The 143,840-nt window shown below is 47.3% G+C and overlaps 4 protein-coding genes across 5 annotated transcripts in view; 3 read left to right on the forward strand and 1 right to left on the reverse strand.

Annotated features, from left to right (window-relative positions):
- The first annotated feature begins 18,376 nt into the window (after positions 1-18,376).
- On the forward strand, positions 18,377-46,650 carry cbx7b (chromobox homolog 7b). The gene is made up of 6 exons (XM_059953588.1): positions 18,377-18,527; positions 28,878-28,921; positions 35,679-35,744; positions 38,417-38,483; positions 41,071-41,407; positions 45,531-46,650. The coding sequence occupies exons 1-6, from the start codon at positions 18,459-18,461 to the stop codon at positions 45,698-45,700; spliced, it is 753 nt and encodes a 250-aa protein (XP_059809571.1). The 5' UTR covers positions 18,377-18,458; the 3' UTR covers positions 45,701-46,650.
- A 15,523-nt stretch (positions 46,651-62,173) lies between these two features.
- On the forward strand, positions 62,174-85,006 carry LOC132382972 (chromobox protein homolog 6-like). Of its 2 annotated transcripts, none has more exons than XM_059953590.1 (5): positions 62,174-62,283; positions 62,393-62,436; positions 62,519-62,584; positions 62,734-62,800; positions 69,540-85,006. In XM_059953590.1, the coding sequence occupies exons 1-5, from the start codon at positions 62,215-62,217 to the stop codon at positions 70,407-70,409; spliced, it is 1,116 nt and encodes a 371-aa protein (XP_059809573.1). In that variant the 5' UTR covers positions 62,174-62,214; the 3' UTR covers positions 70,410-85,006. The 2 variants fall into 2 exon arrangements, with proteins under 2 accessions (XP_059809573.1, XP_059809574.1); XM_059953591.1 differs by having other exon boundaries at positions 62,210-62,274.
- Positions 85,007-94,006: 9,000 nt separating this feature from the next.
- Positions 94,007-103,413, reverse strand: LOC132382971 (toll-like receptor 13). Its single transcript, XM_059953589.1, is given in 3 exon segments — positions 94,007-95,114; positions 100,381-102,392; positions 102,394-103,413. Coding segments are annotated over 2 exon segments (2,892 nt in total). The 5' UTR covers positions 103,287-103,413; the 3' UTR covers positions 94,007-95,114; positions 100,381-100,393.
- A 31,280-nt stretch (positions 103,414-134,693) lies between these two features.
- Positions 134,694-143,840, forward strand: part of LOC132382973 (neuronal pentraxin-2-like) — a 67,623-nt gene continuing 58,476 nt past the window's right edge. Inside the window, exon 1 of the mRNA XM_059953592.1 lies at positions 134,694-135,323. Coding sequence (XP_059809575.1) covers positions 134,721-135,323 — 603 coding nt within the window. The 5' untranslated portion in view covers positions 134,694-134,720. The remainder of the gene's footprint in view (positions 135,324-143,840) is intronic.

Consider the following 143,840-nt stretch of genomic DNA (forward strand, 5'->3'; position numbering starts at 1 on the left):
ACTCATTGAAACCTAGTGCAGGTTGAAAGGTCTCGATGGAGTGGATGTGGAGAGGATGTTTCCCATGGTGGGGGAGTTAAGACCAGAGAGCACAGCCTCAATATAGAGGATAGTCCTTTTAGAATGGAGGTAAGGAGGAATTTCTTTAGCCAGAGAGTGGTGAATTTGTTGCCACAGGTGGCTGCAGAGGCCAAGTCATTGGGTATATGTAAGGCCGAGTTTGATAGATTCTTGATTAGTCGGGAAGAGATGCTTGGAGAAGACAGGAGATTGGGACTGAGAGGGGAAATGGATCAGCCATGATGAAATGGTACAGCAGACTCGATGGGCCAAATGGCCTAATTCTGCTCCTGTATCTTAAGGTCCTAACCTGCTAGAGCGGGATTCTGAATCGGGAGTAGATTCTGAATCAGACCCCTCGGTTAATGGTAGGAGGATCCCTGGCATTAAAAAAAATGGTTGACGACCCCTGTGTTAGAAGGAGGATGCCCATTCCTCTGAAATGATCGTAGAGGAGACATTAGGCCTGCTGCAATTTGTCTCAATTAAGCAGCTGCCCCAATAAGCCGAGAATTCATGGAAATAGTTAAAAAGGTACAAAAAAACAAACAAACTGAATAACAAATTATGTTTAACTGAAATACATAACAAATTAGGACACTACCAATAGCACTACAGTACTATAAAACTGTATTAGTTACTACCCATTATCAAGAGAGGAATTCAACCAGTGTGCATGATGAACAGAATCAGTGCAGACACCAAGGGCAGATACTGGACTGCCTTTGTAGAATACCATTGACAGACGTACTCTATTGATCCTGAGGGAGACTGGGTTTCGTTACAGCTGCACCAACCAAGAAATATAGAAATATAGCAGTGTAGAAATATAGCAATATAAAACCATAAATAATTAAATAATAAGTTAATCATGCCAAGTGGAAATAAGTCCAGGACCAGTCTATTGGCTCAGGGTGTCTGACACTCCGAGGGAGGAGTTGTAAAGTTTGATGGCCACAGGTAGGAATGACTTCCTATGACGCTCAGTGTTACATCTCGGTGGAATGAGTCTCTGGCTGAATGTACTCCTGTGCCTAACCAGTACAATATGAAGTGGATGGGAGACATTGTCCAAGATAGCATGCAACTTGGACAGCATCCTCTTTTCAGACACTGCCGTCAGAGAGTCCAGTTCCACCCCCACAACATCACTGGCCTTACGAATGAGTTTGTTGATTCTGTTGGTGTCTGCCACCCTCAGCCTGCTGCCCCAGCACACAACAGCAAACATTGATGATTGCATCCTCCAAATCTTCATTTTCACTGTCACGTTCTAGATGATTGTCGATACCTTCAAATTCTTCGTAGTCCCTCACTTATTGAAGTAGTGAAATAATTTCATTTTCACTCCTGGCCACTTCTGGCATCTCCAAGCCCGAATGCTTGAAACTGCAGTGAGCAAAACAGTTCTGAATTGTCTTACTGCTTATTTCTAACAAACAGTGACAAAAATCGCTGCTTTTGAACGCAAACACACGGAATTGATGTGATTTAAGAACCATTCACTCTAAGCACAAGGTAGTATCTAGCAGCCACACATGTGCATGCAACTGATGCTAGTTAAAACCTATTCAGCAACAGTCTCCTGCACAATTAATTAATTGATTAATTGTTTATTTATACAGTGTGGATTCGTCCCTTTAAGCCATGCCACACAGTAACCCCCAATTTAACCCTACCCTAATCACAGGGTAATTTACAATGACCAAGTCACCTCCCTACTGGTTTGTCTTTGGACTGTGGGAGGAAACCGGAGTATCCGGAGGAAACCCACGCAGTTATGGGGAGTACAGACTCCTAACTGACAGCGGGCAGGACAGAGCGTGATCACGTCCCAGATAAATGCAGGGAATCCTGGCTGTTTTCTCAATGAGACTTTGCTCTTTAAGAGTTGTCCCAAATAAGCATCTGCCCCATTAAACCGATGGCCCAATTAACCAGAACCCCCTGTGTTTTGATACAGAGTTTGACTGGGGGGCTGAAATGACTTTAAAATGACGCGGTAGTGAGCCTGGCTTCAACCACGCTGCACTTTTCTTGTGCTGAGTCACTATTTCATGTTAGCCAGAGACAGTCGCCGCACAGGCGGTGACATGGCATTCCATGGTAACTCCATGGAGATATGCAAATTACAACCCGCTGGAACACACAATGCAGCTTTGTAAAAGCGAGGTTCATGTGACGTTGCTGTAAATCACAAGTCCCGCACTCAAGCTGTTTATGAACTTCAGCTGAACCCAGAGTGATGCAACACCAGACAGATGTGGGCTTCCGCAACCATGCCGAGCAGGCAGAGGTCATTCGACCCCTCAGGCCCGTGCTAGCCCTTTGAACCTGATTAGTCATATTCCCATTTCTTTCCCTGCCTCTTCCCACCCCACCACCACACACATGATTCCCTAAAATAGGGGGAAAAAACTGCCTGCAAGGGGACAGAGAGATCAGTGTGAGTGGGGAAAGAACCTGAGGAGGGTGCAGGTTTAACTGACTCTGTAACTCAGCTTAGGCTCCATCTGGAGTATTCTGGTCGCCACACTATAGGAAGGACATTGAGGCTTTGGAGAGGGTGCGGAAGAGGTTTACCAGGACGCTGCCTGGTTTAGAGGGCATGTGGTGTCACGAGAGGCTGGATAAACGAGGGTTGTTTCCTCTGGAGCGGCAGAGGCTGAGGGGAGATCTGAGAGAGGTTTATATGATGATGAGAGGCATAGATAGGGTGGACAGAGAGTACCCATTACCCAGGGTAGAAATGTCTAATACCAGAGGGCATGTACTGAAGGTGAGAGGGGGTAGGTTCAAGGGGGATGTGAGGGGTAAGTGTTTTACTCAGAGAGTAGTGGATGACTGGAATGCGCTGTCTGGTATCGTGGCAGAGGCAAATACATTAGAGGCTTTTAAGAGATGTTTGGAGAGGCAAATGGAGGTGGGGAAGATGGAGGGATATGGACGTGGTGTAGGGAGGAGGGATTAGTGTTTGGGTGTTTTTGATTTGCTTTTTAGCTGGGTCAGCACCACATTGTGGGCCAAATGGCCTGTTCCTGTGCTGTACTGTTCTGTGTTTCTGTGGAAGTTCGTGTCATAGAGCACTACAGCACAAGAACAGGCCTTTCCACCCATGTAGGCCCATGCTGAGCCGTTATTCCGCCTGGTCCCATCGCATTGAAACCTGGACCATAGCCCTCTATGCCCCTCCCAGCCGTGTTCTTACCCAAACTTCTCTTAGACATTGCAATCCAACGTGCAATCACCGTTTCTGCTGCTGTACCTGTCACCTGGCAGTGTGCTCCACGCTGCATTTAAATCCATGCCCTTCTCAAGTTCTTTCCCCACTCACACTGATCTCTCTGTCCCCTTGGAAACAGTCCCCCCCATTTTAATAAATGCCACATACGTTTGAACACCCAGGTTAAATTTTTCCCCAACTGCGAACGTCTCCAGCTTTGCAGTCCCGGCGATCCTATATGAGTTGCCGCCACCCTTCACCTCCCAGTCTCTGTTGCTCTTTCCCCTCCTCACTCCTCCAAATGCCTACCTGGAGTGGTTAGTGCAACGCTCTACAGTACCACTGACCCGCGTTCAATTCCCGCCGCTGCCTGTAAGGAGTTTGTACGTTCTCCCTGTGACTGCTCCGGCTTTCTCCCCCAGTTCAAAGATGCACCAAATGGCAGGTTAATTGCAGGTAAGTTGTCCCTTGATTAGGATTGGATTAGGGGAGTACTAGGTGGCATAGCTCGAAGGAGCCGGAAGGCATGCTCCGCGGTGTAAGTCAATAAATAAAAGAACAAACAAACAAACAAAAAGCTCACCTCCTCACCTGGATCCACTTTATTGCCTGCCAGTTCTCACTCCACTCCGTCCCCTCACCTCCTCACCTGGATCCACTTTATTACCTGTCAGTTCTCACTCCACTCCTTCCCCTCGCCTCCTCACCTGGCTCCCCTTATTACCTGTCAGTTCTCACTCCACTCCTTCCCCCCACCTCCTCACCTGGCTGCCTCCCCTCTGCCTCTCAGTCCACATGATGGGTCTCACCCGAAACTTCAACTGTCCATTTCTCCCGACCTACCAAGTTCCTCCAGCAGCTTGTTTTAAGTTATTAGATCTTTTGGTGAACCTGCTGTTACTGGCGAATGACTATGGGTTCCAAATCTCTGGCTATTCCCCAAACCTACCTCTGCAGAACACGAAAGAATCCTTTCCTAATGCTTCCCCAACATCCAGCCATCCCTCTCCTTCCCCACGACCATTCGTTTATTCTCCAGCTCATTAGCACCCTGGTTGTCCAATCCCTCTATCCCTCTTTGGACCTTTCTGCCTTGAATTAGAGGCTCCCGGTCCCCCCTTCACCACCAGGCTGAACTCAGTCTCACATTACAACCACCGTGAACAGGTTTGGGTTTCTTATCTAAGGACGTGGTGGTATTGGAGAGGGTCCAGATAAGCTGAAGGTATGCCCAACAGGGATGGTGCAATTGAACTCGGGGATAAGGAAGAGACTACAACAGACAAGCACAAATGTTCATGGAGTGGTTGAAGGAGGCTGTAAGAAATTTGAAAAAAAAAAGAGATTTTTACATACTGATTACAATGCAGAAGAAAAAATATCCAAGTCCATATGCTATGCTGAGGCTTTATTAGCCATTTATTAGACAGACCAGATTTAGAGTATTTTGAGCAGTTTTGGGCCCTCCATCTGAGAGAAGATGTGCTGGCATTGGAGAGGGTCAAGAGGAAGTTCACAAGAGTGATCCTGGGAATGAAAGGGTTAACGTATGAGGAGCATTTGATGGCTCTGGGCCTGTACTCGCTGGAGTTTAGAAGAATTGGGGGTGGGGGGGAGGGATTGCAATGAAACTTATCAAATATTGAAAAGCCCAAATACTCATTGCCACATACGACCAGGGAGGCCAAGTCATTAGGTATATTTAAGGCGGAGGTTGATAGGATCTTGATTAGCCGGCATCAAGGGTTACGGGGAAAAGGCAGGAGAATGGGGTTGAGAGGGATCAAATGGCAGAACAGTCTCGATGGGCTGAATGGCCTAATTATTGCTCCTCTTGTCTTCTGCTTATATTCACCTCCTCTTGTGAAATCGCTCTCAGTGTTTCACTACAGGAGCTCAGTAAGTGTCTGGTTAATTATTGTACTTCGCCGATCATCCAGCTCAGAACGTTGGTGTGCTCTGCGAACACAGATAGAAAGGAGCAATTGCACTGGTCACGAGTGCTTTCGCAGTAATTAAGTCTGCCAACATTATATCTCGGATATACTGACTGTTTTCTTTACAGATCTGGTCCCTGATTATTCCACGTCAATTAGAGACTATTGATCCCAATGATTAGTGGTACACAGCCACTAATTATATTGTTTCCAAATATTATTTCTGCAATTAGTCAGTATGTTATACATGACCTGCATTACTGTCTAATTCTAGAGACGGATTTGTACCATGGGAAACCAACAGGGTTTGAAGCCATACTTCTCCCCTGATAATATTTTCACTTCAATTCGATTCAGCTCAAGTTCAATTGTCATGAGGTGGAAGCTCCAGGGGTCAGGGGTCATGAAGTACGTGAAGTTACCATAACTAGAGAGAAGGTTCTTGGGAAACTGAAAGGTCTGAAGATAGATAAGTCACCTTGACCAGATGGTTTACACCCCAGAGTTCTGAAAGAGGTGGTGAAGAGATTGTGGAGGAATTGATAATGATCTTTCAAGAATCACTGGATTCTGGAATGGTTCTGGAAGACTGGAAACTTGCAAATGTCACTCCACTGTTCAAGAAGGGAAAGAGGCAGAAGAAAGGAAACTAAGGGCCAGTTAGTCTGACCTCAGTGGTTGGGAAGGTGTTGGACTCATTTATGAAGGATGAGGTCTCAGGGTACTTGGAGGCACATGATAGAATAGGCCAGTGTCAGCATGGTTTCCACAAATCTGTTAGAATTCTTAGAAGAAATAACAAGCAAGATGGACAAAGGAGAATTGGTTGATGTTGTGTACTTGGATTTGCAGAAAGACTTTGACAAGTTGCCACAAGCTACGAGCCCATGGTATTACAGGAAAGATTCTAGCATGGATAAAACAGTGGCTGATTGGTAGGAGGCAAAGTGTGTGAATAAAGGGAGCCTTTTCTGGTTGGCTGCTGATGACTAGTGGTGTTGCACAGGGGACTGCAGAAGATATATTGTTTGCAGATGAGATGAAGAGATGGAGGGGTAGGTAGTTTTGAGAAACTAGAAAGGCTACAGAAGGACTTAAATGGATTATGACAGAGAATGGGCAAAGAAATGGCAGATGGAATACAGTGTCGGGAAGTGTGTGGTCATGCACCTTGATAGAAGGAATGAAAGGGTTGACTGTTTTCTAAATGAAGAGAAAATGCAAAAAACTGAGGCACAAAGAGTCCTGGGAGTCCTTGTGCAGGATTCCCTGAAGGTTAATTTGCAGGTTGAGTCTGTGGTGAGGAAGGCATATGTGATGTTAGTATTCATTTCAAGAGGACCAGAATATAAAAGCAAGGATGTAACGCTGAGACTTTATAAAGCACTGATGTGGTCTCACTTGGAGTATTGAGAGCAGTTTTGGGCCGCTTATCTTCAAAAAGATGTGCTGACATTGGAAAGGACTCAAAGGAGGTTCACGAAAATGATTCCAGGATTGATGGTTCACTAGAATTGAGAAGAATGAGGGGTGACCTCATTGAAATTATCAAATGGTGAAAGGCCTTGATAGAACAGATGTGGAGAGGATGGTGGGACACTCTAAGACCAGAAGACATAGCCTCAGAATAGAAGAGCATCTTTTTAGAATGGAGATGAGTAATTTATTTAGCCAGAGAGTGGTGAATCTGTGGAATTCATTGCCACAGGCAGCTGTGGAAGTTAATTCTTTATCTATGTTTAAGGCAGAGGTTGATAGATTCTTGATTGGTCAGGGCATGAAGGGACACGGGGAGAAGGCGGCAGATTAGGGCTGAGAGGAAAATTGGATCAGCCATGATGAAATATAGGAGCAGACTCAATGGGCCAAATAGCCTAATTCTGCTCCTATATCTTATGGTCTTATAGTCATTCAACCATACATGCATAGTCATGAATACAGCCAAACCAGACAGTGTTATTCCATTAACGCAGTACTAACAGTCACACACAGCACAAATCCCACACAACACGTATAAGATAGAAAGATACAGCCACTCAATAAAAGAGTCCAAAGTCAAGCCTTCCAACACTGCCAAGATTTGCAGATGATCACAACAGAGCTTGTCTTCTGCTGAGCGAGCACTGGGGGGGGGGGGGGGTGAGGGAACGGGGTGGGGGTTGGGGTATCACTAGCTACAGTTTGGATGCCACAGATGTTTACAGATGTTGAAAGTTGTGCAAAGCGTGGGGTGGGAGGCCCCTTGAGCCTTCAATGTTTCTGTCATTCGTTCTATGGGGTTTCTTGTTTTGTGGATGTCTGTGAAGAGTAAGAACTTCAGGTTGCATACGGTACACATTCTCCGATATTAAAATAAACCCTTGAACCTTTGTTCTATGTAAATGCATGATACCCCTTACAACATAAGACTATTGACAACCCAAGCCTACACTTGGTCTATATCCCTTCCTGTTCAGGAAGACCAAGATCACCCACATCGTATGACACGACAGATGAAGATCAGTCTAACACTTTCCTCCTACGTAGCCCTCCAATTATCTTTCGTCTATGTGCCTATCTAAAAGTCTCTTAATGTATCCGCCTCTACCGTCACCCCTGGGAGTAGTTCCATGCACCCACCGCTCTCTGTGTAAAAGAAAAATCTACCTCCGACATCCCTCCTACACTCTCCTATAATTACCTTGAAATTATGCCATCTGGTATCAGCGGTTTCCTCCCTGGATAAAGGTGCTGCCTGTCCTCTTTGTCCATGCCTCTTGTTATCTTGTACATCTCTATCAATGAATAGTCGGTGTTTCAGACCAAGACCCTTCATCGGGACTGGATGGGAAGAGGGCCAGAATGAAAGGTAGGGAGAGGGAATATGAGAGTCCAGGTGTGAATAAAAGGGAATGATGTCTCCTTATAACTAATACTCTCGAATCTAGGTAACATCCTGGTGATTCTCTTCTATAATATATCTTATGCCGTGACCAGAAATACACGAAGTATTCCAAATGTGACCTAACCAAAGTTTTATACAACTGCTACATGACTTCTCAACTTTTTTCTTCTTTGTTGAATGTCTTTTTAATTATCACAAGACTCTACGAGACTCCGAGAACTTCAGGTGCAGTAGGTCTACTGCATCAGTGAACTACTTGTTGATCAGAGTAGCCAGCCGAGGTGTCAAAGGAGCCGACCGGTATATCAGAGAAGGAGAAACCAGCCGGCATGTCGGAGAAGGCGGCGGCCGGTGGGTTGGAGCTGACCTGAGTCAGACCGTGTTTCTGCCTGCTTCTCAAAGGCATCGGAGTTGGTCTGCGAAGGTGGCGTGCAGTGTAACTGTGGGCGATTGTCTTGCAATCGCAAGCCCCTGTTGGACGTTGATACTGTAAGATGCCGCAGGTCTGTTGCCCTTGTTTGGTCGCAAGACAGGATGGCATGGGAGATGTGCAGTCTCAGTTGTAGCGAGGATTAGGCCTCAAGCTGTGGGCTTGCCTGCATCTGCAGTGCAGGGAGAAGACGCAGGAGGCAGTGTTGTGTGGCATCTGCACTCGGTTAGGGGCTGGCCTCTCCCTTCAGTGCTGTCCTCTAGTGTTCATTCGGTGCAATGACAGGCTGGAAATGTACCATCAATTTGCGGGACATATTGCTCATGGTCTTGGACTATATATGTGTGTTTTTTTTAAAGCATGACCATGTTTTTTTTGCTGGCTATTTTGAATGTGCTGTGCATGTTTTGCACCTTGGCCCCGGAGGAATGCTGTTTTGTTTCCGTGTATAGTTGAATGATAATTAAACTTGATTTAATTAAACAATGAACACAGAGCTCGAACCGTACAGCATAGTGCAGACCATTCAGCCCACGATGTTGTGCTGAACTTTTACCATAATCTAAAATCAATCTTAGGATGTCGGGGTGGAGATTCGTCTCTGCCAAAGGCAGAGGAAAGAGAGGAAAAGGCAAAGGAAGGAGAGAGGCGGCTCTCCTTCCCTCCACTAGCCTGAGGTCACCCTCGGGCAAGGTGTGGCACCTACTTAGCACCTCGTCCCGATTAGGACCACGTAAAGTCATGGGAGCAGGTGGTGGATGGTCGGATGAGCAGCTGGTGCCTATCCCAAGTCCTGGTTGTGCGACCACTGACGCCAGGCAGACATTCTCTGAAGAGTATTGATAATGGCTGGGGTCACCCGTCTTGTAAAGACACTGCCCAGAAAAAGGCAAACCACTTCTTTGAAAAGATTGCCAAGAACAATTATGATCATGGATAGAGAAAAGACCAACAACCCTACAGGAACCCATCACAGGACAATTTACAATGACCAATTAACTTACCAACTGGCACGTCTTTGGACTGTGGGAGGAAACTGGAGCACCCAGAGGAAACCCCCGTGGGCATGTGGAGAATGTACAAACTCCTTACAGGCAGTGGCGGGAATCGTACCCGGGTCGTGCTGACCACTATGCTACCGTGCTGCCCCAAATAAAGAGAGGTGGAAGACCATGATCACCCACATCATATGACATGACAGATGAAGATCAGTCTAACACTTTCCTCCTACGTAGCCCTCCAATTATCTTTCGTCTATGTGCCTATCTAAGAGTCTCTTAATGTATCCGCCTCTACCGTCACCCCTGGGAGTAGTTCCATGCACCCACCGCTCTCTGTGTAAAAGAAAAATCTACCTCCGACATCCCTCCTACACTCTCCTATAATTACCTTGAAATTATGCCATCTGGTATCAGCGGTTTCCTCCCTGGATAAAGGTGCTGCCTGTCCTCTTTGTCCATGCCTCTTATTATCTTGTACATCTCTGTCAAGTCATCACTCATCCTGATGGAGGCAACCATGCGCATATCGTCATTACTGCTTCGCTGCTTTCTGGGAGCTGTGGGCACGGACCCCAAGCTCGCTCTGTAGATAAGGATCATAAGGGTCTTGCCGCTTACTGCGTACTCCCATCTCCTATTTGACCTGCCTTAACCGTATCAGATCAACTCTGGCCCATCGATCACGCAGCAAATCGATTGGGCCTCCGACGTGCTGAGGGCTCTGTATTTTTCACAAAGGCTTTTGAGTGTGCATGTCTTTTGTCTCGGCGGGCGCAGTTCGTAGCTCCCGCTCTGTACGTTGTCCGGCGTGTTTCGTTACTCTCGTGATAGTGGTCGGCATCCGTCTGTCTCAAAGGGCAAAGGGTGATCATCATCGCAAGCCTGGGCGGAAGGTATGGAGATCCTGAGATGTCCAGTCGACAAGGTCTCCCTCTCGGTCTCACCGTTGAAGTCCAGAGGAAAGCTAATGCAGCGATACTTTCGGCACCAGCTTGGCTGCAGGAGCTGCCGGAGGGATGTTCAATGACATCCAGCTGCCATAGGGGATCCACACCGGATTTGGACTCGTAAATGGACAAGGGAGAGCCAGTGGATGTAGTGTACCTGGACTTCCAGAAAGCTTTTGATAAAGTCCCACATAGGAGATCAGTGGGCAAAATTAGGGCACATGGTATTGGGGGCAGAGTACTGACATGGATTGAAAATTGGCTGGCTGACAGGAAACAAAGAATAGCGATTAACGGGTCCCTTTCGGAATGGCAGGCTGTGGGGTACCGCAAGGTTTGGTGCTGGGACCGCAGCTGTTTACAAATACATTAATGATTTAGATGAAGGGATTAAGAGTAACATTAGCAAATTTGCCGATGACACAAAGCTGGGTGGCAGTGTGAAATATCAGGAAGATGTTATGAGAATGCAGGGTGACTTGGACAGGTTGGGTGACTGGGCAAATGTATGGCAGATGCAGTTTAATGTGGATAAATGTGAGGTTATCCACTTTGGTGGCAAGAACAGGAAGGCAGATTACTATCTAAATGGAGTCAAGTTAGGAAAAGGGGAAGTACAACGAGATCTAGATGTTCTTGTACATCAGTCAATGAAAGCAAGCATGCAGGTACAGCAGGCAGTGAAGAAAGCTAATGGCATGCTGGCCTTTATAACAAGAGGAATTGAGTATAGGAGTAAAGAGGTCCTTCTGCAGCTGTACAGGGCCCTGGTGAGACCCCACCTGGAGTACTATGTGCAGTTTTGGTCCCCAAATTTGAGGAAGGACATTTTTGCTATTGAGGGAGTGCAGCGCAGGTTCACGAGGTTAATTCCCAGAATGGCGGGACTGTCATATGTTAAAAGATTGGAGCGACTGGGCTTGTATACACTGGAATTTAGAAGGATGAGAGGGGATCTGAATGAAACATATAAGATTATTAAGGGATTGGACACACTGGAGGCAGGAAGCATGTTCCCGCTGATGGGTGAGTGCAGAACTAGAGGCCACAGTTTAAGAATAAGGGGTAGGCCATTTAGAACAGAGATGCGGGAGAAACTTTTTCACCCAGAGAGTGGTGGATATGTGGAATGCTCTGCCCCAGAAGGCAGTGGAGGCCAAGTCTCTGGATGCATTCAAGAGAGAGTTAGATAGAGCTCTTATAGATAGCGGGGTCAAGGGATGTGGGGAGAGGGCAGGAACGGGGTACTGATTGTGTATGATCAGCCATGATCACAGTGAATGGCGGTGCTGGTTAGAAGGGCCAAATGGCCTACTCCTGCACCTACTGTCTATTGTCTATTGTAGCCTTTGTCTCTCCCGAGGTTGCCCACAAAGCAATGGGGCTATTTTATCCTAGCTGGGGGTTTGGTTCATGAGCTCCCGGGGGTTAACACACACCGGTGGGCCTGCGTGCTACGTGTGCAGGGGACAGACCTCCTCCCCGTCCTCCGTAGTTCAGCCCGAGTCCGAAAGGAGTTCAGTTTCCGAGGGTCGCCAGCGAGGAGGCACGACATGAGGCTGTGTACTGGCAGGGAGAGACTTACACGTTCCCCTCTCCCTGTGACAAGCACCACCCACCCACTACACTCCCACCCTAGACCTGTCGCAACAGCCATTTTGACACCTAACATGATAGTAACGCCCCGCTACAGGAAGGACGTTGAGGCTTTGAAGAGGGGGCAGAAGAGGTTGCCCCCTAAAGGATGCTGCCTGGTTTAGAGGGCATGTGCCATCATGAGAGAGTGGAAGTACTTGGGTTGTTTTCTCCGGAGCGCCGGAGGCTGAGGGGAGATCTGATAGAGGTTTAAAAGATGATGCGAGGCATAGATAGAGTAGACAGGGGTTATCTTTTATCTAGGATAGAAATGTCTAACACCAGAGGGCATACATTGAAGGTGAGAGGGGGTAGATTCAAAGGGGATGTGAGGGTAAGTTTTTTACTCACAGAGTGGTGGATCTTTGGAATTCGCTGCCTAGTACGGTGGTGGAGACAGATACATTCGAGGCTTTTAAGAGACGTTTAGCCAGGCACATTATTTATTTATTTATTTGCAGGACGAGGGCATCGTCAGCTAAGCCAGCATTTATTGCCCATCCCTAGTTGCCCTTGAGAAGGTGGTGATGAGCTGCAGTCCCAGAGATGTGGGTACACCCACGGTGCTGTCAGGGAGGGAATTCCATGATTTTGACCCAGCGACGATGAAAGAACAGTGATATGTTTTCAAGTCAGGATGGTGAGTGACGGGAGGGGGATTTCCCAGTGGGGGTGTTCCCAGGTATCTGCTGGTCTCGTCCTTCCAGACGGTGGTGGTCGTGGGTCTGGAAGCTGCTGCCCAACTTCGGTGTGTTGTCGCAGTGCATCTTGTAGATGGTACACACTGCTGCAACTGTCTGTCGATGGTGGGGGGATTGGAGGCTGGTGGAAGGGGTACCAATCAAGTGGGCTGCCTTGTACTGGATGGTGTCGAGCTTCTTGAGTGTTGATGGGGCTACACTCATCCATTACATTCCTGACCCGGGCCTTGTAGATGGTGGGCAGGCTTTGGGGACTCCGGAGATGAGTTACACGCTGCAGGATTCCTAGCCTTTGACCTGCGCTGGTAGCCACAGTTTTAATATGGCCGGACCAGTTCAGCTTCCTGTCAATGATGCTGACAGTAGGGGATTCAGTGATGGTGGTGCCACTGAATGTCAAGGGACGATGGTGAGAGCCTCTCTTCTTGGAGGTGGGCATACCATGGCAGTTCCGTGGATCAAATGTCACTTGCCACTTGTCAGCCCGAGCCTGGATATTGTCCAGGTCCTGCTGCATTTGGGTATGAACTGCTTCACCATCTGAGGAGTCATTCCTCCACTCATCTGCTGGTCACCCTTGGGCAAGGTGTAGCACCTTCCTAGCCGCCCAATCAGGGTCACGTGAAGCCATGGGAGCAGGTGGATGGCCGTATGAGCAGCCGGCGCATCTCACAAGCCCTGGTTATGTGACCACTGACGCCAGGTGGAGAATCTGTGAAGAGTATCGATGATGACTGGGGTTGCCCATCTTGAAAAGACACTACCTAGAGAAGGCAATGGCAAACCACTTTGGTGGAAAAATTTGCCAAGAGCAATCGTGGCCATGATAGAGAAAAGAGTAAGAACACCGGTATGAACGGGGTCTGCCCTACGAGCAGATTAAAGACAGACAGAAACTGTGATTGCCCATGTCATACAACACGGCAGATAATGATGACAAACTCGTAATTAACGATTTAAACAAGTAAAGAATGCTTATTCAAATATATCCACAATGTTACTCAAATATTACTGAAATATTGAATATGCAACTATCCTGATTAGCTGTGTAAGTGGGCCAGAGAATGGCAAATGGAGTTTAATTCGATGAATGCCAGGCGTTGAATTTTGGGAAGGCAAATCAGAGTCGGACTTTGACAGTGATTGGCAGGACCCTGGGGAGTGTAGCAGGACCTGACAGAGGGACCTGTGAGTAGGAGTGGATGGTGCCCTCCCCATCATTCCCCCCAACCCCCCAGGGCTGTGTGCTGAACCCACTTTGCTCACGCACAACTGCACAGCCAAACACCCGAGCAAATACATCGTCACTTTCGCCGATGGTGCAACACGGTGGGGCTCATCACCAACAACGGTGAGACGGCCAGTGGAAAGGAGGTGGAAGAGCTCAAGGCCTGGTGCCGGGCAAGTAATCTCTTTTTAAAGCCAACAAGACCAAGGAGGTGGTCTTAGGCTTCAGGAGAACTCGCTCCACTCCCATCCTCCTTTACATTGGCAGCACAGCAGGGGAGACTGCAAATAGTTTCAAAGTCCCGGGAGTACACATCACACCCAAACTCTCATGGTCCCAGAGCACACCCTACACAGTCCAGAAAGCTCACCAATGCCTCTGCTTTCTGAGGAGGATGAAGAGAGCTGGACTTTACACATCCATATTCACATCACTCTACATTCTGCAGTAGCGAGCATCCTGACAAGCTGGGTATGGAAACTACACAAGTGAAGGAGAGGAAGGTTCTACAACTGGTAATGAAAATTGTCTACCACATCACCAGCACCACCAAGGTCACATATATAGCAAGGTGCCGGAAAAGGGACGGTGACTTCTTGAAGGATCCCACTCATCCTGCTCATGGACTGTTTGTCCCACTCCTGTCAGGAAAGAGGCTATGTACCATCCATGCCAGGACTTCCATACTCAAAAACTGTTACTTTCCCCAAGTAATAAGGCTGATCAACACTTCCACCCACTACCTAAAAGTGCTCCTCACGGTACAGCATGACAACCAGCCTCTGACAACCAAGTCCAACTCCTGGCCTTCTCGTGTGGCTTAGCCTCTAAGCCCGGAGGAGCTGTTTCTGCTGACAGGAGAAGGGGCAAAGGCGGGTCCTGGTGCCTTAAAACCAGTGCTTCGGGTGGATGGAGCTTGTCAGCCTGGGAAGACAGTCCATCTAAGAGAGGGAAAACTCTGATTTCAAACCTCCGCTGCCTTGCGGCCATACCCACTCATGGGAAAGGCTTCGGGAGTAAACCCTGAGGACAAATCCGGAGCTGGAGTCCCTAAGGCAGTCCGACGTTGCCTTCAACCTCATTCTGGAAACTCCTGCGACGTCACTGGTGCCAAGCTGTATCGGCCCTTACCCTTCCCTTGGGCAACATCGGTGGCGTGGAGAGGGGAGACTCACTGCTTAGGCAACTACTGGTCTTTCATACAACCCTGCCCAGTCCTGCGCCCTGGAAGCCAATCCAGGAACAGATCCATGGTCTCGTGAGACTAACAGATGCCGCCATAGTGTTTTTATTATTATTATGTTCTTTGTCTTCTATGTTCTTATCTTGTGCTGCATTATTTCCAAAGTAACAATTATTTGGTTCTCCTTGACCCTTGCGTACGGGAAATGACATTAAGCAATTTTGAACCTTGAAGCCAGAGGTGGACAAGGAGATGAAGGTGGCTTTCAGTATGTTGGCATGGAGTGTAAGAGTTGGGATGTTATGTAGAAGTTACGGAGGATGTTGGCGAGGCTGCATTTGGTATTCCATTTTGGTTACCCTCCTAGAGGAAAGATGCCATTAAGCTGGAAACAGTGCCAAGAAAATTTACAGAGATGTTGCCGGGACGTGGAACTGTGTTATGGAGAGAGATTGAGAAAGGCTGGGACTTTTTTTCAATGGAGAGTGGGAGAGTGAGGGCTGATCTTATGGAGGTGTATCAAGTGATGAGGGCTATAGATGGAATGAATGCGCAGTATTCTTCTCAGCACTAGAGGGCGCAGGTTCTAGGTGAGAGAGGAGAGATTTAATAGGAACCCGAGGGGAAACTTTCTCACTCAGAGCAATGTGCGCACATGGGACGAGCTGCCAGAGGAAGTGGCAGAGACAGGTACATTAATAACATTTAAAAGGTACTTGGACAGGTACAGGGACAGAAAAGGTTCTGACGGATGTGGGAAAATGGGAGCATTTGGAATGACCTTAATAGGCTACGCCCCCACTAGACGGGATAAATCCGTAACTGAAGCTTTTTACTCTTCGTTTTGACCCTCTGTCCACACTGAAATGGCGTTTTCCTCCCCCGAAAATTGAGCTTTTCTAAAACACTCTCTAGAGTGTGTAAATCTGAAAACGCCAGCTAGGCATTGTAGTGTGGACGGGGTAACCAGAGATTTTTAAAAATGCAGTCATGACGTTCCAGAACAGATGGTGGCAGTAGTGCAGCATTTCATTGTTTTCTTGAACGCAACCTCCAACACCACAACAACAATGGCGGACGGCTTCATGCATGTGTTGTTTCTTTGTCGTCTACGTTAATAGCTTGTTTGGAGTTAAACATAGCTATCTACCACTTACAGGCAGTATACATAGAAAAGTGTGTCTTTTGTACTCACAGTTGCTGTGCAATGGATCTGCACAACGTCAACGTCGTTATCAACCGTACAAAGACGGGCGATTTTGGAGACGATCCGGCCGAACCAGTGCGTGGTAGGACAATTTTGCAAATGAAGTTGTGGTTCCTGAAGAATGGTATGATAACTTCAGAACGTTCAGGAGCTCCTTGCCTCATCTAAGTGAACTATTACGTCCTCACGTTGTAGGCCAGACAACACGAATGAGATCACCGGTGGATGTGGCTAAAATGGTCACTTGCACTTTGTATTACTAAGCGACAAAGGAAGGCTCAGGAAAACGGCTAATGCATTTGGATTATCAGGGCAGGTGGTGTCCGAGATAATTAGAGAAGTATGCAAGGCTATAACTGTACATCTGGGCCCTGCATATATCAAGATCCCACGCACAGAGTCTGAAGTGAATGCCCAGTTCCACCATGCTCACGGCATGCCGAGTCAAAGAGAATGGGCGGGATTCTTGGTAATACTCGGGGCCTGTGTATGCAGTGCTCCTGATAAATGTCCCCACAGTCTGGTCTGATGCTCCCGTACCAGATGGAGAAGCAGATTGTCAGGAGCACTGGTTTTTGTTCAGGGGTGGGGGTAGTCTCACTTGCCTCAATCTCCTCAGTGAGTGGAGGTGCTGCTGTGCCTCCTCATTCCGGGAGGTGATGTTGAGGGGCCAGGTGTGAGGTGATTAAATCGTCATTCGGTAGCACAGTTCCAGCTCGAGCGACCTAGGTTCGATCCTGACCTCTAGTGTCACCCACGTGGCATTAGCATGTTCTTCCTGCACTGTGTACGCTCCAGATCCTTCCCCGTTTTGAAGATGCATGGTTGGGTAGGTTAATTGGCCGCAGTGGACTTTTCCTAAGTGGCGCACACAAAGTGCTGGAGGAACTCAGCAGGTCAGGCAGCATCTATGGAGAGGAATAAAGAGTCAATGTTTCGGGCTGAGATCCTGCTCCGGGTTTCGTGGAGATTTGCCCCGCCGTGTGATGAACTGTTGCTCCTGCTGCTTTGTATCTAGGGACTCCATTTCATTCTAAATAATGTTCAAAAAAACATTATTTTATTGAAAAGCACAATAAAATCATGCTTTTATTGTTCGCACGATTAGTGTTTCTCTCTCTCTCTCTCTCTGCATGCATTGAGTGTTGATCTTATTTTAATTGGGCTCTTTTGGGTTTCTTGTTTTGTGGTCTCAAGGTTGTATAATTTATACACATACTTCGATAATAAACGTACTTTGAACTTTCAGAACTGTTGTCTTTGTTACTCTGGATTAACAGCATCTGCAGAATGTCTTGTGTGTGGGTGAGTGATGGAATTGAGAGGAGCTACATACAGAGAATTTTAAAAAATGGAATTAATGTAGGTAAGGGTAAATGGGTGGTTGATGGCTATCATGGGGCTAGTGGGTCGAAGGGGCCCCGGTCTCTCTGTTTTGAGGCACTGGCGAGGTTTTTCCCTCTCGACAGTGAAACACGTTCTCAGTGCTGCCCTCCAGTGGTGTGACGCTGCCTCAACAGGCTCTCCCCCAAAACTTCTGCACCTCTTCGTTCTGACAGCTGGGCTGCCACAGTCAGTCTGGACTTCCACTGCCTCTCCCGTGGGGCTTTCTTAAAGCCAAGAGTGGCGGCGGGGGGGGGGGGCAAATAATGCCTGCGACCTGAAAGGACAAGGGACTTCTGGAAAGAAAAAACACTCAGCAGGTCGAGCAGCTTACGGTCATGGAACACCCGCGGGCGCGATCGCTCTTCTGCAATGCACCATACTCGCGGCCGCCCTCGCCGAATGTCACCGCCGCGAACCCGCGTTGCCCCCCCCCCCCCCCACCGGGCCAGCGGGAGCGCGCGCCGCGGGACCGGCCCCTTCTACTTTTTTTTTGTGGGGGGGAGGCGCGCGCGCGTGCTCGCCGGGCGCGCGGGCGCGCAGAGGGAGAGAGAGAGAGAGAGAGAGAGAGAGAGGGAGAGCGCTCGGGGGCGCGCGTCTGAAAATGTTGCGCAGGAAGAAAGCTGAGAGCCGGGCTGTATGGAGCTGTCTGCGATAGGAGAGCAAGTGTTCGCGGTGGAGGACATCAGGAAGAAGCGGATCAGGAAGGTAACCCATCAAACAATGCACACCCCGCCAGCGTTTCAATGCACTGCGGTCAATTAGGAGAAATAAAATGAAATATTACCGTACCGCAGTGAAACCCGTGCCAGCGGCTGTCTTTGAGGCTCTGAAAAGGGGTTTGAGAGGGTTTGTATCACCATCCGAGATATACACACTATAACAATTAACGCGAAGGGTAAATCAATAATGCAAAATGAAACAGCTGCAATGGACTTTATCTGCAACGGTGCGTAGTATTTTAAATTGTAGGCATGAGCGCAGAAACGTATCGTTTAAAAATACTCATTGTGGCAGGGGAGGTTACAACTTGCAAATTTTATTTACTTGCTACCGGTAGTGGCCAAATCTTGTTGGGAGTTCAGTTGGTTAATCAATTAACGGATTAATTAATCCGTAAATTATGACAAGCAAAATAAGTCTGAAGAATTACCAGCGGAGAAGCATATTCTTCGAACTTCAATTATCTAAAGGTTAATTACTGAGTGATTTAAATCTTAACAAGTACACGGCCTGGGTTAGTCGGAGTTTAAAAAAGGGTTGGGTGACTGAATTCAAATACAGTCGATGCGTGTGGGAACTCGTCGTTTATGGGGGAACGTGGGCTTGTTGGAATCAGGTAATTGTTAGTGTAATTCCAACAGTTTGGGGCTGTTCCGTCCATTATATCTGAACATCCTCGACTCCCATTTCCCTGCCTTTTTACGTTCTGATAGAGAGAGGGGTGTCAGTGGAAAGCCGTGCGGCAATTGGACAGGGGTCGAGTCCGGGGTGAGCTTGGTGCTGCCTCTCACAGTCAATTTGCAGGAAGTTCTAAACTCTGCCAGCTCCATCGCGTCGTGGGCACTAGCCTCTCCGGCATCCAGGACGCCTCAAAAAGGTGGCATCTATCACAAAGGGCCCCCATCGCCCAGGACATGCCCTCTTCTCAGTGCTACCATCAGGGAGGTGGTACAGGAGCCTGAAAGCACACACTCAACGTTTTAGGAACAGTTACATCGATTTCTGAATGGACATTGATCCCATGATCAATACTTCAATATTTTCCCTTTTTTTTGCACTGCTTATTGATTTAAAAAATACATGCTTATTGTAATTTATAGATTTTATGATTATGCATTGTAATGTACTGTTGCTGCAGCAAAAAAACTAATTTCATGACATGTACCAGCGATAATAAATTTAATTCTGATTCTAGGGATGAATATGTTTAAAAAAAACCCTCCAATTTCTGTGCGGCACTTTCTTAAAGTAAATGCACCGTGCGAAGGTAGTTTCAATTTTGAAAATTAAAATCGTAGGCAATAAAAATGCTTAGGCCATTGTGGAAAGTGAAACTGTGAATATTGACTGATATCTGGAGCAATGAAGGGGATGTCATGAAGGGAAGTGGTGTCCCTGTTAGAGGGCCTTGTGCTGAAAATGATGACTGTTCCTAAAACGAAGACTTCCTTCCGCAGATGCTGCCTGACCCGCAGAGCTCTTCCAGCATCTTGTTTGTTGCAGCAGGAAATGGCTTTTTCATTCCGCAGATGCTGTCTGACCCACTGAGTTCTTCGTTATAACTTTGAATTTATTTGGAGATACAGCGTGTCGCCCAGCAGCCCGCTGGTTTGACCTTAGTGTAGTCACGGGACATCTTACAGTGACCAGTTAGCCTGCTGACTCGTAGGACTTTGGACTGTGGGAGGAAACCCCAGTGCCCGGAGAAAACGCACACTGGAAGGAACGTTACAAATTTGCTCTCAGAGGATGCCGGAATTGAAATTTGATATCTGAAATCTGAGCCCCCTCCCCCACCCATGTCTAACAACGTCCTAACCGCTACACCACCGTCGCACCACAGCATCTCGCTTGTTGCAACGAGAGACTGTGACTTCTCCTTTCCACAGATGCTGAGTTTTTCCAGAATTTTCTCTTTATTTTTGTAGTTAATCTCCTGTCCCTACAGGCACACAGCAGTGCCAGGGAGATGTAGAATGATTTTGCAGGTATGTTAATCAGCTTGTCCTGGGGGACAGTTCATCTCGTTTGCCAGCGATGAGTTGGGCACAAACAAGTGCTCCCTCAAGCTGAGGGCAGAGGAACTGAGCCGTGAAAAGAGGCAGGACGGGACACGTTGACTGCTGGCTCACACAGTGCTTCTCTGGACAAATAGCCGGGTGAAGCAATAGGGAAGAATATTTGCTCAGGCCAATTGTTGTTGGGCTGGAGACAGTAGGGCAGCAGTTTCTGGTGCAGCATCAGTGGGACTGGGAGGTGTTCTATCTGGTTTGTTTCCTCCCTACCTGTTTTGTAACTTCAAAACGTCAGACTAATTCAGAGGAAGACGCAGAAGTCAGAAAAGTGTTTCAGGTTTAGTTCACGCCTTGTGCAAGTGTCACGTGGTAATGTGATAATGTATGTAATTTACATATTTTTACATGTAACTCGTGTAAACAACAAGGAATACCTAATCAAACAATTTACAAGTTTATTCAGATATGGCTGAAATATCAAATACAGAAGCACTTCCAATTTCCTGGCAACCCTTCCAGTGCCCTGAGAAATAACTGTTGGATGTGGACCCGTGACGCTGAGGGGAGACTTGGGCTGAGCTTACGGTGAGGGGTTGTGTGGGGGATGGAGAGGGTAGTTCTTCTGTCGTTTATTTTCCCTGCACGCTCTGGGGAACACCAAGAGCACGGTGTGAACAGGTGACCGACGACCAAAGAAGTGCGGCTCATTTCCAAGTTCAAAGTAAATTTATTATCAAAGTGTGCTCATGTCACTATGTATGACATCTGAGATTCATTTTCTTGTGGCCACTCACAGTAGGTACAAAGAAACACCATGGAATCACTTGCCCAAGCCAGTTAAGCTACAGGGACCAATTTTGGGACGCCGAGAATCATCTTTCTTGGGGAGGGATGTGGCTGAGTTACAGTGGAAGGTAGGGAGTGATAGCAGTGAGGGGTGAAAATAAAACTACAGAGGCTGGAAATATGAATATAGAACATGGACATCTACAGCACGTTACAGGCCTTTCACCCCACAATGAACTGCCTCGAATTTCCCTTTTTTTCTAAGCTCCATGTACCTATCTAAGAGTCTCGTAAAAGACTCTGCCTCCACCACCACTGCCGGCAGTGCATTCCATGCACCCATCGCTCTCCGTGTGAAAAACTTAACTTTGACATCCCTTCTGTACCTACTTTCAAGCACTTTAAAACTATGCACCCTATTTCAGCCCTGGGAAAAAGCCTCTGGCTATCCACATGACCATCATTTTATCTCTTATCAAGTCACCTCTCATCCTCCGTCACTCCAAGGAGGAAAGGACAAGTTGACTCAACCTATTCTCTTAAGGCACACTCTCCAATCCAGGCAACATTCTTGTAAATCCCTGCATTCTTTCTACAGCATCCACAAATCAAAGCAGAAACTGCTAGAAATACTCAGTGGGTAAGTCAGCATCTGTGGAGAGAAAAGGACAATGAAACCATCATCTCAAACATCAGGTCAAGGAAATAAATCAACAACTAGTGGTAGAGAAGGCATGGGGTGCAACAAATAAAATTTCTGTTAGAGGAATTAGATAAGGTGATCTTTAAGGGGAGGTCAAGGTCCTTAATTGAGGAGTGATGTGCATGGAGGAGAATGGATGGTTTTAGATGTTGGAACAGTGCACCTGGATAGAAAAGTTTTGAGGGATGTGGGTCGAACCACCAGGTTCAGGAACAGTTACTACCCCTCAACCATCAGACTCTTGAACCAAAAGGGATAATTTCACTTAACTTCACTTGCCCCACCATTGAAATGATCCCACAACCAATGGACTCACTTTCAAAGAATCTTCATTTCATGTTCTCGATACCTTTCATTTTGTATTTGCACAGTTTTGTTGCCTTCTGCACTCTGGTTGAACATCCAAATTGAATTGTCTTTCTTTGATTCTGTTATTGTCATTATTGGGCAGTGGGGTCGAGGTGCATCTCTACCAAAGGAGTTGTAGGGTGCTCCTTCCCTCTGCTAGTCTGCAGGTCACTCTTGGGCAAGGTGTAGCACCTGCTTAGCTCCCCAGTCAAGGTCACGTTAAGCCATGGGAGCAGATGGTGGATGTTCGTATGAGCTGCTGGAGCTTATCAGAAGTCCTAGTCATGCGACCACTGACACCAGGCAGACAATCTTCAGTCTGAAGAGTTTTGATAATGGCCGGGGTCACCCATCTTGTAAAGATGCTGCCCAGAAGAAGGCGATGGCAAACCACTTCTGTACAAAAATTTGCCAACCACAGTCATGGTCCCTTGACCACGATTGCCCACGTCATACCACACGGCACATGATGATGGTTATTAATTCATAAATTTATTAAGTATGCTCACAAGACAATGAAACTCAGGGTTGTATATGGTGACATATATGTACTTTAATAATAAAGTTTACTTAAAACTTTGAAAAGCTTCCGTCTCACCATTATACGACTATTGAACGGACTTCTTGGATGATAAGATGGACTCTTGACCTCACGATCTACATCATTATGGCCCTTGTCTGCCTGCACTTTCTCTGTAAGTGTAATACTATATTCTGCACTCTGTTACTGGTTTCCCCCAGGATTACCTCGGCATTCCAGCGTGGTCTAACAATCTGTGTGAAGGGCCTCGTACAATAATGAACCGATTCCCGGTTACCACATGAAGACAAATGGGGCTAGCTTGGACGGCCATGTTGGGTTAGGTCAGGGGTGGGCAAACTTTTTGACTTGTGGGCCACAAAGGGTTCTAAAATTTGACAGGGGGGCCGGACCAGGAGCAGATGGATGGAGTGTTTTGGTAATACACCTCATAAGAGAAAATAAAATATCATGGGATATGTAGAAACATGTGCTTTAATTTCAATTGAAAATGAACAAATGCATTACAACAAAATATCTGTCTTTGAAGTCCCATGGTATTTAGCTATTTATTGAAATGACTTTTAAAACTCTGAAAATTAAATGAATAAAATACAGCTTTTTTAAATAGTAACAGTTATTATTTTAAAGCACTGAAAATTCTGTTATTCTTCAAGACATTATCATCATCACTCTCCTCCTGACTGTCTTTATTTCAAAAACGGTAGGAGATGCAGGTCTACTTGTCCTGCTCTTCTTATTCAATTGTCCCCTGTGCCAAAACTCAACAACGACCAGCACAAGGACAGAACAGTGACAGCACACCAGTATGCAGAGCGCGTTATTTGATCTGGAGCGCATTTTTTATTTTGAGAACGTACGTGCACCTGCGCACTACTCATGTCCATCACTTAACAGAAATGACATGTAACATGTAAGGCTTATTGAAAAAAATATTTTCAGATGCATTTTTTACATAACGCAACGAAGAAACTTATTTTTAATTTCAGTGGGAACAGTGTTGTTGGTCTCCCTTTTTAGCCAGCGCATTAAAGTCTGGATTTAGTTTTGTTGTGGCGATTCTCAGGATGGATCTGAGGTGTTGGTCAGTTAACTTGGATCTGTGGCTGGCTTTGTTGATGTTCATGATGCTGAACGCCTGTTCACACAAATAGGTCGAGCCGAACAAAGAGTGAAGCGCAAATGTGGAGTAATACGCTGCACCTCAACAAAGGTCAATGTATATAGAGTGCGTCGTCTATTGGGAAAACGCCAGAATTGTGGGGAAAAAACGTTAACAAGGTTTATTAATATAATTTCATCAAGTTCTGCGGGCTGGATTAAAAAGCTTAATGGGCCGCATATGGCCCCCGGGCCGTAGTTTGTCCATGCCTGGGTTAGGTCAAAGAGCCTGTTTCCGGTCTTTGTAACTCTGCGATTCCATACAGAACATTTCTTACGATGCAACTCTTAATGTACAAAGTGAAAAATGTATCATTGACATGGATCAATGTGTTTGCCTTCTGTAGGTTTCTTTAATGCTATTTAAATGAACACTGAACTGATTCCACAGCTTATGGCTTCATGCTTAAGGACTCTACAACTCACGTTCTCAGTATTTATCTGTTTGTCAGTTTAATTATTTTTGCACTTTAATTGTTTTTCATTGATTCTATTATGTTTCTTTGTTCCACTGTGAATGCCTGCAAGAAAATGAATCTCAAGGTTGTCCATCTGTCCATCCCTCAATCCCTCTTCCCTCCTCCCCCCCCCAGCTTTTCCAGCTACTCCCCCAATTTAACCCCAGTCTAATCACGGACCATTTACAATCACCAATTAACTAGGAGGTCTTTGGACTGTGGGTGGAAACCCATGGGGAGAATGTGTAAACTCCTTACAGGCAGTGGTGGGAATTGAACCGGGTTTGCTGGTACAGCAGAGTGTTGTGCCACCCTATTCATATGTCACTGCCATATGACATGTCAGTAATTTGATGATAAACTTGCTTTGAACTTTTAAATGTGATCGATGTTGTAGGTGGGAGAGCTAGGGAGGGTAGTAAGAGGTACTTTCTCAATGGTGGTAGTGTCTAACACAAGGGGCAAGGGTATAAAGGCAGAGGTGGAAGGCTGATGGTGGGAGGACCTGAAGGGAAATGTGTTTAGCGTTTGGAACACCTCCGTCTGAGGAGGTGGTGGACGAAAGGTTCTTGCAACATTGAAGAAATATTTAAACAAGCATTTACATTGACAAGTCATGGAAGGCCAAGGGCCAAGTGTGGGTAAACAGGACTGGCATAGAGAAGTTTCAACAAGGTTTCCCATGGTGGGCTATTTAAGAAAGTCAGGACTGGCTTGTCCGTAGACTGTGGTAATAGAGGGAGTGTATTCTGCCTGGAGGTTGGTTCCCAGCGTGGTTCTGCAGGGATCTGTTCTGGTAACCCCACTCTTTATTAATGGCTTGGAAGGGTGGGTTAGTAACTTGGCATGAAGGTTGGTGGAATTGTGGATAGTGTACATTGGGTCACAATGGGACGTTGACAGGATGCAGAGGAGAGGCAGATGGCGTTCAACCTGGAAATGTGTGAGGTTTTTCACTTTGGAAGGTTGAACTTGATGGTGGAGTTGATAACAAGCCTCTTCGCAGTGTGGAAGAATAGAGGGATGTTGGCGTTGTCGTTGTCCATAGATCAAAGTTGCCGCACGAGTTGATAGAGTGGTTAAGAAGACATACGTTGGAGATTGAGTTCAAGAGCCATGAGTTAATGTTGCTGCTCTATGAAACTCTGGTTAGACCACACAGAGTATTGTGTTCAATTCTGGTCACCTCATTTTAGGAAGGAGGTGTAAGCTTCGGACAGAATGAAGGGGAGATTTACCAGATTACTGTCTGCGTTGGAGGGCGTAACTTATGAGGAAAGGTTGAGTAAGGGAGGATGAGATGCGACAATAGGTGTGTATAAGATGTTAAAAGGTCTAGATTGAGTGGACAGTCAGAGCCTTTTTCCCAGGGTGGAAATGGCTAATACACAAAGGCCTGTACCTGATCTTTCCAATTTGATCGATTTAAGTGCCAGGCCGAATCAGAAGACTCAGGTTTGGGCTGAATCATGTGGCGAGTGTATCGAAATGACAGAGCCTGATCTTTGGTCGATTTGAGCAGTGGGCCAGATCGAAAGGTCGGGGTGTCGGGACCGGAGGCGAGGGACGGGCTGGTTCCGCTCGCTGCTCTGCATCATTTACTCAGCTCTGCGTTGAACTGAGGCTGTGGCTGGGGCCTGCTCAGGCTGCAGTGACTCCTGGCTTCACGTCTGTAGAATCACTTCCGTAAAACTTCGGTTCTGAATGTTATTTGATTACTTTTATTGTTTGCACAATTTTTCCCCCTCTCTGCACGTTGAGTATTTGGCGGCCTTTTTCTAATGGGTTCTTTTGGGTTTCTTTGTTTTGCGGCTGCCTGTAAGGAGATGAACCTCAAGCTTGTATAATGTGTACCTACCTTGTAATAAATGTACTTTGAACTTTGTAATTTTAAGGTGACTGGAGGAAATTATTGGGAAATTAGCAGAAAATTATTGTCAGAAGAATTGTTTTTTTACTGAGAGTGGTGAGTGCATGAATTGTGCTGCTGGGGGTGGTGGTAGAGGCAGATACATTAGGGACATTTAAAAGGCTCTTAGAGGAACACATGGGTGAATAAAAATGGAGGGTTATGTGGGAGTGAAGGGTTAGCTTGATATTGTCGGAGGTAAGCTCAACATGATGGGCTGAATGGCCTGCACAGTTAATGTTCTGTAATGGACAATGTGGGCTGAAAGACCCCTTTCTGTGTTGTACAACCCTATAACTCTTATCAATGCAGTATTCATGTATAAGGGACCACACCACCTTTGTTCCTGAACCCTGGTGATTGGATTAGGCAGGGATCCTGTTTCAGGGTTGTGTGATCCCAGGGCAGGTTGAGACCGGGACGTCTCCCGTGATTTTATGGAAGGGTGGTCAGTGATGCCAAACGGCTGGTAAGGAGTTCAGGGATGGACATGTCTCCTTCTCTGACTGTCCCCACTCGCGCTCCAAGGGAGAATTTCTTTTGCCTGAGGATGAAACTTTGGACGTCAACAATGTGCCCAAAAAAGACATTCGGAAAGGGTGACTCGCCTGATGAAGCGGTCTCAGCCCGAAATGTTGACTGACCTGCTGAGATCCTCCAGCATTTAGCTCAGGATTTGCAGCATCTGCAGATTTTTTGTGTTTATTATTTGGACAAGTACCTTGATGAGGAAAGGTTTAGGGTAGGTGTCCCTACCCTGGGGTCCATCAAACTCAGTTAGTGGCTTAAGAAAAGTTGGGAACCCTTGGTTTAGAGGGATACAACCGAATGCAGGCCAGTGTGATTGGCTTGCATGGGCTCTTGGTTGGCATGGATAGATGGGCTGAAGGCTGATGGGCTGTGTGACTATATCCATCCTATGGGATAACTCCATTGTGAGATGTGTTGGATCCTGATGCTTTCTTCAGAAGTTAAGGATGAAGCATACAACTTGTTGCTTACATCGTTTTATTAGGCGTTACAAGAACAAAGAAGATGAAGAGAGAAGTGTGAGGAGAGAGGATGAAGAAGAGAGTGAAGAGAAGCAACAAAGGTGGTGTGGCCTCCTTATACGCGAATACTGCCAACAGTAAATTCCATTGATAAGTCCACCAAGTAACACGACACCCCCCCCAGTTGGTCGTTGATGCAAGTGACACATTTCACTGTATGTTTTAATGTACCTGTGTAAATAAAGCCAATTTTTCATCTTTATAATACAGTAATATTCCATTAAGATCATAAGATATAGGAGCAGATTTAGGCCATTTGGCCCATTGAGTCTCCTCTGCCATTTCATCATGGCTGATCCATTTCCCTCTCAGCCCCAATCTCCTGCCTTCTCCCCGTATCCATTCATGCCCTGACTAATCAGGAATGTATCAACCTCTGTCTTAAATATACCCAATGACTTGGCTTCCACAGCTGCCCGTAGTAATGAATTCTATAGATACACCACTCTCTGGCTACGATAACCTATGTGCTCAGGACTTTGGACTGGTAAATCTTCCAGCCTTTTGGATGTTATCTTAATCACATTTTAATCAGGTTTTTTAAGATGTTCTAAGATATCTAGTGGATATATTGTCTATTGTAATGAGTTATCGAGGGAACTGGTTAAGTTTAAGAATGCAGGAGATGGGACTCTAGTCCGGTGAACATTTCTGTGAGCGGGACATGGTCCCAGTTGTGTTTTGTTTGAGCAAACACGGTTTTGGGAGGTGGGGGGTGCAGAGTTGAGTTGCCAGCTCCTAGCTGTGTTGAGGAGGTGAGAGTGCAGACTGTCACGCAGTGAGTCAAATATCAGGGTTTCTGAATACTGGGATAGCAGTTACTGGAGAGTGCACAGCCTCAAAATAGAGGGACGTCCTTTTAGAACAGAGATGAGGAGGAATTTCTTTAGAGGGTGGTGAATCTGTGGAATTCATTCCCACAGGCAGCTATGGAGGGCAGACCACTGGGTGCATTTTAAGATGGAGGATGATAGGTTCTTATTAGTCTGGGTGTGAAATGTTATAAGACCATAAGACAATGGACCAGAATTAGGCCATTCAGCCCATCGGGCCCTCTCCACCATTTCATCATGGCTGATACAGGATCCCGTTCAACCCCATACACCTGCCCTCTCACCATATCCCTTGATTGGGGTTGAGAGGGAAATGGATCAGCAGAGCGGACTTGATGGGCTGAATGGCCTAATCATGCTTCCATGTCTTAAGGTCTTACTGTAGCATGTTACGCAAACAGCAGTGGGTGGGTTGGGAATGGAAGCCGAGTACGGGGGCTTGGAGTGGCCGCGGTCGCGTCCGGCTTCATACCAGACCGCCTCTCTTAATTGTAACCCTGACGATGGTTTCTTCTCTTCTTGTCTACAGGGCAGAGTGGAATACCTTGTGAAGTGGAAAGGATGGCCCCCAAAGTAAGTCGGCTGCCTCGTTCTTCCGGCATCTCTCCCCGCCCCTTCCCCTCGCGGTATTCTGACCCTGACTCTGCTGTGCTGACCGTTCTGTCCCAGCTTGGTGCTGCCCCCGAACTGTGAGCCGGCAGGTAGGCGGGATCGACCTCTCGGCCCTGGTCTTGGCAGATTGAGTCTGGTGATACTATCCTGCCAGGATTGCAAAGGAGTCGCTACCGACAGATTCCCGTGGATTCCCATGGTCGAGAGGGATAATAAATCAGCCGTGATGGAATGGCAGAGCAGACTCAATGGGCTGAATGGCCTAATTCTTCTTCTTTGTCTTAAAATAAACCCAGGAGAAACATCACGGGAGCATCACACAAAATAGTTTTTGCCTCTTTTGTTCCAATATTGAAGAGAGACTCTACCGTCAGGCAAGGTGATTTTAGCTGGCTGCCTTGTCCTTTCCATTTTCTAGTGTTCAGTTCCCAGCATGAGAGATATAAATTGTTTTCTCTTTGCCGCAAATACCAAGATACAGTGAAAGGCTTGTCTTGCATACTGTTCATACAGGTCAAGTCATTGCATAGTGCATTGAAGTAGGATTAGGTAAAACGATAATAATGCAGTTATTAAGTGTAAAAGATAGTGAAAAAGTGCAGCAGAGGTGAATGATAAAGACTATAACAGCTAGATGTGAGGCCTGGAGTCTATTTTATTGTTCAAGAGGTCCGTCCAGGAATCTGGTAAGCTGTCCACGAGCCCGGTGGTACAGTACGTGTTTTCAGGTTTTTGTATCTTCTACCCAGTTGAAGAGGGGAGAAAAGAGAAGTCTGCGGTGTGTGGGGTCTCTGATTATGCTAGCTGCTTCACCGAGGCAGTGGGTAGTTGAGGGGATGATGGTTCCCATGATGCGATGGACTGCGTCCGCCACTCTCTGTGGTTTATTTCTGTTACGTGCAGAGCAGTTGCTATACGAGGATTGAAAAAAGCTGGAAGAAGTTGTAAGCTCAGCCAGTTCCATCTCGGACACTACTCTCTCCTTCAAAAGGCGATGCAGTATCCATTATTAAGGACCCTATTGGCCAGGATGTGCCCTCTTCTCACTGATACCATCAAGGAGGGGGGTGTGTAGGCCTCCGTTAGTCTCGATAGACCATGGATTTGCACCTTGGAAAGTTTCCAGGGCGCAAGCCTGGGCTAGGTTTTCTTTTATGGACGACTGGCAGTTGCTGAAGCTACAAGTCTCCCCTCTCCACGCCACCGATGTTGTCCAAGGGAAGGGCACTAGGACCCATACAGCTTGGCACTGGTGTCGTCACAGAGCAATGTGTTGTTAAGTGCCTTGCTCAAGGACACAACACGCTGCCTCAGCCAAGGCTCAAACTAGCGACCTTCGGATCACTAGACGAACACCTTAACCACTTTGCCATGCCCCAACACGAGGAGGAGGTACAGAAACCTGAAGACACTCAACATTTCAGGAACGGCTTCTTCCACATTGCCATCAGACTTCTGAATGGACATTGAAGCCATGTAATAGTAACTATATATTTTTCCTTTTGTTGTGTCTTTTTGCACTGCATTTATATTTCTATATTTTATATATTTATATATGTATACATTTATATTTGTTATATTTCTTATTGCAATTTATAGTTTTTATCATGTGTTACAACGTGCTGCCACAAAACAGCAACCTTCATGACATATGCCAGTGATATTAATCTGATTCTGCATCCAGACCCAATGCTTTCTATGGTGCCTCAATAAACATTGGCAAGAGTCAACAGGAGCTCACATGATGGATCCTTGCAACCAATCAGAGCTGGCAGCCCATCCTTTGGCCAGCCGTCTCCTCATGGGCTGCCAGCTCTGATTGGTTGCTTGGTTTGCCAGGACTATTGAAAACAAATCCACGTATGCAGGGTTTGGGAGATGGCTGGCCAGCTGGAATAAAGCTGGATATTGATTGATGGAGAGTTGGGGACTGGGACAATGTAGTTGCAAGCGCAGAATTCTACTCCATTTCACTTGTGGCTTTGATCAAGGGAAGAATGAATCTTTTGTAGTGACTGGAATTTCTGGAATATGAGGAACTTGACAGGAGAAACAGTGGGGAAATCGAGAAATTCAGTTTCAATGATTTGGAAAATTTTGGTTAGAAGGAAATGGATTTAACAGAATGTTTCAAAAGGGCAACACATACAAAGTGCTGGGGGAACTCAGCAGGTCAGGCAGCATCTATGGAAAAGAGTAAACAGTAGCTGTTTTGGGCCGAGACTCTTCAAGACGGAGAAGGAAGGGGGAAGATGCCTGAATTAAAAAGGTGAGGAGAAGGGAAAGGGGGCTAGTTGGAAGGTGTAATAGGTGAAGCCAGGAGGGTGGGAAAGGTCAAGGGCTGGAGAAGAAAGAAAAGAATTGCATGAACATGTGAAAAGAAAACATTGACAGGGCAGCGGGGAAAGACCAAGTGAGATGGATTGACATACAGCACTGGGGGAACTCAGCAGATCAGGCAGCGGCTTTGGAGAGAAATAGTCACCGTTTCAGGTCGGGACCCTTCAACAATATCATCAGTCAGGCACCTGGCATCATCCAGTGGTGTATCTGCCTCTACCATCACCCCTGGTGGTGCGATCTATGTACGTACCATTGTCTGTGTAAGGTTTTAAAAACCCTACCTTTGACATTCCCCTCCCCCACTATACTTTCCTCCAATCACGTTAAGATAATATCCTTTCGTGTTAGCCACTGTTGCACTGGAAAGAAGCTCTGGCTATCCACTTTACCAGTTTCTGTTATCATCTTATGCACCTCTATCAAGTTGCCCCCTTAAACTCCTTCATTCCAGAGACAGAAGCCCTAGCTTGCTCAACCTTTCTTTATAAAACATGGTCTGTAATCCATGCAGCATCCTGGTAAATCTCCTGTGCACCCTCTCTAAAGTTTCCAGGTCTTTCCTATAATCAGGCGGCTGGAACTGAACACAATACTCCAAGTGTAGTCTAAGCAGTTTCATAGATTTGCAGCATTTTCTTGTGATTCTTGAACTTGGTCTCCTGAATAACGAAGGCAAACACACCTTACACCCTATCAACTTGAGCTGCAACTTTGCGGGATCTATGGATGTGAACCCGGAGATCCCGAGTTCCTCCACGCTGATGAGAATCCTGTCCTTAACCCTGTACCTGTCTTTAGGTCTTGACCGTCTAAACTGAATCACTTCACACTCCTCCACATTGAACTTCATCTCCCACTTCTCAGCCCATCTGCATCCTGTCAACGTCCCTTCGTAACCTACGACAGCCCTCTACACTATCTGCAACGCCATCAACCCCTCATGTCATCTGCAACCTTACTAACTCACCCTTCAAGTTCATCATCTGAGACATTTATAAAAATCCCAGAGCGGATCCCTGCAGGAACAGCACTGGTCACTGATCTCCTGGCCGAATACCCCCCATCTGCTGCCACCCTCTGGCCGAATACCCCCTATCTGCTGCCACCCTCTGGCCGAATACCCCCTATCTGCTGCCACCCTCTGGCTGAATACCCCCTATCTGCTGCCACCCTCTGGCCGAATACCCCCTATCTGCTGCCACCCTCTGGCCGAATACCCCCTATCTGCTGCCACCCTCTGGCCGAATACCCCCCATCTGCTGCCACCCTCTGGCCGAATACCCCCTATCTGCTGCCACCCTCTGGCCGAATACCCCCTATCTGCTGCCACCCTCTGGCCGAATACCCCCCATCTGCTGCCACCCTCTGGCCGAATACCCCCTATCTGCTGCCACCCTCTGGCCGAATACCCCCCATCTGCTGCCACCCTCTGGCCGAATACCCCCTATCTGCTGCCACCCTCTGGCCGAATACCCCCCATCTGCTGCCACCCTCTGGCCGAATACCCCCTATCTGCTGCCACCCTCTGGCCGAATACCCCCTATCTGCTGCCACCCTCTGGCCGAATACCCCCTATCTGCTGCCACCCTCTGGCCGAATACCCCCCATCTGCTGCCACCCTCTGGCCGAATACCCCCTATCTGCTGCCACCCTCTGGCCGAATACCCCCTATCTGCTGCCACCCTCTGGCCGAATACCCCTATCTGCTGCCACCCTCTGGCCGAATACCCCCTATCTGCTGCCACCCTCTGGCCGAATACCCCCTATCTGCTGCCACCCTCTGGCCGAATACCCCCTATCTGCTGCCACCCTCTGGCCGAATACCCCCTATCTGCTGCCACCCTCTGGCCGAATACCCCCTATCTGCTGCCACCCTCTGGCCGAATACCCCCTATCTGCTGCCACCCTCTGGCCGAATACCCCCTATCTGCTGCCACCCTCTGGCCGAATACCCCCCATCTGCTGCCACCCTCTGGCCGAATACCCCCTATCTGCTGCCACCCTCTGGCCGAATACCCCCCATCTGCTGCCACCCTCTGGCCGAATACCCCCTATCTGCTGCCACCCTCTGGCCGAATACCCCCCATCTGCTGCCACCCTCTGGCCGAATACCCCCTATCTGCTGCCACCCTCTGGCCGAATACCCCCCATCTGCTGCCACCCTCTGGCAGAATACCCCCCATCTGCTGCCACCCTCTGGCCGAATACCCCCTATCTGCTGCCACCCTCTGGCCGAATACCCCCTATCTGCTGCCACCCTCTGGCCGAATACCCCCTATCTGCTGCCACCCTCTGGCCGAATACCCCCCATCTGCTGCCACCCTCTGGCCGAATACCCCCCATCTGCTGCCACCCTCTGGCCGAATACCCCCTATCTGCTGCCACCCTCTGGCCGAATACCCCCTATCTGCTGCCACCCTCTGGCCGAATACCCCCTATCTGCTGCCACCCTCTGGCCGAATACCCCCTATCTGCTGCCACCCTCTGGCCGAATACCCCCTATCTGCTGCCACCCTCTGGCCGAATACCCCCCATCTGCTGCCACCCTCTGGCCGAATACCCCCCATCTGCTGCCACCCTCTGGCCGAATACCCCCTATCTGCTGCCACCCTCTGGCCGAATACCCCCTATCTGCTGCCACCCTCTGGCCGAATACCCCCCATCTGCTGCCACCCTCTGGCCGAATACCCCCCATCTGCTGCCACCCTCTGGCCGAATACCCCCCATCTGCTGCCACCCTCTGGCCGAATACCCCCTATCTGCTGCCACCCTCTGGCCGAATACCCCCTATCTGCTGCCACCCTCTGGCCGAATACCCCCTATCTGCTGCCACCCTCTGGCCGAATACCCCCTATCTGCTGCCACCCTCTGGCCGAATACCCCCTATCTGCTGCCACCCTCTGGCCGAATACCCCCCATCTGCTGCCACCCTCTGGCCGAATACCCCCCATCTGCTGCCACCCTCTGGCCGAATACCCCCCATCTGCTGCCACCCTCTGGCCGAATACCCCCCATCTGCTGCCACCCTCTGCCTTCTGCAGGCAAGTCGATGCCTAAACAAATCTGGAATAAGAATCTAGTGCCAGTGCTGGTGACAGTGACACTACATAGTTCTGCAGTTGTACCACTGGTTGTCCATCCTCTGCTTCTCTCTGCAGTCAACGAATATTCTCAAGGTCAAAGTGGTAGTTGGGCCTGAAGGTTGTGGGTTTGATCTCTACTCCCGAGACCCATGTTCAAAAGTCTTGGCTGATGCTCCTGGGGTGGTGGGGCAGTGGGGTGCTGCACCTTTGGAAGTACTGGGTGACATATTAAACCGAGGGCTCCATTGTCTGTTTTCTCAGACGGATGCAAGATCCCATGCTGACCTGTTGAAGGGTGGAGTTTATCCTGACCCATAATTCTAGCAACATTCAATTCAATTCAATTCAATTCAATTCAAGTTTAATTGTCAATCAACCATACATGAATACAGCCAAAGGAGACAGTGTTACTCCAGGGTCAAGGTACAATATGCAGTACCGGCAGTCACACACAGCACAAAGCAGACCTGAGATAGCCAGCATAAATGGTACCACAATCACAATCACAAAAACCGGCGCCATCAGTTGACAATTGACCGCAGTAGAGCCTGTCTGCCACCGAGCTGGCACTGGGGAGGGCAGTACTGACTCCAAACTGGACGCTATGCCAAACCGCTCCCCGTGGAGCACATCGGCCCCCCCCCCCCCCCCCCGGGTGACTCCACAGCTTGAGGTCCAGTCGTTGCATATACAAGACAACCAGCCCATATAGCTTATCATAAAAACAGACTGCCCATTGTCCATTTTCTTCCACCTCCCCCCTCACCTGGTTATTCCTGCCTCTCTGTGCCTGCCTCCACCTGCCCTTGTCTCCCAACTCTGCTCCTCTCCCTCCCTTACCTCCATCTACCCTTCATTTCCTCACCCCTCCGCGGACCACCAATCACCTACCCGTCCCCTTCTCCTCTTCGTACTGGCTCTCTACACTCTCCGCGCCTGGTCCTGGTGCAGGGTGCTGACCGGAAACATCGACGGTTTCTCTCTCCTCGCTACAGATGCTGCTCAACCCGCTGAGTGCTTGCCACTCCCGATCCCATGTCCCGTAATCACTGGAGACTGTGTTGCCAACCGTGGGACAGCAGTAAGTTGCTTTGGGACGTCCGGAACTGCACAGTGTTTTAATGTCAGCCAGTGTTCTCAAAGAGGCTTGGTGGGGGGGGGGGGGGAATTTAATCATGGAGCATTGTTATACTCCCAATGATAAGTGTGCTACCCAGGCTCAGCAAAGGAACGGCAAGGCAGAATTGACATCTCCTGTGCCTCATGATCTGACTCTCCACTTGACCTCGCAGGTACAGCACGTGGGAGCCCGAAGATCACATTCTGGATCCGCGACTGGTCATGGCTTATGAGGAAAAGTAAGAGAGCTTTTAAACTTTACTCCATCGTTACGGTGTATCGGAGCATCAGCCCTAACAAGTAAAGATGTGTGTTTTAATTGGGTTTAGACCTTGAGACATGGGAGAAGAATCAAGCCGTTTTGGCCCATCGCGGCTGAGTTACCCCAGGTGTCGGGGCGGGTCAGCAGATGATATCAGTGGGGTGGGGGTCTGGATACATGCATATTCTATGTCCTGGTATCTTAGTGATACTCTGTACGGGTCTGTTGTATGTGCAAGGATTGGGTATCAAGCCATGGGTTTGGGAGGATGGGTTGGCGTTGGGATCTGTGACTGTGATCTTGTGTGTACTTACTGTGTGTGACTGTTGGTGATGTGTCTTTGCATTTTGACCCCGTAGTGATGCTATCTGGATTGCTTGTATACATGTATGGTCAAACGATAATTAATCTTGAAATTGAAATTGTCCTGCCTTCTCCCCACGACCTTTGACGCCCTTACTAATCAAGAACTTATCAACCTCTGCCCTAAACGTGCCCATTGTTTTGGCCTGCACAGCTGTCTGTGTAGCAATGAATTCCTCAGATTTGCCACCCTCTGGCTAAAGAAATTCCTCCTAATTGTTCTAAAGGGACATATTTGTATCCTGAGGCTGTGCCCTCTGGTGCTAGACTCCCTGATGAATAGAAACCACCTCTCCAAGTCCTCTCTACTTAGGCCTTCCAGCATTCAATAGGTTTCAATGAGATTTTCCCTCATTCTTCTAAACTTCAGGGAGTGCAGGCCCAGAGCCATCAAACACTCCTCATAAGGGTTTGTAAGTGTGCTTAACAGATGTTTGCAACAACACAAGTACAGGAGCTTCAGGACTCGCACCACCAGGTTCAGGAACAGTTACTACCCCTCAACCATCACTTGAACCAATGGGGATAACTTCACTCAACATCACTTGTCAGTGAACTGTTCCTACAACCAACACTCACTTTCAAGGACTCTTCATCTTGTATTCTTGAATGTTTATTCCTTATTTATTTATTATTATTGTTCCTTTCTTCTTGTATTTGCAATTTGTTGTCTTCTGCACCCTGGTTGAACACCCAAGTTGGGCAGTCTTCCATTAATTCTGTAATGGTCATTGATTTATCAGTGAAGCTCAGGGTTGTGCATACTTGGGCCCTCAGCTCCCAGTGGAGCATTGGCCATCGATGACCTCCCGTCTCCACCGTCCTCGGAAGTCAGCGGTACGGTTGGAGTTCACCCATTGTACAGGGGTTTGGCCCGTACAGCTGCACCAGAGCCCTGTTGACTGGCCTTACCCGTTTCCAGCTCTCATGACGGGGGAGTAGGGTTAGACTTTGAGAGGCGGGAATGTATATGGTGACATAGATGTAGTTTGGTATCACATTTACTTTGAGAAGGGAACTAGTCTATGCCTGAGTTTGCTGGCTGTTATCTTGTGCCTCAGTATTTCTCCCTGAGATTCTGTAATTGGAATCCCACAGCCAGGTGTATTATTATGTACGTCGTGAAGGTTATTGTTTTGTGGCATCAGTACAGTGCAAGATACTAAACAAACTACTATAAGTTACAAAAAATAAATAAAAGTAGCAGCACACGCAAAATGTGGGAGGAACTCAGCAGGTTAGGCAGCATCTATGGAAATGAATAAACAGGACTGTATTGAGCCAAGACCTTTCTTCAGGACTGCGAAGGAAGGGGGAAGATGGCAGAAAGAAAAGTTGGAAGGTGATGGTTGAGGGTGGGAGAGGTAAAGGGCTGGAGAAGGAATCTAATAGGAGAGGAGAGTGGACCATAGGGAAGGAGGAGAGGAGGAGGGGAGGTGATAGGCAGGTGAGAAGAGGTAAAGGGGTAGAGTAAGGAATAGAAGCTGGGGGGGGGGTGGAATTTGTCCACCGGAAGGAGAAATTGATATTTGTGCCATCAGGTTGGAGGCTACCCGGACGCAATATATGATGTTGCTCCTCAACCCTGAGGCTGGCCTCATCTCGGCACAGGAGGAGGCTACAGACCGGCACGTCGGATTGGGAATGGGAACGGGTATCGCCGGTGGGAAATGTTTGGCCACAGGAAAATCTGTAGCTGCTAGAAATCCAAAGCAACGCACACAGAACACTGGAGGAGCTCCGCAGGTCAGGCAGCATCCTGCTGAAGGGTCTGGGCCCGAAACTTCAGCTGTTTACTCTTTTCCATCAATGCTGCCTGGCCTGCCCAGTTCTTCCAGCGTCTTGTGTGTGTTGCTCAGGTTACACTGGCTGCTTTACCAAGGCGGTGAGAGAAGTGAGGGCAGAACTCTGGTTTCTGTTACGCACTGAGCCATGTGGTCGCGGGCAGAGCAGTTGCTGTACCAAGCCATAATGCTTCTGAACAGGATATATCCCTGTTGTAGGGGAGTTGCGGGATGCTTAAATCTGGAGGAACACACAAGTTGCTGGAGAGACTCAGCGGGTCAGGCAGCATGTATGGAGGGAATTGGATAGGCGACGTTTCTTCACCCGTCCAACCGAAACATCAACTGACTGTTTCTTGCCATAGATGCGACCTGAACAGCCGCGTTTCTCCAGCATCGTGTTGGCGTAGCAGAGGGCTGGTGCTCCGGAACTTGTATTGCGATCTCTTCTCTCCCCTTGTTCCTTCTGTTAAACTTGACGCTTTGGCCTGTCCTTCACCAGGGAGCAGCGAGACCGTGCACTTGGATACAGGAAGCGGGGCCCGAAACCGAAACGATTCTTACTGCAGGTGAGGGATGCGGTTCTGCCGGGAGTGTGGGTGCAGGGTCGCAGGCTGGCCGGTTCACCAAAACGCAGGCGGCTGTCCCCCCCCCCCCACCCCCCCCCCGGGTCGACTCACTGAATATGTTCAAGGCCGAAATCAGCAAGTTACGGGTTCGAATCCTACTCGGAGACCTGCATTTCTGCATTTTCTGGCCCCTCCACAAGAGGCCAAGGGTTATGGAGGGCAGAGCAGGAAAGTGGGGCTGAGGCTGTGATTTGGATTGGCCATGATGTGCCAGGTAACCTGATCCTGCTCCTATGTCTAAAGGCAGAATAGACTCGAAGGGCCAAAGGGCCTGCTGCTAAATCTTCTGCTCTTCTGAATGGTAGAATAACCCACAGGGCTGAATTGTCTCCTCCCTGCCTTTAGTCGAACCAGTGCCCACTGCCCAGAGAGGCCTGTTGTCATAGAGACACGGATAGGGTAGAAACAAACCCTTCGTCCACTGAGACGGTCATCACCCCCACCCATTCAGCATTTATACTGATTCCATTTATTCTCCCCAAATTCACATCAACCCCTCCCCAAACATTCCCATCACACACCCACACACCAGGGTCATCTTACAGTAACCAGTAAATCCACAGCACCTGTGGCCTGTGGGGGGGACGCCCATGTGGTCTTGGGGGAGAAAGTGCAAACAACAATCCAGGCAGCTCCTGGGGCGGGGATTGAACTGCTCAAGCTGCTGTCTCGCTGTGCCACCACCAAACATCCACTCTGCCATTGACCAACTAGGGAACCCACAGTTCCTGTCCCCCCCCCCTTCCTGATCACTTCCTCCGCAAACCCTCTCTTCCCAAAGCAGCGCGTCAGACGACTTTTGAGATTGGTGATTATCCTCTTTTAAAAAAGAAAAATCCCCCACTTAGTAATTCTGAGCAGAGATTACACTGGACAACTTCTTCCAAAGGTATTGCTTCCTTAGAAATCTTCTTTGTTGAACACAAACATAATTTAAGATTATTTGTATCATGTAGGAATTTGGAGGAACAAAAAATTAACTTTTATTGAATATAATGCTTTTAATGGTGTAACGGTGCTGACATTTTGCAATTGTTTAACTAGGCTAAATTTTTTTTTGATGCTTTTCATTTGTACTCAGTACCTGAGGCTTCTCGCTTAAGTGTCCAACAATAATCAGCCAGCATTGATGGATTCCAGTGGCCCTGATACCATTTCCCCATGACCACAATGTCCCGCTGAAACCTAAATGGGAATGAATCTTTAGTGACATGTTGCATTTCATGGTTTTGTATGCTTGAAGCATCTTATCAACCAGCCGCACGTAGTTTGGTGCTCTGTAGTTGCCAAGAAAAAATTTAATAACATCTTTGAATGCCTTCCGTGTGATTTTCTCCGGTCCCACTAGAAGTTCTTCAGATTTTCTGTCATTGATGAATTGTTTGATTTGTGGACCAACAAAAATGCTTTCCTTAACCTTGGCATCAGTTACTCTGACTTGAATTATGAACTGAAATAACAAATACAGGTGATTTCCAAAAAAACGGTGTGTGATAGGGAAATTTCATGGCAATTTTCACGACAGCAGCCCAAAATCCATAAGATACACCCAAAACTATTTAGGAAGCAAAATCTTTGTTGTCCAGTGTTATCATTGATTAATGAATTAGTAACAATAATTATGGACTATTTTAGGGAAAGAGAATGAGTTCTGTTCCTTAATTAAACATTGTTTACTATTAATAAAATTATAGGAGATTAAAATGAAAGAAACATTTTAGAAAACCTGTTCAAATGATATTAATATTAATCTTTTAAAAAGGCAATTGAAAATTAACACCTTTTCTGAATGGCTTTGTTATTGTAAACACTTACTAACTAAATACTGATGTGCAGACAGTTTGCAAAGACCATCCAACATCACTTGTTCTTCCAACTGTTGAGTTGGTGCCAAGCCAGCATGAGACCTTTACTGTGAAAAGACTTCACCGCTCTTGGGTTGTAAAAATAAAAGAATCATTCTCTGCTATACCTGGCAATAAAGATTACCATTATCTATCCTTTTATTATGGGGGGGTGGTTTTAAAGAATTGAGGGGAACTGTGTGAAGATAAGATTTCTGTGCATGGCCATCTTGAGCACGTGTGCCATAGGTTCGCCATGCCTGTCCCAAACACATTTTTGGAGATTGTCATGCTCAGTGTAATCTGGATGCACTACTGACCGGCCCTGTCCTGCCCTGGATGTTCCTGGCTGATCTTCCCACTCAGCACTTACCCACTCAGTCCTGACAGCCACCCGTTTCCACGCAGATGTCCGCACTGGGCGTGGTAATGAGGAGATGCTGGAAGAAACAGCTTTGTGCCTTACTGGTATTTGTTGGGGTTTTCTGTGATTGGTTGCCCCATTTCCTATGTTACTGCAGGGATCAGTATTCCAATTGGATTGTTGGGAAGTGGTTTTGGGAGATCCTGGGATGGGGGTTTGAGGTAAGGGCTCACCTGCCATCTCGGTGTTAGTTGGGGAGGGGTGTAGATTCCTGTGGTGTTGACTCACCTGCGTTGTGTTTCCCCCCCCCCCCCACCAGCGGATCTATGGCATGGACTTGCGGAGCGCCAGCAAGCTCAAGGAGAAAGGGAAGGTTCGCCTCTCGTTGTCCCGGCGCTTTGACAGCACCTCGGTGTCCGGCCCGGCCCAGCTGGAGCTCAGCGAGAACGGGAAGCGGATCCAGTTTCCGCTGGCGCGCAAGCACAAGTTCTTCAAGGTGGCTAAGAGCAAGTGCGCGGCACGGGCCGTCAGCCTGGCCAAGAACCACGGCGCCAGGGAGTGCTCGGAAAAGGACGCTGGTCGGGACGGGCGGAGCAAGTTCCCGGACTCTGAGTTTGAGGACGAGGAAGTCCGAAGCATTCCGGAGAGAACAGAAGGTGGGAGAGAGAGACCGCGAGGCCACCTCCACCTACCGTTCATATTGTCTATCCAGTTTCTTCTAGCTGTCAGGAAGATTGCCCCACAGGAACACACTTGCATTATAACTGAGGTTTTCTCAGAGCGTCTGTTCCAGGGAATGAGAGAGACAATCTCAGAGCTCCCTGCTCGTCCCTCAGTCACCCCCAAGCTCCACCTCACCCGTGGAATCTTTGTGCCCCTTCACCTTCGTGGCACATAGCTTGGCAGACTATCCGTTGCCCCGATTGTAGTTGAATGGCAATAGGCAATAGACAGTAGGTGCAGGAGTAGGCCATTCGGCCCTTCTAGCCAGCACCGCCACTCACTGTGATCATGGCTGACCATACACAATCAGTACCCCATTTCTGCCCTATATCTATATATCTATATATATATATCTGCCCGCTATCTATAAGAGCTCTATCTAACTCTCTCTTGAATGCATCCAGAGACTTGGCCTCCTCTGCCTTCTGGGGCAGAGCATTCCACATATCCAGCACTCTCCGGGTGAAAAAGTTTTTCGGCATCTCTGTTCTAAATGGCCTACCCCTTATCCTTAAACTGTGGCTTCTCACCCATCAGCGGGAATATGCTTCCTGCCCCCAGCGTGTCCAATCCCTTAATAATCTTATATGTTTCAATCAGATCCCCTCTCATCCTTCTAAGTTCCAGTGTATACAAGCCCAGTCGCTCCAATCCTTCAACAAACCCTCATAAACCATACTACAGCCACCTGCCCCCATAGCATTGAGTCCTTTTACTGTAAAGAATACAAAGATATAGGAGTAGACCATTTAGCTCCTCAAACCATTGGCCGATCTATGCTGGACTCATCTCCTCTTCTGTTCCCCCAGAACCCTTAGTTCATCTATCTTTCAAAGTTTAATTGATTGCCACATTAACTATATCCAATGATCTGACATCCACCATCCTCGTAGAAGCTAGAGCACTACAAAACGGTGCAGGCCCTTTGGCTCGTGATTTTGTGCTGACCTTTGTGAGAAAGAGATGAATCTCAAGGTTGTATGTAATATACATACTTTGATAATAAATATACTTTGAACTTTAAACTTTTGAACTTTGACCTTTTAACTGGTTATTCAGATCAATCTAACTTTCTCTCCTACTTAGCCCTCCATTTTTCTGTCATCCCTGTGCCTGTATAAGAGTTTCTTGAATGCCCCTAATGTATCTACCTCTGGCAGGGAGCGCCAAGCACGCACTGCTCTCTGTGTAAAAAAAAAGCTTGCTTCTGGCATCATCCCTATACTTTCTTCCACTCAACGGTAAAATTTTTCCCCTGGTATTAGTCATTTATGCCCTGAGAAAAAGTCTCTTGACTATCCATTGGATCTAAGCCTCTTTTGTCACCTCTCCTCCTCCTTCACTCCAAAGAGAAAAGCCCAAACTCGCTCAACCTATCTTCATGAGACATGCTCTTTAATCTTGACAGAGTCCTCGTAAATCTCCTCCACAGCCTCTCTAAAGTTCCTATAATGAGGTGACCAGAACTGAACACAATACCCCAAGTGTGGTCTAACCAGGGTTTTATAGAGCTGCAACATTACCTCACGGTTCTTGAACTCAGTACCCCAACTAATGAAGGACAGCACGCTGTAAACCTTCTTAACCGCCCTGTCAACTTGTCTAGTTGACTTTGACATGAACTCCAAGATCCCTCTGTTCCTGCCACCGTGTATTCTGCCTTCAAATTCAACCTTCCAAAGTGAATCATTTCACACTCCTCCAGGTTGAAGTCCGCCTGTCACTTCTCAGCCCAGCTCTGCATCCGCTTGTAATCCGGTTTTGTAGCCAGGTCTCCTTGTTTGTGACTCTTCCCACTAGTGGGAACATCTTGGATGTCTATCCTGTGCAGTCCCTTTAGGATCATGTGTGGTTGAATAAGACCACCCCTCATTCTTCTAAACCAGGGGTTCCCAGCCTTTTTTTAATGCTCTGGCCCCTTACCAAGGTTGGGAACACCTGTTCTGAGCTCTAAAGAATACAAACCCAAACACTCCAACTTCCCTTGATAGGGCAACCCTTTCAACCCAGGAATTTAAAAAAAATTAAGTCTTGTCATATGTACATCGAAACATACAGTGAACTATGTTGCTTTGCGTCAACGACCAATGCAGTCCGAGGGTGTGCAGAGGGCAGCCCGCGAGTGTTGGCATGTTTCTGGTATTGGTGTAGCATGCCCACAACTTGCCAACCCTAATCCCATTTTTTTTTTTTTGGAATTTGGGGAGAATGTACAGTCTCCTTACAGAGAGTGGCGGCAATTGAACCTGGCGCTGGACAGCGTCATGCTAAGCACTACATTAATCACCATCCCGTGCCTCAATTTCCTCTGCCCCGGCTCCCAAAATAGGTTCTGCAGTTGGCCCAATGAACGATATTTGTCCCCCTGACACCACTTCACTTACACTTTCTTGAAGTTTTTAGCGTTTGTTCTTGGCATAATCCCCCATTTTCCCCAGTGGATCTCCCGCTGCCCTTCCCTTCCGCATTCCTGGTGTGACCATCGGAAGGGAATGCGTGGATCCGAGATAGCATGTGGGTGGGTGGGACACTGCCCGAAGTTAAGCCTGGGGTGGCACAGCCGGTAGGCATTGCCCCATAACACCAGAGACGGGGGTTTGATCCTGACCTCGGGTTAGATTGGATGTTTGCACGTTCTCCTTGCAGCTGGGTTTCCATGTGAACAGAAGGGTCCAGTTCAATGCTGTATGACTCTGTGGAATCAGGGGTAGGAAAGATTTTGTCAGTGGTGTGGCCCTGGGGTGAGGGTGAGGAGGAGATTTACCAGGATAACGCCTGGATTAGGGAGCCCGTCTTATAGGGAAAGGTTGAGGGAGCTGGAGCTTTAGGCTTCGGAAAGGAGAATGAGAGGCGTCTTGACAAAGATGTGCAAGATGAAGTATAGCTAGAGATGCTTTCTCAGGGTAGAAATGGCCAATTTGTAAAGTGACACTCACAAAATGCTGGCAGAACTCAGCAGGCCAGGCAGATCTATGGAAATGAATAAACAGGCGATGTTTTGGGCCAAGAAAGGAAGGGGGAAGATGCCAGAAATTATATCAAGTAAAATTTTCAGCTGATTTCTAAGTTGATTGGGATAAGGTGTAGTGGGAGGGGCTGGTATCACGGGACTGCCGGGGGTGGGAGTGAAGGTAGATACATGAAACTCTCAGACAGGCACATGGATGATAGAGAAATGGAGGAATGTGCTGGAGGAGCAGAGCAGATCAGACAGCATTTTGGGATGAGAATCAACGGTGGATGTTTTGGGCCTGGACTCTTTGTCAGGACAGGCTCTGCCAGAGGAAGGGGTTAGGCTGGGAGGGCAGCATAACAATGGACTGAAGGGCCTGGACTGTAATTAATGTTCTATGTTCTGTACCAAAGATGTGTTGGTTGGTAGGTTAATTACTTACTGCCTGTTACATCGTTGGCATTTAGGGCAGCAATGAGGGTCCTCCACAACGTTGGAGTCAGATGTAGAATTCATCATTGCTACTTCCATGTTTTGACCAGTCAGGCTTGTTAACTCCTGAGCCTAGAGGACTGGTGGACCACTAGGTCTGGCCTCTACCCTTTGACCTGTTTAGCATGGGTGGCTCTACCAAGAGTCAAAGCACAAAACCCTGACTCCAGCCAACATAGCTCATCGAGGCACACAACCCTTCAAACCCTATGGCAGAATTGTGGTCATCCTTGCAGGGTAGGTTAATTGATCACAGTAAATTGGCCTTTGTGTATGGATGGGTGGCGGGTTGTGGGTGAGTGACAATGGAGGGCAGTAGCCAGTGAAACTGAAAGGGAAATGAAATGGAATTAATGAATTCCAATGGTGGTTGGCATGGACTCAGTGGGCTGAATGGCCTGTTTTGGTGCAGTATCTCTTTGTGACTGTGGAATCTGGGGCAGCGGAGGTCCGGTTATTGGGGTGAGTGGGGCTCGCTGATCGATGAGGGGGGTGGTTGGGAAAGTGAAGATGGTGGGAGTGGTACCACAGGTGGGCATACTGATAATGATGCATCCTTCCGCCCAGCAGATGGGGTTACCCATTCTTCCTCTCTTTCATTTCATCCGCAGGGGCTGCCTCTCCCGTCGGGAACCCCTCAGCCATTCCCGCTGGCTGGCATCCCTCCATCCCTCTGGGCGACATCACGGTGACGGATGTCACAGCGAATTCCCTGACAGTGACCTTCCGAGAAGCGTTGGTGGCAGAAGGATTTTTCAGGGATCGCAGCTTAAGTTGCTAACCTCAACATCAACAAAAGGAGATTCCCCCCACCACCCACCCAACACCAGGCCTTTCGTCCGTCCTGTGAAACACTTCGTCCATTTTCCTCACAGTGAAGGTTCCATTTGTATGAACCCCGTGGTTTTAATGTGTGTGGCAGTCACGTGGTTAACGTCCACAACTGGCAGATGCCGGTGTCGTCCCACCTTGGCATGGAGCATCCGATCACGTGTTGTCTTCCGGCTCTCCGACCAGGCGTCTTGGGAGTTTTGGGAGGAGGTCTAATGGACTGAGCTTCTTGCGAGGAGACTTCTGAACTTGCGCAGAACGGACGGTGATCGTGTGGTACGTGGTGGCTTGGGAGGTGCAGCAAGGTCCCAGAATGTACGTGTGCGCACCCCACCCTCTATGTTGAACTCCTAGAGAACAGAGAGGTCAGGAGACCCCTGTTGGCCATGAAACTTTGCTGACCGTTTTGGGAGCCAGTTCTTCTTTCGAGCGGATGTCATGAGTTCACGGTCAATAAAGCCCATCCTGGACCCCTGTCATGTCAGCTGCTGGAGATTGCGGCTGTCTGTGTCACTAGCTGTCCACCGAGGGGTGATTTCAGGTCCACTGGCTGGCTGTGAGCCTCTGTACCGGTCTGGGCTGCTCAACACCTGAACTTTGGCCAATGTCTTCCAAAGAGACTCGCCTGCGCGGGAAGGCATGGGCTCTCCCAGCTCAGAGTCCACAGCCAGCCCTTCCCTGCTGTCCTTTTGTCCCTGCCTGTAACATCATGGCAACAGAAGGGGAAGGGTGGGGGGGGGGGTCACCTCACGACCCCTGGACAGAGACCCCCCCCCCCCCCCCCAGGATGTTGGTGTTGGTCATTGATTTCTGAAATGTCTCCGGGTTTTTTAATCATCCGCGGTTGACTGCCAGGATGAGGTAGAGTGGGGAGAGTTAGCCTGGGAAGCGTAGGCTTGGAGGGGGATGAAGGAAGAGCTGGGGGTGGGGGCTCAGGCCCTGAAGTGGGGGGTGGGGCCAGGGTTGCGGGCTGGAGTGGGGATTGGGTTCAGGGGATGAAGTGAGGGTCGGGGGCCTGAGTAGGGGTGAGAGGGCCAGGGAACGAAGTGGGAGGGGGTGGGACAATGTGAGGTTGAAGGGTCAGGGGTGGGCAGGTGGAGGGAACTGAGGTGGGGGAGGAGATTGAGGCCAGGGGTTAAAATAAGAGTTAAGGGTGAAGTGTGTAGTTGGGTTGGAGGGTTGGGGCTGGGATTAGGGTGGGCAGGAATAGAGTTTTAAGTTTCACTTGAGTTTTAAAAATGACTTTCCTTTGTGTTGTCTTCGCAAAAGGAAATTGTGGAGTGATTGTGTATTGGGCAGGAGAGGGGATGTTGGGAAGCTGCTCTGGGTGGACGAGACTGAGGAAGGGTTCAGACATCCCAGCCACCCTGGTACGTACCGTGTGGGTTTAGGGAAACCTGTTGTACAGGTCCTTTGCTGTCGAGTTCTGCAGATGTCTTATGTCCATAGGTTGCAACCACATCCTTGGGTTACATGCTCCCCAGGGCGAGACTTCTGTCACTGATCTAGCATTAGAACTCAATCCTCTGCCCCTAGCACTGTTTTCGCCTTCCCTGTCCCTCGTGCTCCCTGCCCTTCCTGTCTGAAGATTATTTGCACTTGAGATTGTCTGGAACTTTTGCACAGAGTTGTATGAAGACGCTGAATGTGGTTCGGTTTGGATTTCGGACCACCGATGGTATATTTTTGTAGCACTGCAGTGTAAATACTTTGTAAATAAAAGGTGAATGCCTGGGTGTTGCCTGGCACGTCGGGCTGGTGGCCTGTGCACAGGCTGTCAGGGCTTTGAAGTTCCGTGTACTCCAGAGAGACTTTGCACAGAGGGAACGGTAGTCCTGTCCCGCCATTAGCTGCTGCAAGCGTGCGCGTAAGGTCACGAAAACCCTGGATGCATCTTCCTCACTCGGTATCCATTGGGCTTTCCATTTCGCTCTTGATGCCCCCCCCTCAATTTCCAACCCCACAGCTGCCTCTCTCCATCCTGTCGTCAGGAATTCCTTACCCCCTCCAAAGTCCTGCTATATTGGCACATTGCCCAACCCCACCCATAAGACATAGGAGCAGAATTCAGCCAATTGAGTCTGCTCTGCTGATTGTTTATCCCCCTCAGCCCCATTCTCCTGCCTTCTCCCCGTAGCCTTTGATGCCCTGACTAATCGAGAACCTATCGACCTCCACTTTTAACATACCCAAGACTTTGCCTCCACAGACTCACCATCCTCTTCCTTGTTTCTGTCCTTGTATTTTGAGGCTCGTGAACCTCGTGAACCTCCCCTGGGCTCTCTCCATTTGCCAGCACACCCTTTCTCAGATAAAGGGCTGAAAAGTTGCTCACAGTACCCCAATACCCTTGTGTCTCTGGGTTGACTGTGGAGTCCCCATCATTTGCAGAATTATTTTGGGTGTTGGAGGGTAAAGATAAAGATTAAGGTAGAGCTAGGACATGGGATTTCTGTGGTGCGTTGGCCTATGTCCACACTGTGTCCAACACTCCATCTCATCGATTCACAGGACCTTGCTGTACAGCAGACCGTCCTGCCACTCAAATCACCTCTGCGATTCAGTCCGGTTGTGACTACTCTGCCCACCATGGCCCCCAGTGCACTCACTCAGAAGCTTTGCAACCTTAAATGCCCTTTGATCCTTGTTCCTTTGGGGGAAGAGTTCCAGGGATTGCCACCGTCCAGCCGGAGACACGGATTGAAGTAAAGGAATTGGGGGAAGACCAAGGATCTTATTACCATGATCTGGAAGGGTCAGTGAGAGAAGAATGGAAACAGTCACAAAGGGAACACTCCAAAAGAGGAGTATTCCGATGGGAATTGTACGTGGCAAATATTAATGATGGAACAAAGTTGGCCAATTTGACTTCCTGCTCGTGGCCTGCTCCTGCCAGGGGTGGTAGATGTGGGTACAATAGGTAGTTTTAAGAGACTCTTGGATAGGTACATGGATGAAAGAAAAATGGAGGACTAAGTCAGAATCTTGGAGTAGGCTAAAAGGTCAGCACAGCATCTTGGGCCGAAGGGCCTGTACTGTAGAGTGCAGTGAAGGAGAATTGAAGGTCAGTGCAATGTTGGGAAGTGCACCCGCTCATGGACTTGCTACAGGGTTGGCTGAAATTCCAGGCTGGAGTTTCACCCTCTCCAGACCAATCCATGACAGTAGACTTGTATCCTAACGTTAGTAACCCAGAAGCCTTCCTGGGTAGCCCTGACCCAGAGCCCTGCTGAAAGTGGGTTCTCAGACCTGAATGTGATCCAATCCCGTCACAGTAATTTAAATCTAATTATACAATCCTGGAATTAACAAGCTGGTGCAAAGGCACGGCATTGGGAGCAGCAGCACTGTATCATAGTGGTGAGAGCAATGATATTACAGTGCCAGTGACCCAGGTTTAATTCCCACAGCCATCTGGACTTTGTATGTTCTCCTCATCACCACATGGGTTTCCTCCAGATGCTCTGGTTTCCTCCCATGGTCCAAAGATCGACTAAGTTATTTGGTCCTATATGGGTGGAGCGGACTCATTGGGCCAGGATATCCTGTCACCATGTTGTATCCCTTATTCACTGCCTGTTACGCTTCTGGCGTTTAAGGCAGCAATGAAGATCCTTCACCTGTATATAGAAGGATCCTTTATTGCTGTCTCCATGACAGTTTTGTTTTTACCAGTCAGGGTAGTTAGCCCTGAGCTGAATCCCTGAACCTAGAGGATTGGTGGACCACTTAGTCTGGCTTCTACCCTATGACCTGTTTGGTATGGGTGTCCTCACTCCAGCCAACATAACTCTCTGGGTCACTGAGGCACGCAAGCCTCCGAACCCAACAACAGGGTTGTGATATTTCTAAATTTAAAAAATAAAACTACCCAATGGTCCTAAATATCCACTGGGTTCCTTATTGTCCTTCAGGGGAGGGAACGGAAACCTGGTGCTCCTGCCCCTCTCCAGTCTGAAGGTAACTCCAGATTCTCAGCAACTACCCTGCTCGCAAGACACGGGCAAGCACGGCTGGCCTGGAACGGCTACTCCTGCCCATATGCTGTGAAAGATTTAGTGGAAAACATGCTTGCAGAGAGTGACATTATTCTTGCTTGGTGCAGTTGACCCTTCTCAGGAGATGTGGTGCCTCTGAGATTTGGCTGTCTCTTCTGACAAACCCAGATGAGGCTGCTGGGGCCCGGGGAAGGGGAATGGAGGCCTGCCAGAGAGCTGATGCATTAAACCAGGAAGGAATGTTTCCAAGTTTGGGGAAAATGTGCAAGATGCCAAGAAAAGATCTTAAAGCACACGAATGTCATTCAGCCTTCTAGGCATTTGCTAGTTCCACTGGAATAGTCCTCTTTTGATTTTTTTTTTCCAATCCCCCTCACACAGCACCTTTCTGATCATGGTAATCCCCAGAGTAACACCAATCTTGTTTTCCCCTGCTATCTTTAACTCTTCAGTCTGTGTCTTCTGATTCCCAGTGAGAACATTTTTTTTCCTCTTAACACTCCCTCATCTCTCCTCCCTGTTTCTGAATAGCTGTATCCAACCTCCAGGTACCTCACTCCTCTGTCGGTCTCTGCCTTCTTGAGCAGGTAGATTCTAGACAGAATGGACTACTTCCATCCCTATGTCTTATGGAATTCAAACCTCCCAGTTTATGGAACCCCACTAATTCCTTTCAGGCACTTATCCCTGCAAGTGGCCAAAGTGCTACACCTGCCCATTCACCTCCTCCTTCGATTCAGGGACCCAAACAGTCCTTCCAGCTGAGGCAACACCTCACCTACGAATCTGCTGTGGTCATTTATTGCGTTGGGTGCTCCCAATGCGGCCTCCTCGACGTTGGTGAGGTGCGTTGTAAATTGTGGGACTGCTTCGTTGAGCACTTCTCCATTCGCCAAATGCAGAACTTCCCAGTGGCCAAGCATTTTAATTCTGGTTCCCATTCCTGTTCCGACGTGTCGGTCCATGGCCTCCTCTTGTGCCATGATGAGGCCACCCTCAATGTCAAGGTAGCCTCCAACCTGATGGCATGAATATCGATTTCTCCTTCCGGTAAAAAAAATACCCCTTCCCTTCCTTCTTCTATTCCCCACTCTGACCCCCTTATCTCTTCTCATTTGCCTATCACCTCCCCCCTCTCTTTCCCTTTCTCCTACGGTCCTCTTTTCTATCAGATTCCTCCTTCTGTGACAGTGGATTCCACAGATCCACTACCTTCTGGCTGGAGAAATTTACTCATCTCTAGTAAATGCATGCAGAGCATGGAAATCTACAGCACCTTACAGGCCCTTCGGCCCACAATGTTGTGCCGACCATGTAATCTACTCTAGAAACTGCCTGGAATTATCCTACTGCATTGCCCTCTATGTTTCTAAGCTCCATGTACCTATCTAAGAGTCTCTTGAAAGACCCTATTGTATCCATTCCACGCACCCACCACTCTTTGTGTGAAAAACTTACCTCTGACATCCCCCACCCCCCCGTACCTTCTTCCAAGCACTTTAAAACTATGCCCCCTTGTCTTTGCCATTTCAGCCCTGGGGGCGGGGGGAGAAAGCCTCTGGCTATCCATATGATCAATACCTCTGGTCATCTTATACACCACCTTCAGGTCACCTCTCATCCTCTGTTGCTCCAAGCAGAAAAGGTCACTCAGCCTAATCTCATAAGGCATGCTCCCCAATCCAGGCAACATCCTTGTAAATCTCCTCTGCACTCTGTCTATAGTATCCACATCCTTCCTATAGTGAGGTGACTAGAACTGAACACAGTATTCCAAGTGAAGTTACTCCAAGTAACTATAACGTTACTTCACGGCTCTTGAACTCAATCCCACGGTTGATGAAGGCCAAATGAAGGAAGATAAACCCCTCCTTCTCCTCTACGCCCATGTCAAGGGTCAGACATCCTACAGGACCCCAAGGCGGTCAGAATACTCTAAACTGAAGGTTAACAAGTTGTTGATGAAGAGTTAACATGACCTCCTTGTTACTGTACTCTACTTGTCTGTCGACAAAGGATCCCAAGATAACAATTTTCTTACCTTGCCCTACCACTCAAATGTTTCTGTAGGCTGGTTGTAACGATTTTCACCTCTGCTGGTTTAAGGGGATAATGTTAACTTTTTAACTTAGAACAGAAACAAAGAGGAATTTATATCGCCAGAGAGAGGTGAACCTGTGGGACTTACTACCACAGGTGATCAAAAATTCACCTGAGTCGTTGGGTATATGTAAAATGGAAGTTGATAAGTTCTTGATTCGGAAAGGTGTCAGAGGTTACACAAAGAAGGTTGAGAGGGATAATAAATCAGCCATGATTGCAGCCTTAATGGGTGGAATGATCAGATTATGCTCCTTTGTCTTGTGGTCAAACTTGCAAGCAGAAGAGAAGTGATTTTGGTCAGCAGTCAGTCCAGTAGCACGTGGCAGGGTGATTGTAGTCACACAAAGGTTCCTTTGGCCTCATTACCCAGGCGTCACCTCTCCAGAGGAACCTGTTCGCCAGCACCCTCATACCAGGCCACTTGAAATGAGGATCGGAGGGAGAAGTGCCCTCTGGCTCGGATCCCGTATGTTTCCAACGCTGCCCCAGATCCGGCTTGCCCCATCGCGAGTGCCGGGGCAGCCTTTTTTTCTGACCTTGCATGTACGCACAGCGACTTTGGTGTTGGTCTCTGGTCCCAATGACATGGGAAGATTGGAGCTCCTGAACTCCCGTTTAGTTCACTAGTCCTCCCTCAGTGGGCCACGGAAATAGAAGCCGAGCACTGGGTTGGAATTACTGCACCGCTTCAACATAATGGGGTGTGCCTTCGTGTTTCACTTTGACTAATGCCTTGAAAGCGAAGCTGTGTCATATATTTGAAGCTAGGGAAAATGCACCATATTGTGTAGCTTTTGTCTGGAACTTCCTAATTGTGAGGAGATGTTCCCCCCAAACCCCTCACCCAACCTAGCTTCTTGCACTCCTTACCCAGCTTCTAGAAGGGGGCAGTGGTGAGGGGGAGCTGCAGAGTCAGATGAGGTCCTGTGAGATGGGGAAAATTCCACAATCCCTGTTGAAGATCTGTTGTTGGCCAATCTCAGATGCCATGACCATACCTGCGCTTTGTGGGATCTTCCTCTACAAAATCTGGCTGCCATATTTCCTCGTATTACCCCAGTGTCGTATATGTCTCAGGGTGTGGAGAGCTTTATAATGCACCATCTTGTCTTAGTTTTACAGGTTGAGCACCCCTTAACTAAAGTGCTTTGGAGCAAAAAATTGGTTTGGATTTTGGAATATTTACATCAATATAACAAGACACGCTGGGGATGGGACCCAAGTCTAAACACAAAATCCATTTACATTACTTATACAGCTTACACGCATACACTGAAGGTAGTTTTTTATATAATATTTTTGTGCATGAACCAATAATTGAACCATCTGGAAGGTCTGGTTAGCATGACTTGTGCTAAGAGAGCCCCACTCAAGGTGTCTGAGGTCACTTTTCAGAACTGTCTGTGATTTCCAGAGACCTGCGCATTGCCTGGGAACCTTCCCAGTGCCTTGTGGAGTTTGTTTTCCATTTGGAGTCGTGCAGGCGCCCTGAAAGCATTTTAGATCCCGGAGGTTTTCAGATTTTCGGATGAGGGGTGTTCAACCTGTTCAAGGCAGTTTTTTTAAGCAAATGAAACAGATATTCAATGTGCAGCCTACTGTGTATAGTGTGACTTAGTTATCCTTGGTGTATGGATGCCAGAGAGGAAATGGTGGGGAAGGGTGGGTGGGACAGTACAAGACAAGTTATTGGCCCACGTCTTCACAGGGACTTAGTGATACCTCTGACCCCATCAATGCAGCCCACCGCAACTGGGACTTGCTTACGTTAGCAATGCGGCATAGAGGCACGGTGAGTGGAGACTGCCGCCCGACAGCTGCAGCGACCCCGGTTCGATCCTGACCTCAGGTGCTGCCTTGGTGGAGTTTGAACGTTCTCCTTGTGACCGCGTGGGTTCCCCCAGTTGCGCCGGTTTCCTCCCTCATCCCAAAGACGTGCCGGTTGGTAGGTTAAATGGTGGCTGCAAACTGTTCTTTGGAGTGTAGGGGAGAATCTGGCTGGAACTGACGGGAATTCGAGGGATAGGGAATGGTTGGGACAGGCTGTATTTTTGAGTCAGATGACTATAGAAACGGAGAGTGGTATGAAGTTTATTTGGTATCTGGGCTTCCTACGGGTTGATTACGTGCTGAAGCTTGTCACTTTGAGGAGTTTAAGGTCTCTTAAACATTTCCAGCCCCTTTTCATAAGAACGTGTCCCATATTTTTAAGGTTTTGATGTAAAAAGGTTTTGATGTAAAAGCAGGAACCAGTGCTTCCTTGGTGTGTATTGTATCGTGTCTGTCGAACTGTGTGTGAGAATGAGTTCTGAGCTCATCGTCCTCAACAAATTATGCTTTAATGTGTCTTTTTTTTTGGATATATAAATAAATATCTCTATCTATTATACATTTGCTGGTTGTGTTGACTTTCATTGCATGGTGGCAGTGTGCAGATCGTAGCGCAAGAGAATTTACTTGTTCTGAACTTTATCGGTGATCTTTGGATTCCGAGTTAGTCAGGGATTTGCTCCTTGCTTCTCCTTCAGTGACTGTAGGGTCTAACAGTGTGAAAACAGGCTCTTCAGCCCAACTGGTCCGTGCCAACCCAGATGCCTGTCCAATCTGGTGCTACTTGCCATGACCTTAATCTTTTCAATCCCTGTTCTTGGGCAGCTCATCCCTCATTTGTTTTGTGTAAAAGGAAGTTGTCCCTTATGTTCCTCTTACATTTTTTCCCTCTCACCTTAAACCTTTGTCCTCTAGTTTCCTTGTTTATTCACTTGTTGAGACAGTACGGAGGAGACCCTTGCGTTTCTTTGAGCTGCAACCGCAACCCCCAACTTAACTCCTGCCTAACCACAAGACAATTTACAGTGACCAGTTAACCTACCAACTGGTACATCTTTGGACCGTGGGAGGAAACCGGAGCACCCGGAGGAAACCCACGTGGTCATGCGGAGAACGTACAAACTACTTACAGGCTGGGATGGGAATTGAAACCGGGTTGCTGGTACTGGAAAATGTGATGCTAACCACTACGCTATCGTGCCGCCCCTCTTCATACCCCAACTCTGAGGGGCGGGCGCAGGGGAGAGGACTGAGCACATTCACCTTGTCTATACCCCTCATGATTTTACACACTTCTATAAGATCATCCTTTAGTCTCACACCTTCTAAGGAATAAAGTCCCAGCCTGTCGGACCTTGCCCTATAAACACAGTCTGGCAAGTCGTCACAGAGTTCTTTGTTTGGAGTATGCTCTAGTCTTGGAAGGAATTACCCAAATGCATGTTAAACTGATTATTCTGATTGGATTTTTGTACTCGGGATAGGATGTCACAGACACACCAGTGGTGGGGGGGGGGGCGGGCAGCACAAGGAATGTGAGTATTTGTCAGAGATTTTCCAGCATCCACAGAATGGGTTTCGGCCCAAAACGTTGACTGTTTACTCTTTTCCACAGATGCTGCCTGGCCTGCTGAGTTGCTCCAGCATCTTGTGTGTTCTCCTCTGGATTTCCGGCATCGGCATTTTCTCTTGTTTGTGATCTGGAGAACGTTACATGTTCGTCACAGTAAAATGGGTTGATCTCATGTTCTGGTTTCTTGAATTTCTCATGGAAAATTCCCAACCTGTGGTTTCTATTTCATTCCATATTCTCAACATTTATCTTCCAGAATGTTCTTCATGTCTCCTGTTTATTCGTATTGAAAACTGGGGTTTGATTCTCTCCCTCTCCCACTCTCTCTCCCCCACACTTTCCCACGCTCTCTCCCCACCTCTCCCTCTCACCCTGTCTCCCCCTCTCTCACCCCGTCTCCCCTCTCTCTCACCCCTCTCCCACCCCTCTCTCCCCACTCTCTCACCCCACCCCTCTCTCTCCCACCCCCTCCCTCCCGCCTCTCACCCCACCCCTCTCTCCCACTCTCCACTCCCTTCTCACCCCTTCACTCCTTCCTCCCTCCCTCCCTCCCCCATCTCCCTCCCTCCCCCATCTCCCCTATTCTTTCTCCTCCCCTCTGACAACTCCAATTTAACCACACTGGGAAAATTTGCGGTGATCAGTTAACCTACCAGAAACATCGCTGGGCAGTGGGAGGAAACCGGAGCAAACGGTGGGAAACCTCCACACATTCCACGGGGAGGACGTGCAGAGAATCCTGACAGAGAATGCTGGGATTGAACTCCGAACTCCGACCCCCTGAGCTGTAATACCGTTGCGCTGACTGCTAAACTACCAGGATACCCTGCTACATTCTTAGACCATACATTTACTTGCGATTAAGATAGGGCTTGGAAATGATTCACAAGGTTGTTACCTGAATTAGGGCTTGAGGTATAAAGAGAGATTTCATAAACTGGGACTGGTTTCCCTGAATCAAAAGAGGTGGAGGGGTGACAAGACGGAGGTATATAAGATTATGAAAGGGTAGGCAGCTAAAGTCTCATTCCTTTGGGAAACTTGAAGGTGTAGCTTTAAGGTGAGAGGTTTATTGGTAATCTATCAGTGGTATTTTCCCCCACACAATTTGTTGGGTGTACGGAATGAGCTGCCAGAGGAGGTGGTGGGGGTTGGAATAGTAACAACATTTAATAGGTATTTGGACAGGTACCTGAACGAGCAGGGCGTAGTGGGGGAATCTAGGACTCGAGAGCACAGTCTTACAATACAAGGACATCCCTTTAGAACAGAATTTCTGTAGCCAGAGGGTGGTGAATCTGTGGAATTCATTGCCACAGAGAGCTGTGGAGGCCAAGTCATTGGGTATATCTAAAGCAGGAGTTGATAGCTTCTTGATCAGGGTGTCAAAAGTTACAGAGAGAAGGTGTGAGAATGGGGTTGAGAAGGATAATAAAATAGCCATGATGGAATGGCAGAGGAGACTTGGGCTGAATGGCCTAATTTTGCATCTATGCCTTATGGCTTTAAGTGGGGTTAGCTTAATGGGTTGGCATTGTTAAATAATCAGCTTATCTTGAAACTATCACACTTCATTTGAGAAACTCCCATAGAGAATTTGACTTTGACCCTGTGGTGACCTCTTAGAAGTTTCAATAGACAATAGACAATAGGTGCAGAAGTAGACCATTCAGCCCCTCGAGTCTGCACCGCCATTTTGAGATCATGGCTGATCATTCACTATCAATACCCAGTCCCTGCCTTGTCCCCATATCCCTTGATTCCCCTATCCATCAGATATCTATCTAGCTCCTTCTTGAAAGCATCCAGAGAATTGGCCTCCACCGTCTTCCGAGGCAGTGCATTCCACACCTCCACAACTCTCTGGGAGAAGAAGCTCTTCCTCAACTCTGTTTTAAATAACTGACCTCTTATTCTCAATCCATGCCCTCTGGTACTGGACTCTCCCAACATCTGGAACATATTTCCTGCCTCAATCCTATCAAATCCTTTAATTATCTTAAACGTTTCAATCAGATCCCCTCTCAATCTCCTCAATTCCAGTGTGTACAAGCCCAATCTCTCCAATTTCTCTGCGTAAGACAGCCCTGCCATCCCAGGAATCAACCTAGTGAATCTACGCTGCACTTCCTCAATTGCCAGAAGATCCTTCCTTAAACCTGGAGACCAAAACTGTACACAATATTCCAGGTGTGGTCTCACCAGGGCCCTGTACAAATGCAAAAGGACATCCTTGCTCTTGTCCTCAATTCCCCTTGTAATAAAGGCCAACATTCCATTTGCCCTCTTCACTGCCTGTTGCACTTGCTCATTCACCTTCATTGACTGATGAACTAGGACTCCTAGGTCTCTTTGCATTTCTCCCTTTTACCTAACTCTACACCGTTCAGACAATACTCTGCCCTCTTGTTCCTGCTTCCAAAGTGGATAACTTTACATTTATTCACATTGAATGACATCTGCCAAGTATCTGCCCACTCACCCAGCCTATCCAAGTCTCCCTGTATTCTCCTAACGTCCTCTTCGCATGTCACACTGCCACCCAGTTTAGTATCATCAGCAAGCTTGCTGATATAGTTTTCAATGCCCTCATCAAAATCGTTGACATAAATCGTAAAGAGCTGTGGTCCCAATACAGAGTCCTGTGGTACCCCACTAGTCACCTCCAGCCAGTCCAAGAAACACCCATTCACTGCTACCCTTTGCTTTCTATCTGCCAACCAGTTTTCTATCCATGTTGAAACCCTGCCCCCAATGCCATGAGCTCTGATTTTACTCACCAATCTCCTATGTGGTACCTTATCGAATGCCTTCTGAAAATCTAGGTACACTACATCCACTGGCTTACCCTCGTCTAACATCCTTGTTACACCCTCAAAAAACTCCAACAGATTAGTCAAGCATGATTTGCCCTTGGTAAATCCATGCTGGCTCGGCCTAATCCTATTACTGCCATCAAGATATGCCACTATTTCGTCCTTAATAATGGACTTCCCCACGACTGATGTTAGGCTAACAGGGCGATAGTTCTCCGTTTTCTCCTTCCCTCCCTTCTTGAAAAGTGGGATAACATTAGCCACTCTCCAATCTTAAGGAACTGATCCTGAATCTAAGGAACATTGGAAAATGATTACCAATGCATCTGCAATTTCCTGAGCCACCTCTTTTAGAACCCTCGGATGCAGACCATCTGGACCCGGGGATTTATTAGCCTTCAGTCCTATCAGTCTACTCATCACAGTTTCTTTCCTAATGTCAATCTGTTTCAATTCCTCTGATATCTTATGACCCTGGCCCATCCATACATCTGGGAGATTGCTTGTGTCCTCCCTGGTGAAGACAGATCTAAAGTACGCATTAAATTCTGTTGCCATTTCCCTGTTTCCCATAACAATTTCTCCCAATTCATTCTTCAAGGGGCCAACATTGTTCTTAACTATCTTCTTTCTCTTCACATAGCTAAAAAAGCTTTTGCTATCCCCTTTTATATTCCTGGCTAGACTGAGCTCATACCTGATTTTTTCTCTCCGTATTGCTTTTTTAGTTAAGATCTGCTGTTCCTTAAAACTTTCCCAATCATCTGTATTCCCACTCATCTTAGCCCTGTCATACTTCTTTTTCTTTAATACTATACAATCTCTGACTTCCTTTGTCAACCACTGTGGTCCCTTCCCCCTCTTTGAATCCTTCCTTCTCATTGGAATGAACTGCTTTTGCATCTTTTGTATTATCCCCAAGAATATCTGCCACTGCTGATCCACTGTCTTTCCTGCCAGGGCATCCGCCCATTTAACTTTGGCCAGCTCTTCCCTCATGGCTTCGTAGTCTCCTTTATTTAATTGCAACACTGACACCTCTGATCTGCCCTTATCCCTCTCAAATTGTAGATTAAAAACTTATCATGTTATGATCACTACTTCCTAATGGCTCCTTTAGTTCAAGATCACTTATCAATTCCTGTTCATTACACATCACCAAGTCCAAAATAGCCTCGTTCCTGGTTGGCTCAAGCACAAGCTGTTCTAAAAATACATCCCTTAGACACTCCACAAACTCCCTATCCTGGGGTCCAGCACCTACCTGATTCTCCCAGTTCACCTGCATGTTGAAATCTCCCATAATGACTGCGTTACCTTTAGCACATGCCAATGTTAACTCCCTAATCAACTTGTACCCAATATCCACGCTACTGTTTGGGCAAAACACAAAATCACCACTCATAAGGTTGAACGAGTACAGAGAAAATTTACAAGGATGTTGCCAGATCTGGAGGACCTGAGTTAGAACAAAAGGTCGCATAGGTTAGGACTTTATTTTTTAGAAGGTAGAAGATGGGGAGGGGATTTGACAGTTGTGTATAAAATTATGAGGGTTATGGCAGGCTTTCTCCTCAGCTTGTGTGTGGGGCTACAAGCAGAGGTCAAGGGTGAAAGATGAAAAGTTTAAGGGGAACATGAAGGGGGTAACTTATTCACTCAGAGGGATGTGAGAGTGTGGAACAAGCTGCCAGCACAAGTGGTGCATGCAAGTTCGATTTCAAAGGTTATGAGAAGTTTGGATTGGTACAAACTAGGACTATGGTCCTGGTGCAGGCCGATGGGAGTCAGCAGTTTAAGTGGTTTGGCACAGATGAGATGGGCCAAAGGGCCTGTTTCTGTGCTGAACTTCCCTATGACTCCAAGCTCCAAAGATTCCAGCTTCAGCCCGTTCAGCAGCTTTTGATGGGAGTTGTTTTGGAGAAGTATTTTCTCTTGCTGTAGCCGTGGGGAAGGAGGTTTAAGAGCCCTAGTTCAGCAAGTTCAGGAACTGTTATTACTCTTCAATCATCAGGCTCCAGAAACAGTGAGGATAACTTCACTCAACCTATGGACTCACTTTCAAGGACTCTCAAACACAGGTTCTCAGTTTTAACCTATTTTATCTTGCACAGTTTGTATCTTGCACATTGGTTGCTTGTCAGTCTTTAGTTTTTCATTGATTCTATTGTTTTTTATACTATGAATGCCTGCAAGAAAATGGATCTTGGGGTAGTAATCACGAGAAAATCTGCAGGAGTAGTAATATGGTGACATGTACATACTTTGATTAAATCATTTACGTTGAAGATTGATTTTAAGTGTGTGGAGGTGAGGGGAGAGTAGCATTATATTGGGCAGGATATGATGTAGATTAACAATCTGGAAGAGGGGACCAAGTGAAACATAGAAACATAGAAAATAGGTGCAGGAGTAGGCCTTTCGAGCCTGCACTGCCATTCAGTATGATCATGGCTGATCATCCAACTCCGAACCCTGTACCTGCTTTCTCTCCATACCCCCGATCCCTTTAGCCACAAGGGCCATATCTAACTTCCTCTTAAATATAGCCAATGAACCGCCCTCAACTGTTTCCTGTGGCAGAGAATTCCACAGATTCACCACTCTCTGTGTGAAGAAGTTTTTCCTCATCTCGGTCCTAAAAGGCTTCCCCTTTATCCTTAAACTGTGACCCCTCGTTCTGGACTTCCCCAACATCGGAAACAATCTTCCTGCATCTAGCCTGTCCAATCCCTTTAGAATTTTATATGTTTCAATAAGATCCCCCCTCTTTTATGTAGTTATGGAGTTTATGTAAGTTTGCTGATGACACTAAATTGAGTGGAAAAGCAAATTGTGCAGGAGAGTCTGCAGAGAGATATATAATAAGTGGGCAAGGGTCTGGCAGATAGAGTACAATGTTGGTAAATGCGAAGAAAATTTGGAAAAACTTTGGAAGGAAAAATGAAAGATCGGTGCAGAGGAAGTTCACCAGGTTGATTCCAGAGATGAAGGGTTTAGACTCTGAGGACAGATTGAGTCGCCTGGGACTGTACTCGCTGGAATTCAGAAGAATGAGAGGAGATCTTACAGAAACATAGAAAATTATGGAAGGGATAGATAAGTTAGCGGCAGGAAAGTTGTTTCCAATGGTAGGTGAGACGAGAACTAGGGGACACAGCCTCAAGATTCGGGGGAGTAGCTTTAGGGCGGAGATGAGGAGGAACTGCTTTTCCCAGAGAGTGGTGAATCTGTGGAATTCTCTGCCCAATGAAGAAGTGGAGGCTACCTCAGTAAATATATTTAAGGCAAGGTTGGATAGATTTTTGCATAGTAGGGGAATTGAGGGTTATGGGGGAAAGGCAGGTAGGTGGAGATGAGCCTGTGGTCAGATCGGCCATGATCTATTGAATGGTGGAGCAGGTTCGACGGGCCTGATGGCCGACTCCTGCTCTTATTTCTTATGTTCTTAGTAAGTTAAAGGGTGGGGAGACTGTTTATAACGGGTGGACTGTTGGACGGTACTGAAGGCAGCGGGGAATAAGTGGAATATGAGAGAATGCGGGAGGGTCGATCTTATAATGAAGAATGCGTTGGATCTGACAATGCTGGGATAAAGGGTGAGCAGATGCTCAAAGTTGTCGTTGAGTCGTCCATCAACTCGTGGTGACCCTGTGGCCGGACAGTGTAGGGTTAGGGGTCAGGAACCCTTGCGGTCCAAGGTTCACGTCAAAGGACGCAAGTAAGCATCTGGGCGAACGACCTCCTCTTGTAAATGCTCTTTCGTGTGGATTCCTAATCGCAGACTCTTTGGAAGTTGCGGTGGGCGCTAATTTTGCCAACCAATAATCTGGAGTGTCGTTGCAATGAATAGTTTATTTCATCCTGCGGGGTGGATTTCGATCCCGATGCAGCCGAGACCATTCCGATTGCCGCCGGTGACCCTCCGGTCCAGGCCGGGAGTGGGGGTATTTCAGCCCCCTCCCCTCCCCGCCCCGCCCCGCCCGCGTTGCCGCACACCGACCCCGGTCGCAGCCGCCCTCCGAGGCCGCCGGCGGAGGCGGGGTCCCTGGCAACCGCCGCCGGGGGAAGGGCCGGGTCCCTGGCAACGGTGCGGTCACGTGCGAGGACCTCGGCGGCTGCGCGCGCCAGGGCTGGAGCCAAGATGGAGCTTTCGGCGGTGGGCGAGCGAGTGTTCGCGGCGGAATCGATCATCAAGCGGCGGGTGCGGAAGGTAGGAGGCGGCGCTGGCGGGAGGGACGCGCCGCCGCCAATGCAGAAAATCACCGCACTTGCACGGAGCCTCCGCCCCGAGTAATCTTTCTCTTTTGCATTCCTGACAGGGCCGCATTGAGTATCTGGTGAAATGGAAAGGATGGGCTATCAAGTAAGTGTCGGTCCAAAATAAAAAGGCAAAATCGCATATACATATGCATTTTTGCATATGCTCAACTGCTTTCTCTTTTTAGGTACAGTACTTGGGAGCCAGAGGAGAATATCTTGGATGCCCGTTTAATCGCGGCGTTCGAGCAAAGGTACACAGAGAAGCGGAAGACTCTGCTTCTTTCCCGAATCGGGTCCATTTTGGATTTATTTATATTTATATATTTAAAAAATATATGTTCCTGCTGCCCTGCATACTGCAAAACGAGCGTTTGTTCTTTTGTTTTTGCATGTCTTGCAGAGAGAGGGAGCGGGAGTTGTACGGACCGAAGAAACGAGGCCCCAAGCCCAAAACCTTCTTGTTAAAAGTGAGTCTAAAACATATTTAAAAAATTGCAACAAAAAGCAAAATATATTAGGACAAAGTGGCACAGGAACGCGCCGTTTTAATAATCAAGTAATACACCTTGCAAGGTTTTTTTTAAAAGCAATGACTCGATCGTATTGACGAAAATCTGTAATGAATGACTTCTGGCAACAGCTTTGCATTTAGTAGTGAGTAAATCGGATTCTTGTCATTTTGCAGCATTCCTGGCTGTGAGTACAGAAATTATGCGCTCTTGCATCCCAGCCTCGTTTATTGCTTTTGCAATTCCCTTTCAGTCTGCCGAGAGCTGGGAAATTGGTAGGGAAGAGGGCAGTCCTGGTGTAGGCTTGGCTTGGGAGGTTGGACTTTGAGCACACTGGTCTACCAGGCTTAGCAACGTGGGACTGACAATGCAGATATTAAACTGATGACCCTAACTGGTGGATGTGAAAGAGAGCGGTGAGCCAGTGCCAGTATTTGCCCTGCAACCAGGGCTGCTTTCTTGGCAGACCATTACACTGTCAACCCCCCACTGTCAACTGTCAATGCTATCCGGCATTCAATTGTTCAGTTTCCTCTCAGGAGAAATACTGCTGGAAGATTTTCGGAGTGGCACGGTAGTGTAATGCTATCATGGCCCCTGCGACCCTGGTTCAATTCCCGCCACTGCCTGTATGGAGTTTGTACGTTCTTGCGCGTGATCGCGTGGGTTTCCTCCCACAGTCCAGAGAATTGAGGGTTAGTAGGTTGATTGGTCACATGGGTGTAACTGGCCAGTGCGGCAGGAAGGGTCTGTCACATCTAAGTGACTAAAATTGTGACCAGCAAGGTCCTGTCAGCCCTTTATCACGTGCAAGCTCGCCTGTTGGCTGCATACCACGAAAAGTGTTTGTGTGTGCCTGTGAAGGGTTAATAGAGTGTCTGAGGCTTGGGAGGAGTTTGAACAGAGCTGGATCAGAGGCCAGTGCGACTCCGTGAAGGAAAATGGAAAGTTTCAGTCAGGCGAAGGGCGCTAGATGCTTGGGTGACCTCAGGTGTTGACTGATGAGCGACTGCTCGGTGCGCTGGCACTTTGCGTGACTGGCTCGCTACTCGAGGCATTCTGACTTAATGGAAAGCTTCCCAGAGTCCTGACTGCCTTCGGCGCTGGACGAGAGCCACAGTGTCGGGAAGCTGCTGGTCAGAGTTGTACAGAACAGAACTGGGCCCTTTGGCCCATCCTGTCCATTCCGACCAAGTTGTCTACCTGACTCCATTGCCCTAAACCTTTCCAATCTAGTCAATCAGTTAATTTCGAGATTCAACGCGGTGTGGGCACGAACGGCCCTTCAAGCCCGCTGCCGAACAACCCCCATTTAACCCAGACCTAATTACGGGGTAGTTTACAGTGACCAGTTAAGCTACCCAGTACATCTCTGGACAGTGGGAGGAAACCGGAGCACCCGGGAGGAAAGCCCACACATTCCAAGGGGAGAACGTACAGAAGTTCCTTACAGAGGACGCTGGAATTGAACTCTGGAACGTCCCGAGCTGTTGCAGCATTGCGCTAGCCCAATACTTGCCTTCAGGTCTTTGGCCTGCTCATCGATCCCACCATTGCCACTTCCTCGGGCAGCTTGCTCCTCTGAAGGCCCTGGAATTCAGAAGAATGAAGCCTATCGAATGTTGAAAGGCCTTGATAGAGTGGATGTGGAGTGAACGTTTCCTATGGCGGGGAGGGGGTCTAAAGACCAGAGAACACAGCCTCATAATTGGGGGGGAGGGGGGTGTTCTTTTTGGAATGGAAATGAAGCATTTATTTCTTCAGCCAGCGAGTGGTGAATCTGTGGAGTTCGTTGCTGTGGAGACCAAGCCTATGTGTATTTAAGGCAGAGGTCGATAGATTCTGGATTAGTTAGGGTGTGAAGGAATACGGGGAGAGGGTAGAAGATTGGGGCCGAGGGGAAAAATGGATCAGCCTCGATGAAGTGGCAGAGCAGGCTCGATGGGCTGAATGGCCTGGTTCTGCTCCTATACCTTGTGGTACTCGCTTCCCACTGGGGGATAACTCAGGCCTTCTGTATTCTTGAACAACCCCTACCTCAGCTTCTCGTTAATCTTCACCCACCCTCGTTCAGTAAAAAAGTGTTTCACAAGGTGAAGGCTGCAATTGTGGCTGTGCAAATGTTTATTCTAGCTGCCTGGGGGCGTTGGTGCTTTTTATAGGGGATGGTTGACAGTGCTTGACTTTTTTTTTGGGTGGTGGGGTGGGAGGGGATTTACTGATAATGGAGGCCTGTGATAAAGAGATTTTACCGCTCGCTCTCTCGCGGACTTGTTTACTCCGAGCTGACATTGTTTCCCAGTTGGGAGAAAATTATGAAAGAAATCACGGTTAGAAGCAATGCGTGCAAGATGTTGGAGCAGTTCAGCAGGTCAGGCAGTCTTTACAATGGGGAATAAACAGTGTTTTGGGCCGAGACCCTTCATCAGGACTGGAAGGGAAAGGGAAGACCCTAGCTTTACCCGATCTGCTACTTGCTGGTACTCCTTCCCCATTTCCCTTCCCCCCCCACGGTCTGGCTTCTGCCCCCTTCCCTTCCAGTCCTGATGAAGGGTCTCGGCTCGAAACGTCGACTGTTTATTCCTCTCCATAGAGGCTGCCTGGCCTTTCCCCACAGAGGTTCCCCCAGCATTTCAGAATCAGGTTTATTATCACTGGCATATATTGTGGAATTTGTTGTTACGCAGCTGCAGTATGTAATAAAACTGTAAATTATAATGTTAAATTCATAGTGAGGGCAAAATGGCGAGGAGGTGTGTTCATGGGCTCAATGTCCATTCAGAAATCGGATGGCAGCAGGGAAGAGGCTGTTCATGAAACACTTGAGTGTGTGTCTTCGGGCTCCTGTACTTCATCCGGATGGTAGCAGTGGGAAGAGAGCGTGACCTGGGTGATGGGGTTCCTCAATGGTGGGTGCCGTCTTTTTGAGTCACACACAGAATCTTGTGTGTATTGCTCAAGATTTCCAGCATCTGCAGAACCCCTTGCGTTCATGGTTAGAAATCGTACCAAGAAATTGAGATTTTATAAGAACAAACATTCTGTTATTGTATTGGGATGTTGTATTTTAGATATTATTGCCCCCCCCCCCCCCCCCCCGATTTGGGCATCCTGTTGGGAAAATCATGATGATAAGGTTAGTAGGGCTGGTGTCATGTACTGGGTAGATTGGACAAGGAGATTCCTAAGGATATTTGAGCCGGTACTTCCTCCACTTAAATGGTCACTGCTATCGCGGTTGTTACACCTTTTTACTCACACGTTAAATCAAGTTAAATTTCTGAGTATTTATTGATTTATACAGCATGTGGATGTAAGAAAAATAGAAGTCTTTGAGAGAGAGAGAAGGGTTAGATTGATCTTGGAGTAGCATAATATTGGAGGCAGAAGGGCCTATATTGTGCTGTACTGTTCTAGAAACAGGCCCTTCCATGCCAAGTAAGGTGCCTATTTGAGCGTTTCCCATTTGCCCGTGTTTAGACTGAATAAGAAGAAAGCCCTTAACTCCGAGTGGAGTCATCGGGATGCCATCATAACGGTTTTTTTTTAAGCAAGCTTTCTTGGTTTTACAAGGCCAGGTTGCTAGCTCGATGCTCAACCCAGCACAGATGGAAAGCGTGGAAAGGCTGGATTCGAACTCGGGAGCCTTCGCTCCGAAGTCTGGCTGATGCCACTACACCACCGGTCAGCCAAGCGTTTAGACCACACTCCTTCCTCTAAACCTTTTCTATCCATATTGCATTGCAGACGCAGGGCCCCGACCCAGAATGCTGACATTTCCTTTTCCCCTGTTTGACCTGCTGAGTTCAGCTGATAGTTTATTGCCCCAGTTCAAAGTCTTGTACGCAAGATTCCGCACATTCTGGAAAACCAGAGCGACACGGAATGCTGGAGGAACCCAGTGTCTACGGAGAGGAATAAGCAGTCAATGCTTTGGGCTGAGGTCCTTCATCAGGCCTTGTGTTCAAATCTATTACTTCATTCCATACCATCCCCTCCCAGGAACAATTTGCTTCTCAGGGGCACTTTAAATCTCTTCCCCCCACCAACTCCCTTAGATCAGTGTCCTCTAGCTTTCAATTTTTCTGCCTTATCCACGTATCTCACAATTTCTGTAAATATTCCTCCAGGGAAAACAGTCCAGCCTCCTTATAACTTAACCCCTGCTGGGGTTGGAATTGTCTCCAAAGATCTGCCCGAGGCCTTTGGATGTCGGAACAGAACTGGCATGTCTTTAAGTGGCAGCTTAGCTTGGGAGGGGTGAGCCTTCTTGAGAATGTCTGCCCAAACTAATCTTCCAAAACATTCTCTAGTGTGCCATGGTAGTTTTGACTGGTGATCATCATTGATTAGTAAATTAGTAGTAGTAATAATTGTGCTTCAAACGGCAATGCCTCAGAAAAGGTGGCATCTGTCATTAAGGACCCCCATCGCCCAAGTCATACCCCCTTCTCATCAGGAAGGAGGTACAGGAGCCTGAAGACACACACTCAACGATTCAGGAACAGCTTCTTCCCCTCTGCCATCAGGGAGGAGGTACAGGAGCATGAAGACACACACTCAACGATTCAGGAACAGCTTCTTCCCCTCTGCCATCAGGGAGGAGGTACAAGAGCCTGAAGACACACACTCAACGATTCAGGAACAACTTCTTCCCCTCTGCCATCAGGGAGGAGGTACAGGAGCCTGAAGACACACATTCAACGATTCAGGATCAGCTTCTTGGCCTCTGCTATCCGATTCCTGAATGGACATTGAACCCATGAACATTTCCTCAAGATTTGATTTTCTTTTTTTCCTCTTGTTTTGCATACTTATTTAATTGAAATTTTATATATATTACTGTAATTTAAAGATAAATGTGTATTGTAATGTACTGCTGCTGCAAGACAATGAATTTCACAACATATCTCAGTGATAACAAATCTGATTCCGGGCTTTTCTTAAGGAAAAAGGATGCTTATTTTAGTGTCTTCGTTATTCCCAGAAAAGTATAAGAGTATTACAAAGGCAAATTGGAATAAATGAGGCATTTTAAAAAATCTGTTCAAAAATTATTAATATTGATCTTTTAAAAAGAGAATTGATAAAGTAATGTAATATCTATGGGGCAGCAGGGTAGAGAAATGGTTAGCATGACAGTTTACAGTATCAGCGACCTAGGTTCAATTCTGTAAGAAATTTGTACGTTCTCCCCATGACCGCGTGGGTTTCCTCCGAGTGCTCCAGTTTCCTCCCATGGTCCAAAGATGTATCGGTTGGTAGGTAATTTGGTCATTGTGAATTTCCCTGTGATTAGGCTGGGATCATGGTGTGGCTTAAAGGGCTGGACGTGGGCGGCGGGGGGTGGGGGGCGCGCGGTCTGCTTCATGCTGTATGTCAATAAAAATTTAAAAAAAATATTACACACAAAATGCTAGAGCAAATCAGCAGCTGCCACAGATGTTCCTCTAGCAATTTGTGTGTGGTATTTAAGTAGTGTTGTTATTGTGTGACCCGGCTGGTGGCATAGTGGCATCCGCGCTGGACTTCGGGACGGAAGGTCCTGAGTTCGAATCCAGTCGGCTCCCCTGCACGCTTTCCATCCATGCTGGGTTACGAGCTGGTGATCTCTTTGGAAGCTCACCCAGCAGAAGGCAATGGCAAACCACTGTTGTAACTTGCCTCGTACGCGGTTCCCCACTACCTCAGAGAGGCGTGGAGGGAAATCATCTGCTAACTGTTGAAACTCCGGATGCGACATACCTTTTTGTTATTCTATAAGAAAAGTGAATGTCAAATTATAAACTAAGGTGCATATTCACGTGCATATTTGGTGACGAGGTGGAGATAAGTCTCTACTAAAGGAGGTGCAAGACACTCCTCTCCGCTAGCCTCTCGGACAAGGTTTAGCCCCCGCTTAGCCCCCCGATCAGGGTCACATGAAGCCACGGGAGCAGCTCGTGCCTATCACAAGTCCTGGTTATGCAACCACTGACACCAGGCAGACAATCTCTGAAGAGTATTGATAATGTCTGGGGTCACCCGTCTTGTAAGGACACTGCCCAGAAGACGACAATGGCAAGCTACTTCTGCAGAAAAATTTGCCAAGTGCATTTGTGGTCAAGGCCATGATTGTTAACATAAAACACAGCGCAACATGATGGTGAGGCATATTCAGAAAAGATCAAGGAAAGAAAAAGAAATGCGCACTATGAGATTCTTGTTGCTGCGCTAATAATGACAAATATTTTATATTGTATAAGGTTTTGAGGGCTATACACATACCATTAATTTTATCGTTCATAGTTCTAGCTTTATCAACTTTTTATCGAGTTTAATTGGCGCTTAATTTTGCAGTAAAGATAATCATCATGTATCTTTCTACTCGTGGGTGGGGTTTAATGAATTGAGGGACAGCACTGCATGCCGCATGTCACCAAATATTTTCTGCCTTCTTTCCTTGGCACACGTGCTATTGGTTTGCCCCCCCGACCCTAAAGACTCTTCTAGAGCTTGCATATCGCCTAGGCACACTACTTACCAGCTCTGTCCTGTCACAGGTGGCCCTGAGCTCTGGCCCACATGTGCCGTATGTTTGCCAAGAAGTCATCCCCTCCCGAGAGGGAATGAATGGTGGAGACGTGTATTGGTGGGGGAGGGGTTTGGGAAGTGGGCCTGGGCTGTCTATAACCGCTGTCCCTCGTCTCCCTCCCAGGCCCGCGCACAAGCTGAAGCTCTGAGGATCGGGGAGATGCACTTCTCGGTGAAGCCGGGCCCTGGCAGCGCAGCCTACAAGTTGAAGAAGAACATCCGCCGTTGCTACCGGCCGCCGTCCAAGCGGGGCCTGGGCCGGGCCGAAACCCAGCCGGCGGGCCTGAGCGGGCAGACTCGGCCCGCGCTCCCGCTGCCAGAGAGTGTGCGGATCGTCAACCGCAAGGTGGACCCTCGTCGGCGGAAGCGGGGACGTATCATCCTCAACCTGAAGGTTATTGACAAAGGCACCAAGGCCCTGGGCAAGGCCAAGGTCCCCTCTCGCAATCGGGTCATCGGCAAGAGCAAGAAGTTCAGCGAGAGCGTCCTCCGCACGCAGATCCGCCACCTCAAGTTCAACAGCTTCTCCGTCTACGACAAGTCCTTCCATGCGCCTGCTCCCGGCCGCGGCAGGGTGGCGGAAGGGGACCCCGGCACCTCCCGCGCTGAGCCGCCCTCGCCCCCGGCCTCTGCTCCCCGTTACCCTGGCGACCCTGGCCCCCGGCCGGGCTTGGAGTGGCCGGGCCCCGGGGGGGAGAGGGGCGGTGGTGGGGCCAAGGCCCCTGCCGAGACCCCCAGTCCAGCTGTGCCTGACTGGCGGGAGGCCGAGGCGCTGGACCTCTCCCTGCCCCCAGAGTCGGCCGCCGCTGCCCGTCGGCCCCCACCCCCGCCGCCGACACCCCCAGCTGAGCCCGAGGTGTCGGGCTGGAGGCCCCAGATGTCGCCCTGCTCCAACGTGGTGGTGACAGACGTCACCACCAACCTGCTCACCGTCACCATCAAAGAGTTCTGCAGCGCCGACAACTTCGTCAAGGCCCCTGCTGTAAATAAGTAAACCTCCCCCCACCCGTCCTCACCCCGTCACTCCCCCTCCCGGAAATCCTCATCACACTGTCCTCCCAAAGGGTCCAGCACTCCTGCCTCACACAATCCTTCCCTGCATCTGGGTGAGAGGTTGCCTCCCATTGAAATGTTGTCCAGTATCATTCCTTGATGTTTTCTTTCCCCTTCTCTCTATCTCTGCGTCTGCCTCTCTGTGCCCCTCCTCATTCTATCCCACTTCCTCTCTCCCTCATGGCCTCACTCTTTTACTTTGCCTCTGCATCTCATTTGCTGTTTGTTGGTCAACGTGGTTTTCTGCCTGTTTCTGTCTCTCTCTATCTCTCTCCCTCCATCTTTGTGTGTGTGTGTGTCCCTTCCTCTTGTTCTCTCTCCCTTTTCTCTGCCCCTCCGCCTATCTCTTCCCCCCCCATGTTTCCCAATCTATCCCATATTCCGCTCCCTTTCAATGTCACAACCTTGTGCTTCTCTTTCTCTGCTTCTGTTTGTGTGTGTGTGTGTGTGTGTCCCCGTGTGTCCCTCTCTCGTTATTTATTCACCTTTGCTCTACCCATTTCTCTCCCCATCTCTCTTTCTCTGTTTATCTCTCTGCCTTTGCCTCTCTCCTGTCTTTTTGCATTTTTCTCTCACCCACTTTCTCTGCCTCTCCATCTATCTGTACCCTCCCCCCCCCCCCCCCCATGTTTCTTACTTTATTGCATATCCCACTCCCTGTCTCACAACTTCATCCTCGGACCCCTCCACCTTTCACATCTTCCATCCCACCTGTCTTTTCCTTCCCTCACCGCTCCCCCTACGCTCGAGGCCCATTTTTTTTGTGGGTCTTGTGACCTCCCCAGTTGCCCTATCTCCCATTCCCTCCCCTCCTCGTCTCTTGCTCGACCGCCTTCACTGTCCCCGTCTCCGAGTTCACCGGCCAGCGGCAGCGCCGGAACTGGACCCTCTCCCCTCCCTTGTCGTTCCCTCCGAGCTCTCGCCCGCATTATAGGTACTGGCTTCTCTTTCCGCACCTCGTAGTGTTAGAGCTCTGGACTCTGCAGGAACTGGGAAGCAGTGATGGGAATTCCTGGGAATGCTGAGCTACCATTTCAGCCCTGCCTGTTTTGACAACTTTGTGAGGCCTCTTTAATTTTTGCCACTGTTTTTGTTAGTAATATAAAGCGTACAACAGCCACTTTAAAAGGTGGAACGAATCTACCTTCTATCTCTGAGCACCAGCACCACAGGCTGGCTAAATATCTTTCCAAAGCCCTTTTTTAAAAAAAATGGCATGTAATTTTTTTTTTTCTTAACTTTGCAAATAATTTTATTATAAGGAAAAGCAAAAAGCACTAGTTAGAACTCTTAGCACAGGGAGGGGTGTGATGGGCTTGGAAAGCGATCGGTGTGGAGTTGTGGATTGGGAGGGGGTTTTGGTGAGAAGAGGGAGGGAGGGAGAGAAGGAGAGGGTGCACATTGTTCCTGCGGGCTGGTTGGCAGAGTGGCGGCCAGAATCATTGTCCGCTCTCCCCTCCCAGCCTACTTGACCGATGTGTATTAGCTGTTGTCACCGCGGCTCCTTTGTGGGAGTTTGTGTGCCGTGGATCTCTGAGGGAGCCTTTTAAGCCTTCCCGTCTTCCCACGGTGTCCCTGGAATTCCAAAGCCTGGTGGTGTGAAACTGCGCAATGCCTTCAGACTTTTTGATCCCCGGTCCGTTCGGAAGTGTTTGGGGGGGTGGGTGGGTTGTGGTGAGGGGAGGGAAGTTGTCCCAAGGTTCCTGTAGGCCCTGTTGTCTCAAGACCGCTGCGATCACCTGGCTCGCACGATCTCCGGGCAACCACTGCTTTTATCGGGCATCGTAGTTACTGTGGTCAGGTGATCGGGGCTCATGTTGCGGGAGTTGGGCCTACTCTGACAGGGCATGAGGCTGCCCGCTGGCTGCTCCTTAAATTCCGGATGCACGCTAAAGGCAGAAGCAAAATGGAGGTAGGCAGTGGGGGTTCAAGTGGTGGTGATGGGGGGGGGGGGGTGGGGGGCTGTGCTTGAATTCTGTTTGATGTTACAAAATAACGTCATAAAAGGTACTCGTGGCCCTTGGGGCCTGTTCTAGTCCAGCAAACCCATTAGGATCACCTGCCACTTTTCCCAGAACTTCCAAATCTTCTTTTGGCACAGATCACCTTAATTTGGTGAATTCCAGACCATAATGACCTAAATGTCCATTTAAAAACAAAATCCCCACTGTTCCCCCCAGTCCCGTATGCAAATGTGAGTTAGGAATACTCTGTCGCTACTTATTCCAAAGGTCTTGAACGCTCCGATCAAATCTCCCACCCAAGAACTTCAATTCCCGCCTCGCCAGTCTGAAGTCCAACCTGGACAGGAGACACCGAATGAAGTAATTCTGATGCCCACAAGCTTCGGCAGTCAGTGAAGCAAAAGTATGGGGTGAGGCGGTGGCACCTTGTGGAATGGATGGAGAGCGGAGCAGTGGTTTCTGGCCCCTGTAGGTGCTTCAGTGGGCGGTTACTGTAGTACAGAGGGGAGACACCATTTTTGTGGGGCTTTAATGGCAAGTTTACGTTGGGCCAGGTGTGGTGGGCAGTCTGCCTCCGGGGGCAGATATATCCGGACCAAGGAAGCCCACTGGCCGCTGAGCTTCCAGGGGCACGGAGGGCTGCAGATGGTGGACTCTGGGGCATGGAGCACACCGCGGAAGGGTACCTCAGCAGGCCAAGCGGCTGGTGAGGGGAGTGGAATTGTCGCTGTTTCGGAATGAGTGTCAACCCGAGGCAAGACTCACTCCTCCTCTCTCTCTCTCCCCCCCCCCCCCCAACGGATGCAGCTCGACCTGCTGAGCTCCTCCAGCGGTTTATTTTAGACCAGAAGATAGAGGGGCAGAACGAGGCCATTTGGCCTGTCGAGTCTGCCCCACGAATTTGGCTTCTTCCATCTGTCCCTGCCTCCAAGACAGAGTAGTGGGAGCTGTTTGTGGCGGTATCGAATTGTTCCTCCTTTGAATGTGGAAGGTACTATCATCAGTGACAGATTTTAAGATGTATTAGATGGTATGTGTGTCTGGCTGGCACAGGTACTGTGTTGGGGGCGGGGGCGGGGAGTGGATGTATGATTCAGGAGTTGGCCTGGGAGTACTACGGATGGCAGTGTACAAGAATCTTGGTGAAGGCATTATCAGGATGTCCAGTCCTCCGTTCTCTCAGCTCTGTGCAGAGTCTGATTGCTTGGGATGTGAATGGAAACCCAGCACTTAGCGGCCACTTTGCTAGGCACACTAACACCTGCTGCTGTAGCCCATCCCCTTCAAGGCCTGGCGCATTATGTGTTCAGAGGTGCTCTGCTACTGTAACGTGTGGTTATTTGAGCACCAGTCTGACCGTTCGCTGACCTTTCTCGTTAACGACAATTTTGCTCACTGGATTTCTTTTTTTTTGTTTTTCGCACCATTCTCTATAAACTAGAGACTGTTGTGCGTGAAAATCCCAGGCAGTCAGCAGTTCCTGATCTCCTCAAACCTCCCTGTCTGGCACCAACAGCCATTCCGTGGTCAAAGCCACTTAGATCCCATTTCTTCCCCCATTCTGATGCTGGGTCTGAACAACAACTGAGCCTCTTGACCATGTCTGCATGCTTTTATGCATTGAGTCACTGCCACCTGATTGGCTGATTAGATATTTGCATTAACAAGCAGGTGTACCTAATAAAATGGCCACTGAGTGCACTTTCTATGATCAAGATTAAATTTGTAAATGTGGGCAGGGGACTTGCTGGGTTTATACATCTCAGGGTGCCTGATTGGACTCTTTGCACCCTGTGCAAAGACTCAGCTTACCTCGGATTGGATTGTTGCTTTGGGCTCTGGATGCTCTAAGGTCTCTTCGGATTGGTTGATCTGTGAGCGATGTGATAATATTCTTTGACCTTTTGGGAGTTTTGGCTAGCCCAGTCCTCGAGCGTTCTCGGAGTGAGTGAGTATACACGTGCGTTTGTGTGACTGGGTCCTGTTCATCTCCCTGCTATGCTGGAGGGAGCATTGAAGTAAAAACTGTCACTGCATTGGAGCGGAGTTGGGGGGGGGGGGGCGAAAATAGGGCACACGCAACGCTGTGATAACGCAAATGCTGGCGGTACTCATCTGGCGAGGCTGCGACTGGGGGATGGGAAGCGGTAACATTCCAGGGCGGTGGCCTCTCATCAGTACTGCGACGTTGGCTCTTGTTTCCTCTCTGCACGGACGCTGCCTGCCTTGCTGAATATCGTCACTATTTTCTGCTTTAAATAATTAGTTTTTCTTTGAGGATTACTGTTATACAAGGGATGGGTCAGTGGAGTCTACCTGTCGCCCCATCTTTCTCCTTGAGGTGAAATGCACTCTGAAGGCTCTGGCGTTCCGGTATGGGAGCAATCATGCTGCTGCTATTGTGATAATGGAATCCTTCGAGTGGGTCGGGCCCGCTCCTAATCGTGACATTCACCTCCTTTTCCTACCCTGGAAGCGTAAGATTGGTAAATATGACTGGTAGATCAAGTGTGTGGTTTTTTTTTCAGTCTGAAATTTGAAGAGATGCAGTTGGATGCGACAGCATTTTTATTTTAGTGAGTTGCTGGTGTGAATAGTTAATTTTTGCAACAGATTTTAAAATAATTATATATGTATATATCGTGACATGTTTGGGGTGAGAGAGAGTTAAGTTTTGTTTCTGCTCCTGTTTGTGTGCGCGCGTGCGTGTGTGTGCGCGTGCACGTGTGTGTGTGCGTGCGTGTGCGCGTGTGTGCGTGCGTGTGCGTGTGTGCGTGTGCGTGTGCATGCATATGTGCGTGTGTGTGCGTGTGTGTCTGAGGTGACCCTCGGCCCCAAGAACCCTTTTTCTTGTATTGAGCAGTTTGGAAAGCGGAGTGCTGTCCGTGGCGTGTTGCCTTGGCTCTCTGTCTCCGGGAGCGTTGTCGGGTTTGGAGCGCACCCCGACGCCGCTGCTGGATGCGGCCTGTTGGAAAGGAGTCGGCGACTTGCGACCGCTGCGCGCGTCTCTGACTGGATTCGACCGGAAGCAGGGAGATGTCAGAAAAGTAGGAATTCTGAATGTAACAAAACTCCGTATGTAAACACTAATTAAACATGCCGTCGGGCAGTATCCGCAATATTAATTATTATAAAGAGCAGCAGAGATTTCCTATCTATCTAATAGCTGGTTGTAAATACTATCTGGTTATATGTATATTCATTTGTTCAAAGAACAATCTGACTATCTTTGACTAATTATGTTCCATTTGGGCAGTTCTTTGCATTTTACAAAGATGTGATTCTGTAGCAGGGCTATCTTCCTGCCAGTATATATCTGACCCATCTATGAGATGGAGGGTGCTGAGCTTGTAATTATCAAGGGAAGTGCCCAGTTCTGAGAGAGTAGGGAAATGCAGCTGTCTTCCTGGTGTAGGTATTTGTTACTTATGCGCGGAGCAAGGTCCACAGTAGAGTTGTAGGTTTAAATGTTTTTTACTGGGTCATTAGCTGCGGTCAATGCTGGGTAGCTTGTGTGAGGACCATCAGGGCCAGCCGAGACCAAAAAAGAAATTCGCCCTTGAAAGACGCGCAAATAAAAAGAGTTTCTCGTGTTCGTCGGAGGCCCAGTCGATTGATCAGTCGGTTCAATGCACACTTTTCACCTTGGAATCGATCCTGTACGCTTCAGTATTCTGACGGTCAGTCGAGAGCTCCATGGGTTAATGGCAAGCCTCATTCGTTCTATGCCTCACACGCAGCTGGTGGTCAGGGTAGCAAAGTCCGTCCGCCACCTCTACTGGGGGTCCTCATTCCTGCCTCGGCAGTACGGCACCAAGTTGTCTTTTGTCCTTCATCTTGCCAATAGCTTCCTTTCGGTTTTTACTGCCGTCACTCATGCAAATCCCGGGCGGAGCCTCAAGGATACCATCGCACGCAGATGTAGGATTTTGCATTGCTGTGCCTGAAACGTTTTGTTCTGACCAGTCAGTTATTAGTCCTGTGCTGGACCACCAAACCTGGTGGACCACTCTTAGTCTGCCCTTTTTGACAACGCTGACCCTACCAAGAGTCAAACCACAAGGCCCCGACTCCAGCCAACATAGTTCTCCAAGTCATCGAGGCACGCAAGCCTCCAAACCCTACGACAAGGTTGTGGTCCACTTGGAGAAGTGATGGAGGAACAGTGATGTATTTCCAAAATGGGGGTTGGGGGGCGGGGTGCATGACTGGGCGGGACGCCTGCGGACGACGGTGTCCGCCTTGGCAAGCTTCTCGTTGTCTCCTGTGGTAGAAGGTTTGTGTTTCAAAGATACTGTGTTGAGTGGCGGAGGGAGGGATTGTTTGGCAGTGTGCGTGTGGTCAAGCAGGCTACTTTGTCCTGGGTGACGTTTGGAGTTGCATTTGTCCGGGCAAGTGGGCAGTGTTCCTTCGCTCTGGTGTATGTGCAGATAGTGGAGAGGTTTGAGTCGACAAGAGGTGGGTTGGTTCTCTTCGCCGCGGTCTATTTGGGGCTGGTGGAGTTGAGTTTCTGGGTCTCTGATAACTCCAGGGAGTGGATGAACTCTGTGACGGTAATGGCATCGAAAGTCAGACTCGCTTGTTGGGCGAGGGCACGTTCAGAGCGTGAATGTTAGCGCGCACAGCTCACCAACTCCACCCCTGCACGATGTCCTGGCCTTGCCACGTGCGGACGTGGGCTGCTTTGTTTTTGCTGAGGATTCTGTGAAGGGAATTGAGCACTGCGTGATCACCAGTGGCCATCCCTGCTTACGATGGAAGGAGGATCACTGGGGAAGTGGTTGAAGATGGTTTGGTGTGGGATCCTGCCCTGAGGAGCTTTGTGAATTAATACCCCCTGTGACTCTGGCCCCCTCAGAGCCCCTTGCCTACAACCCTCCCAGCCTTCCTTTGACGCAGTGTTCTTTGATGTCGAGGCAATCATTCCTCTCTGGAATTTCAAATTCGAAGTGTGTTTATTATCCAGGTCTGGCTGAGGCGAGTGAAGCTGGCCATGCTGGTCCAAGGACCCGACGGATGTAGGGCAGCCACTGTCCCTGAACCTTGCACCTCTCGGTCGTTGGAGTAACGAGGAGAAAGGGAGTCGGGTCAGGCGCGTGCTGACGGGACGGGTTCGGGTGGGGGATCCTGCCTGGCCTGGAACGGTGACTGAACACCGGTTCGTTACCTGCTCTCGTGCCTCGACGCTTTAATCTGGCTCGGCGCTTCATTCGGCACTCTCTTCTCCGGTGATGGCCGAACTTCATCCGCTTCCCGGTGCCATACCTGCATTTCTGCAGTAAGGTCCGTGTTCGGACCAAGTCTGTGATGAGGCATGTAGGCATTGGCGTTCGTAAGCAGGCTGTTGGCGAATTAGAACCGCTGAACTCCTTTCTCCGCTTTCTGCTTTGGGAAGGTGGAACCTTTGTGTGAACTTTCCTTACTGACCCCTTGCATAACTTGCATTTGAGCTGTCGCTGGCCTTGGACTTGCCCCAGCATCAGAGCGATCTTGAGCTGACGCCTGTGCTCCGCTTTGCCCTGGGGCTCTCCGGTGCGCAGTACCGACAGAGTTAGCGGTGACCTCTTTCCACAGAACTCCCACGGCACTATTTTGAAGAAGGTGCTGTTCTTAAAAAAAGTTGCCGTTATCACTTCCCTGTTTGTAGGAGCTTGCTGGGTGCAACCCGGCTGCCGTATTGCCCAGAGTTAGAATGTAGAACTGAGAAAAGTGCACTGCAGTAGTCTTCGTGCGATCACTCCGGTGTGATGTCCTCCTAAAGGGGTTGTCGACTCGTGGCTGTAGAGGCCGAACTGGGATTCCCTTTATGGTGCCCGCCTGTGCAGGGCATTGTTTAACGTGGGGAGGCCGTGCAGAGCTGGTCTTCGACAGGTCGGGGTCCAGTGGCACAGAGGATGACTGGTTTCCCGTCACCGCTGCAGCCTTCCTCCACCTTCATTGCCATTGCCGTGTGACGTCATCTCCCGCCAGCTCTGCCGTTGAGGTCTTGGCTGGAACGTTCTACATCTGGAGCCTCCTCCCTTGACTGTACCATCAGTGACCCTGCAAGGAGCTGAACTCGAGATGGCATCACTTCCGGGATCTCAGTCTTCCAGCACTATGAGCTGATGATCCAGTCCAGAATCTTCGGCCCGCAATGTGGTGCCGGCCCTTTAACCTGCACTCTGAAATCAATCTAACCCTTTCCTCTCACATTGCCCTCCATTTATCCTATCTAAGCATCTCTTAATAGTACTTCAGTGGCTGTAACAGTCTTGGAACATTGCGATGGTGAATTCTAAAGGGCTGTACCCTGGTGAGACGGGGCATTATTGACCGAGGCCGGTACTTATTGTCCTCGAGTAGGAGATGGTGAGCTGCTGCTTTGAACTCAGCCTTCTGGTTGGTGAAAGTATCCTGGAAGATTTCCAGTGCGTGGGAAGCTCCCGAGCATCCGGGGCCGCGAGGTATGCAGCTTGAGGGGCAACCTGCAGCCGATGGTTCTTTAAGGAATTTGAGTGGGGGAGGCCCGTCGTGTCCCTGAAACTGATGTCGTCATTGGTGTGACCGACTCAGGACCTGGTGCGACCGTGCTTGGACGAAGGAGGCAGTGAATCGGGTGGAAGCCAGGATCTGTGGTGGTCCCATGGGTGGGACTGTGCTCTGAGTGCCTGGCTGTGGTGTAGGGCCTTTTCTTTGTGTGTTTGCCCACCTGAAGTGGTTTCGGCTAGTGATAATGTAACCCTTTCATTGGTAAGAACGGATCGCTCTATCAGAGCAGTTTGGGGCTGTGTTTTGGAACCAGGATTTTTTTTTGGGGGGTGGGGGGAAGGGAACTAAGGCATTGTTGAAGGTTGAGCGTACAGAGCTTTAGCTACATCCCTGTGTTTCTTTGGGAAACACTAATAAATCAGGAAATAGTTGAGCTGTTCTGTTTTCAGTGTGGTTATCCTTGACCCTCACTGATGGCATTAACTCCACCCCTTTGATTCGGTTTAAGGGGCGGCCCTGTAGCGCAGCGCTATTACAGCGCCAGTTCCCGCTGCTGTCTGTATGTTCTCCCGGTGACCGCGCGAGTTTCCTCCCAAGTGCTCCAGTTTCCAAAGATGCACAGGTTAGTAGGTTGGTTGTCCACGTGGGTGTAGTTGGGCGGTGCGGACTGGTTTGGCTGGAAGGGCTTGTTACCTAGGTCACTAGATGTAGAACAAAAAGTTTGGCTTGTACTTTAGGAGTGCGAGCTTTGGCTGAGGGCTGCCACTGTTTTTTTTTCTTGAGTTTGAAGGTTGTAGGTTCAAGACCCCTCCTTCCCAGTGTAGCCTGTTGGTCAGTGCTGAAGTCTGCCTAAGGAAGGTTACCTTCCTGACTATTCAGACTTTAAATTGTGGTCGTAGCCCAGGCGGAGAAAATAAAACCCGTCCCGTAGTTAACATTAGGCGATCAGCTCACCCCAGTATCTGGACACAACAGTATATTTTTTAAAAAAAAGTTTGTGGTAAGCTCACAAACGAGCTGTAACACTAACAAAAGTAACTAGTGTGTGGAGCTACTGTTAACGGAGAGGTTGCTTCCGTGTTTTGCTCTGGACCCTGTCCTCGTGAGCACTGTGGTGTGAATTACTTTTAAGCACTTAAGCATTAATTTGGCAGGAGTGTCTGTGTGTGTGTGTGTGTGTAAGCGAATCCTGAGTGGAACACCTTGGTGATGGGCCTTGGGAGAGGAGAGAAGCTGTTTTGGTCCAGTGTCGCTGATATATCCCATTCAGGGACCCTGTACTTGAAGCAGGGTTGAGACGCCAAGTAGCTGTGTTAACGGCTGTGCCTTTGTTAACTCTGCGTGCCTGGCAGCTAATCCCGCCCCAAGGTTTCTGGGGCCTGCATTTATGGGAAGGTGGCGACAGTTCTCACTGTAAGATAGAGGCGCAGAATCAGGCCGTTTGGCCATCGAGTCTGCTCCGTTGTTCAAACACGGCTAATTCTTTTAAACCCTATTCCTCCTGCTTTGACCTGTTTATCAGTCAGTCTCTGCCTTAAATACACTCAATGACTTGACCTCCATCACTCTCTGTGGTGACAAGTCCTGCCACCCCTCTGGGGTTGAAGGTGGCCCTGAGACTTTCTGCGGTCGGGCCCAGAGTGGGGACTGATTGATGCTCGGTCAAAATCCACCTAATGCATCAAGTGTGGGCTGCTGACACCTCAGCCCTTCAGCTGGTAAGGTGGGGTAGTGACAGAGCCCTGAGTTGTGGTTTGGCTTGGGCCGCAGGAGGCTCTCTGTCTCCGAGGCTGGGACCTAGTGTCGAGATGAGCTGTGGTCTATTTCGGACTGGGATAAGCCTTGACTTTACTGTGAGGGTGGATGATCTTTGGAATTCTTACCAGAAGGATGTGGAGGTTTGAAAATTGCATTCGGAATAGTGGTCCGTAGATTTCCAGATAGTAAAAGAATCGGGGGGGGGGGGGGGGGGTGGGGGAGTGACGCTAGAACAGACCACGACTCAGGGCAGGTGCGCCAAGTGTCCCAGGCAGCCGTTCCCTGACTCCTCCCTGAATGCAAGAGTGGCCGAGTATTCCCATGTGTTTTCCATATATGTGTACCTTGGGAACAAGCGCCCTCAACTCCCTCTCGTTCCCCTTTGTCACTCGCTGGGACCTCAGCCGGGTGCTCCACTCTGCCCTCTACTGGCCAGACAAGGTGCCAACAGCCAGGGTTATCCTGGAGGCTCCGATGTAAATGGAAGCACTTTGATTAAATCAACCAAAGTAACCTGCACTATATTTTCAGGTAATTTCATATATTACGGTCCAATACCTGGAAAGGCTTTGTGCTTTAAGCAGTTTGCGTAGATTTTTATATTTACAACACATTTAAAAGTTAGTCATGTATTTAAGTCGCTGCTTCTGTTGAAATTTACGTAATTATTTTTCCCCTGCGTGTTGCCCAGGTCTCTCGATCTGTCCTGATGTGCAGTGGGTAACTCTCTTACTGTTGATGGGTTCTGGGTTTGAGTCTTGCTCCAGAGACTGCGGTAAGGAATTGTAAGCTGACCCTCTATCGTGCCGAGGGAGTGCTGCACTGTTGTAGGCACGGTCTTTGTGTGTGTGTGGGGGGGTGTGGTAGGAGAAGAGACGTTAAACTGTGGCCCCGTCTGCCCAAAAGGGCAGACGTTAAAAAAAAATCCGTTACATTTTTCTGAAAAGCTCAGGTTCCTGGTGTCCCTGGACCTATAAGCAGTAGATCTGAGGAACTTATGCAGTGTACCTGTGGACTGATGGGTGGTGTAGTGGAATCGGCATTGGACTTTGAGGTGGATGGTTCTGAGTTCGATTCCGGCCAGGTCCCAACTTGGGCAGCAGCAGTATCTACTTTGGTATCTTGCCATGAAAACCCTACGGACAGCTGCACCATCTGTAGAGTTGCCATGAGTTAACAACCCTGCCACATAGTGGCTGCAGCTCAGAAGTTTTCTTGGTTTCATCAAGACCGAAGGGTAAGCTCTTCATGAATCCTGATAAAGGGTCTCGGCCCGAACCGCCAACTGTTTAGTCTTTTCCATAGACGCTGCTTGGCCGGCTGGTGGTGTAGTGGCGTCAGTGCCAGACTTCGGAGCGAAGGCTCCCGAGTTCGAATCCAGCCGGCTCCCTTTCCATCCGTGCTGGGTTGAGCATTGAGCTAGCAACTCGGCCTCGTAAAAAATAAGAAAGCCTGCTAAGAAAGTGGCGTCCCGATGACTCCACTCAAGAGTTGAGGGCTTTCTTCTTCTCCTATAGATGCTGCTGATAAACGCTCCAGCATTTTGTGTGTTGTCACTTTGGGTTTTCCAGTATCGGCAGGCCTTCTGGTGTTTGTGGAAACGGGTGAAGTCTGCTTGGTGTCTCACGGTGACGTGGAGTGGCGTCTGGCCCAGGCGAGCAGCCTGTATACAACCCCGGCTTCCAAGTTACTAATGTGATTGGGCTGGCGTTGAATAGGTGGGGTGCGGCTTGTTGGGCTGGGAGGGCCAGGTATCTCTCAATGAGTAATTACACGTGGATGAGAATCTGGATGGAAACAAAACCCTCCAAAACAGAACTTGTGGGTGCTGGAAATCAAAGGAAGTCACCTGGAGCACTCAGAAAATCACACAGCAGGTGTGAAGAGGGAAGCAATTATTGTTTCAAAACCTGAAACATTAAATCTGCACAGAGGCTGCCAGGCCGACTGAGCATTTCTTTTTAGCTCTCATGATGTGAGCTGGTAGACTGGGGTGGGGATGAGGGCAGTTGGATGGCATAGCTCTGGGTTTTAATCAGTTAAGCAATCAAGCCCGTGGGACTTGGCCCCGGCCTGTTGTTCATTGCGGTTATCCATCACCCTCGCTGATGATTGCAGTAACTTCCCCTTTGACTCGGTTTAAGGGGCAGCACCGTAGGGAGGTAGTTACCGTCGCGACATTACGGCGCCAGTGACCTGTGTCCGGTTCCTGCTGCTGTCCGTTAGGAGTTTGCACGAGCATCCGGTGACCACGCGGGTTTCCTCCGGGTGCTCCGGTTTCCTCCCACTCTCCAAAGACGCACAGGTTGATTGTCCAAGTGGGTGTAATTGGGCAGTGTGGACTGGTTGGGCCCGGAGTATCTCTAAGTATAGAACAAAAAGATTGGCTTGTGTGAGGTTTTGGCTGAGGGTTGCCACTCAAATGTTCTCTTGAGTGTAGCCTATTGGTCAATGCTGATGTCTGCCTAACGAAGGTTACCTCCCTGACTATTGAGTCTTTAAATTGTGGTCGTAGCCAAGGTGGGCAAAAAAAAAAAACACCCTGGTTACTCTAAGAGCCTTTTAGCCTGTTGGGATCTGCTGGCAATAGAACCACTTGAGGGGGGGCTAGATGTGACATGGAGATTCCTGGAAGCCTTCTGTTAATTGTACCATAGAATTTCCACCCCACCACCTTGCTGGGGTTTGTGGTGGGTGAGCATTCAGTGGAGCTTCAGTTTGGGTGACCCTCTGATGGCGGTGGGTGAGTGTGGTGAGGACGAGTGTGTCTGTTGGTGCTTCGGTGTTAAGAATGGCCAAGCGATCTTTTGGGGTTGGGGGGGGGGGAGAATGGCGGGTGGGGCGGGGCAGGGGTGGCGAGGGCTCGGCAGGGCGATGTCGCCACGGGACTGACGTCGGCTTGACTCCCAAGGGTTCGGGTACGGTGAATGTGACGCTGGATGTTGGGGATTTGATTAGAATTTGGGATTCCCCTGCTGTTGTGCGGGGAGTGTTGGGGGAAAGTCCAGAAGGGGGGGGATATACTGGCCAAGGCAGCGTTGGAGAGCTCCAAGTAGACAGGCAAATGTTTCTGTAATAATCTTTTATTACTTGACCGTTGATGTGACCTTGTATAGTAATGACTTTCTTCGGGAATGGCCATCGTCACCGTTTCCCCCCCCCCCCCCGGAATTGATGTTTTTCTTTCATCCCCTCAATTTTAATGGTTTCTCTTCCCCACCCAACTTTAAAGGGGGGGGGGTGACATTGGGGAGGGGTCTAGTTTGCATCCTCTGGTTATGGTAGTGGAGGCGGGAGAGGGGTGGTGGTGTGAAAATGGCCAGGCAGGGGCTTCCCAACTTTGGTTTTGCGCCAAGGAGCTCTACCGTTAACCAAGGGGGTCTGTGGACCCCAGGTTGGGAATGCCTGGTCGTGGGACAGAAGCATAATGCAACAGTGGGTTAAATTAAGTGTGTGGGTGCAAGGGGAGGGGTACGATGGCAATCCCGACCTTCCCTTCCCGTGATGTACCAGAGGAAGGGTCCGCGATGACCTCAGTGAACCTTGTGGTAGGTCAGTGTCGGCTGTTCCACACAGCCGACAGAAATGCAGCAAAGGACACGGAACTGGCGGTGGGGGGTGTTCTCTGATGATGGAGGCACGGCCTTTGACGTCTTGAACCGTTTGTGGCAATACAATTATCCGTCGACTTATTCCCAGGGAGAGGGGATCTCCGTTCTCTGTCGGAGCTGGCAGTGTCGACGCAGGTCAGTGTGGTTCTCTTGCCTAACTTGAGCCGAGGTTGCTGCCGACGGGATTGGAAGGGGAGGGGAAGTGGATTTTGGAAGGAGGCTGCGTTTTGTGGTGATGGTGAGTCCCAACACTTGTGATTCCTATGCTGTCTGGGGGCCCTCCCACCACTGTGTGCTGGGGATATTGCAATTGCTTGCACTGGTTAAAACTGGCTTGCTAATACTGCCCTAGGAGTCTTGAGATGAACTTGATAAAGGGTATGTTTGGTGACTGTTATCTGTAAAACTGTGGACAGTATAGGATTAGTCTGTGTGCGAGAGTTATACTGAAAATAATCTCTCATCTGTCCCGTTTCTGGATCCTGTCTGCCCAATGAAAAATCAGCTCTGAACAGACGATTTTCCCCACCCCTCCCCCTTCCCCCATTTCCTGATATTTGTTTTGTAATTACTTTTTTTGTAAGGACAATTAACAATCGGGAAGTGTCTGTCGATAATGTGTTTGCTGTTCTTGCTGTTTTTTAAAAAAATCTTTGCATTAACATAGGCAGCACTTGGCACTTGTGTCACGCTTTGGAAGTACAAAATCAATAAATGTCACATTCCTAAAGAAAGGTGTGAGATGTTCTTTGTCTGTAAAGGTTTGAAGTCAAAACTGAAAGTGTGGGAAATGACGCCATTGTTACCTGGAGAAACGTTAGATGCCAGTAGCAGCAGACACGATTCTGGGCTTCTGGGGCGGACTGAGATTTCATTGCCTTGACTGCGGTCTGCATGTTCCACGTTTTAATTGGGGAGCAAAGAAGTTTCATGAGCAAGTGGTGGGAAAGGAGAGGGGTAGAGGAGTCGGTGAGTTCATAAACCAGCGAACTAAATACCCAGTGGACTCTTTATGAGGTTGACCTCTACACCTGCTCATGATCTAATCAGCCAATCACCTGGCAGCACCTCAGTATATAAAAGCACGCAGGCACGGTCAAGAGGCTCAGAATGGGGAAGAAATGTGATCAGTGACTTTGTGGAACTCTTGCTGGTGCGAGATGGGGTGGTTCAGTGCCTCAGGAGCTACTGATCTCCTGGGATTTTCATGCTCATCGGGTTCCCAATTTGGGGTCCTGGACCTCTTGCTTGATGGGATTGGCTCATGGCATAAAAAAGGGTTGGGAACCCTATATTAGAATTTACAGAGAACGGTGGGGGGGAAAAAAAAAACAGTTCTGTGGGTGAAAACACCTTATAATGAGAGATCAGAATGGCCAGATTGCTTCAAGCTGACTGAAGAGCAACAGCAACTCAACCGAGCATTATAATAGTGACGTGCAGATGAACATCTCTGAACACACAATACGTTGACGTGGACGGGCTACAGCAGCAGACCACACCAGTTTCCACTCCTCTACCCCACAAAGTGGCGGCTGAGTGTACACTTGAGATTGTAAGTCCAAGTACAGAGAGCAAAGACTCTCAGCAACACACACACAACATGCCGGAGGAACTCAGCAGGCCCAGGCTGCGTCTATGGAAAAGAGTAAACAGTCGATGTTGTGCGCCGAGACCCTTCAGCAAGACCCGCTCTGTTGACTGTACTCTTTTCCCGGCCTGCTGAGTTCCTTCAGGTGTGTGTGTGTGTGTGGCTTGGATTTCCAGCATCTGCAGATTTTCTCTTTTGTTGAATCGGACAGCGCAGGAGCAGTGAGTGGATTTGAGTTTGCTGATATATGCAGGTGCAATGAAAAACTTGCAGCTGCATCAGAGACCCAACCCATAAGTTAGACGTAATTAATACAAGGGAGAATGCCAGAGGAACATACCACACTGTACACATTGTTGCTGGACTCGGGTAGCATTGAGGGCTTCCAGTCTGGTCCCAGAAGTGAACGGTTGAAAGGAATTAACTGTTCTTTAGATTCCTTTATTTAGCAAGTACATTGAAACATTTAGTGAAACTCGTCGTTTGTGTTAGCAGCCTACACAACCTAATGACGTGCTGGAGGCAGCCTGCGAGTATCGCCCCACGTCCTGGTACAACCGCGCAGGCTTGTAACGGTGAACAAAGTGACTGGAGAGACGCAGCTGGTAGATACAAAAATCTTTATTTGAGACACACAAGCTGGTAACCTTTGGAGGCATGAGAGAGAGAGATGCCGTGACTCAGCATTACGGCACATTTTTATATTTTAAAGAACAATGGTAACAGGACGATTTCTATAGTTAAGATGCCCTCATAATGCTTATTTTTGAGTTGTATGTGCTTTTTTTTTGAATGCCTGGATCAGGAATGAAAGAATTTCCCCCTCAGGATCAATGAAGTGTTTATTATCGTCCTGCCAACTCACCTAAAATGAGTCATAATTACGGTGGTCCTGAGTACACGTGATGTTTTGATTGCATTCATGCAAATGCAGACACCTCGGGTCAACTGGATGTTTCCTGTTCCGCGCTGCTTTTAAAATTTAATCTACAAACCACATTCAGATCTGAAGGCTGGTTGCAGTTGAGATTAATATTTGCTATATGCCCTAATTCCCGAAAGCACCCTAAAATTAGCATGACCATATTTTCTTGGAGAGCAATAAAGCAAGATACAATTACAAATTTACATTTTATTTTGTAACTCATTGCACGATACTGTTACAGGTCTTCACAGTACTATAACAGACCAATCTTCAGGATCTCTCATGATGAGAGTCCAAGACACCTGTATAAATTGTTACGGTGGGGAGAGATGTGCCCGCGACGTATTGGGCCGAGTCTTCAACACTTGCGTTGCCTTATGCTCTTAAATTGCCATGGCAGACAAAAATGCAAGCAGTTGCTCCATGGTGACTGTGCTAACCTCCATGTCAATCTAAACTATTCCTAACTACACGTACGTGGACTATAGTTCTCCATTTCCTGCTCGTTCCCGTGCCTGTTTAAAAGCCTCAAGTGTTTCTTTTGGATCTGCTTGCCACAGCGCCCCCTGCAGTGCGTTCCAGGCACTTACAGCTACAAAAACTTAGCCCATAAATCAGGCTTCTGCACCTCCTTCCTGACAGTAGCAATGAGAACACGACGTGTCCTGGGTGATGGAGGTCCTTCACGAATGATGCTGCCTTTTTGAGGCATTGCTCCTTGAAGATGCCCTGGGGACTATGGAGGCTCGTGGCCAGGATGGAGATGACTAATTTTATAACTCGGCAGCTTATTTTGATACTGTGCAGTAGCACCCCCCCCCCCCCCCCATTACCAGACAGTGATGCAGCCAGTCGGAATGCTCTCCACGGTACATCTGTAGAAGTTTGTGAGTGTTTTTTGATGACAAACCAAATCTCCTCAAACTCTATAGCCGTGGTCTTGACTTCTTTAACTCTGCGTTGATATGTTGGATCTGGGTTGGATCCTCAGGGATATTGACACCCAAGAACTTGAAATTGCTCGCTCTCTCCACTTCTGATCTGTCTATGATGACCGGTGTGTGTGTTTCCTTTTCTTACGCCGGTGTAGCTCCAGCTGAACTCTATAATGCGGTAGTGGTCATCTGCAGCCCTCCATAAAAGGCTATGGGTTAAGCAGAAGTTTTTGATGTTACAAACAAAATGTGGAATAAAACTGAATGGATCAATCCAGACCGGCGTTAGATTTATATGTCAACTAGGACACCCGGTTGATTTCAAAGCAGTAAGGTTGCACTGACTCCAACGTCCAGGAGGTGGCAGTGTCACACAGGGTTTGGAGGAAAGATTAAAGCTTTAAACTATTTCTTAGGTGTAAATCGAAACGTAACGAAATGCGCCGTTTGCTGCGACGGGCGCCTGTGACCGAGCATGGGGGCAGCCCGCAAGTGTCGCCACACTCCCAGCACCAACAGAGCATGCCCGCAACTTTGGGATGTGCGGGGAGAAGATGCAAAATAAATAAACAAACAAACAAATGATAAATTAATAAATAAGCGAGAACATGCGATGAAAGTCCTTGAAAGTCAGTCCATGGTTTGTGGGAACATTTCAAAGAGCTGGGTGAGTGAAGTTAGCACCTTTGATGCTAGGTGCCTGATGGTTGAGGGGTGATAACTGTTCCTGAACCTGGGACTGTGAGTCCTGAGGCTCTTGTACCTTCTTCCCGATGGCAGCAGTGAGAAGAGTGCGTGACCTGGGTGGTGGGGCTCCCTGATGATGGATGCTGCTTTCCTGCGATACCGCTTTGTGTTGATGTACTCGGTGGTGGAGAGGGCTTTACCTGTGATGGGCTGGGCCGCATCCACTACTTTTTTGTCGGATCAAGGGCACTGGTGTTCCCATTCCAGGCTGCGATGCAGCCGGTCAACATACTCTCCGCTACGCATCTGTAGAAGTTTGGCAAAGTTTTAGATGTCATGCCGACTCTTCGCAAACTTCTAAGGAAGTAGAGATACTGGCATGCTTTCTTTGTAAATGCACTTCTGTGCCGGGCCCAGATCAGGTCCTCTGAAATAAAACTGATTCTCTCCACCTCTGATGCTCTGATGAGGAGCTCTGGTTTCCTTCTGGTCAATTAAGAGGTTGTTATTGCATAGATTGGATGCAATTGTAGACCCCACAGGAGGCTGCTAACGCTGGACTCTGGAGCAAAAAAAACCCACCAAATAAACAGTTGGGGAATAAACACACAAAATCCTGCAGATGCTGGAAATCCAGAGTCTCTCTCTCTTTCTCCCTCTCTCTCTCTCTCTCTCACACACACACACACAAAATACTGGAGGAACTCAGCAGGTCAAGTAGCGTCTATTGAGAGGAATAAAGGGTCGATGTTTCAGGTCAAGACCCTTCATCAGGACTGGAAGCTAGAGGGGAGGCATCCAGAAGAAGAAGATGAGGGGAAGGAATGGAGCTGGAATGAGTTAGTTTGGATCCAAGTGGAGGAGGTATTCACTAAGGAGAAGGATATTGAATTGTGTAAGGTAAGGGAAACAAGTAGGGAAGTTATGGAAACTACGTTGTTTAAAGAAGAGGAAGTACTGGCGCTTTTAAGGAATATAAAAGTGGATAAGTCTCCGGGTCTGACAGGATATTCCCTAGGACCTTGAGGGAAGTTAGTGTAGAAATAGCAGGGGCTCTGACAGAAATATTTCAAATGTCATTAGAAATGGGGATGGTGCCGGAGGATTGGCATATTGCTCATGTGGTTCCATTGTTTAAAAAGGGTTCTAAGAGTAAACCTAGCAATTATCGGCCTGTAAGTTTGACATCAATGGTGGGTAAATTAATGGAAAGTATTCTTAGCGATGGTATATATAATTATCTGGATAGACAGGGTCTGATTAGGAAGAGTCAACATGGATTTGTGTGTAGAAGGTCATGTTTGACAAATCTTATTGAATTTTTTGAAGAGGTTACGAGGAAAGTTGACGAGGGTAAAGCAGTGGATGTTGTCAATATGGACTTCAGTAAGGCCTTTGACAGGGTTCCACATGGAAGGTTAGTTAGGAAGGTTCAATCGTTAGGTATTAATATTGAAGTAGTAAAATGGATTCAACAGTGGCTGGATGGGAGATGTCAGAGAGTAGTGGTGAATAACTATTTGTCAGGTTGGAGGCTGGTGACTAGTGGTGTGCCTCAGAGATCTGTACTGGGTCTAATGTTGTTTGTCATATACATTAATGATCTGGATGATGGGGTGGTAAATTGGATTAGTAAGTACGCAGATGATACTAAGATAGGTGATGTTGTGGATAATGAAGTAGTTTTTCAAAGCTTGCAGGGAGATTTAGACCAGTTAGAAGAGTGGGCTGAACGATGGCAGGTGGAGTTTAATGCTGATAAGTGTGAGGTGCTACATTTTGGTAGGAATAATCAAAACAGGACATACATGGTAAATGGTAGGGCATTGAGGAATGCAGTAGAACAGACTGATCTAGGAATAATGGTGCATAGTTCCCTAAAGGTGGGATCTCATGTGGATAGGGTGGTGAAGAAAGCTTTTGGTATGCTGGCCTTTATAAATCAGAGCATTGAGTACAGGAGTTGGGATGTAATGTTAATATTGTACAAGGCATTGGTGAGGCCAAATTTGGAGTATTTTGTACAGTTCTGGTCACTGAATTATAGGAAAGATGTCAACAAATTAGAGAGAGTACAGAGGAGATTTACTAGAATGTTACCTGGGTTTCAGCACCTAAGTTACAGAGAAAGGCTGAACAAGTTAGGTCTTGATTCTTTGGAGCATAGAAGGTTGAGGGGGGATTTGATAGAGGTATTTAAAATTATGAGGGGATAGATAGAGTTGATGTGGATAGGCTTTTTCCATTGAGAATAGGGGAGATTCAAACAAGAGGACAGGAGTTGAGAGTTAGGGGGCAAAAGTTTAGGGGTAACACAAAGGGGAACTTCTTCACTCAGAGAGTGGTAGCTGTGTGGAATGAGCTTCCAGTAGAAGTGGTAGAGGCAGGTTCGATATTGTCATTTTAAAAAATTGGATAGGTATATGGACAGGAAAGCATTGGAGAGTTATGGGCTGAGTGCAGGGACTAGGTGAGAGTAAGCGTTCAGCAAGGACTAGAAGGGCCGAGATGGCCTGTTTCTGTGCTGTAATTGTTATATGGTTATATGGAAGAGCTCAGAGGTTGGGAGGTGATGGGTGAAGTCAACCAAGGGCAGCAGAGGATGAAATCTGTTAGGAGAGGAAGATGGATGAAGGGTCTCAGACCAAAACACTGACTCTTTATAGATGCTGCTTGAGCTGCTGAGTTCCTCAGGAATTTTGTGTGCCTTAAATAGCTGGTTGATCTCAGCAGGTCAGGTGGCATCTGTAGAGGGGGATAGGACAGTTGACGTTTCAGCCTAGGACCCTATATCTGGACTGGAAGCTAAAGCGGAGATAGCCAGGATAAAAAGGGGAGTGGAAGGGATGAAGTTGGAGTTGACACATGATAGCTGGATCCAGGTGAGGAGGGAAGAGTGGCAGATGGTAGAATCTGACCAGCAAAGAAAGTGGGCCATGGAACCAAATGAGGGAGGTGGGTGAGCAGATGGGTGGGGAGTTCCAGAGGGAGGAATGTGTGTGTGTGTGATGGGCAGATGGTGTGGGTGAAGGAAGCAGGTGATAGGGTGGGGTGGCTGTAGGAGGAACTGGGCATATCAGGAGGAGAAAGAAAAGGGACAGAGGGGGAGCATTAGCTAAAATTGAGAAATTCATTGTTCATGCCATCGGTTTGTAGATTACCCAGGTGGAGTTTTTCCTGCTTGAATTGTCTTTGTTCTTGTAAAAATTTGCACAATTTATGCTTAATTTATATTAATGAATGTTGCTGCAAGTAAGTTTTCCTTTGCACTTGTTCAGAAATACACCTGTGCACACAAGGATGTTGCTGAAATTTTTCTTGCCAACTACAGAGCACCGAGCATGTTGACAACATGCTTCGAGCATACAAAACCATGAAGTGTCACTAAAGATGAATTTCCTGCCTCCCATTTGGACTTCTCCCTGACAAATCTTGACACTGACAGTGATGAGCACGGTGAAAGGTTTCACCAGGACATTGCGGTCATGGAGAAACGGTATCAGGGCAAATGGAATCCATCAATACTGGCTGATTATTGTTGGACACTTAAGCAAGAAGCCTCAGACACTGAGGACAAATGAAAACCATCAACAAAACATTTTTAGCTGAGTTGAACTATTGCAAAGCATCAGCACTGTTATGCAATTAAAAGCATTATATTCAATAGAAGTTAATTTCTTGTTTCTCCAAATTCTTATGTGATATAAGTAGTCGGAAACAATGAACAAGAGAAAATCTGCAGCTTTTGGAAACCTGAGCAACACACACACAAAATGGTGGAGGAGATCGGCAGGTCAGACAGCATCTATGGAGAAGAGTACCGTCGATGTTTTGGCCTGGTGTCAGTTGCAAAGTACTCAGTTCCATGGTTGCTGCCTGGCCTGCTGAGTCCCTCCATTTTGTGAGTCTGAAATAGTATTTGTGTTCAGCTTCAAGAAGTCTATCATAAACAGAAAACATTTTTGAAAGAAGTTGTTGACCACTATTATCCCATCTGTCAACACAATGTCCATATCCCTGTGTTCTCTGGGATATGGCGGAGCAGACTCAATGGGTCAAATGGCCTAATTCTCCTCATGTCTTATGGTATACTCTCTGCACATTTCTGTCTATCTTTTAAAACCTTTATTGTATTTGCCACCAATACCACCCAAGTAGCACATTTAGAGTATCTAGCGCTTTCCATGTAAGATAAAACACTGTAGCCCCCCAGAAATCAATTAATATGTACAGAACTGTGTAAAAGTCTAAGGCACATATAAAAAGCTAGGGTGCCTTAGACTTTTACACAGTATTGTAGTAATTTTATGTATTCCACTGTACTGCTACTACAAAAAAAGTCATGACATATGTGAGCAATGATAAACCTGATTCCGATCTGGGTCTTTATTGTGGACTGAGAGTGGGAAAGAGGCAGGGAGAGGGGAATCATGGTTGGGAAAAAGGGGAAGGGAGAGGGGAGGGAGCAGGAAGCACCAGAGAGACATTCTATAATGATCAATAAACCAATTGTTTTGAATCAAGTGACTATGCCTGGTATCTCAGGGTTGGGTGTGTCTGCACCAGTGCCACCCCCATCCCTGGCACTTCTCTGCCACCTGTCCCACACTGGTTGTACACCATTAATTTAGGATTCCTGGAATGGATCATCACAAATTTCCGGAGACTGTCACGCAGTCTTTCTGCCTTAATTTGTAAATCAATGTTGTACAAGTTTTATATAGAGCATATCTAGATATGTTAAGTCCTGTTATTATATACAAATAATATATATTATGTCAGATATGTTAACATGCTGTGGTTAAAACAGTAAGTTCCCTTATGTAAATGTCTGGCTGAAGCTCCCCAAATACTTGTGACAGTGGGATCTCATTGGTCTGCCTGATGAGGATGAGATAAAGTGTTGGGTCTCTCAAGAGGACCACAGCCTGGTCGTAGAGTTTGGAGGCTCGCGTGCCTCAATGACCCGGGGAGCGATGTTGGCTGGAGTCAGGGCTTCGTGCTTTGGCTCTTGGTAGGGTCACCCATGCCAAAGGGTAGAGGCCAGACTAAGAGTGGTCCACTGGTCCTCTCGGTTCTGGGGTTCATCTTAGGGCCAACAACCCTGGCTGGTAAAACAAAATTGTGATGGAAGCAGCAATGAGGAATCCGTGTGTGACGGTATTCCTGAGTCTCCACCCAGGACTTGCATGACTGATAGTAGTGAAAAGCAAGAAGAAGCTACTGACACGATGAAGGAAGCCCTGAACACCGCCAGAGATGGAGGACCTTCACTGCTGCTCGAAACGGAAAATACTGGATGGATACTGGATACAGCATCAGGTAGTGTCTATGGAGAGGAATAAGCAGTCAAAGTTTCGGGCCGGGACCCTTCATCAAGAAGGAGGAAGAAGCCAGAATAAGAAAGTGGGAGGAGGGGAGGGAATACGAGCCAGCAGATGAGGTGAATATGGTGAAGCCAGACGAGGGGGAAGGTGGATTCCCGGATTGGATCACAAATTGCCGGAGGTTGTCTCAAACTTTCACGCAATGTTTTGTAGATGTATTTACCCTGTATATTATTAACATGTATGTAAAAACACCACAGTTAAAGACTCTTACAGAACTTTATTCTGAATATAGACTTTAAAATAATTTTCCTCCAAGGGATTTGTTCTGAAGACTTTTGACTGCACAACAAACATATCAGAAAGCTTGAGTTCTTCCTTATGAGTTACTCTGTCCATATTCAAATCTGTATTGGGAACCACCCATGTAAACATGTCAGGGGGAAATCACACGTTCCCTGGACCTCCCGTGTCCTTGTGCAGGATTCCCTAAAGGTTAATTTGCAGCTTGAGTCTGTGGTGAGGAAGGCAAATGTGATGTTAACATTAATTTCAAGAGGACTAGGATCTAAAAGCGAGGATGTAATGTTGAGGCTTTATAAAGCACAGGTGAGGCCTCACTTGGAGTATTGTGAGCAGGTTTGGGCCCCTTATCTTAGAAAGGATGTGCTGACACAGCAGAGGTTCATGAAAATTGTTCCATTCCAGGATTGAATGGCTTGTCCTATGAAGGGCGTTTTGGTGGCTCTGGGCCCCTAGTCACGAGAACTCAGAAGAATGAGGGCTGACCTCATTGAAACCTATCGTGTGTTAAGAGGCGTTGACAGAGTGGATGTGGAGAGTCTAGGACCAGAGGACACAGCCTCAGAATAGAGAGGCATCCTTTTAGAATGGAGATGAGGAGGAATTTCTTTAGCCAAAGAGTGGTGGATCTGTGGAATTCGTTGCCATAGGCAGCTGTGGAGGCCAAGTCTTTATCTATATTTAAGGCAGAAGTTGACTGGTTAGGGCATGAAGAGATATGGGGATAAGGCAGGAGATTGGGGCTGAGAGGGAGAATGGACCAACCATGATGAAGTGACAGAGCAGACTCGATGGGCTAACTGCCCTAAATCTGCTCCTATATCTTATGGAAAAAATATTCTATAAAGAACAGTAAACAGTAAAAAAAAATCAAATTGTTATTTGGTGTGACCACTCTTTGCCTTTAAAACCATGAGTTCTCTTAGGTACACTGCTGTGCAGTTTTTAAAAAAGAAAATCATCTGGTAGGTCTTCAAAAACTTGCCACGGTCCTTCTGTAGACTTTGGCTGTCTTGCTTGCTTCTATCTCTCCAGATATCCCCAGAAAGCCTCGACGATGTTGAGATCTGGGCTCTGAAACCAGACAAAAAAGTTGAGGGTGCTTAAGACTTTTGCACAGTACCGAATTTAGAGATACGGCGTAGAACAGCCCCTTCCGGCCACCCAGCAACCCACCGATTTAACCCCGGCCTGATCACGGGACAATACCGAATTTAGAGATACGGCGTAGAACAGCCCCTTCCGGCCACCCAGCAACCCACCGATTTAACCCCGGCCTGATCACGGGACAATTCGCAAAGGCTAATTAGCCGACTATCTGCTACGCTTTTAGAATGCGGGAGGAAATCAGAGCACACGGAGGAAACCCACACGTTCACGGGGAGGAACATGGAAACTCCTTACAGGCGGCTTCGAAATTAGATTTGAAAATCTGGGCTGTGATAGCATCACGCTAACTGCTGCGCTATCGTGAAGAATGTAGATGGGTGGGTTAGTAAGTTAGCAGATGATGCGAAGATTGGTGGTATTGTGGAGTGCACAGAAGACTGACACAGTGGAATACAGACCATAGGACATAAGAGCAGGATTTAGGCCATTCAGCCCATTGCAGATGTGGGTAGGGAAACAGCAGATGGAGTTTAACGTGACAACATGTGAGGTGTTACACCATGGGAGATCAACTGTAAAGAGGCAGCGCCCTTAGAAGTGTTGATGTGTGGAGGGATCTTAGGGTCCACATCCATATCTCCATGGCTGCACAGATCAATAGGGTGATGGAGAAAGCATATACGCATGCTTGCCTTTATTGATCCAGGAATTGAGTTCAAGATTCGGGAAGTTAAGCTTCATCTGGAGATTTTGATTCCGTTTTGGTCTCGTCAGTATAGGAAGGATGAGGAGGCTTTGGAAGAGCTGCAGAAGGGGTTCACCAGGATGCTGCCCGGTTTACAGGGCATGTGCAGCGAGGAGAGGTTGGATGAATCTTGGCCATTTTTTCTAGAGCGTCGGAGGCTGAGGGGAGATCTGATAGAGGTTTATAAGATTATGAGAGGCATGGATAGAGTAGACAGTATCTGTTTCCAAGGGCTGAATCACTGCCAGGGGTCGTTGAGTCATTGAAAAATACAACACAGAAACAGGCCCTTTAGCCCTTCTAGACTGTGCCAAAGTATTTAACTTACCTACTCCCATCAACCTGTGCTGGGACCATGGCCCTCCATACCCCTACCTTTTATGTACCTATCCAAACTTCTCTTAAAGTTGAAATCGAGCTCACATGCACCACTTGCACTGGCAGCTTGTTCCACACTCTCATGGACTTCTGAATGAAGAGGTTTCCCTCATGTTTCCCTTAAACTTTTCACCTTTTACCCTTAACCCAAGACCACTAGTGTCACCTCACCCAACCTCAGTGGAAAAAGCCTGCTTGCATTCACCCTCTCTATATCCCTCATAATTTTGTACAGCTCTATTAAATTTCCCCCTCAATCTTCTACATTTCAAGGAATGAAGTCCTAACCTATTCAATCTTTCTTTAAGACTCAGATCCTCCAGTCTCTTGTAAACTTTCTCTGCACTCTTTCAACCTTACTTATCTTTCCTGTAGGTAGGTGACCAAAACTGCGCACAATACTCCAAATTAGGCCTCACCAACGTCTTATACGACTTCAACAACCCTTGTACCTAATACTTTTATTTATAAGGACCAATATGCCAAAAGCTTTCTTTACAACCCTATCTACCTGTGCCGCCACTTGCGAAGAATTAGGGATCTGTATTCCCAGATTCCTCTGTTCTACCACACTCCTCAGTGCCCTATCGCTCACTGTGAAGATGTACCCTGGTTAGACCTACTGAAATGCAACACCTCGCTCTTGTTCACATTAAATTCCTTCTGCCATTTTTCCAGCTGGTCCAGATCTCAGTTTTCCTTGCTGCCCACTGCATCCCCAATCCTGGTGTTATCACAAATTTGCTGATCCAGCTGGCCGCATTATCGTCCAGATCACTGATACAGATAACAAATAACAATGGATCCAGCGCCGATCCCTGCAGCACTCCACTAGTCACAGGCCTCCAGTCAGAGAGTCTACCACCTCTCTCTGGCTTCTCCCACAAAACCAATGTCTAATCCAATTTACTACCTCATCTGGAATGCCGAGCGACTGTAACTTCTTGATTACCCTTCCACGTCGGACCTTGTCAAATGTCTTGCTAACATCCATGTAGACAACATCCAATGTCTTGCCTTCATCAACTTCCCTGATAACGTCCTCGGAAAACTCTATGAGATAGGTTAGACATGATCAATCATGCACAAAGCCATGCTGGCTATCCCTAATCAGTGCATGCCTATCCAAATACTCATATAGCCAGTCCCTTAGAATACCTTCAAGTAACTTTCCCACTACTGATGTCACTGGCCTATAATTTCCTGGTTTACTTTTAGAGCCTTTCTTAAACAGCAGAACAACATTAGCTATCTTCCAGTCATCTGGTATCTCACCTGTAGCTCAGGATGATTTAAATACCTCTGCTAGGGCCCCTTCTATTTCTGCAATGGCCTCCCACAGGGTCCAAGGGAACACCTTGTCAAGTTCTGGGGATTTATCCATTCTAATTTGCCGCTAGAGAGAAAATACCGCCTCCTCCATGATCTGTACAGGGTCCATGAAGCTGATGCTGTTTTCCCTTCACTTCTGTAGACTCTCTGTCTGTCTCATGAGTAAATATAGATACAAAACATCTAGTTAAGATCTCTCTCGTCTCTTTTGGCTCCACACATAGATTGCCATTCAGATCTTCCTGAGGATTAATTTTGTCCCTTGCAATCCTTTTGCTCTTAACATATCTGTAGAATCCATTAGGAATCTCCTTCACCTTGTCTGCTCGGGCAATGTCATGTCTTCTTTTAGCCCTCCTGATTTCTTTCTTAAGTGTTCTCATTTGTTCCTACATGCCTAATCTGGGCCTCAATATCTCTTGAAAACCAAGGTTCCCTAAACCTGCTATCCTTAACTTTTTATTCTGACAGGAAAGTTCAAACTTTATACTCTCAAATATTTTACTTTTGAAGCCCTCCTACTTACCAAGTAGATCTTTGCCAAAAAATGCTTGTCCTAATCTACACTTGCCAGGTCCTTTCTGATACCATCACAATTGGCCTTTTTCCAATTTAGAGTCTCAACCCACACCCCAGACCTATCTTCTTGCAGATTTACTTTGAAACTAATGGTGTTGTGGTCACTGGATGCAAAGTGTTCCCCATACACAAACTCTTGTCACCTGCCCTGTCTCATTCCCTAATTGCAGATCAAGTATCACACATTCTCTTGTTGGGACTTCTACATACTGATTAAGGAAACTTTCCTAAGCACATTTGACAAGCTCTATCCCATCTAGTCCTTTTACAGTATGAGAGTCCCAGTCAAAGTCAAAATAACCTACTATAACAATCTTATGTTTCTTGCAACAGTCTGTGACCTCTTTACAAATTTGTTCCTCTAAATCCAGCGAATTGTTGGGTGGTCTGTAATACAGCCCTGTTCCTTTCTTATTTCTCAGTCCCCCCCCCCCCCCATAACATCTCACTAAAGATTTCTCCAGTTCATCCAGACTGAGCATTACTGTGACATTTTTTCCTGACCAGTAAAGCCACCCCTCTCCTTTGATCCTTCCCATTCTGTCGCATCTGAAACAACAGAACCCCAGAGTATTGAGCTGCCAGCCCTGCCCCTCCTGCAGCCAAGTCCCACTAATGGCTACAGTGTCATCATTCTACATGTTGATCCATGCCCTGAGCTTTTCTGCCTTTCTTACAGTACTTGCATTGAAATAGGAGCAGCTCAGGACATAGTTACACCATGCTCAACCTTTTGATTCCTGACTTAGTCTGAGGTCTTAACATATCTGTTCCCCCATTCCACAGTGTAAATAAATATGACAGAGGCATTTTAGGGTGGCTGGGCAGAGAATGGAGGGATTTGGACTCTGACTGGGCAGAAGGGTGTAGTTTGGCATTTAATAGCTAGTTCAATTACTTATCCACAACATTGTGGGCCAAAATGGACTGTTCCTTTGTCATAGAGTCATAGAGAAGTACAGCACAGAAAAAGGTTCTTTGGCCCATCTAGTCCATGCCAGAACCTCTTAAACTGCCTACTCCCATCAACCACAGCCCTCCATACCCCTACCATCCATGTACCTATCCAAACTTCTCTTAAACATTGAAATGGAGCTCGCGCGCACCACTTGTGCTGGCAGCTCGTTCCACGCTCTCACCACCTCATGTGAAGAGGTTTCCCCCTAATGTTCCCCTTAAACTTCTCACCTTCCACCCTTAAAACCCACGATCTCTGGTTGTAGTCCCACCCAACCTAGTGGAAAAAGCCCGCTTGCATTCACCCTGTCTATACCCCTCATTATTTTGATTTCCTGTGTCAAATCTCCCTCAGTCTTCAATGTTCTAAGGAATTAAGTCATATTATTTTTTTCCCTTTAGACTGCACTATGTTCTAAGTGTCTAAAACCAGACAGCATGCACATTGAAGGTGACTGGGGTCCAGTTCACAGGAGATGTGTGAGGGAGGTTGTGTTATACTGTGAGCAGTGGCTGCCTGGAATATGCTGCTTAGGGCAGTAGTTCAGCAGAGGTGTTCAAGAGGCTCATAGATATGTCCAGGAAATGAGAAGAGATGGACATCGTGTGAGCAGATATGAGCGGATTAGTGAGGAGTTTGAATACCAATTAAATTAGACCGGCGCAGCATCATGGGAGGAAGTTCTACATTTTCTAAAGGGTTGATTTGTGGTCACGGGTTGAGTAAACCTGACTTCCTTTTCTTTGGGAAGGAAGTTGGAGGTGGCGACTTAAGGGGGGAGAAGGTTTGGGGTTCTGTTTGCATTGATGTAGCAACTTGATAAGTTGGGATTCTAAAACAGCAGGGGAATTATCCTGAACCGAGATAATGAGATCAGCCAATGGTATTTAAAACGGAAGTCGACAAGTTCTTGACTGGCAATGGCATCAACGGTTACGGGGAGAAGGCAGGGGAATTGGGGTTGAGAGGGATAATAAGTCAGAACAGACTTGACCGGCCGAATGGCCTTTTCCTCTTCTATGTCGTTTGGTCTTATTTCTACACATTGAGGAGGTATAAATCTGGAGATCGGTCGCGCAGAAGGAATTGCCGAAGCTGAAGTAAGGAACGACAGTGTGAAACGGTGGGGTATCTTCTTGGTCTATTCCCCCCCTCCCCACCCACCCACCCGAACAGATCTGGAGGTGAAAGGCCAATGGCTAATTTTTTGGGCCCGCGTCGCGGTCAGTGTAACGCACCTGGGCTAAGGGTTTAGTACAGTAAGCTTTCGTGCTGGATGAGCGGGTGCATCCGTTTCCCCGAAGCTGAGCGGTCTGATTTGAGAGCGTTCCGCAGCTTGGCCCAAAACAGCCTCTGGGCCGCGTCGTCAGCGGGCCAACTGATGTAAGTCTTCTTCCGCAGCAGCTTCCGCAGGTGATGGTAGGAGGACAACACTTGGCCAGGGATCTCGTCGAGAAAGACCAGGATGAGGACATCGCTGTACTCATCGAAGAGCCTGTACAGGGCGACCTGCATTTCCATCGAGCACCACTCGCTTTGAAGGTAATTCTTGGAGATGACGCAGAGCGTCTTCTTGCTGTTGTATATGGCGTCGACGATATTCTCCACGATGGGCTTGCCCACCGCAAAGTCCCTGTGGTGGAAACAAAGACGGTGAAACGGAGGTCCCTCGGTCTCCAAGTGAGGCAGCAGCTGGTCGAACACCCACCCCTCGTCCTTGGAGTTGTAGGACACGAAGGCGTCGTACTGGTGGCCCTGGCTGTGCGACCTCTGCAACTGTTTCTCGCGTACCCACGCACGGAGCAGGTAGTAGCTGTAATAAAAGCTCCACTTCCCTTTGTGGTACAGCAGAGCCGTCGCCACAAAGGCGAAGATGGCCGGCGCACTGACGCAAAACGCCACGAAACCGTTGTTGCAGATCAATCTGTCAAACTGCGCCAGTAATTTTCTCTCTCCTTGGCCCCCGCACGAGTACCCGTAAAACAGAGGCACCTGCACCTCGCTTTTCGCCGCCCACTGCTGAAACCACAGGTTCTCACACACGCAGGCGAACAGGTTGTCCCGGAGGTCCAGGTAGCTGAGGTTGCCCAGCTGAAGGATGTCCTTATTCCTGACGACGCCGATCTTGTTGCCCTTGAGCAGTAGAGTGCTGAGGCTGGCCAGGCTTTCGAAGAGAGCCTCCCAGATAGACTCCAAGCCGGCGCTCTCGAGGCTCAGCAGCCGGAGGTTGACCAGGTTGGCGAAGGTCTTGCTGTGCATGGTCCCGAAGGCCTGGTAAATGTTGTTCATGTACAAGACTTCCAGCCCGCCGAGCTGATGGAGGGGCAGTGTGTCCAGCGTGTCGAATTTGTTGTTGGAGATGTCCAGAATCCGGAGCCTCTGCAGGCCATTGAACAGGGTGGGAGGGAGCATCATGCTGCTGGGGGCGTCCTGCCGTTGCAACTTCAGCATGCGCAGGCTACGCAGCGCAAGGAACGGCTGAAAGTGGTCGGGCGCTTTCGCGAAGGTCAGCTTGTTTTGGGTCAAATCTAACACTTGCAACGACTGCAAGTCGCTAAACATATCTGCCGAAAGAGCCTTCAACCAGTTCCTATCCAAGTAGAGCCTTAGCAAAGATCGGAGCCCTTGAAAACCTCCGTTTTGAATCTCCACAATATGATTCCCGCCTAAATCCAGCGTGATCAGCCTGGAAAGGTTGGAGTAATATCCATTGTAGATAATGGGAATCCTGTTATTTCGTAGCTTTAGGTGTTCCAAGTTCCTAACATGCATGTAGGTCGAGGGAAAGATTTCTCCGATTGCATTGTTAGTCAGGGATAGAAACCTCAGTTTACTTAGACCCGCAAAGGCAGAGATGTTGATGAAGTTGATTCCGTTCAAGGCCAAAGAGAGAGTCTCCAGGTTGGGAACCTGTTGGAACGCATGAGACATGATGGCCGAGATGCGGTTGTACCTCAACGAGAGGTAACGCAGTTTCCCCAGGCAAGGGGCGGTCGAGTTACATTGCCTTCCGCCGGGACCCCCGGCGCACAGGGAGATATCTCGAATGACATTATGATCCAGTATTAAAGTTTGTAGATCGTTGGGGGCTCCCCCACGGGTAAACATGTCAGGCGTTCTAATCTTGTTGTGGGACATGTCCAGAAATGATATTGAATTGCACCGTTTGAAGACCCCCTTCACATCCTTGAATTTATTGCCCTCCAGGGTGACTGACCGAATCCCCCTCTTCTGCAAGATCCCGCAGAGTTCGCAGCTGGTCCTTTTCCAGATTGAAGTCGCTGAGGGTGATGTTTGTCAGCGGCGCCTTGATGTTCCGCACGGCCTCGATCACCTCGGCCGGTGCCAGGGGGTTGTGCCCGATGCTCAGGGAGTGGACACCGGACAAGTTGATCGAGGTGAGGTTCTCGGCTCGCGACAAGCTGCAGTTGGACAAGTCCAGGTGGTCAATGCTGGCAAAGAAACCGGCGGGGGCCCGGAATCTGGAGAGCGGGTTGTCGGCGAGAAGCAGGCGGCTCAGTCGCGGCGGGAAACTGGTCGAAATGTCCAGATATCTGACTCTGGAGTTCTGAAGACGCAATGTTCTCAAAGCATGAGCCCGTCTCAGAGCTGCAATTACAGACGAGGCATTGCTGAAGTTATTGAAGGAGATGTCCAGAATTTGGAGTCTCTTCAAGGGGAAGACGGTGTCTCCGGAGAGATCCCTCAGCTTGTTGTGCTGTAGGCTAAGGCTGGTGAGGTTGGACAGGGATGTGAACGCGTCTTGATGTAGAGACTCCAGATAGTTGTGGGACAGGTTGAGTTCTCGTAGGGAGCTGAGATTCCAAAAGGCTTGCCGTTCGATACAGCTCAGTTTGTTGCGGTCAAGCCTCAGATACTCCAAAGACACCAGTCTTTCCAGTCCCCTCTGAGGCAAAACCGTGATCTTGTTGACGGAAATGTTCAGAACCCTGGTGTCGGAGGGGATGTCCGAAACAGCCGTGGCCAGCTCTGAGATACCCTGGTTTACACAGCTGACGGAGTGCCTCTGAAGATACAATCCTATACAGTTTCTGAAAGCCAAACAGCTCACCGCCGGCACCTCCCTCCAGACTAAAAGAACCAGAAAGCTCGCCAGCAGCTCTGCTCCGGAGAAAGGCGACATTCTGACCGGTCCCCAGCAACCCGATTACTCAGTCGGCACTTCGATCTCCAGGGGCAGCTGGCTTCTGAGCCGACACGGACCCTGAAACATTCTGCACCTCATCACTAAAGTTTGCGTTTCTCATCAAACTTCCTTGCTCGACCGGCTGGGGGAGGGGCGCTGATGTAGATGTCCTGATTTCTCGCCAATTCGAGAACCAGCCTCCAACAAACACCAGTTTCAATCTGACTATGGAGAAATCTGTGAAGGTTAAGACACATTAATATCATGATATGGGGGGGGGGGGTGTAAGTACTCAATGGCCACTTTATTAAGGCCCTCTTGTACCTAACAAAGTGGCCTCTGAGTTTATGTTCATGGTCTTCTGCCGCTGTAGCCCGTCCACTTCAAGACTGTGCGTTCGGACAACGCCACTGTTGTAACGCGAGGTTTTGCTGTCGCCTTCTTGTCAGCTTGAACCAGTCTGGCCCTTTTCCTCTGAATTCTCTATTTAACGACGCGTTTTCCCCCCGCAGCGCTCACTGGATGCCGTGCTTTTTCTTGTTTCTCACACCATTCTCTGTAAACTCTGGAGATTGTCGTGCGTGGAAGTCCCAGGAGACTCAGATCAACCGACAACCACTTCACTCAGCCTGCATTTCTTCCCCACTCTGATGTTTGGTCCGAGCCCCCTAACCATTGTGTTGCTGCTGGAAGATGCTTGGCTGACTAGATATTGCAAAAGCAAGCAGTGTAACTTGATCATGGCTGATTCTGTTATCGCTCTTAAACCCATTCTTCTCGCTTCTCTTGATGCCCTTGCTAATCACGAATCTATCAGCCTCAGTTTAAATGTACCTAATGACTTGGCCTTCACAGCCGTCTGTGGCAATGAGTTCTACAGACTCACCGCCTTCTGGCTAAAGAAATTCCTCCTCTTCTCTGTTCTAATACCCTTGTGTTCTGAGGCTGTGCCCTCTGGTTCCAGACTCTGCCACTATAGGAAACGTCCTCTCCATGTTCACCGTATACCATTTGGGTTTCTGATTGCTGGCTAAGTTAGTTTGTTGACCTTCAATCAGATTAATTCTTTTTTATTTATTTCGAGGCACAACGAGGAACAGGCCCTTCTGGCCTAACAAACCCTGCTGCCCAGCGACTCACCTTTTTCACACCAGCCCAATCACAGGACGATTTACAACGACCAGTTCACTCGCTAACCGTCCTTGGGCCGTGGGTGGAAACAGGGACACTCGGAAGAACCCCACGCGGTCACGGGGAGAACGTACAAACTCCTTACAGACAGCGCTGTAACTGAACTCTGAACGGCACCCCGAGCTATGATACTGTTGTGCTAACCGCTACACGCTAAGTTATGTTTAAGGAACCCTAAATCCCTTTGAAAATCAGTGCTTCCCAGTGTCTCATCATTTAGAAAATACACTGTTATGTGTCATATGGACCAAATAGTTGACATTTCATTGTTTTTCTGACTATATTCAATCTTCCATGCTGATAGGGATAGGGGTCTTCGGTATGGTATATTTAGTAGGATTTTCTGAATCACTGTAGGAAACATTTACTATTGCCGATCAGGCTTAAATAAAGACACAGACCCCGGTATCTGGTTTAGTTACTTTATTGCGTGATCACGGAGAGCTAACTAGGACCCTGCCAAAGTGAGCACGAACACGGTATTTTATCCTTTAAAATGCGTGCAATTTAGCAGTTCTCCGAGGTCAATAGTTCCTGCTCAGACCTTATTGACAAAGTTTGGGATGCTTGCACACCTTACACAAAATTAGACATGGTGCCCCACATCCTGAATTAGTTCCCCATTAATTAGAAGAAACCAAGCTATTAGACATGTAGACTTGAGGGCTAAGGGTTCCTCCTTATGCACAACATATGTAGTTTATCACTTCTTCATTACCATCAGGACTTGCTGCACCTGTGCATTATCAGTTCTTCATTTCTATCAGGACTTGTTGCTAATTAGTATGATTAGACAGACCCCCATCTGCTTAACCTGCTGGACTCATGATTTTCTTAACCCTTGATTCTCAGGCTTGGTTTTCTTCCATGTTGGAAGGTGTTCGGGCCTCAGGAAGTTGCCCCATCTGTCAGTATAACACCCAGGCAGTGACAGATATACCATCCCCACACGATCAGATACCACTGTGTCTCAGGGAAAACCCTGGAACTCCCCCACACTGTCGAACTGTGGCGGGGGGTGGGGGGGGATCATTGACAAGCAGACTTCAGTGATCCATGACCACTGCTTGTCACTTGCCCTGGCAAAGATGGCCAGCCAGACCAGGATTTGCCGGCGACATCCACAGCTTGAGAAAGAATAACAGATATCGTGAGAGCTCTGTGTAGATTGAAATTGCTGACGCCTGTAAAATGACATAGTTTTGCTTTGTGGCATAATCCCTGATTTAATTGTAGCACTTCCTGTTTTGGTCCAAGTTAGATAACTACAAGGTCCACCTTCCTCTTTCTATTCTCGTTGGAAACTTATACACAGGATAAGCAGTGATTAAATGAAACTGTTTTCATTTTCTCTATCTGCCTTACATGCACTTGTCCTAAAGTTCCTAAAACCCCTCTTGTTTTGGGAATCCTGCTTCACTGAGATGCCAGGATTTCTCTGGGGTGTTCTACTGAACTCGCAGACCCCTGTGACTATTGTGCCCCTTAAACATGCCAGTCCATGGGCAATTTTGTATGTTTGCTGGAAAAAATGGACTGAAAAATGGCAGATGGAATTTAACGCAGACAACTGTGAAGTGTTGCACTTTGGGAGCGCAAACCTGTGTGAGACTTAACACAGTGAATGTTAGGGAGCTAAGAGTGTGGTAAAGCAGAGAGATCTGGGAATGCAGATCCATAATTTCTGTGCGGCTTCACAGGTTGATAGGGTTGTAAAAAGAGCTTTTGGCACATTGGCCTTCAAAGTAATGTCCTGGTTAAGATTTCTACCGCTATGCTGTAGGTTTGCATGTCCTGCTGGTAGAATGTTTCGGTTTTGGTAAGAAGCCCTGCTGTTCGGCTTGGGAATGTGAGTCAGCCAATCAGGATTGTGGGGAAAAGTTTTCTGAAAGACAGTAGTCTTGCTCGGGGGCTTTTGACGGGAGCTACGGAGCGGGACAGAAGGGGAGATGCCGCAGAATGCTGTTGTAAGGTGTTACGGATTCAGCAACAATAAATATAAGAGTGAGGCAGGGGTTTTTATAACAAATAACACGTTTATTAAACACTGAAAAACAAACCCCCCAAAAGTAAACAAACCACTCACGCAACCGGAAATCAGCTGCTGTGCAGCAGCTTAAACAGTTCTTAAAGTGATGTTGCAAAAACAGTTCTTCAACGTAGTATTGCAAAAGTTCAAAATGCTTACAGTCCATTTAAGGGAGAGACTTTTTAAGACGATTTAAATTCTCTTTCACGTCATTTTGCTGCAATTTCCAGTCGAACTACTTTTCCCACGAAGAATTTACGAAGATGGAAAATGAAACAGCTGACCTTTCCTTTACAACACTGTACTCAATCCTTTCTGCTATTTCACAGGGATTAACACGAGCACAGTCAACAAATTCCTTCCGAATGAGGATCAAACAAGGTCGAACCTGTTTCACCGTCGAGATCGACTTTCCTCGATCTTTTAACTCCCGAATTCTGATCTTCACTCTCCACTGATCCTCAACTAGCAGTATTATAAAGAAACTGCTGGCAATGACCTTTTAAACTTTAGGCATTAGATAAAACTCCATCTTTCAACTAAACTGCGTCATCACATTAAATCACGCAGTGGCATAAAGTCAACATGGCAAATCCAGCCACGAACTGCCCCTCCTCACAGGGAGGGGTCCTCCTTTTATACCCTGTAAAAAAAACCTGTCGCATGACCTCTACTGGGGGTAAAATGACATCACTCCACCATCACAAGACCATTACTTCAAGTCCAGTATAGCTTCAACACCTGTCACGTGACAAGTACACCACTGTCACGTGTCACAGGTACATAACAAAGGGGAGTACTTGCCGCACAAAGTGCTTTGTGCAGACGAATGGCTCCGAGGAGGAAGGGCCAATACTCCTGAGAGAGAGCCAGTTTGTTCAAGGTGGATTCCAGGAGAAGATTGGACTGTGGCTGGTGCTTCCATGTAGACTGTGGGCTCAGTGCTGTGTGTAACGGTTAAAGCCGGCGCTGGACGGTATGAACTCCAACATTATGTGCACATTTAGTGTAGTTTAACTGTAATGGGCCTTTTTCTTTTTCCTATTAACTGTTCAATGATAAAACTTCAATTTGTAAGTATACTTTCTTTATAATTTTATACTGTGTATGATCTGTTATTACTGGCCACCAACATTTTTGTATGGACAGCATTCACTCAAATTGGGGTTTCTTTGATTGGAACATCACAGCCTTCTTGTTTGGTTGAAGACACTAAATGTATATTGTTTATGAAAGGTGGCCTTCTCACCGCTGAGTCAAGTGGCTGTTAGCCGAGTTAGCGCAACAAGCCAAGTTTGTATACAAGCCCAATGAGACGGTGACACGCAAAATGCTGGAGGAACTCAGCAAGCCAGGCAGCATCTATGGAGGGGAATAAACAGTTGACATTTTGTGCTGATACCCTTTAGGGTGAAAAGCATTATCAAGGATGCATCTCACCCTAACCATGGACTTTTTACCCTCCTCCGATCTGGTAGGCGCTACAGGAGCCTCCACTCCTGCACCAGCAGGCACAGGAAGAGCTTCTTCCCTGAGGCTGTGACCCTGCTGAACCTCCCATCAAAGCGCTAAGCAGTATTGCACCCATATTGGACTGTCTCAGTACTTTTATATTTGTGTGCTGTAGCACTTACTTATTATTCGCAGATATTTTGTAAATAACACTATCCTTTGCATTTCTGGTTAGATGCTAACTGCATTTCATTGGCTTTGTATCTGGACTTGACACAATGACAATAAAGTTTAATCTAATCTAATCAGGACTGGAAAGGAAGGGGACAGAAGCCAGAATAAGAAGGTGGAAGGAAGGGGAGGATTCCAAGGTGGCAGAAGATAGGTGAGATCAGGTGAGGAGTAGGATAGGTGGGTGGGAAGGAGATGTGATGTAAGAAATTTGGATGGTTGTAGTAAATCACAGATATAAGAGAGTCTGCAGATGCTGGAAATCCGAAGCATCACACACAAGCTACTGGAGAAACTCAGCGGGTCAGACAGCATCTGCGGAAAAGAGTAAACAGTCAACGGTTCAGGCCGAGACCCTTCATCAGGTGGTGGTTGGGGGGGGGGAGGGCGAGGTAAAAAAAAAAGTACAAAGTGGCGGGTGATAGGTGGAAATGGGAGGGGGGAGGGAGTGAAGTAAAGAGCTGGGACGTTGATTGGTGGAAGAGGTAAAGGGCTGGAGAAGGGGGAATCTGATAGGAGAGGATAGAGGACCGTGGAAGAAAGGGAAGGGGGAGGAGCACCAGAGGGAGGTGATGGACAGGTAAGGAGATAAGGTGAGAAAGGGAAACAGGAATGGGGAAAGTTGAAGGAGAAGAGGGGGGGGGCAATTACCGGAAGTTCGAGAAATCGATGTTGATGCCATCAGGTTGGAGGCTACGCAGATGGATTATAAGGTGTTGCTCCTCCAACCTGAGCGCGGCTTCATTGTGGCAGCAGAGGAGGCCACGGGCTGACATTTTAGAATTGGAATGGGAAGTAGAACTGAAATGGATGGAAATCCTGCCTTATGTGGTGGATGGAGCAAAGGTGTCTGTCATCCCAATCCAAGGACATTATGCATGAATTCCTGAGATTGATGTCCTCAGCCCAAATAATCAATAGTTGCTTCATTGATGACACTCCTTCCACCGTAAGGCCCCAAGTGCGGATGGTTGTACTATGCTCAGTTCTATCTGCAAGTTGCCTGCAAGCAATGAGATCTCGTGAACTTTCAGGCTATGCCAATAAGAAGGAGGTAACCTCTCTGCCATGCAAGTGACAGGCCATGCCATGCCCAACAACCTACCCTTGATGTTCAATTGCATTGCTGAGATCCCAGTACCCCCAACATTCTAGGGAGACGCAAAGGTTCAAAGGAAGTTCAGGAAACTGATTCCAGGATTAAACGGCTTGTCATATGAAGAGCGTTTGATGGCTCTGGGCCAGTATTCACTAGAATTCAGAAGAATGAGGGATGACCGCATTGAAACCTATCAAATGGTGAAAGGCCTTGGTAGAGTGAATGTGGAGAGGATGCTTCCTGTGGTGAGAGAGTCTAAGACCAGAGGACAGCCCCAGAATAGAGGGATGTCCTTTGAGAACTGTGATGAGGAGGAATTTCTGTAGTCAGAGAGTGGTGAATCTGTGGAATTCTTTGCCACAGGCAGCTGTAGAGGCCAGGTCTATATGTATATTTAAGGCACAGGTTGATAGATTCTTGATTGGTCAGGACATGAAAGGATATGGGGAGAAGGCAGGAGATTGGGGTTGAGAGGGAAGTAGATCAGCCATGATGAAATGGTTGGGCTAAATGGCCGAATTCTGCTCCTGCATCTATGGTCTTACGGTCTAAAGACCAGGAGCTCAGTTGTACTAGCCACTTACATACTTTAGCTGCAATAGGATGTTGGAAGCTAGCTACCTTGTGGCTGACCCCAAAGCCTTTCCACCATCTATAAGGTGTGAATGTGGTGGGATACCATCCAATTCCCAATAGGATACTACAGTGCAGAAACAGACCATTTGGCCCATCTGGTCCAATCTGACCTGATCTACCTACGTCTCTCCAAACCTCTCCCATCTATGCATCTTCCAAACTTCTCTTAAATGTTGCAATTAAACCTGCACCTGCTACCTGCAAACACATTCACACTAGCCTCTGTGTGAAGAGGTTTCCCCATAAATATTTCACCTTTCATTCTAAATCTACAACTTCTAATTCTAGTCTCATTAACTCAAGGGGAAAAAAAGCCTGCATGGCTTCGTCCTATCTATATCTGTAGAATTTTGTATACCTCTATAAGGTTCCTGCTCATTGTTCTGTGCTCCAAGGAATGAAGTCTTAACCCATTAAACCTTTCCCTTTCACTCAGGTATTCAGGTGGGTGGAGCAGGGGAGGTGGGTTTGGAACAGAAGTCGGCATGTCCACGTCACATCATGGATTTAACAAATTAACTCAAAAGCCCGAAAGGCAATCAGTGGGAATTTTTCACTGGACTGTGGGAGAATGTGGAACTCTTTCTGCAGATGCTGCCTGACCTGCCAAGAATCTATAGCACTGTTCATTCTGCTTTCCCAGCTCCCACAGTCTTCTCCAAATCCTCTCTTCCACGGGACTGTGATGGGTTGAATGGATTCCTTTGAGCGGGTGTGGGATTGGGAGCGGTGGGAATGGAGGGATATGGTGATGGGGCCAGATGGAGAGGTGTGGGAGGAGATTGGCATGGAGACAGCCACCAGTGTGGAGACAGTGGCCTGAATAGACTGCTTCCCAGTTGGAAAATGAACCACCCTATCAAATGCCACGCATTTGGCTGTTAAGAAGCATAGGGCTGTTAAGAAGCATAGGGCTGTTAAGAAGGCGCATTGGCCTCTGTTGGTCAGGGGATTGAGTTCAAGAGCCGTGAAGTAATATCGTTGTTTTATAAAACCGTGGTAAGACCACAGTTGGAATATTGTGTTCAGTTCTGGTTGCCCCATATGAGAAGGATGTGGAAGCTTTAGAGAGGGTGCAGAGGAGATTTACCGAGATGCTGCCTGAACTAGAGGGTGTGTCTTATGAAGGTAGGTTAAGCGAGCTAGGGCTTTTCTCTTTGCAGTGAAGGAGGATGAGAGATGACATGATAGAGGTGTACAAGGTGAAAAGAGGAATAGAGCAGATAGCCAGAGACTTTTCACAGGGCAGAGATGGCTAATACGAGGGGGCATAATTTTAAGGCAATTGGAGGAAAGTATGGGGTGGGGGGGATGTCAGAGGTAGTGTCTTTGCACACAGAGTGATGGGTGTGTGGAACACCCATCCAGGGGTGGCAGAGAGGCATTAGGGGCATTTAAGAAACTCTTTGATAAGCATATGGATGATAGAAAAATAAAGGGCTATGTAGGAGGGAAGGGTTAGGGAAGGGTTGGCCTCCACAGCCATTTGTGGCAAGGAATTCAAAGTTAAAAGTAAATTTATTATCAATGTACATATGTGTCACCATACACAACCCTGAGATATATTTTCTTGTGGGCATTCACAGTAAATACAAAGAAACACATTAGAATCAATGAAAAACCACACACAACAAAGACAGACAAACAACCAATATGGACAAGTCAACAAACTGTGCAAGTACAAAAAGAAAGATGATGATAATAATAATAATAATAATAATAATAATAATAATAATAATAATAATAATAAATAAGTGATAAATATCAAGAATATGAGATGAAGAATCCCTTGGAAGTGAGTCTATAGGTTGTGGAATCAGTTCAGTGTTGGGGTTGAGTGAAGTTATCCCCGATGGTTCAAGGGTCTGATGATGAGGGGTAATAGCTGTTGCTAAACCTGGTGGTGAGGGACCTGAGGCTCCTGTGCCTCCTCCTTGATGGCAGCAGTAAGAAGAGAGCATGGTGGATGATGGGGGTCCTTGATGATGGACGATGTTTTCCTGAGACGGTGCTCCTTGTAGATGCGCTCGGTGGTCGGGAGGGCTTTACTGTGATGGAACGGGCTGAATTCACTACTCTTTGTAGGCTTTTCTGTTCAAGGGCATTGGTGTTTCCACACCAGGCCGTGACACAACCAGTTTCCACCATTCGCCAGTTGAAGTTGATCAAAGCTTTAGATGACATGCTGAACGTTTGCAAAGCTGTAAGGAAGTTGAGGCACTGCTGAGCTTTCTCTGTAATGGCACTTACGTGCTGGAACCAAGACAGATCCTCTGAAATGATAACACCAAAGAATTTAAAGTTGCTAACCCTCTCCATCTCCGACCCTCCAATGAGGACTGGCTCATGGACCTCTGGTTTCCTCCTCCTGAAGTCAGTAATCAGCTCCTTGGTCTGGCTGACATTGAGTGAGAGGTTGTTGTGGTGGCATCAATCAGCCAGATCTTCACTCTCTCTCACAAATGCTGATTCATCACCACCTTAGATTTGGCCTATAGCAGTGGTGTCATCAACAAACCTAAATACGGCATTGGAGCTGTGTTGAGCCTCACGGTATAAAGCGAGTAGAGCAGGGGGGTGAGCACACGGCCTTGTGGCGCGCCTGTGCTGACGGAGATTGTGGAGGAGATGTTGTTGCCAACCCGAACTGACTGGGGTCTGCAAGTGAGGAAATCGAGGATTAAATTGCACAAGGAGGTATTGAGGCCAAGGTCTTGGAGTTTCTTGACTAGTTTTGAGGGGATGACGGCATTGAATGCCGAGCTGTAGTCAATGAGGAGCATCCTATTGTGTGTATCTCCACCGTCCAGATGTTGCAGAGTTGGGTGAAGAGCCAATGAAGTGGCATCTGCTGTGGACCTGTTGTGGCAGTCGGGGAATTGGAGTGGATCCAAGTCACTCCTCAGGCAGGAGTTGATAGGTTTCATCACCAACCTCTCAAACCTCTCACTTCATCACTGTGGATGTAAGTGCTACTGGACAATAGTCATTGAGGCAGTTAACCATGTTCTTCCTGGGTACCAGTATAACTGAAGCCTGCTTGAAGAGGTTAAAGCTGTCACTCCTGCCTATTGATTAGCACAGGTCTTCAGTACTTGGCAAGGTACACTGGTTAGGCTGGATGCCTTCTTTTTCTTTTATTACTAACTTTTTATTGCAACACCAACAAATTACATTCAATAGAACCAATTGCCAATTACATTTTGATTGTTTAACCCAGCCACCCCACAACCTTCCTCACCATCCCCCCTCTACCTCTCTCTCCCCCCACCCCTCTCCCCTCCACCCACCAACTGAATAGTGGTGCATACGCAGACAGAGCATTCCTATTTTAACAGAAGGTCTTTTAAGTTAGATATCAAATTTGTCCACATTAAGATTGTGTTTGGTCGTGCATCATTGGCTCTTGCTGATGGAAATTCCAAGTGAGAAATGAGGCTGGATGCCTTCTGGGGGTTCACACCCCCCCCCAGGTGGATGCTGTCACATCAGTCTCAGAGAGTGAAATCACAGGGTTGTGGGCAGGGTGTGGTGTGGGAGTTTGTGATGGTGCTTTCATGTTTTGCTGGTGAAAGCGGAAATGAGTTCAACAGATTCACTACCTTCTGGCTAAAGAGTTACTTCCTCAGCTCTGTTTTAGAGACGTGCTTTTATGCTGAACCCTCTGGTCCTAGGCTCACCCTGCTATAGAAAACATCTTCTCCACATCCACTCTCTCTCAGCCTTTCTGTCTGTGGGGTGGATAGACTCCCTCTATGGAATAATGGGGACAAGCTCCCACGACCTACTATTGCCAGGCTCTGCAACTCGTGGTGCAAAGGGAGGAGTGGGTGTGGCATGGAGACGCGGCCCTTCCCCACTCTCCTCTGGTAGCACGGGTTTCCAGTGGCTCTGCAGAAGGTTACGGAGGGCTCCTCGCACTGACTGTGGACATCTGCTCGCACACGAGGCAGCTGGCCCTGCGCCAGGACAGAGGGGTCCTCAGGTTCATCATTAATAAAACAGCAAGCGTTGGCAGCATGCCAGGTGAAAGCACAGATGGGGAGGGAGAGAGAGACACACACACGCACGCACAGGCACAGGGAGCAGGCAGCCAGCGGCATCTCCTGCATCTATCTCCTTGTGAGCTCCCGGCCTTTGATTAATTTTCGAGCCACCGCCCCAGAAACGTGATGACACAGGGGCCTCCGTCGGTCGGGAACGGCAATGGATGTTGCTGACCGAGCTATCTTCATGCACGGGTTAGGGCACTGCACCATGGAGAGCAGGCTGTTGCCCACATAGCATGCTCACTGCGTATCTGATGAGCCCAAAGGAACGGCAGGGACTGATGCTGTTTGGCACTAGGAGTTGTCAGTCAGTGTGGAACTCAATGTAGGACTGCCTTACAGACTCCAGCTCTGCATTTTACCCCCCTCGGGGTTTATTCCTGAAGCCTTCCCCATGAGTGGGCATAGCCGCAAGGCAGCGGAGGTTTTCTTCTCCTCGATGAGCTGCTGACCACGGCTGATGATCCCCACCTACCCGAAGCGACTGGTTTTAAGGCGCCAGTAACCCGCCTTTGCCCCTTCTCCTGTCAGTAGAAACGGTTCTGCTGGGCTTAGTAACTAAGCGGCTTGTGAGGGCCAGGAGCTGGACCTGGCTGTCAGAGGAAGTTTGAGATGCAGGCCATTGGGAGCATTTAGTAGATAGTGGGAGCTTGTCCCCATTATTGCCCCCAGCTATAACAACGAGAAGGAGATGTGATGACAGATATACTGTAAAACAGCAACCATCTTGTCCATGCTGACCAAAATGCTTGTCAAAGTAACACCTACATTTGGCCTCTAAAGCTTTCTTGTCTATTACCCATGAACCTGTCTACATGTCTTTTAATTATGATTCTACCTGCCTCAGCCTCTTCCTCTGGCAGCTTGTTCCAAGTACTGCCTTCTGTGTAAAAATGTTGCCCCCTATGTCCCTTTGAAATCTCTGCCCTCTCGTCTTAAAGAAATACCCTCAAGTTTTTGATTCCTTTCCACTGGGGAAAAGGCTGTGTACATTTGCCCTGTCTATGTCCATCATGATTTTATTCAGCTCTATAAGGTTTCAAAGTTTCAAAATTTTGAAGTAAATTTATTATCAAAGTATATAGACATAACCTGGGGATTAAATTCCTTGAGGGCATACTCAATAAATCTACAGAATAGTAATCATAACAGAATCAATGAAAGACCGTCCAACTTGGGCGTTCAATCAATAAGCAGAAGACCACAAACTGCGCAAATGCATAAAGAAATAATACGAAGAAATAAATAAACAATAAATATCAAGAACATGAGACGAAGAGGCCTTGAAAATGAGTCCATTGGTTGTGGGAACATTGCAACGATGGAGCAAGTGAAGTTGAGTGATGTTACCCCTTTGGATCAAGAACCGGGTAGCTGAGGGGTAGTAACTGTTCCTGAACCTGTTGGTGTGAGTCCAGAGGCTCCTGTACCTTCTACCTGATGTCAGCAGTAAGAAGAGAGCATGGTCTGGGTGGTGGAAGTCCCTGATGATGGATGCTGCTTTCTTGTGACAGCGTTTCATGTAGATGCTCTCAGTATTTGGGAGGGCTTTACCTGTGATGGACTGGGCTGTATCCACTACCTTTTGTAGGATTTTCTATTCAAGGCATTGGCGTTTCCAGCCTGTGAACTGGTGTCTACTTCTTATCAGAATTCCATTTTCAGCGATGAAAATATATCCTCAGAAGTTTCATCTGACTGTTGTGTAATTTTTTTTATGTCTTTTGTTCCTCTTCCTCCTTCTGTCCCAGGTAATATTCGTCTGAGCATGTTTGCGTGTACATAGCGTTTTCTAAAATTTGTCAGTTCAGTTCTTATTTTTCTTTATAAAATTTTCGAATCGGTTTTGGATCAAGGTATTACGCCAGAAGCATACATTACTATGGGTATATTGAAAATGTTTATTGCTTTTGTTATATTTTTACTGTTGAGTTCTGTTTGGCAGATCTTTCTTAAAGCCTTAAAGTAAATTCTGTCAAAAGTTTTTCCTTTATCACACAATGATCTATTTTCTTTCCTTGTTGATATCACAGATGTTTATGTGTTTCATATTCATCTGTCAGTTCTGCTGCTCTGTTTCATATTCTGCTAGATCTTTTGAACCTTTCTATGTTTAATGTTCTGCACTCATGTTCTGCAAAGTCCGTGTTGATATCTTTAGAAAATAGTTCCACAATTTGAATTAATTGTTTTAGCTTTACTGACAAAGGAGCATACATCCATGTATAGAAGGTGTGTCAAGGTATGATTTGTTTGGCTGTTTCTGAATCGATACCCTATTTTCATTCGGTACATTAAAGAGCGGGTTTAAAGCTAGACAAAACCATACTGGGCTCAGGGAGTTGTCCTGGGAAATGCCTCGGTTTATTTTATTAATGGTGGTTTTTTTTTTGCTTATTCATTAATTGGTTGATTATAGTACACCAACTCATCATCAGATGTTATAGGAATTTCACAAGTGTTGGCTGTAGTTTATCTATTTTAAGAAAACTTCTGTTAACCACGAGTGTGGGACAGAATCAAATGCTCTTTTGGTAGTCAATGTAACAACATGAAAGATTTCTGCTTTTCCACCAGGCTTTATTTAGAAAGACAGAATCTATTATCAGTTGTTGTTTTACATTCTTTCAGACTCTTGCAGCATCCTTCTGTGAGTATATTGTGGTTATCGAAGTGAGTGGTGATTACTTTATTGTCTCCAATCAATTGATACTAGAGCGCACAATCATCACAGCGATATTTAATTCTGTTCTTCGCGCTCCCTGAAGTACAAATCAAAGTAAATAAAATAACAACTTAAATTCTAAATCATAATTAGAAAATAGAAAAGGGAAAGTAAGGTAGTGCAAGTCAGGTCTGGATATTTGCAAGGGCTTTTGAAGATCACTGAAGGATTTTGGAAGCAGTCATCTGTGCGAACCACTGGAAATGAAGTGAATTGCATCTAATACAGGGAACGGTGCACATTGGGTTGTGTTTGACTGAGCATGGCTGTATTGAAGTGCCTCGGTCCCATCGCAGCGACACAGGTCCCACCCCCACCCTGCCTGCTGTCCTTCTCGAGTTTCCAACAAGTTCTCCACTTTCCTCTGAATCCCAAAGATGTGCTGGCAGGAGAGTTGGGTTTGTAAATAACCCTCTGTAGCATCTGTGCCCCCAATTTACCCCCGTTCGCCTAGGGTGAACCATCGTCGCCCCAACAGTGCAATACTTCGGTGTGAATATGGTGTAATGCCCCCGCAGGACACACTCGCAACACAAATACCAGACAATATTCCAAAGGTGAGTAAGTAATGGTAACTTTATAGTTATTGCTTAGTGGTGGGTTAGTAGAAAAAGATAACCTAAAGGCACCAAATCAGTGAGCTTATCAGTTTGTGCACGTAATATTTTAATACGTCGGAACTCACGCCTCTGGTTCCATCCACAACGACCTTCTGAGCCTTCGGCCACTGTCCGAACTGCCGACGTCCACTATCCGCCGCCCTGGAACCGCTGACCGCTCCTCACACGTTCCTCATCGTTCGCCTCCCGAGAAAGCCCGCGAACTCCCGCTCAGCTCACACAGACAAGACAGCGTAACAATTCTCCATTGGCCAGCTCCCCCCTTATCTGCAGTCATAACCCAAACATTCCAGCCACAGAAACCCACCACAGCATTAAGTAACAATACAGGGAAGCCATTTTGTTAGCCTGAACAGGTAATACCACACCTACTGGTACTGAGAGCCCTACACCCTCTTTCTCTCTTTTTTCCATTCCTCATTCTGGTTATTTCACATTTCTCTGGTTTCACTTCCTCCTGGTTGCTCTCCTCCTTTCTTCCACGGTCCACTGTGCAGCACGGGTCAGTAACAATCATATATTAATTTGAATTTGTTCACTGTCTTGTAACACTGTGTTTTGTGTATTCTGTGTAAGTAAGCTCTTGTCGTTTGGTAAAAAAAAATGGTAGCACAGTGGTTAGCACAACACTTTACAGTATTGGTGTCCCAGGTTGTACTGCTGACAGTAAGGAGTTTGTACAACACACTCCACATGCTGGAGGAACTCACCAGGCCAGGCAGCTTCTATGGAAAAAAGTACAGTCGACGTTTCAGGCCAAAACCCTACCGCAGGGCTAGAGAAAAATGCTGAGGAGTAGTTTTACTTTATTTTATTGTCACCAAATAATTGATACTAGAGCGTACGATCATCACAGCGATATTTGATTCTGCGCTTCGCGCTCCCTGAAGTACAAATCAAAGTAAGTATAATAAAAATTTAAATTATAAATCATAATTAGAAAATAGAAAAGGGAAAGTAAGGTAGTGGAAGTCAGGTCCGGATATTTGGAAGGTACGGCCCAGATCCGGGTCAGGATCCATTCAGCAGTCTTATCATAGTTGGAAAGAAGCTGTTGCCAAATCTGACTGTACAAATCTTCAAGCTCCTGAACTTTCTCCTGGAGGGAAGCAGGACAAAAAGTGTGTTGGCTGGGTGGGTCGTGTCCTTGATTATCCTGGCAGCACTGCTCCGACAGCGTGTGGTGTAAAGTGAGTCAAAGGATGGAAGATTGGTTTGTGTGATGTGCTGGGCTGTGTTCACGAACTTCTGCAGCTTTTTCCGGTCTTGGACAGGACAACTTCCATACCAGGTTGTGGTGCACACTAGAAGAATGCTTTCTACAGTGCATCTATAAAAATTAGTGAGGGTTTTAGGGGACAGACCAAATTTCTTCAGCTTTCTCAAGAAGTAAAGATGCTGATGGGCCTTCTTGGCTGTGGACTCTGCTTGGTTAGACCAAGTCAGGTCATTTGTGATATTCACCCCAAGGAACTTCAAGCTTTTGACCTGTTCCACCTGTGCACCACCGATGTAGATGGGGTCGTGCAGTCCGCTACTCCTTCTGAAGTCAACAACCAATTCCTTCGTCTTGCTGACGTTGAGGGATAGGTTATTGTCTTCGCACCAGGCCACCAGGTTCTTAATTTCCTCTCTGTACTCAGACTCATCATTACCCAAGATGCAGCCTACAATTGTGCTGTCATCAGCAAACTTATATATTGATTAGTTGCGAGATGCATGATGTTGCAATTTTCTGTATAGTTTTCAACAAGCAATAGGATGATATTTTGATGGATCATTTCTGATTTCTCCTTTAGGTAAGATGTTTTACTTCCTGTCAAAAATTCAGACACCTTTTCAGTATTTTGAAGAAAGTTGTTGATACAGATGGATGAAGGTAAGTTCAATTTTTTATACCAATAATTATGAATATTATCACTGCTGGCAGTGATAGTATTTTCCAGCTCTGGGTATTTTTTTATAACTGCTTTTAACATATCCATTGGTGTTTGCATTTGTTCAATTGAGTGTGTTCTCCTTCCTCCACAATCCAGCTTGCTTCTTGACTGTGCTTCGCCCCATTTGACCAGATATTAGACCAAAAGTTCATCATCTCTGTGTTTGTTAGTAATTCTGTGCTAGGGCTGGTGACATTTTGGTGTGTTGAATTTAGTTTCACTACCCTGTATCATTGTTCCTAAACTGATAATTTTGTTTTATTTGTCTGATACATTTCATGTATCTATTTTGTCTGGCTTTGTATGCACCAAGCTTTTGTTTATGTATCTGTGAATTCTGCAATTATTTTGTTCAGTAGATCATGTCTTGTATGGACTTTATGTTTGCCTTAGCTTTACTCTTAACTTTCTTGCTCATGTTCTCCATTTTATTCTCGATTAGACTATTTCTGCTCTGTAGGTTTCAATTTTGTTTCTTAATCTCTTCTGCCATTTCAGAGTTCTCATTTCATTACTCTGCTTTGGGTTTCCATTAGTGAGTGCCTCCATTTTGGGATCATTGCACTGTGCTGCTGTTAATACTACATTATGTTATTGTGTGCAGTTTTTCAAATGTTGCAAGTTTTCCTAAGTATTGTAGTAATATAGTATTGTTGACAGCGTTAACAATTTTTGCAAATTTTGATGATGTGTTTTGGTTTGGTACGTAGGGCCTTTTTGTCGGGTCAGTTTCCACGTATTCTGTTAGTGTGGTGTTAAATTAAGAATAATTTTGTTGGTGAGCTCAGCTTTGTCATTAGCTTTCTGCAGAGGTCTACATCGCTGTTGTTGATATTACTGTCATGTTGTGGAGCAGTTGCTGAAGTAATTCTGTTTTCATCAGCGCTTTGAGGGAGGGGGTTTGACATCTTCATTATTTTCTTGTATAGCATTTTTGTTATATTTAGGTTGATTTCCTTCTACCTCTTGTGCAGCTTCATGTTATACTTGGTTTAACTCGTCTACAGGGATTAAGTTATTTTTATTATCACTCTCTGCTACTTGTTGTGCAATTTCTTGCGTGGAGAGAGATGCTGTACTGTTTCAAACTGTTGAAGTTTGTCCCTGTATGCTGTCTTTTCAGTCTCAAGTTCATGCATTAGGTATGTGTTTATTGCGAGCAATCACTTCATGCGTGTCTTTCTTCGCTTAACTGCGTGAGCGGTCTCTGTTGTAAGTGGACTCCTGCAGCAGTGGCAGCCTGTGGCGTTGGTGGGCGACTTTGAATTCTGTTTCCGGTTTCCCGGTGCCTGCCGGCCTATTCAGCAGTGGTTTGCTTACTGGCCCGCCTAGCGCTAGCTCCAAGCATGCCTAGCGATCCCCGGTCAGTGGCCATATTGCTCTACTCTGTAGACTTCTCTCCATTTCTAAAGTGAAAGGGTAGAGTCCGCAGGTGGTATTTTATTCCCCCCCCACCCTGCATATCTGCAGAGCTTTCCCCAATCCGCCACTTGGGGAGGCGCCCGGTGGGGGTCAGGAAACTCCTCCTGGTTATTCATATTATTGTTGTTTTAATTGCACTTTGTCACCTTTTGCTCATTGGTTCTCCATCAGTCTTTGTGAGTATTTTTTTATGGCTCCACTGTATTTCTTTGTTCTACTCTCAATGCCTGCAAGAACATGAATCTCAAGGTAATATGTGGCGATGTATATGTTGTTGTTGTATGTTGGTAATAAATTGACTTTCAACTCTGGTTGGGGGCAGAACTGTGGCTAAGCAAAACAGGGAAAAAGTAAGTTTGCAGATGATACCATGATTGGTGGAGTTGTGGACAGTGTAGAAGACTGGTAATGAATACCATCCTATATAGATCAGTTGCAGATATGGGCAGAGAAGTGGCAGGTGAAGTTTAACCCAGATAATTGTGAGGTACTGCACCTTGGCAGGGCAAATGCAAGGAGACAGTATGCTGTTAAGGGCAAGATCCTTAACAGTGTTGTTCAGCAGAGTGATCTTGGGATCCAAATTCCTAGCTCTTGGAAAGTGGCTACACAGGTCGATAGGATATTTGTGAAGGCTTGCTTTTACTAGTTTTTAGACATTGAGTTAAACTTTATAAAACTCTGGTGAGGCCACATCTGGAGTATTGCGTACAGTTCTGGTCGCCCCACTATAGGAAGGATGTTGAGGTTCTGGAGGGTGGCGAAGAGGGTTACCGGGATGCTGCTGGGTTTAGAGGGCTTGTGCTATCGTGAGAGGCTAGATAAAGTTGGGTTGTTTTCTCTGGAGCAGCAGAGGCTGAGGGGAGATCTGACAGCGGTTTATAAGATTATGAGAGGCATAGGTGGAGTAGACAGGGAGTATCTGTTTCCCAGGGTTGGAATGTCTAACACCAGAGGGCGTGCATTGAAGGTGAGAGGGAGTAGGTTCAAAGGGGATGTGAGAGGTAAGTTATGGTGATAGAGACAAATACATCAGAGGCTTTTAAAAGACATTTAGGTGGCACATGATCGTGAGGAAGATGGATTGTATGGACATTGTGTAGGTAGGGGGGATTACTGTTTGGGTGTTTTTGATTTGTTTCTTACCTGGTTTGGCACAACGTTGTGGGCCAAATGGCCTGTTCCTGTGCTGTACTATGTTTTATGTTCTAGTTATGAAAAAAGATCATGAACCTGAATCATTACTGCTTTTTCTCCCTCCACAGATGCTGCAGGACCAATCGAGTATTTCCATTTCACATACGTTAATGGGTTATTGTTACATTTTTGGGAGCTTGAAATGCTTTCATTGCTGAAGTTCATTGTGTTGCAATAGTGACCACATTTCAAATCGACCTCCTTGACTGCAACGTGTTTTAGGTCTTCCAGAACTTCCAGAAGTACAAGTCTTTCTTTACTGCAATAGGCTTTAACTTGAGCAGCACACTTAACTTTCCATTGTTAATTTGCTCTCACTTGTTTGTTCTATTGAAGTATCAAGTCTGCTTGATACTCTGTGGTTTACACACAGTGGTCACTTTCTGGGTGGCAGGGTGGAGATACGTCCTCACTACAGGAGGTGTGAGGTGCTCCTTCCCTCCACTAGCCTGCAGATCATCCTTGGGCAAGGTGTAGCATCTGCTTCGCCCCTCGATCAGGGTCACATGAAGCCAGCCAGTGCACAACACAAGTCCTGGTTATGCCACAACTGATGCCAGGCAGACAATCTCTGAAGAGCATTGATAACGGCTGTGATCACGTGTCTTATAAAGACGCCGCCCATGAGAAGGCAGGGGCAAACTACTTCTGTGCTAAGAACAGTCACGGTCACGAGACCATGATCATCCACGTCATATGACATGGTGCATAACGATGATGATGTGTTGATGGCCGCTTTATCAGGAACTGAAATGGAATCCGGTGTGGTCCTCTGCTTCCGTAGGCCATTCACTTCAAGGTTTGATGTGTCGTGCTTTCAGTGGTATTTTTCTATGTTGTCATCAGATTCCGGTGGACAACTGAAGAAGTTCTTCTGCACACCACTGTTGTAACGTGTGGTTATTTGAGTTACTGTTGTCTACCTCTCAGCTTGAACAATGCTGGCCAATCTCCGCTGACCCCCCCCCCCCCATTAACGAGGTGTTTCTGCCCACAGAACCACAGAACTGGATGTTTCTTTATTTCTTGCACCATTCTCTGTAAACTCTATAGACAGTTGGCTTAAAAATCCCAGGAGATCAGCAGTTTCTGAGATACTCCAACCACCCCATCTGGCACCAGCAATCATTCCACACTCAAAGTCACTTAGATCACATTTCTTCCCCATTCTGATATCTGGTCTGAGCAACAGCTGAACCTCTTGACCATGTCTGCATGCTTTTATGAATTGAGTTGCTGCCACGTGATTGGTTCATTAGATGTTTACATCAACAAGCATGTCTACGGGGCTATGTACCTGATAAAGTGACCACCGAGTGCATTCCCCATAATATCTATTATAGTTATTTCAATAGCTACTCCTTCTGATAACTTTTTGAAGGAGGTCTCCAACTTCCCTGTTCTTTCCCAACAGATGTGGAATATTAATTGCCTTTATCCAATTGCCTTTATCCAATTGCCTTTTGAAAGTAGGACATCCAAATGGCTGACAAGTTCTACACTGATGTTGATCTATTAAAGCAAGTTGTCCAAGTGATTGAAGAACTCATTAAAGTAGTGGCCAACCTTATATTTACTAGATCAATAAGAGTCCCATGTGCTCACAAAGTCAGGCCTGTTGATGTCTCTGGCGTTCAGGTTATAAGGTGAAGCAACATTTTGTTTTGTCCAGAGACAATGATTATCCCTTGCCTTTCCCTCAATTGCACATAAGAAGTTGACAGGTCTCAGTTTCACATTGTCATTGCCAGATAAAGAGAACTGATCAAGGGATTTGATATTTCAGAATCAGAATCAGGTTTAATATCACCCCTAGTATATGTTGTGAAATTTGTTAGCCTTGCGCCAGCAGGACAATACATGATAAATATAGAAAGAAAAACTGAATTACAGCAAGAATATGTATATTTTAAATAGCTAAATTAAATTAGTGCAAAAACAGAAATGTTTAAAAAGTAGTGAGGTAGTGTTCGTGGGTTCAATGCTCATTTAGAAACTGGGTGACAGAGTGGAAGAAGCTGTTCTTGAATTGCTGAGTTTGTGTCTTCAGGTTTCTGTATCTCCTTCCTGATGGTAGCAATGAGAAGACAGCAGGTCCTGAGTGGTGGGGGCTATGGACACTTCCTATCTGAGGAGGACTCTGGGCTGTTGGCTTGCAGTGGCTGAGTGCAAATCTTCAAAGAAGATCAAGTCGGTGTCCCCATCTTGCCCTATGATGCCTGGGTGTCCACACCGTTAACTCGGGAGGCCCACAATGTGAGTCATGACGGAGTGGCCGGAACCTTGCTCAAAATGAGAAGAAAGGCATGGGTCATAATGGGCTCAGTTACAGCTGCTCTCTTGAACTATCGCTCCTTGAAGGTGTCTTAGATATTATGGAGTACCCATGATGGAGCCGACTAATTTTACAACTTTCTGTGGCTTACTTCAATCCTGTGCAGTAGCCCCCCACCCCACCCCATACCAGACCATGATGTAGCCTGTCAGAACGCTCTCCACAGAGCATATATACTATAGAGATACAGCATGGAATGGGCCCTTCTAGTCTTTTGAGCCAAGTCGCCCACCAATCCCCTGATTTAATCATGGCCTAATTTACAATGACCAACCGGTACATCATTGGGCTGTGGGAGGAAACTGGAGCATCTGGAGGAAACCGGAGCATGCAGTCATGGGGAGAACGTGCAAACTCCTTAAAGGCAGCAGTGGGAATTGAACCTGGGTTGCATGTACTGTAAAGCGTTATGCTAACCACTATGCAGCTGTGCCACTCAAACACTATCCAGACACTTAATGATAAATAAGCTTAGAAGAGAACTGTTTAACAATATGTGAAGGTCTTACAGTCACTGCAGGCAAATTATTAATGACAGTTTTATAGCAGCCCTTAGCATGGTCACAAGTAATATCCTTACCCTTACTTATCCTTCATCGCTGCAGCTTTCGGGTCAAACTGACTAATCTTTCTCCCTTGCATGGGGCTTGATATGTCTCATATCTGATAATTACCACAGAATTGCTTGCAATAACCTTCTTTCTCATCCCTGGCTGAGATCTCCAATCCCTAGTCCACACCCATTTTTTGCCGTGTGCTATCTTGGAAGTAAAATGACTACAGTTTACCTCAAAAGACTTAGAAGAATTTCTTTAGCTGGAAGGTGGTGAATGTGGGGAATTCAGTGTCAGACGTGGCTGTAGTGGCCAAATTATCTGGTATATTTAAAGTGTAGGTTCCACTTCCTTTCATTGGGTTTGGAGGCTTGCGTGCCTCAATGACCTGGAGAACTATGTTGGCTGGAGTCGGGATTTTATACTTTGGCTCTTGGGTCATGCCAAATGAGTCAAAGAGTAGAGGGTGAGAGTAGTCCACTGGTCCTCCAGGTTCAGGGATTCAGCTCAGGGCTAAGAGCCCTGACTGGTTCAAACAAAACTGCTACAGAACCAGCATTGAAGAATCCTTTTACATCCAGTATTCCTGAGTTTCCACCCGGGACTTGTGTGACTGACAGCAGTGAAAATCTAGAGGAAGCTACTGACATGATGAAGGAAGCCCTGAACACCACCAGAGATGGAGGACCTTCATTGCTGCCCCAGACACCAGCGGTACAACAGGCAGTAGAAAGAAAGTGTAGGTTGATGGATTCTTGATTAGTAAGGGTCAAGGTTTACGAGGAGAAGGCAGGAGAATGGGGTTGAGAGGGATAAATCAGCCATGATGGAATGATAGCATAGACTTGATGGGCTGAATGGCCAAATTCTGCTCCTATGTCTTATGGACTACCTCACTATCATTTCAAGATCCCTTCTCGGCACCCAGTCCTGAATGAGTCACAATTCCCCAGACTTTTACAATTGACACCGCTAAATCCCATTATTGACCCACTGAGGTTTATTTAATTTGAGCAGAGCAGTTGCTTCAGAAAGAGCTTCTTCTGGTGTGGGTTGCTTTGGAATGTCCTAAAGTTGGGACAAGTGCTCTACAAATTTCTTTCCTGACACTAAGTGCTATTAATAAAGAGAGATAGAAATAAATTATTTCATTGTTACATTCAGGAAGTAACTGCTGCTGAGCATAGGGAGCTGTTTAATTACAGCAACATAACCTGGTAGCTTTAAAGGCAGGAAAAATGTCACCCGCACAGCAGAAGTACATGTACTGAATCAACAAAGAGTAATGGGTCAGCCCTGATATTAATCTAACAAAGGGTTTTCACAATGATTGGTCTATCTATCAAAAGGTCATTATGCTAATTGTTCACCTTACATTGCCATGGTTACCATTTTAACTTGGAGACAGATGAAAGAACAATAGGGAGATACAGTGAAGATACAGGCCCTTTGGCCCATTGAATTCTTGCCAACTATCAACAGCCCACTTCCACTTTTCCAATATGAATCCAATATCTTTTATCCTTCCTACGCCACGGTTAGCGTGATGCTGTTACCGCTCAGGGTGCTGGGGTTCAGAGCTCAATTTCAGCTCCTTCAGTAAGAAAGTTTGTACTGTTCGTTCTTCCCTGGGTGCTCTGGTTTCCTCCCATGGTCCAAGGACGTACTGGTTAGTAGATTAATTGGTGAATTCTCCTGAGACCAGGTTAGGGTTAAATCCTTGGGTTGCTGGGTGGTGGTGGCCTGGCAGGCCGGAAAGGCCTGTTCCACCTTGTATCTCTAAACAAAAAATAAAATACACAAAATAATCACCCCTGCCCCCCGCAGCTCCAGACTCATATACACATGAGGGAAGGTTCACAGTGGCCAATTGTCCTACCAAACTGCACGTCCCTGGGATGTGCGATGGGACCAGAGCATCCAGAGGAAGGCCATACAGTCGTAGGAATGACTGGCAAACTCCACACCAACAGCCTCTGAACCCATCGCGCCAGAGCGGTGAGGCAGCTCTCCTTGGCTGCGCCCGCTGTGAGCATGTGTGAAGGAAATTGGCCTCCTGGGAAATTACAGGATGGCTGGACTGATGGGGTCGGTGCTGGAAGACGTGGGCAAAAAAGGGCACTTCAAGCGATGTAAGTAATTGCTTCTAGTTCGGCAACCCTATGGCGTGTTAGGAATAGCAGATGGAAAACACCCCACCATGAATCACACAGTATATCACTCTGTCTTCATCATCGCTGGCTCACGACTGCCTTCTAGAGACAATTATTAAAGGGCATCGCAGTATGCCCTGCAAGTAATGAGTACAGTCACAGCTAATGAATCAGAACTGTTCTCTCACACACACTCACACAGCATTATGCAGCCCATCTGGAGAAAGCAAGAAGCACTCAGCGCAAGGATTAATCAAGGGGAGGGCCGATTTTCTTCCTTGCATTAGTCATTGGGGCAGGTGGCTCCTCTCCCAGCCCTTGCAATGGCAGCCTCTCTACTATACACTCAGTGCCCGCTTTACTAAGTACCTGTAAATTGTAATGGCCAGTGTCCGCAGAAATCTTGTGCTCTATGACTTTTTGGCCAGTGACAACAACAAGTGAGCACTGAATAATTTCGACAGGAAAAGCAGTGTAAGTAAGCCAGTTCTAAAATCTGCCGACAACTCATTCGCAAACTCCACCTTGTCAACACCGTCTGCACCGGAAACCGTAAAAGGAAATGTGATCGTGAAGTACACTTAACATGCCAACAAGGTAGAGGGTGACAACCTTCTTTGCGCAGTTTTAATTTCTTTGTGTGTCCGTAGCAAAGGGTGTCTGCGGACACACCTTAGAGGGAACACTGCTAGGTACCCCTGTACACCTGCTTGTTAATGCAAATACTAATCAGCCAATCATGTGGCAGCTACTCAGTGCATAAAAGCTTGCAGATGTGGTTGAGAGGTTTAGTTGTTGTTCAGACCAAACATCAGAATGGGGAAGAAATGTGATCTAAGTGACTTTGACCATGGAATGATTGTTGGTGCCAGATGGGGTGGTTTGAGTATCTCAGAAACCGCTGGTATCCTGGGATTTTCATGCACAAGATTCTCTGGAGTTTATCAAGAACGGTGTAAAAAAACAAAAAAAAAAATCCAGTGAGCGGCAGTACTGTGGGAGAAACTGCCTTGTTAATGAGAGAGGTCAGAGGAGAATGGCCGGACTGGTTCAAGCTGACAGGAAGGTGACAGTAACTCAAATAACCACACGTTACAACAGTGGTGTGCAGAAGAGCATCTCTGAAACCACATTTCGAACTTTGAAGTGGATGGGTTACAACAGCAGAAGGCCACGGACATAAATTCAGTGGCCACTTTATTAGGTACGGGGGATATCTAATAGTATGGCCAGTGTGTGAATATCCCAGTGGTAAAATTCCAAGATTCGGGTGCCTCACTGCACAGATATCTCACTCATTTGTCTGGAATGAGCACTTGGGGGTGGGGGGGGGGATTGTCCAGAGTGAAATAGTCTGCTCAGCCATAGATAGGGGTCTGAAGCCTAGCCAGGGCAGGGTTTGGGGTCTGCTATGTGCTGGGGCGTGCGTCTGCAGGTGGGATTGGGCTCAGGAATGTGGGTGAATATACTACATCCTGATGTTGGGAGCTGGTATATTTTTCTTTCTGCCTCCCTTTAAGTTCATCAGAAGATTTATTGAACTATTGCAGGACATGTATGGGTGGTGAGGTGGAGATACCCTCTACCAAAGGAGGTGTGAGGTTCTCCTTCCCTCCACTAACCTGCAGGTCACCCTTGGGCGAGGTGTAGCACCTGCTTAGCCCCCCCCACCCCCCACCCACCCCACCGATCAGGGTCACGTGAAGCCATGGGAGCAGGTGGTGGATGGTGGTAGGAGCAGATGGTTATGCGACCACTGACACCAGGCAGACAGTCTCTGAAGAGTGTTGATAATGGCTGGGGTCACCCGTCTTTGTAAAGACACTGCCCAGAAGAAGGCAATGGCAAACCACTTCTGTAGAAAAATTTGCCAAGAACAATCATAGTCATGGAAAGACCGTGATCACCCACGTCATATAACACGGCACATAATGATTATGTCATTCGACATGGGACGTGAATGACCAAACAGTGTGGAACATGTAAGACTAAATGAAATTAAAGTATGTTAGTATATTAATAGGAGTAACATCTAACAGTCTGGAAAATCTGTCTGCCTCAACATCACAAAGCCAATTAATTATCAGAGCTTTACTGTAGAAAGTAAGTAGTCATACTGACAAACAATGTCAATATGGTCCACCCAATTATTTTCCTCTGTACCACTGACTGTTGATGTGCAGGTAAATGCAGTGGTCAGTTTGTGCATAGTCAACCTCCACAGGCTATGGAAGAAAGGACACCTGCATATCTACAGCCCCTGCCATGAGCACAAGTTTGGAAGTTCAACCTGTCTGGGGAATGTCAGGGCAAATTTGCACACTTCTCTCACAAACAGCAAAGTGACAGTGTCACTCAGGTTGGAGGAACAACACCTTATATTCCGTCTGGGTAGCCTCCAACCTGATGGCATGAACATTGATTTCTCTAACTTCCGTTAATGCCTCTCCTCCCCTTCTTACATCCCTGATTTAGTTATTTCCTCCCCTCCTTTTTCTCTCTCTGTCCCTCTCACTATCACTCTTTGCCTGTTCTCCATCTCCCTCTGGAGCTCCCCCCCCTTTCTTTCTCCCTATGTCTCCAGTCTCATGATCCTTTCCGCTGCTCCAGCTCTGTATCCCTTTTGCCAATCACCTTTCCAGCTCTTAGCTTTGCCCCACCCCCTCCTGTCTCTTCCTATCATTTCGGATCTCCCCCTCCCCTCCTACTTTTAAATCTCTTACTATCTTTTCTTTCAGTTAGTCCTGATGAAGGATCTCGTCCCAAAACGCCGACAGTGCTTCTCCCTATAGATGCTGCCTGGCCTGCTGCGTTCCAGCAGCATTTTGTGAGAGTCACTTCATCAGCTTGAATGATGTGGGTAGAGGGGAACGTTGGCCAGGGCATCTACAGAAGTCCATGTAAGATCCCTTGGGAAGCTGATGGGCTATGATAACCACATTTACTCTGCTAGTACTTTCTGACAGACACATCGCTAGTAACCTGTTTGTAGATTTCCCCAAATGGTCCATCCTTACTGTACTGTAGGAGACACAGTCTTTCACTGCTTGTGCAGTTAAACGTGTGATAGAAATACAATTCAACTTAATGGATTTGCGTGGCTGCCCGGCTTTATTGGACAAGATTGCAGGGCTGTCAAATACTATATTGTTAGAAGAACCTGAGATGTTTCTCCTGGCACTGCAGTTTGTCACTGATTTTCAATGGCTTCATGACGGTAATGATAAAATTCACCAGCATCAAAAGCTAAGGGGAAGCCTCTCTAGTGTTTGGGAGGAGCTCCAAATGCTAATTTTCCCCACACACACCTTGGTCCTTGTGTTTCCCAGAACGAGTTGTTGACCCCAGGTAGAGGTGTGGTTAGCAAGTGTTGACAGCCTATTCAACCACAGGTAGGTCTATACTTGTCCTTCAGCAAATACTCTCTCGAAAGACCCAGAAGCACTCACACACACTTGGAGGTACTGAAGTGTACACACATACAACATACGCTTGCTCATTAATACCACTATCTAATCAGCCAATCATGTAGCAGCAACTCGGTGCAAAAAAAAAACATGCAGACGTGGTCAAGAGTTTCAGTTGCAATCTAAGTGACTTTGACCCTGTAATGAATGTTGGTGCCAGATGGGGTGGTTTGAGGGTTTCAGAAACCTGCTAATCTCCTGCGATTTTCATACACAACAGTCCCTTGAGTTTACAGAGAATGGTGCAAAAGACACAGCCAGTGAGCAGAAGTTCTGTGGGCAAAAATGCTTTGCTAATGAGAGAGGTCAGAGGAGAATGACCAGACAGTTTTCAAGTTGACAGGAAGGCAACAGTAACTTAAATAACAATGCGATACAACAGTGGTGTGCAGAAGAGTAGCTCTGAATGCACAAAACATCGAAGCTTGAAGCAGACAGGCTCCAGTAACAGAGGACCATGAACGTACTCTGAGTAACCATCTTAATAGGTACCTCCTGCACCAGCAGAAAAGGTAATTGTGTACAGTCTCCCATCACTGCAAGGCTCAAATGTATCCAGGACAACGAAGTGGGCAGGAAAAATCATTGTGAATATTACCTACCAAGCAAACTGCATTTTCAAAAGCTCCTTTCTGGAAAGCACAAACGACGAGGAAATCTGCAGATGCTGGAAATTCAAACAACAACACACACAAAATGCTGGTGGAACACAGCAGGCCAGGCAGCATCTATAGGGAGAAGCGCTGTCGTCGTTTCGGGCCGAGACCCTTCGTCAGGACTAACTGAAAGGAAAGATAGTAAGAGATTTGAAAGTAGTGGCGGGAGGGAGAAATGCAAAATGATAGAAGACCGGAGGGGGTGGGATGAAGCTAAGAGCTGGAAAGGTAATTGGTGAAAGGGATACAGAGCTGGAGAAGGGAAAGGATCATGGGACAGGAGGCCTCGGGAGAAGGAAAGGAGGGGGAAGCACCAGAGGGAGATGGAGAACAGGCAAACAACTAGATATGTCAGGGATGGGGTAAGAAGGGGAGGAGGGGCATTTACGGAAGATAGAGAAGTCAATGTTCATGCCATCAGATTGGAGGCTACCCAGCCGGTATATAAGGTGTTGTTCCTCCAACCTGAGTTCCAATGGGATCTCACTACCAAGCCCATCTTTCCCTCCCCCCCTCTTTCTGCTTTCCACAGGGATCGCTCCCTATGCGACTCCGTTGTCCACTTGTTCCCCCCATCCCTTCCCACCGATCTCCCTCCTGGCACTTACCCTTGTATGCCCAACAAGTGCTACACCTGCCCTTACACTTCCTCCCTCACCACCATTCAGGGTCCCAGAAAGTCCTTCTAGGTGAGGCGACACTTCACCTGTGAGTCCGCTGGTGTGGTATACTGCGTCCGGTGCTCCCAGTGTGGCCTTTTATATATTGGTGAGACCCGCCGCAGACTGGGAGACCGTTTTGCTGAACACCTACGCTCGGTCCACCAGAGAAAGCAGGATCTCCCAGTGGCCACACATTTTAATTCCACATCCCATTCCCATTCTGATATGTCTATCCATGGCCTCCTCTATTGTCAAAATGAATCCAAACTCAGGTTGGAGGAACAACACCTTATATACCGGCTGGGTAGCCTCCAACCTGATGGCATGATGGCATTGACTTTTCTAACTTCCGTTAATGCCCCTCCTCCCCTTCTTACCCCATCCTTGACATATTTAGTTGTTTGCCTGTTCTCCATCTCCCTCTGGTGCTTCCCCCACCCCCTCCTTTCCTTCTCCCGAGGCCTCCTGTCCCATGATCCTTTCCCTTCTCTAGCTCTGTATCACTTTCACCAATCACCTTTCCAGCTCTTAGCTTCATCCCACCCCCTCCGGTCTTCTCCTATCATTTTGCATTTCCCCCTCCCCCCACTACTTTCAAATCTCTTACTCTCTTTCCTTTTGGTTAGTCCTGACGAATGGTCTCGGCCCGAAACGTTGACAGTGCTTCTCCCTATAGATGCTGCCTGGCCTGCTGTGTTCCACCAGCATTTTGTGTGTGTTGTTGTTTTCTGGAAAGCACTATAGGTCTATTAAAACAAACACTTCACGTCATCTTAAAAGTTTCTACCCCCTACGCAGTTAACCTAATTGACCATTCTAGTTACCCCCCCACCCCCTGTCTGTTACCTCAATCACTGCACTGTAAACACTTTAAACCACTTTTTATAATGCTGTTTACATTGTAAATACATGCTGGTATTTATGTATTTATGGATATTTTATTCATATCTGTGCTTCTAATTTTATTTTAGTAATTCTCTATTCTGTATAATTGTTGAAAGTTGTTGTTTTCTGCTGTACATCACACCAACATAGCACAGCAAGTTCCTAATATATGCAAATATATACGGCAAATAAAGTTGATTCTTGATCCATACACTTCCCTCTCACTCTCTGCTCGCCTATCAGATTCCTTTTTCTCCAGCCCTTTGCATTTCCCACCTATCACCTCCCAGCTTCACACATCATCCCCCTCCCTCACCCATCTTGCTTCGCCTTTCACCTTCTGGCCTGTCCTCCTTCCTTTGCTTATTCGGGCACCCCCTCCTTTCTTTCCAGTCCTGATGAAAGGTCTCGGCCCGACATGTCGACTGTTTATTCTTTTACATAGATGCAACGGAGGTCCTTTAGCGTTTTGTGTGCGTTGCTCCGGATTTCCAGCGTCCGCAGGATCTCTTGTGTCCATAACCATGCACATCATTCACACTCATGCTTAGGTGGCAAACTCATTCACAGGCTTTGCAGGTAAGCGTGTTAATCCATTCATTGGACTGATCACTCAACACATACATACACACACACACACACACACACACACACACACACACACACACACACACACACTCACGTACTCTCTAGTGCTTATACAGACACACACTACGTAGAGCAACACTTTCCCACACTCGTCCCAGAAAGTAACAGGCAAACTATAACACCCCACCTGAATGCAGGTTTCCTCAGCCATGGATCTCCACATTCTGATTGGAAGATTTGTCCTCTAATGAGGGAAAGGAGCTGAACAGCCTTCTTGAACCCCCCCCCCCGTATTTTCTGCTTAAAAGAATCCCTAGAAACCTCTTCGCTGCACTGTCTTCCATCATGGGTATTCTGCTTTTTTATTTAATTCCTCCCAATGGTAGTTGGCTTTGCTTGGGTTATGGATTTTGAGTGCCATCCATCGCCCTATTCACCTCAGATGGGGAACTGAACAGAGTTTTACCACAACCTCTTGTCTATTCCCGATCAAAAACTCCATGCTACAAGTATTGGGCTTTGGAAACAGACACTCATCAAGCCAGGCAGCTCCTGTGGAGAGAGAATGAGGCCAAACGTTTCCAGTCAATGACCTTTGGTCTGTGCTGAAACACTAATCTAGAGTCACTCTTCTTGTTCCTGCCTGCCTTGCTGATGTTTTCCAGCCTTCTCTATTTCTTTTTGCTACATGAGTCTTTTCTAAAAGAAAAATGAATCCCACAGCAAAACGCTTCCATCGTAAATATTAAATCTGTAATGAATGGAATGATGTTCGGGGAGCTTATGTTCCGTTTTAGAAATAAAATAACACACTGTATGTTGTTACAAAATATCCCTGAGGTGGTGTATTGTGGAAATTCAAATAATTATTTTGAAATAAATAGTGCACAGTCCTGTTCGTGATTTCCCAGCTGACAAGTCGCGGACCTTTTGGGGTTTTTTTTTTCAGTAAACAACAGAAACCTGGAGGTTATCATTCATAGAATTATAGAGTTTTCAGCGCGGTGTCAGATTTATTATGCATGACTACTGCCAGCAGGGTGTTTATGCTCCTGACGAGCTTCCCACCACGTACAAACAAGCTGGATGAACCCAGCAGGTCGGGCAGCTTCCCACCACTCCTCATCTTCCTAACCAGCCTTTCAGCCGCAGGCCGTTTCCCTCCAATTCCTCCTGGAGATTCTTTCCATTGCAAATTTCATTTTGAAACACGTTGCCGAAATGCTACACGCTCGCGCATTTTTTTTTCTTCAGACGATTGGACCCGAGATGTGTTGCCCCTTTAAGGATTATTGTTCACCGAGAAGAATTCCCTTTTAAGAATGTGGGTCGCTCCTCCGGGAATCAATGACGTCTTCGAGGGGCTGTGATTGACAGATGGTTGTAAGGGATTGCCACTGCACTTGCAATCCGGCAGAATCCCACCTCGGTCTCCGAAACTGCGGATTTCTGTTTTTCATTTTAACTTGATTCTTTCTCGGGTTGTTGTTGCACAAACTCCGTCACCCTGAAGTATCTAACCATCCTGCTAGGGGCAGGGATGCTTGCATTTCTAGGTGCAGTGATCTGCATCATTGCAAGCATCGCCCCGGGATTTCCGGGATCTGTCCCTGGTGCTGAAAATGAAGCCGGAGCATTGCTTGCAACCCAAAGCGGCGCTGGAGCTGCCCGCGGTGCTGATATGGGTCGAGCCGGTGTTCCCGCACCTACCCCAAGCCAGGGCACTGCCATCGATCCTGGTGCTGGCAAAGCTTCCGTGAGCTCTGGGCTCGGATATGGCTCGGATTCACTCATGGGCACTGCCAGTCGCTTCCTCTGTCTGCCTTTGGCTCAGGATTGCCCTTCCCCGTCGATCCGGGAGGATCTGCTGCTGCTGAGGAGTACGGCCGACCATCTCCGCCAGATGGTCACCCAGCAGGAGAAGCAGATCGCCAGCGACCAGCAGACCATCAGGGAACTGACCAGCAAGCTCAGCCAATGCGAGAATGGCCAGGAACTGAGCTTCTTTCAAAACAATCCCGAGGAATACGCATGGGACCTTGGGCGAAACAGTTTGGAAGACGGGACTGAGGAATCTGACTGGACAGTGTTAGATCTGGAGCAGACCGTCCACTCCCTGAAGGACAGCATTGAAAATCTGGAGGTGAGTGGTGTTACCGTGCAGACACACGCACACACTAACACACACACTCAAACATGCTCTCTCTTCTTTATACACACATAAACACTCTCACCACGTACCATGTCTCACACGTAAACGCACACTCTCACGTTCTCACACATTAACACATAAATACTCTCACATACACAGTAAGCACAGACAGAAGCACACGGCGATACGCGCGCAGGCAGACGGACACACAGACGCGCGAGTGAGTACAGCAACAGTTTATATTCGGAAAGGCTTGCAGTGCACAGTTGTACACGCTGCAGTCTCAACAGATGCCGGTGCATTGCAAAACAACCAGAATGAGAAGCCCACAGTCCTATGTTCTAGATTATTCACGAGTCGTCCCTTTCTAACAGGCTGCGTGCAGTTAATCGGGGACCTGTTGGAGCCGAGGCTGTTTCGCGGTGCTCTCCGGTTCTTACAGCGTTAATGGATGTGATTAAGCTAAATAAATGACGATCGCTCGCACTCGCCCAGTAACGGGGCAGAAGCGACAGCGTCCCCTGCAATCTATCACTCAAGGGTTTGGTCTCACTCTGCTTCTGTTTGTCTCTTGGTCACCTGCCCCATTCTCAACCCCTGACGTTTGACAGCAGATTGCAAATAGAATCGAAAGACCGCTACCGCCGCCCTCCCGTCGCAGTTCAATTTAATTAACAAGCTGCGGCTAGAGATCGTGGGGTAGAATGTTGGGAAATTGATCGGTCAGTAGTCCTGAAGGCATCTGTCACAATGACCCTGGATTAGGGAACGGGAATCATCCAGTGTTACAGTCTCTAGCATTCGGCCCATCTTCCTGTGTAAACTCTGTAAAGAATTAGACCCAGCTCTCCAACTCGTTTACATACTCACCCCCAGGTTCAAATGATTACCTGTTCGATACGTAGGTAATCACACACCACTCGTTTTTTTAAATTAATCAATGCATCGATTTATTTATCTGCATTGATTTATCTGTCTATTAATTGATTTAAAATTATTTACCTGTTTGGTTATTTGTGTATTTATTTATTTAAATATATTTATCTGTCTACCTTTCTGTTTATATATTTATTATTTATTTATGTATCTCTCTATCTACCAATCAATTAATCAATCCATCTATCTATATATTTTTATTTACACAGTTTGACTTTTGTATACTGGTGGTTTGTCAGTCTTTGTGTACATTTTTTCCTTTGACTCTGTTATATTTCTTAGTTTTCTGCAAAAAATGAATATTAGGTACTATATGGTGCCATGCGTACTTTGGTAATTAATTTACTTTGAACTTTGAAGAGATTCTGCAGATGCTGGAAATCCTGAGCAACACACACACAAAATGCTGGAGGAACTCAGCAGCTCAGGCAGCATACGTGGAGGGGAATTAGCAGTCGGTGTTTTGGGCTGAGACCCTTCATCGGGGACCTGTTAAGTTCCTCCAGCATTTTGTGAGTATTGCTCTTGATATATAGGTAAAATGACAATGGGTAAATGCCAGAGGACAGATGGCTGGAAAGAACAATCCCTTAAATATTGGAACGATCCCCCGACAATCACAGGGAGCAGAACCTCCGTAAGCTAATCAGCAGTCAGGTCTGAATGCCTTGCTTTGATCACTGCATTCAGAACAAAAGGGAGATCCTTTTTCAGGGATCTTTCTTGAAGATCCTTTTTCAAGAAGGAAATATGTCCTAAAGGTCAAAACCACTGGCAGCTTCTCTTTCTCAATCTGTTTCCATCTCTGGAGACAAACTGACAACTGACATCTTTTATAAACCCACCGATTCCCAAGGTTATCTTGACTATACCTCTTCCCAGCATACCTACTGCAAAAATGCTACTCCTATTTCTCATTTCCTTTGCCTCCACTGCATCTGCCCCCAGAATGCTGCCTTCCTTTCCAGGACATCAGAGATGTCTTCCTTCTTCAAGAATGAGGGTTCCCTTCCTCCACTATTGATGCTGTTCTTGCCCTCTTCTTATCTTCGTCTCCATTTCCCAAACATCTGTGCCCATCCATATTCCTGTACATTAACAGGGATAGAGTTCCTCTTCTCCACCCCATAGCCTCCATATCCAACACATCATTCTCTGCAACATTTGCCATCTCCAAAAGGATCCTACCACTAAACATATTTTTACCTCTCCCCCCCCCCACCTGCTTTGCACAGCGATTGCTCCCTCTGTAATTTCCTTGTCCATTCGACCCTCCCCGCTAACCTCCTTCCCGGCACTTACCCCTGTAAGCGGCCCAAGTGCTACACCTGCCCATTCACCTCCTCCCTCACCTCCATTCAGGACCCCAAACAGTGCTTCCAGGTGAGGGAACACTTTATCTGTGAATCTGCTGGGGCCAACTAATGTGTCTGGTGCCCCCGAGGCGGCCTCCTCTACATTGGTAAGACCTGTCGTAAATTGGGGGACCACTTCATCAAGCAACTCCACTCCATCCATCAAATACAGAACTTCCCGACTGCCAAACATTTTAATACCGTTTCCCTTTCCCATTCTGACATGTTGGCCCATGGCCTCCTCTTGTGCCAAGCTGAGACCACCTTCAGGGTGGAGGAGCAACACTTTATATTCCATCTGGGGAAGATCCTACCTGATGGCATAAATATTAATTTCTCCTTCAAATAATTTTTTAAAATCTCCCCTCTTCTTCTATTCCCCACTCTGGCCTTTTACCTCTCCTCACCTACCTATCACCGGGTCCCCTTCTCCTTCCCTTTCTCCTATGGTCCATTCTCCTCCCCAGTCAGATTCTTTCTTCTCCAGCCCTTCACCTTTCCCTGCCAGTTGGCTTCACCCATCACCTTCTAGCCAGCAGCACACAAAAATGCTGGAGGAACTCAGCAGGTTAGGCAGCATCTATGGAAAAGAGTGAGCAGTCAATGTTTCGGGTTGAGACCCTTCACCAGGACTGAGAAGGAAGTCGGAAGATGCTTGAATAAAAAGGTGGGGGGAGGGGAAAGACACTGTGCTGGAAGGTGATAGGTCAAACCAGGTGGGTGGGAAAGGTCAAGGGCTGGAGAAGAAGGAATCTGATAGGAGAGGAGAGTGGACCGTAGGGGAAAAGGAAGGAGGAGGAGCCCCGAGGGAGGTAATAGGCAGGTGAGATGCAGTGAAAGTTCAGACTGAGGACTAGAGGAAGGGGGGGGGGAATTTATTTACTGGAAGGAGAAATCAGGTTGGAGGCTACCCAGACAGAATATAAGGTGTTGCTCCTCCACCGTTTAACTTGACACAAGAGGAGGTCATGGATTGACATGTCAGAACAGGAATGGGAGTTGGAATTAAAATGTTTGGCCAATGGGAAGCCCCACTTGTGGTGGATAGAGCGGAGTTGCTCGACAAAGCAACCCTCCAATTTATGACGGGTCTTACCAACGTAGAGGGGGCCGCATCAGGAGCACTGGACACGATAGACAACCCAAGCAGATTCACAGGTTAAGTGTTGCCTGATCTTCCATCCTTGGTATGATTTCACCCATTGTAGTATTTGTGCTCCTGATTATTGTAGGCTTCAGATCCTCTGGGCTCCTTGATGCCATGCTCCTGATATCACATCTGGAGTTCACGATTGGATCGAGGGTTTTATGAAGTGAAGCAGCCAGGTTACGCTGCAGTTCAATAAAACCCTGATTAGAATATCGTGCTCAGTTGTGGTCACCTCATTATAGGAAGGTTGTGAAAGCTATCGAGAGGGTGTAGAGGAGACTCACCAGGTCGCTGCCCCAATTGAGTAGCATGTCTTATGAGGATAGGTTGAGAGAGCTTCAGCTTTTCCCGTTGGAGTGAAGGAGGATGACAGATGGCTCAATAGAAATGTAGAAGATGATAAAGGCATAGGTTAAGTGGACAGCCATTGATCCTCTTTTCCCTGATCTCTTAGCTTTGTCTATGGCATGTTTAATTTTCTGGTTACTTTGTCAATACCCTGTGTGTTGTAGCCTCATTGGGTAGGGACTCCATTGTTAGGTAGGGCCTGGCTTTACTCACTGCAAGTTCTTCAACATTCTTTATTGAACCAGGGTTGGAATCTTGGCCTGATTGTATTAATAGTATCATGGATATATGGGGGTGGAACAGTTGGCATAATGCTTTGCAGTGCCAGTGATTGTGATTGAGTTAAATTGCCACCACCGTCTGTAAAGAGTTCATTTGTTCTCCCTGTGACTACATGGTTTCTTCTGGGCTCTCTGGTTTCCACATTCCAAAGACATACGGGTTAGGGTTAGTACGTTGTGGGCATGCCACGTTGGCATTGGCAGAATGCTGATGCTTGTGGGCTGCCCCCAGCACGTCATCAGACTATCTCAGCCATTAACACACATAATGCATTTCATGGTAAGTTTAGATGTTTCAAAGTATATGTGACAAATAAAGCTAGTCTTTAGTCTTACTAATAGATGTCTCGAGCTACGTGTATTGTGGTACTGCAGAAGCTAGACAGTGCCTCATTGATGCCCAGTTTTGAGCTGTTGAATTAATTCAACTCAGTGTGATAGTGGAATTACATAACGTGGAGACTGTCCTCAGTTTGAATAGGGAATTTACACCATTAAGATTGTATGGGGTGACTTTAGCTAATACAGATGTCTTTGTAGCTGGTAGACTTGTGAATGTCCATCCATTGCTTCTATTGCTGAAATAAGGCCAAATTTAAGTTACAGGAGCAACACCTTATACTCTGTCTGGGTAGCTCCAACCTGATAGCATGAATGTTAATTTCTCTAGTTTCTGGTAATTTCTCCTCCCTCCCTCCTTCTCTCCTTCTTCATTCCCTATTCTGTTTACCCTCTCACCCTTTCTCTTCTCCTCACCTGCCTAATACCTCTCTCTGGTGCCCCTCCTTCTTCCCTTTCTCCTGTTATCAACTAACCTCTCCTCTTAGATTCCTTCTTATTCACCTCTTTACTTCCTCCACCTATATCCCTCCCAACTTCTCATTTCACGTCCCACCTTCCCCCTCACCTTATTTTTCTGGCTTCAGCTCCCTTTCTTTTCAGTCGCGATGAACTGCCTCAGCCTGACACACATACTGTTTACTCCCCTTTGTAGGCGCAGCCTGAGCTGCAGGGTTCCTCCAGCATCGTGTGTGTGTTGCTCAAGATTTCAGGCATCTGCAGAATCTCTTGTGTTTATGAGGCTGATGAAGATGATGTCAGCTGTGTTTATTCTTTGCAATGAATCTCATATTTCTGCTGAAAACTCACCATGACAGCCACATTGTTTAAGACTTTGGCAAATGGTCCATGGTTTGGAAACCACACTACTTTTGGTGATGGGTATCAGTCTCTGTGTCGAGTGTGTGCAACAGCTTTGTTTGTGTGTAATTTTTCATTGACTTCATTGTGTTTCATTGTATTTACTGTGAATGCCTACAAGAAAATAAATCGCAGGGTAGTATATGGTACATAGCTTAATAATGGGGTGGCAGTTTTTAAATATCTCTCTAATATGTCTCTACCAAAGGAGGTGTAAGGCACTCCTTCCCTCCATTAGCGTGCAGGTCACCCTTGGGCAAGGGGGTACACCTGCTTAGCCCCCCTACCCTCCCAACTCGATCAGGGCCACATGAAACCATGGGGGAAGGTGGTGGATGGTCGTATGAACAGCCGGTGCATGTCACAAGTCCTGGTGATGCGACCACTGATACCAGGCAATCTCTGTAGAGTATTGATAATGGCTGGGGTCACCCGCCTTGTAAAGACACTGCCCAGAAGAAGGCAATGGCAAACCACTTCTGTAGAAAAAATTTGGCAAGAACAATTATGGTCACGGATAGACCATGATCACCCACATCATACGACTCAGTATATAATGAACAAATTTTGATAATAAAATTACTCTGAACTTTGAACAGGTTGGATAATGATTACTCAGCTCAGGGAGGATGGTGACCCGTGGGAGACTTCCTACTTCTGATCCATTGGGTCAGAACCCAGTTTCCCTCGGGATCAATAAAGTACGTCTGTCTGTCTGGGTCTGGAGACAACATTAGGAGTCCGAGGCCATTACTTTCAATTGTTTGCCACCAAGGGTCTCTGGTGGGTCTGTCCTATCGGTAGATTACATTAAAGAGTTCTGAGACCTTGAAGGTGAGACTCTGACAGGGCTACGACTGACACTAGTCTGTGAGAGTGTTTGGAGAACAAACCCCAGCTGTTTGTGAGGAGAACTTTGAGAGATAGAGCCAGCTGGAGAGAGTTTCCAGTGCCTGAGTCTGTGCTGATGTCAATGTAAGATGGCCTACATACTCTTTCTGTGGCTTTAATAAAGTGGTTGACCTTCAGACTAACTTGCTAGGTCATATCAGGAGGTAGTTAAGAGTCGACCACATTCATTTGGGTATGGAGTCATGTGTACTCAGTGGCCATTTTATTAGGTTCTACCTGCACACCTAATGCAAATATCAAATCAGCCAAGCATATTACAGCAACTTAAAGCATGAACGCATGCAGACATGACCAATTCTTCCCCATTCTGATGTTTGGTCTGAACAACAACATAGTCAGTGGTAAAAGAATTGGGGGGGGGTGCTAATGGGAATGCGAGGGAGAATAGAATAGGTTACCGATCTGCAGGGAAGTAAAGGGGGGAAATATTATTGACAGGATTACCCTTTTGAGAGCCAGTATGGACTCAATGGGCTGAATAGTCTTATTTTAGTAAGCAAGTTTAGTATAAATAATGCACCCAATGTCATGGAGGGATTTTAGATCACATCCCCAAATCTTTGGAAAGCTCAGGACTTCAGGGCTCTGGTATTTCAGCACACACACACAATACTGGAGGAATTCAGCAGGTCAGGCAGCACCTATGGAGGATGCACCTTTTCAACCTGCTGGGGTTGCAGTTGTTAACATTCGCACAAGGAGTGGTTTCTGAGTGGGGTGAAAGGTCAAGTTAGAGAGCTTTGGAAGGGGGAGGAATCCAGAACCCTCAACTGCAAAGAGCCAAAGGAACGGACACCATAGTTAGAAGCACGGCTAGACTTGACGGGCTTAATGGCCTGATTCTGTTCCTTCGTTTACGGTCTTAAAGCCTACGTGAAAGGTGAGGCTGGAAGACGAGATTATGAGGGTGATAAATGATCTATTGTTTCAAGACACAAGATTATTTACCACCCATGGACCAAAACTTACAGTAAACTGCGTCATTTGCTTCAACAGCCGACACATCTGAATGTGACAGGGTAGCTCGCAAGTGCTGCCCCAATATAGCTCCATCTCTTAGCCCAAAGGAATGTGCTCGACTCCATTGTTTGCCAAGGTGGATCAGTTTGAACAAAGTGCAGTGCAAAGCCATTGGAAGCGACAGGCATGATGACCTGAGGGCTTTAGTACCTGAGCTGCAGCAGAGACAGATAACGAACTGAAAGCACCGTTGAGGAATACACTGGTAAAATTTACGATGGTGTCAGAGTGTAATATTTAAATCAAGGTATGTTAACAAGATAGCAATTTGCTGAATTTGTAGCACACAGAAACATTTCTCTTAAGCTTCGAATTTGCATAAAATTCAGACCTCACCGTGGACACAGCTGAACTGAACTGAAATATGCCTATTGATTTTGTGTCTTATATCCTGTGTTTTTGCTATTTTTTGTTGTCCTTTGTGTGTTCGATGTTTGATGTTTTTCTTTGGGCGGGTTGGCTCCACTGTTCTTTGTTTTGTGACTGTCCGTGGCGAAGATGCATTTCAGGGCTGTGTACTGCATACACACTTTGGTGATAAGTGTACTTTGAACCTTTGGGTTAAATGTGCCTGTGGAACTTTGTTGATTTACCATGGCCACTGACATTTTCTGATCCTGTATACAGTGCACCGGCCAGAAAACTACTGTTGGGTTTCAACCACTCTAAAACAATTCCCAGCCGGTGATATATTGTTATCAGAATAATATATGACCTACACTCAGTGATCACTTTATTAGGTGCAGGAGTGGGACTCGGTGTGGCCTTCTGCTGCTGTGGCCCATCTACGTCAAGGTTGGATGTGCTGTGCATTCAGAGATCTTCTGTACACCACTGTTGTAACACATGGTTATTTGAGTTACTGTTGCCTTCCTGGTATCTTGACCCACTCTTGTCAATCTCCTCTGACCTCTCTCATTAAAGAAAGCGTTTTCACCCACAGAACTGTCATTCACTGGATGTTTTTTTTGTTTTTTGCACCATTCTCTGTAAACTCTAGAGACTGTTGTGCATAGAAATCCCAGGAGATCAGCAGTTTCTGAGATACTCAAATTATCCAGTCTGGCACCAACAATCATTCCACGGTCAAAGTCACTTAGATCACATTTCTTCCCCATTCTGATGTTTGGGCTGAACAACAACTGAACCTCTTGACCACGTCTGCATGCTTTTATGCATTGAGTTGCTGCCACCTGATTGGCTGATTAATGAGATGGTGTACAGGTGTACCCAATGAAGCAGTCACTGAGTGTGAAACCTCCGAAGCAGCAACGAGCTAGCCAAGACCAGTGCCCAGTCCCATAAC

The sequence above is a fragment of the Hypanus sabinus genome, chromosome 29, assembly GCF_030144855.1.
Source record: "Hypanus sabinus isolate sHypSab1 chromosome 29, sHypSab1.hap1, whole genome shotgun sequence".
In the NCBI taxonomy this organism is placed as follows: domain Eukaryota; kingdom Metazoa; phylum Chordata; class Chondrichthyes; order Myliobatiformes; family Dasyatidae; genus Hypanus; species Hypanus sabinus.

What these genes read in the sequence shown, in the direction of transcription:
- cbx7b (XM_059953588.1), top strand. Translation starts at nt 18,459, where the DNA reads ATGGAGCTGTCTGCGATAGGAGAGCAAGTGTTCGCGGTGGAGGACATC. An exon ending in TGGAAAGGATGGCCCCCAAA is followed by an intron (nt 28,922 to 35,678) that starts GTAAGTCGGCTG and finishes TTGACCTCGCAG; the next exon opens with GTACAGCACGTGGGAGCCCG. An exon ending in CATTCCGGAGAGAACAGAAG is followed by an intron (nt 41,408 to 45,530) that starts GTGGGAGAGAGA and finishes TTTCATCCGCAG; the next exon opens with GGGCTGCCTCTCCCGTCGGG.
- LOC132382972 (XM_059953590.1), top strand. Translation starts at nt 62,215, where the DNA reads ATGGAGCTTTCGGCGGTGGGCGAGCGAGTGTTCGCGGCGGAATCGATC. An exon ending in ATCGCGGCGTTCGAGCAAAG is followed by an intron (nt 62,585 to 62,733) that starts GTACACAGAGAA and finishes CATGTCTTGCAG; the next exon opens with AGAGAGGGAGCGGGAGTTGT. An exon ending in CCAAAACCTTCTTGTTAAAA is followed by an intron (nt 62,801 to 69,539) that starts GTGAGTCTAAAA and finishes TCTCCCTCCCAG; the next exon opens with GCCCGCGCACAAGCTGAAGC.